Raw genomic sequence first — 144,179 nt, 5'->3', positions numbered from 1 at the left:
TTTATTAGATAGATAGATTGATAAATAGATTGGTAGTTGTCACAGATGGATACTATGTAGTTTTTATAGAGTTATTAGCTTTTTCTTAGCCCACTTTAGCACTTAGCTAATCACTATTAGCATGTAGCTATTCACTGCTAGCATGTTGGAAGTCCAGATTGCTAGCATGAGTCAAAAGAGCCAACCGCCATGTCTGTACGATGTTCTGATGCAGAGATATAGATTTTGCAAAACGGTTGCTAGGGTACTCTGTTTGGTTGCTAGGGAGTGGCTTGCCAGCTACCAATGATGATACTCCAAAGGCTGCTTGACAATATAAACCAACCCCCATGTCTGGACAATGTTCTGATGCAGAGATATAGATTTTGCAAAATGGTTACTGGGGTACTGTTTGGTTGCTAGGGAGTGACTTGCCAGCTACCAATGATGATACTCCAAAGGCTGCTTGACAATATAAACCAACCCCCATGTCTGGACGATGTTCTGATGCAGAGATATAGATTTTGCAAAATGGTTGCTAGGGCACTCTGGTTGGTTGCTATGGTGTTGCTATGCAGTTGCTAGGGTACTCTGGGTGGTTGCTAAGGTGTTGCTATGCGGTTGCTAGGGTACTCGGGGTGGTTGCTATGGTGTTGCTATGCAGTTGCTGTTGTACCCAGGCTGGTTGCTAGGATGATACCAGGGTGATTTGTGTGGTTGCTATGCAGTTGCCATGGTGTTCTGGGTGGTTGCTAGGTTATTTTGGGTGGTTGCTATGTGAGTTGATCATAGATAGATAGATAGATAGATAGAGTTTATGAATTTGAATGAGTTAATAGATAGATGAGAAGTCATAGATGAGAAGAGAGATAGATGAGAAGAGAGATATATGAGAAGTGATAGATAAGATGATAGATGAGAAGAGAGATAGATGAGAAAAGATAGATGAGAAGTGATAGATGAGAAGAAAGATAGTCGAGAGGAGAGATAGATAAATGAAAAGAGAGATAGATGAGCAAAGATAGATGAGAAGTGATAGATGAGAAGAAAGATAGTCGAGAGGAGAGATAGATAAATGAGAAGAGAGATAGATGAGAAGATAGATAGATAGATAGATAGATAGATAGATAGATACATACATAGATAGATACATAGATAGATGAGTTTGAATGATAGATAGATAGATGAGAAGTGATAGATGAGAAGAGATAGATGAGAAGAGAGATAGATGAGAAATGATAGATGAGAAGAGAGATAGATGAGAAGTGATAGATGAGAAGAGAGATAGAGAGATAGAGCGATAGATGAGACGAGAGATAGATGAGAAGAGAGATAGATGAGAAGTGATAGATAGATTGATAGATGAGAAGTGATAGATAGATGGATAGATAGATAGATGAGAAGTGATGGATAGATAGATAGATAGATAGATAGATAGATAGATAGATAGATAGATAGATAAATGAGAAGATAGATATATAGATAGATAGATAGACAGACAGATAGATAGATGAGTTTGAATGAGTTAGATAGATAGATAGATAGATAGATAGAGTTTGAATGAGTTTAAATGGCTCAGTAATAGTACATAGAATGGAAGCTTCATTGAGTTTAATGGGCTTCAGTGTGTTTAGATTTGAATTTTTGACAGTTGGAGTTTGATGGAATGTTCAGATTTTCAATGGGAGTCAATGGGAGTTTTTTTCAGTTTTAATCAGCATTTTTAGGAAAACCGTAAGTCGGATCAGTCTGAAAAGATATAGCACACTAAGTCAGAACAGTCTGAAGGTCTAGTCCGAGTTTGGTGGTTGTGGCTTGAACAGTCTAGGAGGAGATGCATTTAGAAATTTAGTCTAAGAAGAAGAATAATAATAAGCTTAAGACGTAGATCAGTAAGTTGGCTCTTTCAAGCCAACTTAACTAGATAAAAAAGTTTGAGGACAAACTTTAAGTTGGCTTGAAAAAGCATAGCCAGAAAGTTTGAATAAGTTTTAAAAGTTTGAAGTTTGAAAGTTTAAGTTTTATTAGATAGATAGATAGATAGATTGATTGGTAGTTGTCACAGATGGATACTATGGAGTTTTTATAGAGTTATTAGCATGTTCTTAGCCCACTTTAGCACTTAGCTAATCACTATTAGCATGTAGCTATTCACTGCTAGCATGTTGGAAGTCCAGATTGCTAGCATGAGTCAAAAGAGCCAACCGCCATGTCTCTACGATGTACTGATGCAGAGATATAGATTTTGCCAAACGGTTGCTAGGGTACTCTGTTTGGTTGCTAGAGAGTGGCTTGGCAGCTACCAGTGATGATACTCCAAAGGCTGCTTGACAATATAAACCAACCCCCATGTCTGGACGATGTTCTGATGCAGAGATACAGATTTTGCAAAATGGTTACTAGGGTACTGTTTGGTTGCTAGGGAGTGACTTGCCAGCTACCAATGATGATACTCCAAAGGCTGCTTGACAATATAAACCATTCCCCATGTCTGTACGATGTTCTGATGCAGAGATATAGATTTTGCAAAATGGTTGCTAGGGTGTTGCTATGCGGTTGCTAGGGTACTCGGGGTGGTTGCTAGGGTGTTGCTATGCGGTTGCTAGGGTACTCGGGGTGGTTGCTAAGGTGTTGCTATGCGGTTGCTAGGGTACTCGGGGTGGTTGCTAGGGTGTTGCTATGCGGTTGCTAGGGTACTCGGGTGGTTGCTAATGTGTTGCTATGCGGTTGCTAGGGTACTCGGGGTGGTTGCTAGGGTGTTGCTATGCGGTTGCTAGGGTACTCGGGGTGGTTGCTAAGGTGTTGCTATGCGGTTGCTAGGGTACTCGGGTGCTAGGGTGGTTGCTAAGGTGTTGCTATGCGGTTGCTAGGGGTACTCAGGGTGGTTGCTAGGGTACTCTGGGTGGTTGCTAAGGTGTTGCTATGAGGTTGCTAGGATATTCTAGGAGGTTGTTATGCTGTTCTGGGTGGTTGCTATGCGGTTGCTAGGGTGCTCTGTGTGGTTGCTGTGCTGTTGCCATGGTGTTCAAGGTGGTTGCTTGGGTGATCTGGTGGTTGCTATGATAGATAGATAGATAGTAGTGTTGTCACGATACCAAAATTTTGACTTCGATACGATACCCAACTTCAGTATCACGATACCGATACTTAAACGATACTATGGCAAAAACCTAAAACAGTAGGAAAAGTAAATAAATAACATATGACAGAACTGTGGCTAGTGGTTTCCCAAAGTAACTAGCCACTCAGCATTTTTATTGGCCACAATTTTGATGTTGGTAAATTACATTTTATATGATTAAAGCTGACTTTTTTATGCTTAAATTACTTTGAGTCATTTTACTTGATTTAGAAGATTTAAAACACTTTCAAACTTTTAAATGCAGACTGACCACCCAAATCAAGATTACATTTTATATCAGCTGGTATGTACAGGTGGGCAAGAGGTGGACAATGTATGAGCATGAGCTAGTATGAGAACAAGTTATTTGTGTTATGCTATATAAAAGAACAAAGAAGCAAATTACAAAAACAGTAGTAAATTAAAAATAATCTTTTTTCAGATACACTAGGTTTATTTAACATATTTAACAGCTTTTGTTGTTTGATTAACATTAATGATGGACAGGCCTATTTAATTGGGCTGCTGAATGCATGGACGTAACTGACAAATATCCAGTTATTACCCACCTGTTTACGTCCACTTAAGCCATAACCGACTGTATTCACGCGAGATACTCCACATGATGGACATTTAGACATCTGTGTGCACGTGTATTTGACTATTCAGACGCGAGGAAAACTGATCGCGCGCGCGACAGACAGAGAGAGAGAGAGAGAGAGAGAGAGAGAGAGAGAGAGCGCACGCGAGAGAGCGCTTCTGTTGTGTGTCATTCAGCGCAATTCCGCCTATCCCTCCTTCACTAACTGCATGTAAATAACGAATTGTGTGATTGGATTGTAATTTTGTGCTACGACGATCTTCGACGACCATTTGGCTGTAAACTTAAATTATATTCAACTCGCCAAAGTGGCTAGTGGGAGTGGCTGTCATCAAGCCCTGCATGTAAGTGTTTTGACAGTGAGAATATTGATTACTGTAAATAATTAGAGCAATGTTATTAAAGCATAAATTGGTTTAATATAATTGTATAGTCCCTTCACATATTTGTTTTTTAAAATTAATTTTATTTTAGCAACCAGATATCACTTATTAGACTCAATAATACACCTCTTTGCGGATGTCTGCTTGCATGAGTAATATAAATAACACTCATTTAATTTTTGAGAGCATAAACATAACGCTGGTATCACATTCACTAACCTGTCGCTCTTTAAATTCTCTGTACAAATCGGGATGTTTGGCAAGTTGGATGCTCCCTTCGCTTGCGTTATTTTGTAACGTATTTTGCAGACGGGCTTTGTGGTGTCCGTGGGCTTGCCCTGACTGTCGGCAATGTAAGCAAAATAATGCCATATTTTGCTTTGTGCATCTGCGGTTGCGCAGTTGACAGGAATAAACACGCACTCAATGTGCCTCAGAAGCAGCGCGCTGCACACACACTGCTCCCTGCTGTCGCACATTAGGAAATACAGCTGGCACTTAAAGTACCGGTACTAATAAAATGAAGAACCGTACCGTTTCTAAAAGCAGGGTATCGCGATACCTTTCTAGTATCGGTATATCGTGCAACACTAATAGATAGATAGATAGATAGATAGATAGATAGATAGATAGATAGATAGATAGATAGATTTAGTTTGATAGATAGAGATAGATTTAGTTTGATAGAGATAGATTTAGTTTGATAGATAGAGATAGATTTAGTTTGATAGATAGATAGAGATAGATAGATTTAGATAGATAGATAGATAGATAGATAGATAGATAGATAGATTTAGTTTGATAGATAGATAGATAGATAGATTTAGTTTGATAGATAGAGATAGATTTAGTTTGATAGATAGAGATAGATTTAGTTTGATAGATAGATAAAGATAGATAGATTTAGATAGATAGATAGAGATAGATAGATTTAGATAGATAGATAGATAGATAGATAGATAAAGTTTGATAGATAGCTAGATAGATTTAGTTTGATAGATAGATAGATAGATAGATAGATAGATAGATTTAGTTTGATAGATAGATAGATAGATAGATAGATAGATTTAGTTTGATAGATAGAGATAGATTTAGTTTGATAGATAGATAGAGATAGATAGATTTAGATAGATAGATAGATAGATAGAGATAGATAGATTTAGTTTGATAGATAGATAGATAGATTTAGTTTGATAGATAGATAGATAGATAGATAGATAGATAGATAGATAGATAGATAGATAGATAGATAGATAGAATGAGTTTGAATGAGTTTAAATGGCTTAGAAATAGGAATGGCAGTTAAATTGAGTCTGTGTGTTTGAATTTGAATTTTGACAGTTGGACGGAATGTTCAGATCAGCCAAGGCATTTCAATGGAAGTCAATGGGAGCTTTTTCCAGGTTTAATCAGCATTTTTAGGAAAACCGTAAGTCAGATCAGTCTGAAAAGATATAGCAACTCGAGTCAGAACAGTCTGAATGTCTAGTCCGAGTTTGGTGGTTGTAGCTTGAACAGTCTAGGAGGAGATACAATTTAAAATTTAGTCTAAGAAGAATAATAATAACTAGATAAAAAAGTTTGTAGACAAACTTTAAGTTGGCTTGAAAAAGCATAGCCAGAAAGTTTGAAGAAGTTTTAAAAGTTTGAAGTTTGAAAGTTTAAGTTTTATTAGATAGATAGATAGATAGATTGGTAATTGTCACAGATGGATACTATGGAGTTTTTATAGAGTTATTAGCATGTTCTTAGCCCACTTTAGCACTTAGCTAATCACTATTAGCATGTAGCTATTCACTGCTAGCATGTTGAAGTCCAGATTGCTAGCATGAGTCAAAAGAGCCAACCGCCATGTCTCTACGATGTACTGATGCAGAGATATAGATTTTGCAAAACGGTTGCTAGGGTACTCTGTTTGGTTGCTAGGGAGTGGCTTGGCAGCTACCAGTGATGATACTCCAAAGGCTGCTTGACAATATAAACCAACCCCCATGTCTGGAAGATGTTCTGATGCAGAGATACAGATTTTGCAAAATGGTTACTAGGGTACTGTTTGGTTGCTAGGGAGTGACTTGGCAGCTACCAGTGATGATACTCCAAAGGCTGCTTGACAATATAAACCAACCCCCATGTCTGTACGATGTTCTGATGCAGAGATATAGATTTTGCAAATTGGTTGCTAGGGCACTCTGTTTGGTTGCTATGGTGTTGCTATGCAGTTGCTAGGGTACTCGGGGTGGTTGCTAAGGTGTTGCTATGCGGTTGCTAGGGTACTCGGGGTGGTTGCTAGGGTGTTGCTATGCGGTTGCTAGGGTACTCGGGTGGTTGTTAAGGTGTTGCTATGCGGTTGCTAGGATACTCGGGGTGGTTGCTAGGGTGTTGCTATGCGGTTGCTATGGTACTCGGGGTGGATGCTAAGGTGTTGCTATGCGGTTGCTAGGGTACTCGGGGTGGTTGCTAGGGTGTTGCTATGCGGTTGCTAGGGTACTCGGGTGGTTGTTAAGGTGTTGCTATGCGGTTGCTAGGATACTCGGGGTGGTTGCTAGGGTGTTGCTATGCGGTTGCTAGGGTACTCGGGGTGGTTGCTAGGGTGTTGCTATGCGGTTGCTAGGGTACTCGGGGTGGTTGCCATGGTGTTGCTATGCGGTTGCTATTGTATCCAGGCTGGTTGCTAGGATGATGCCAGGGTGATTTGTGTGGTTGCTATGCAGTTGCCATGGTGTTCTGGGTGGTTGCTAGGTTGTTTTGGGTGGTTGCTAGGTTGTTTTGGGTGGTTGCTATGAGAGTTGATCATAGATAGATAGATAGAGTTTATGAATTTGAATGAGTTGATAGATAGATGATAGATAGAGAGATAGATGAGAAGTGATAGATGAGAAGAGAGATAGATGAGAAGTGATAGATGAGAAGATAGATAGATTGATAGATGAGAAGTGATAGATAGATAGAGAAATAGCTAGATTTAGTTTGATAGATAGATAGATTAGAAAGAGAAATAGATAGATTTAGTTTGATATAGATTAGAAAAAGAAATAGATAGATAGATAGATTTAGTTTGATAGATAGATAGATTAGAAAGAGAAATAGATAGATAGATTTAGTTTGATAGATAGATAGATAGATAGATTTAGTTTGATAGATAGATAGATAGATAGATTTAGTTTGATAGATAGATAGATAGATAGATAGATAGATAAGACATATTAGATAGAATGGAAGTTTGAATGAGTCTCAATGGATTAGAAATAGTACATAGAATGGCAGCTAATGGAGTCTGATGAGCCTCTCCAACTGTCAAAATTTGAATTTTGACAGTTGGAGTTTGAATAGTCTTGGCTCATTTGAACATTCCGTCAATGAAAGTCAATGGGATTTTTCCAAGTTTTGATCAGCTTTTTTAGGAAAACCGTAAGTCTGATCAGTCTGAAAAGATATAGCACACTAAGTCAGAATAGTCTGAAGGTCTGGTCCGAGTTTGGTGGTTGTAGCTTGAACAGTCTAGGAGGAGATGCATTTAGAAATTTAGTCTAAGAAGAATAATAATAACTAGATAAAAAAGTTTGAAGACAAACTTTAAGTTGGCTTGAAAAAGCTAGTCCAGAAAGTTTTAAATAGTTTTAAAAGTTTTCAGTTTGAAGTTTGAAACTTTGAAGTTTGAAAGTTTAAGTTTAGTAGTTTAGATAGATAGATAGATAGATAGATAGTTGTCACAGATGGTTACTATGGAGTTTTATAGAGTTATTAGTATGTTCTTAGCCTACTTTTGCACGTAGCTAATAGATATTAGCATGTAGCTATTCACTGCTAGCACGTGTAGCATGTTGGAAGTAGAGATTGCTAGCATGAGTCAAAAGAGCCAACCGCCATGTCTCTACAATGTTCTGATGCAGAGATATAGATTTTGCAAAACGGTTGCTAGGGTACTCTGTTTGGTTGCTAGGGAGTGGCTTGGCAGCTACCAGTGATGATACTCCAAAGGCTGCTTGACAATATAAACCAACCCCCATGTCTGGAAGATGTTCTGATGCAGAGATATAGATTTTGCAAATTGGTTGCTAGGGCACTCTGTTTGGTTGCTATGGTGTTGCTATGCAGTTGCTAGGGTACTCGGGGTGGTTGCTAAGGTGTTGCTATGCGGTTGCTAGGGTGTTGCTATGCTGTTGCTAGGGTACTCGGGGTGGTTGCTAAGGTGTTGCTAGGGTACTCGGGGTGGTTGCTAAGGTGTTGCTATGCGGTTGCTAGGGTACTCGGGGTGGTTGCTAGGGTGTTGCTATGCGGTTGCTATGGTACTCGGGGTGGTTGCTAAGGTGTTGCTATGCGGTTGCTAGGGTACTCGGGTGGTTGCTAGGGTGTTGCTATGCGGTTGCTAGGGTACTCGGGGTGGTTGTTAGGGTGTTGCTAGGGTACCCGGGGTGGTTGCTAAGGTGTTGCTAGGGTACTCGGGGTGGTTGCTAAGGTGTTGCTAGGGTACTCGGGGTGGTTGCTAGGGTGTTTTTATGCGGTTGCTAGGGTACTCGGGGCGGTTGCTAGGGTGTTGCTATGCGGTTGCTAGGGTACTCGGGGTGGTTGCCATGGTGTTGCTATGTGGTTGCTATTGTATCCAGGCTGGTTGCTAGGATGATGCCAGGGTGATTTGTGTGGTTGCTATGCAGTTGCCATGGTGTTCTGGGTGGTTGCTAGGTTGGTTTGGGTGGTTGCTATGAGAGTTGATCATAGATAGATAGATAGATAGATAGATAGATAGAGAGATAGATGAGAAGTGATAGATGAGAAGAGAGATAGATGAGAAGTGATAGATAGATAGATAGATAGATAGATAGATAGATAGATTGATAGATGAGTGATAGATGAGAAGAAAGATAGATTGATAGATAGATGAGAAGGGATAGATAGATAGATAGATAGATAGATTTAGTTTGATAGATAGATAGATAGATAGAGATAGATAGATTAAAAAGAGAAATAGATAGATAGATAGATAGATTTAGTTTGATTGATAGATAGATAGATAGATAGATAGATAGATAGATAGATAGATAGATAGATAGATAGATGGATAGATTAGAAAGAGAAATAGATAGATAGATAGATAGATAGATAGATTAGAAAGAGAAATAGATAGATAGATAGATAGATAGATAGATAGATAGATAGATAGATTAGAAAGAGAAATAGATAGATAGATAGATAGATAGATAGATAGATAGATAGATAGATAGATAGATAGATAGATAGATTTAGTTTGATAGATTTAGATTTAGATAGATAGATAGATTTAGTTTGATAGATAGATAGATAGATTTAGTTTGATAGAGTTAGATTTACATAGATAGATTTAGTTTGATAGATAGATAGATGAAAGATAGATAGATAGATAGATAGATAGATAGATAGATAGATAGATAGATAGATAGATAGATTTAGTTTGATAGAGTTAGATTTAGATAGATAGATTTAGTTTGATAGAGTTAGATTTAGATAGATAGATAGATAGATAGATAGATAGATAGATAGATAGATTTAGTTTGATAGAGTTAGATTTAGATAGATAGATAGATAGATAGATAGATAGATAGATAGATAGATAGATAGATAGATAGATAGAATGAGTTTGAATGAGTTTAAATGGCTTGGAAATAGGAATGGCAGTTTAATTGAGTCTGTGTGTTTGAATTTGAATTTTGACAGTTGGACGGAATGTTCAGATCAGCCAAGGCAGTTCAATGAAAGTCAATGGGAGTTTTTTCCAGGTTTAATCAGCATTTTTAGGAAAACCGTAAGTCGGATCAGTCTGAAAAGATATAGCACACTAAGTCAGAACAGTCTGAAGGTCTAGTCCGAGTTTGGTGGTTGTAGCTTGAACAGTCTAGGAGGAGATGCATTTAGAAATTTAGTCTAAGAAGAATAATAATAATAACTAGAATGTACATTTCCTGAAGAAAATGTGAATGGTGCTTGCAGTGGCAAAATTCGCCACTCGGTTGCTAGGGTGCTGTAATTGGTTGCTAGGGCGTGGCTATGAAGTTGCTGTGTCACTACATATTGGCTGGCCGAATCAAAAGAGCCCAGCCCCAAGTCTCTATGACCTTCTGATCCAAAGATATGATCTCACAGATTTGGCCCCCATGTTAAGTCTATGGGAGTTTTTTTAGCCGTTTTTTCGTACGCTGTGCGAACATCGTACACCCGATCGCTTAGAAAAGTCATAGCACACCTCTACTCAATAAGCCGGTCGATTTGACACCTCATTTGTGGGTCTATGACAAACGGTGCGGGACAAGTTACGTGCCAAAATTTTGTTCAGGTGAATAGTAATTACAATACTAGAATGTACATTTCCTGAAGAAAATGTGAATGGTGCTTGCAGTGGCAAAACACCTGACTCGGTTGCTAGGGTGCTGTAATTGGTTGCTAGGGCGTGGCTATGAAGTTGCTCTGTCACTACTTATTGGCTGGCCGAATCAAAAGAGCCCAGCCCCAAGTCTCTACGACCTTCTAAACCAAAGATATGATCTCACAGATTTGGCCCCTATGTTGTCTATGGGAGTTTTTTCAGCCGTTTTTTCGTACGCTGTGCGAACATCGTACACCCGATCGTTTAGAAAAGTCATAGCACACCTATCCTCAATAAGCCGGTCGATTTGACACCTCATTCGTGGGTCTACGACAAACGGTGCGGGACGAGTTACGCGCCAAAGTTTTGTTCAGGTGAATAGTAATTACAATACTAGAATGTACATTTCCTGAAGAAAATGTGAATGGTGCTTGCAGTGGCAAAACTCGGCACTCTTGATTAGCATGATGCTAACATAATTACCGTCCTGCTAGGATGTTTTTATCAAGATGCTAACATGATTAGCATGTTGCTAGCATAATGCTAACACCCTTAGCATGCTGCTAGCATGTTTTTAACAAGATGCTAACATAATTAGCATGTTTGCTAGCATGATGCTAACATGATTAGCATGCTACTAGCATGATGCTAACACAATTAGCATGTTACCAGCATGATGTAACACATTTTTACTAGTTTGTGTCATGTTTAAACCCTAAGCTAATCACTATTAGCATGTAGCTATTCACTGCTAGCATGTGTAGCATGTTGGAAGTTCAGTTTGCTAGCATGAGTCAAAAGAGCCAACCGCCATGTCTCTATGATGCTCTGATGCAGAGATATAGATCTTGCTAAACGGTTGCTAGGGTACTCTGTTTGGTTGCTAAGGAGTGGCTTGGCAGCTACCAATGATGATACTCCAAAGGCTGCTTGACAATATAAACCAACCCCCATGTCTTTATGATGTTCTGATGCAGAGATATAGATCTTGCAAAACGGTTGCTAGGGTACTCTGTTTGGTTGCTAGGGAGTGGCTTGGCAGCTGCTAGTAATGATAAACCAAAGGCTGCTTGCCAGTATAAATGATATAAACCAATCCCCATGCCTCTATGATATTCAGATTTGAAGATATCTGCCTATGCTTTGGGTTGCTAGGGTGCTTTAAATGGTTGCTAAGGCGTGGCTATGATGTCTTTAAGGTGATTTGTGATTGGCGGTTTGCTGCCTCCAGTCAAATGAGCCCACCCTCTTGTTTGTACGACACTTCTATCCAAAGATATTCATTTGATCTTTTTCAATGGAAGTCAATGGAACTTGTTGCTATGGTGCTCTATATGGTTGCTAGGGCGTGGCTTGATAGCTTCACAATGATCCTGAGAGACTGATTGGTTGCCTGAGTAAAATGGGCCCACCCCCTTGTCTCTATGACATTGTGATCCAGAGTTATGTTCAATACAAAATCCCTATGTAATTTCCCATAGTAGGAAAAACACAGTACTTCCTGGTTCATGGGCACGGCTTCACCATAGTATGTCTATGGGGCAACTTTGGGCAGCTCTTGCGCCCCAGGGGTACAACTTACACCCCATTTTGAGGTATGGTCTGAGAGAGCCTATCAGGCTCTTCAAACGTGGTAACCCACATGTTTCTATGAAATTCTCGTTAGGAGCTATTACTCATCAAAGTTTGTCCCAATGCAAAGTCTATGGGATTTTTTTCGCTACTTTTTCGCCCGCCGGACGAACATCGTACACCCGATCGCTTATAAAAGTCATAGCACACCTGTCCTCAATGAGCCGGTCGATTTGACACCTCATTCATGGGTCTATGACAAAAACTGCGGGAGGAGTAGCGCGCAGAAATTGTGTCCAGAAGAAGAAGAAGAAGAATAATAAGTATGCAGAAGAATAAGAATGGAGCTTTGCCTTTGGCAAGCACCATTAATAATAAGCTTAAGACGTAGATCAGTAAGTTGGCTTTTTCAAGCCAACTTAATAATAAGCTTAAATAGAAGATCAGTAAGTTGGCTCTTTCAAGCCAACTTAATAAGCTTAAATAGAAGATCAGTAAGTTGGCTCTTTCAAGCCAACTTAATAATAAGCTTAAATAGAAGATCAGTAAGTTGGCTCTTTCAAGCCAACTTAACTAGATAAAAAAGTTTGAGGACAAACTTTAAGTTGGCTTGAAAAAGCATAGCCAGAAAGTTTGAAGAAGTTTTAAAAGTTTGAAGTTTGAAAGTTTAAGTTTTATTAGATAGATAGATAGATAGATAGATAGATAGATAGATAGATAGATAGATAGATAGATAGATAGATAGATAGATTGGTAGTTGTCACAGATGGATACTATGGAGTTTTTATAGAGTTATTAGCATGTTCTTAGCCCACTTTAGCACTTAGCTAATCACTATTAGCATGTAGCTATTCACTGCTAGCATGTTGGAAGTCCAGATTGCTAGCATGAGTCAAAAGAGCCAACCGCCATGTCTCTACGATGTACTGATGCAGAGATATAGATTTTGCAAAACGGTTGCTAGGGTACTCTGTTTGGTTGCTAGGGAGTGGCTTGGCAGCTACCAGTGATGATACTCCAAAGGCTGCTTGACAATATAAACCAACCCCCATGTCTGTACGATGTTCTGATGCAGAGATATAGATCATAGATAGATAGATAGATAGATAGATAGATAGATAGATAGATAGATAGAGAGATAGATGAGAAGTGATAGATGAGAAGAGAGATAGATGAGAAGTGATAGATGAGAAGATAGATAGATAGATAGATAGATAGATAGATAGATAGATAGATAGATAGATAGATAGATAGATAGATAGATATATAGATAAATGAGAAGTGATAGATGAGAAGAAAGATAGATTGATAGATAGATAGATAGATAGATAGATAGATAGATAGATAGATAGATAGATAGATAGATAGATTTAGTTTGATAGATAGATAGAGATAGATAGATAAGAAAGAGAAATAGATAGATAGATAGATTTAGTTTGATAGATAGATAGATAGATAGATAGATAGATAGATTAGAAAGAGAAATAGATAGATATATATATATAGATAGATATATAGATATATAGATAGATAGATAGATTAGAAAGAGAAATAGATAGATAGATAGATAGATAGATAGATAGATAGATAGATAGATAGATTAGAAAGAGAAATAGATAGATAGATAGATAGATAGATAGATAGATAGATAGATAGATATTAGATAGAATGGAAATTTGAATGAGTCTCAATGGATTAGAAATAGTACATAGAATGGCAGCTAATAGAGTCTGATGAGCCTCTCCAACTGTCAAAATTTGAATTTTGACAGTTGGAGTTTGAATAGTCTTGGCTCATTTGAACATTCCGTCAATGAAAGTCAATGGGATTTTTCCAAGTTTTGATCAGCTTTTTTAGGAAAACCGTGAGTCTGATCAGTCTGAAAAGATATAGCAACCCGAGTCAGAACAGTCTGAAGGTCTAGTCCGAGTTTGGTGGTTGTAGCTTGAACAGTCTAGGAGGAGATGCATTTAGAAATTTTAGTCTAAGAATAATAATAATAATAATAAGCTTAAATAGAAGATCAGTAAGTTGGCTCTTTCAAGCCAACTTAATAATAAGCTTAAATAGAAGATCAGTAAGTTGGCTCTTTCAAGCCAACTTAACTAGATAAAAAAGTTTGAAGACAAACTTTAAGTTGGCTTGAAAAAGCCAGTCCAGAAAGTTTGAAATAGTTTTAAAAGTTTTCAGTTTGAAGATTGAAAGTTTGAAGTTTGAAAGTTTAAGTTTAGTAGTTTAGATAGATAGATAGATAGATAGATTTAGTTTGATAGATAGATAGATAGATAGTTGTCACAGATGGTTACTATGGAGTTTTATAGAGTTATTAGCATGTTCTTAGCCTACTTTAGCACTTAGCTAATAGATATTAGCATGTAGCTATTCACTGCTAGCATGTGTAGCATGTTGGAAGTAGAGATTGCTAGCATGAGTCAAAAGAGCCAACCGCCTTGTCTCTACAATGTTCTGATGCAGAGATATATATCTTACAAAACGGTTGCTAGGGTACTGTTTGGTTGCTAGGGAGTGGCATGGCAGCTACCAATGATAATACTCCAAAGATTGCTTGAAAATATAAACCAACCCCCATGTCTCTACGATGTTTTGATGCAGAGATATATATCTTGCAAAACGGTTGCTAGGGTACAGTTTGGTTGCTAGGGAGTGGCTTGGCAGCTACCAATGATGATACTCCAAAGGCTGCTTGACAATATAAACCAACCCCCATGTCTTTACGATGTTTTGATGCAGAGATATAGATCTTGCAAAACGGTTGCTAGGGTACTGTTTGGTTGCTAGGGAGTGGCTTGGCAGCTACCAATGATGATACTCCAAAGGCTGCTTGACAATACAAACCAACCCCCATGTCTTTACGATATTCTGATGCAGAGATATAGATTTTGCAAAATGGTTGCTAGGGTACTGTTTGGTTGCTAGGGAGTGGCTCGGCAGCTACCAATGATGATACTCCAAAGGCTACTTGACAATATAAACCAACCCCCATGTCTGTACGATGTTCTGATACAGAGATATAGATCTTGCAAAACGGTTGCTAGGGTACTGTTTGGTTGCTAGGAAGTGGCTCGGCAGCTACCAATGATGATACTCCAAAGGCTGCTTAACAATATAAACCAACCCCCATGTCTGTACGGTGTTATGATGCAGAGATATAGATCTTGCAAAACGGTTGCTAAGGTACTGTTTGGTTGCTAGGGAGTGGCTTGGCAGCTACCAATAATGATACTTCAAAGGCTACTTGACAATATAAACCAACCTCCATGTCTTTACGATGTTCTGATGCAGATATATAGATTTTGCAAAACGGTTGCTAGGGTACTCTGTTTGGTTGCTAGGGTATTGCTATGAGGTTGCTAGGAGTTTCTATATATGATATTTATTAGTTAGATAGATATTAGTTAGATGGATAGATAGATATTAGTTAGATAGTTATTAGTTAGATAGATATTAGTTGGATAGATAGATAGATAGATAGTTATTAGTTCGATATTAGATAGATAGATAGTTATTAGTTAGTTAGATACAGTAGATATTAATTAGATAGTTAATAGTTAGATAGTTTTTAGTTAGATAGATATTAGTTAGATGATAGTTATTATTTAGATAGATATTAGTTGGATAGTTATTATTTAGATAGATATTAGTTGGATAGTTATTATTTAGATAGATATTAGTTGGATGGATAGATAGTTATTAGATAGATAGATAGATATTAGTTAGATAGATAGATAGATATTAGTTAGTTATATAGATATTAGTTAGATAAATAGTTAGATAGATAGTTATTAGTTAGATATTAGTTAGATGGATAGATGGTTATTAGTTAGATAGATATTAGTTGGATGGATAGATAGTTATTAGATAGATAGATATTAGATAAATATTAGATGGATAGATAGTTATTAGTTAGATAGATATAAGTTAGATAGATATTAGTCAGATAGTTATTAGTTAGATGGATAGATAGTTATTAGTGAGATAGATATTAGTGAGAGATAGATGAGTTTGAATGAGTTTCAATGGATTAGAAACAGTACATAGCATGGCAGTTTAATTGAGTCTATTTGAGTTTTGAGTCTAATGGGCTTCCGTACTCTTGGCTCATTTGAACAGTTGGTCAATGAAAGTCAATGGGATTTTTCCGAGTTTAAATTGCCATTTTTAGGAAAACCGTAAGTCGGATCAGTTAGAAAAGATATAGCACACTAAGTCAGAACAGTTTGAAGGTCTGACCCGAGTTTGGAGTTTGTAGAGTTAAAGCCCTAGGAGGAGTTAGAGTCAGAAATTTTAGTCTCAGAAGAATAATAATAACTAGATAAAAAAGTTTGAGGACAAACTTTAAGTTGGCTTGAAAAAGCCGGTCCAGAAAGTTTGAAGTAGTTTTAAAAGTGTGAAGTTTGAGAGTTTTCAGTTTAAAAGTTTAAGTTTTAGTTTAGTAGTTAGATTTAACATTAGGCTAATCACTATTAGCATGTAGCTATTCACTGCTAGCATGTGTAGCATGTTGGAAGTCCAAATTGCTAGGATGAGTCAAAAGAGCCAACCGCCATGTCTCTACGATGTTCTTATGCAGAGATATAGATCTTGTAAAATGGTTGCTAGGGTACTCTGTTTGGTTGCTAGGGAGTGGCTAGGCAGCTACCAGTGATGATACTCCAAAGGCTGCTTGACAATATAAACCAACCCCCATGTCTGTACGATGTTCTGATGCAGAGATATAGATCTTACAAATCGGTTGCTAGGGTACTGTTTGGTTGCTAGGGAGTGGCATGGCAGCTACCAATGATAATACTCCAACGATTGCTTGACAATATAAACCAAACCCCATGTCTCTACGATGTTTTGATGCAGAGATATATATCTTGCAAAACGGTTGCTAGGGTACAGTTTGGTTGCTAAGGAGTGGCTTGGCAGCTACCAATGATAATACTCCAAAGACTGCTTGACAATATAAACCAAACCCCATGTCTCTACGATGTTTTGATGCAGAGATATAGATCTTGCAAAACGGTTGCTAGGGTACTCTGTTTGGTTGCTAGGGAGTGGCTCGGCAGCTACCAATGATGATACTCCAAAGGCTGCTTGACAATATAAACCAACCCCCATGTCTTTACGATGTTCTGATGCAGAGATATAGATCTTGCAAAACGGTTGCTAGGGTACTGTTTGGTTGCTAGGGAGTGGCTCGGCAGCTACCAATGATGATACTCCAAAGGCTACTTGACAATATAAACCAACCCCCATGTCTGTACGATGTTCTGATGCAGAGATATAGATCTTGCAAAACGGTTGCTAGGGTACTGTTTTGTTGCTAGGGAGTGGCTTGGCAGCTACCAATGATGATACTCCAAAGGCTGCTTGACAATATAAACCAACCCCCATGTCTTTACGATATTCTGATGCAGAGATATAGATTTTGCAAAATGGTTGCTAGGGTACTGTTTGGTTGCTTGAATGAGTTTTAGTAGATAGATAGATTTGATGAGTTTGAGTTCATGGGTTTGAATGAGTTTTAATAGATAGATAGATAAGGTACTCGGGGTGGTTGCTAGGGTGTTCCTATGCGGTTGCTAGGGTACTCGGGGTGGTTGCTAGGGTGTTGCTATGCAGTTGCTACGGTACTCGGGGTGGTTGCTAAGGTGTTGCTATGGGGTTGCTAGAGTAATCGGGGTGGTTGCTAAGGTATTGCTATGCGGTTGCTAGGGTACTCGGGGTGGTTGCTAAGGTGTTGCTATGCGGTTGCTAGGGTACTCTGGGTGGTTGCTAGGGTGTTGCTATGCGGTTGCTAGGGTACTCGGAGTGGTTGCTAAGGTGTTGCTATGCGGTTGCTAGGGTACTCGGGGTGGTTGCTAAGGTGTTGCTATGCGGTTGCTAAGGTACTCGGGGTGGTTGCTAGGCGGTTGCTAGGGTACTCGGGGTGGTTGCTAGGGTGTTGCTATGCGGTTGCTAAGGTACTCGGGGTGGTTGCTATGGTGTTGCTATACGGTTGCTAAGGTGTTGCTATGCGGTTGCTAGGGTACTCGGGGTGGTTGCTATGGTGTTGCTATACGGTTGCTATGGTACTCGGGGCGGTTGCTAAGGTGTTGCTATGCGGTTGCTAGGGTACTCGGGGCAGTTGCTAAGGTGTTGCTATGCGGTTTCTAAGGTACTCGGGGTGGTTGCTAGGCGGTTGCTAGGGTACTCAGGGTGGTTGCTAGGGTGTTGCTATGCGGTTGCTAAGGTACTCGGGGTGGTTGCTATGGTGTTGCTATGGTACTCGGGGTGGTTGCTATGGTGTTGCTATGCGGTTGCTAGGGTACTCGGGGTGGTTGCTATGGTGTTGCTATGCGGTTGCTATTGTACCCAGGCTGGTTGCTAGGATGATGCCAGGGTGATTTGTGTGGTTGCTATGCAGTTGCCATGGTGTTCTGGGTGGTTGCTAGGTTATTTTGGGTGGTTGATATGTGAGTTGATCATAGATAGATAGATAGATAGATAGATAGATAGAGTTTATGAATTTGAATGAGTTAATAGATAGATGAGAAGCCATAGATGAGAAGAGAGATAGATGAGAAGACAGATGAGAAGAGAGATAGATGAGAAGTGATAGATGAGAAGACAGATGAGAAGAGAGATGAGAAAAGATAGATGAGAAGTGATAGATGAGAAGAAAGATAGTTGAGAGGAGAGATAGATAAATGAGAAAAGAGATAGATGAGAAGTGTTAGATGAGAAGAGAGATAGATAGATAGATAGATAGATGAGAAGGGATAGATAGATAGATATAGATAAATAGATAGATAGATGAGTTTGAATGATAGATAGATAGATGAGAAGTGATGAGAAGAGAGATAGATGAGAAGTGATAGATGAGAAGAGAGATAGAGAGATAGATAGATGAGACGAGAGATAGATGAGAAGAGAGATAAATGAGAAGTGATAGATAGATAGATAGATAGATAGATAGATAGATAGATTGATAGATGAGAAGTGATAGATGAGAAGAGATAGATGAGAAGAGAGATAGATGAGAAGTGATAGATCAGAAGAGAGACAGATGAGAAGTGATAGATGAGAAGAGAGATAGATGAGAAGAGAGATGAGAAAAGATAGATGAGAAGAGACAGATGAGAAGTGATAGATGAGAAGACAGATAAGAGAGATAGATGAGAAGTGATAGATGAGAAGACAGATGAGAAGAGAGATGAGAAAAGATAGATGAGAAGTGATAGATGAGAAGAAAGATAGTTGAGAGGAGAGATAGATAAATGAGAAAAGAGATAGATGAGAAGTGTTAGATGAGAAGAGAGATAGATGAGAAGTGATAGATGAGAAGATAGATAGATAGATAGATAGATAGATGAGAAGGGATAGATAGATAGATAGATAGATATATAGATGAGTTTGAATGATAGATAGATAGATGAGAAGTGATAGATGAGAAGAAATAGATGAGAAGAGAGATAGATGAGAAGTGATAGATGAGAAGAGAGATAGATGAGAAGTGATAGATGAGAAGAGAGATAGAGAGATAGATAGATAGATGAGACGAGAGATAGATGAGAAGAGAGATAAATGAGAAGTGATAGATAGATAGATAGATAGATAGATGAGAAGAGATAGATGAGAAGAGAGATAGATGAGAAGTGATAGATAAGAGAGACAGATGAGAAGTGATAGATGAGAAGAGAGACAGATGAGAAGTGATAGATGAGAAGAGAGATAGAGATAGATAGATGAGAAGAGAGATAGATGAGAAGTGATAGATAGATAGATAGATTGATAGATGAGAAGTGATAGATAGATAGATAGATAGATAGATAGATAGATAGATAGATAGATAGATAGATAGATAGATAGATAGATAGATGAGTTTGAATGGCTCAGTAATAGTACATAGAATGGAAGGTTCATTGAGTTTAATGGGCTTCAGTGTGTTTAGATTAGAATTTTTGACAGTTGGAGTTTGATGGAATGTTCAGATTTTCAATGGGAGTTTTTTTCAGTTTTAATCAGCATTTTTAGGAAAACCGTAAGTCGGATCAGTCTGAAAAGATATAGCACACTAAGTCAGAATAGTCTCAAGGTCTAGTCCGAGTTTGGTGGTTGTAGCTTGAACAGTCTAGGAGTAGCATTTAGAAATTTAGTCTAAGAAGAATAATAATAACTAGATTAAAAAGTTTGTAGACAAACTTTAAGTTGGCTTGAAAAAGTTGGTCCAGAAATTTTAAAGTAGTTTATAAAGTTTAAAGTTTTAAAGTTATGAGTTTGAATGAGTTTTAGTAGATAGATAGATTTGATGAGTTTGAGTTCATGAGTTTGAATGAGTTTTAATAGATAGATAAGGTACTCGGGGTGGTTGCTAGGGTGTTGCTATGCGGTTGCTAGGGTACTCGGGGTGGTTGCTAAGGTGTTGCTATGCGGTTGCTAGGGTACTCGGGGTGGTTGCTAAAGTGTTGCTATGCGGTTGCTAGGGTACTCGGGGTGGTTGCTAAGGTGTTGCTATGCGGTTGCTAGGGTACTCGGGGTGGTTGCTAGGGTGTTGCTATGCGGTTGCTAGGGTACTCGAGGCTGTTGCTAAGGTGTTGCTATGTGGTTGCTAGGGTACTCGGGGCGGTTGCTATGCGGTTGCTATGCGGTTGCTAGGGTACTCGGGGCGGTTGCTATGGTGTTGCTATGCGGTTGCTAGGGTACTCGGGGTGGTTGCCATGGTGTTGCTATGTGGTTGCTATTGTATCCAGGCTGGTTGCTAGGATGATGCCAGGGTGATTTGTGTGGTTGCTATGCAGTTGCCATGGTGTTCTGGGTGGTTGCTAGGTTGGTTTGGGTGGTTGCTATGAGAGTTGATCATAGATAGATAGATAGATAGAGAGATAGATGAGAAGTGATAGATGAGAAGAGAGATAGATGAGAAGTGATAGATGAGAAGAGAGATAGATGAGAAGTGATAGATGAGAAGAAAGATAGATTGATAGATAGATGAGAAGGGATAGATAGATAGATGAAAAGTGATAGATGAGAAGAAAGATAGATTGATTGATAGATGAGAAGGGATAGATAGATAGATAGATTTAGTTTGATAGATAGATAGAGATAGATAGATTAAAAAGAGAAATAGATAGATAGATAGATAGATTTAGTTTGATAGATAGATAGATAGATAGATAGATGGATAGATAAGAAAGAGAAATAGATAGATAGATAGACAGATTAGAAAGAGAAATAGATAGATAGATAGATAGATTAGAAAGAGAAATAGATAGATAGATAGATAGATTAGAAAGAGAAATAGATAGATAGATAGATAGATTAGAAAGAGAAATAGATAGATAGATAGATAGATAGATAGATAGATAGATAGATAGATAGATAAAGACATATTAGATAGAATGGAAATTTGAATGAGTCTCAATGGATTAGAAATAGTACATAGAATGGCATCTAATAGAGTCTGATGGGCCTCTCCAACTGTCAAAATTTGAATTTTGACAGTTGGAGTTTGAATAGTCTTGGCTCATTTGAACATTCCGTCAATGAAAGTCAATGGGATTTTTCCAAGTTTTAGTCAGCTTTTTTAGGAAAACCGTAAGTCTGATCAGTCTGAAAAGATATAGCACACTAAGTCAGAATAGTCTGAAGGTCTAGTCCGAGTTTGGTGGTTGTAGCTTGAACAGTCTAGGAGGAGATGCATTTAGAAATTTAGTCTAAGAATAATAATAATAATAATAATAATAATAAGCTTAAGTAGTAGATCAGTAAGTTGGCTTTTTCAAGCCAACTTAACTAGATAAAAAAGTTCGTCGAGACAAACTTTAAGTTGGCTTGAAAAAGCCGGTCCAGAAAGTTTGAAGTAGTTTGAAAGTTTTCAGTTTGAAAGTTTTCAGTTTGAAAGTTTAAGTTTAGTAGTTAGATAGATAGATAGATAGATAGATAGATAGATAGATAGATAGATAGATAGATAGATAGATAGATAGATAGATAGTTGTCACAGATGGTTCTATGGAGTTTTTATTGAGTTATTAGCATGTTCTTAGCCCACTTTAGCACTTAGCTAATCATTATTAGCATGTAGCTATTCACTGCTAGCATGTTGGAAGTCCAGATTCCTAGCATGAGTCAAAAGAGCCAACCGCCATGTCTCTACGATGTTCTGATGTAGAGATATAGATTTTACAAAATGGTTGCTAGGGTACTCTGTTTGGTTGCTAGGGAGTAGCTTGGCAGCTACCAGTGATGATACTCCAAAGGCTGCTTGACGATATAAACCAACCCCCATGTCTGTACTATGTTCTGATGCAGAGATATAGATCTTGCAAAACGGTTGCTAGGGTACTGTTTGGTTGCTAGGGAGTGGCTTGGCAGCTACCAGTGATGCTACTCCAAAGGCTACTTCACAATATAAACCAACCCCCATGTCTGTACGTTGTTCTGATTCAGAGAAATTGATCTTGCAATACGGTTGCTAGGGTACTGTTTGGTTGCTAGGGAGTGACTTGGCAGCTACCAGTGATGATACTCCAAAGGCTACTTGACAATATGAACCAACCCCCATGTCTGTACGTTGTTCTGATTCAGAGATATAGATCTTGCAATACAGTTGCTAGGGTACTCTGTTTGGTTGCTAAGGAGTGGCTTGGCAGCTACCAGTGATGATACTCCATAGGCTGCTTCCCAGTATGAATGTTATAAACCATTTTAGATAGATAGATGAGTTTGAATGAGATAGATAGATAGATAGATAGATAGATAGATAGATAGATAGATAGATTTAGTTTGATAGATAGATAGATAGATAGATATAGATAGATAGATTTAGTTTGATAGATAGATAGATAGATAGATAGATAGATAGATAGATAGATAGATAGATAGATAGATAGATAGATAGATTTAGTTTTGATAGATAGATAGATTTAGTTTGATAGATAGATTTAGTTTAGATAGATAGATAGATAGATAGATTTAGTTTAGATAGATAGATTTAGTTTAGATAGATTTAGTTTAGATAGATAGATAGATAGATAGATAGATAGAGATAGATAGATTTAGTTTGATAGATAGATAGATAGATTTAGTTTGATAGATAGATAGATAGATAGATAGATAGATAGATAGATAGATAGATAGATAGATATATAGATAGATAGATAGATAGATTTAGTTTGATAGATAGATAGATAGTTTGATAGATTTAGTTTAGATAGATAGATTTAGTTTAGATAGATAGATAGATTTAGTTTGATAGATAGATAGATAGATAGATAGATAGATAGATAGATAGATAGATAGATAGATTTAGTTTGATAGATAGATAGATAGTTTGATAGATAGATTTAGTTTAGATAGATAGATTTAGTTTGATAGATAGATAGATTTAGTTTGATAGATAGATAGTTTGATAGATAGATTTAGTTTAGATAGATAGATAGATAGATTTAGTTTGATAGATAGATAGATAGATAGATAGATAGATAGATAGATAGATAGATTAGAAATAGATAGATAGATAGATAGATAGATAGATAGATAGATAGATAGATAGATAGATAGATAGATAGATAGAATGAGTTTGAATGAGTTTAAATGGCTTGGAAATAGGAATGGCAGTTTAATTGAGTCTGTGTGTTTGAATTTGAATTTTGACAGTTGGACGGAATGTTCAGATCAGCCAAGGCAGTTCAATGAAAGTCAATGGGAGTTTTTTCCAGGTTTAATCAGCATTTTTAGGAAAACCGTAAGTCGGATCAGTCTGAAAAGATATAACCCGAGTCATTGTGTTTGTAGCTTGAACAGTCTAGGAGGAGATACAATTTAAAATTTAGTCTAAGAAGAAGAATAATAATAAGCTTAAATAGTAGATCAGTAAGTTGGCTTTTTCAAGCCAACTTAATAATAAGTTTAAATAGGATTACAGTAAGTTGGCTTTTTCAAGCCAACTTAATAAGCTTAAATAGTAGATCAGTAAGTTGGCTTTTTCAAGCCAACTTAATCAGCTCGACGGAGCTCTGGCTCAAACAACGCGGCAGCAACAAACAGGACGTGACGTATGATACAACCATCAACCATTTATTTATTGGTCAGCTGAATATTTTTATTCTTTTGTTATTTTTCTCTATAATGAGATGGTGTGTTTAGTTCTGGATTGGTTAACAAATCAGATACAGGCTCCCACTTATAAATTAATTCAACAAAGGTAACCTCTTTTGCTACATATTTTTAATGGTTTAAATGTGTACTCTACATGTTTGACCACTTATGAACTATCATTTAGCCTACTATATGTTGTGTACATGACTAATGTGCCCTACCATCACCAATAAATAAATTACTTTTAGAGCACAAAATTGTTTACAAGAGAACACATTTCTTTATTGATCTAGTCACGTAATTTTGCTCTCAGAATACACCAGATTTATGCATTTAAATTTAAAATGTACAAAATTTTTCATATACATATTATATATATATATATATATATTTTTTTTTTTGCTGCATGGTTAAAAAAAAAGTATAAAGCCTATTGTTAACTGACTGGGTGCTTCGGCACGCGCAGCCACGCGCGCCTACAGACATAGTTCGCTGAGCATGCCAAATGAAGTGAGCGAAAAGTAGGCTACTGTGTGGGACCATTTCGACAGAAAGGGCGACAAAGTTACTTGCAAAATATGCTACGCAGTATTAAAGGACAAGTTCGGTATTTTACACTTAAAGCCCTGTTTTCAGATCGTTTCTGATGAAATACAATGGTTATGATTGAAATTTGGACAGATGCTGCTGACACAAAAATTTTAGGTTTCTGTGGTATCACCCCCCCACACCTTCAGAATGGGGGGTTTGATACCACAAAAACCTAAAAATCTCGGGTCAACAGCATCTGTCCAAATTTCAATCATAACCATTGTATTTCATCAGAAACGATCTGAAAACAGGGCTTCAAGTGTAAAATACCAAACTTGTCCTTTAAAATAAAGCAGTAGTGCAATAACAATGCAATATCACTTGCAACACAAACATCCACAGGCAAATGAAAGGCGATTCCCGAAGCTGGCCACTCCAGCGAGACATCCCTGTATTCCCGGGACATCTGTGTCATTTAGGCCGCGAGTCGAACTGAACTAACCCCACATCATGTAGACGTGTTACGTTTTTTAAATAAACTAGACAAGGCGTGGATTGAGGTAGGCCTGCTATTTTTATTTGGCGAAAAAATGTAGTCTGATGGGAAAAAAATGCATTTTTTTCAACGCTTCAAACTGATTCAGTGTTTTTTTACGGGTCACAGACACTCAACAATTTTATTTTTTATGTAATGCCAATTCAATATTATAATCTTATCAGTTAACAGTTAATAACCGGATAATGAGCGGCGGTTGTCGGTCGGGAAAATTAACTGAAATGAGCATCCCTAAAACATACACGTAGCACAGCAATACTGAAACTTTAGTGATGAAACATGTACGAGAGAATATGTGCAGGACACCTTGATGTTAAAAAGAGTTAAAGGGATTGTTCACCCAAAAATGAAAATTAGCCCATGATTTACTCAACCTCAAGCCATCCTAGGTGTATATGACTTTCTTCTTTCAGACAAATACAATCATAGTTATAATAAAAAAACTGTCCCAATGGCAGTGAATGGCCGTTTCTGTTTTGAAGTCCATAAAAGTGCATCTATCCATGATTAAAGTAATCCTCACGGCTCTCGGGGGTAAATAAAGGCCTTCTGAAGGGAAGCGATGCGTTTGTGTAAGGTGGATATTTTTCTTACACAAACTCATAGCTTCAGAAGGCTTTTATTAACCCCCCAGAGCCGTGAGGATTACTTTAATTGTGTATGGATGCACTAGACAGAATATATGAACAGAAACAGTCATTCACTGCCATTATAAAGCTTAGAAGAGCCGGGATATTTTTCAATATAACTTTGATTGTATTCATCTGAAAGAAGAATGTCATATACAACTAGGATGACTTGAAGGTGAGCAAATCATGGGCTAATTTTCATTTTTGGGTGAACTGCCCCATGCGGTGCACATGCTGACACAGCTAAAGTGCACAGAAAACCAATTCAGTTATCTGACTAAATGACTATCGTGTGTAGTATTCAAACAGTTGGTTGTGTCTCAGCTGAACATAAACAGTTGGGTGTAAACTAGATGTTTATTAGTATGGTCAGTATAATTAGCAGCCTAATATACTTATTGCTCTCTGTGCCATTAAAGCTAATCAAACAAGAGAGAAAATAACTTACTGCCCTTGATTGAATAACTATTACACTGCATTCACACGAAGCGTCAGCGTCGATGCTTGGTGTAGCTTGGTCTGAAGCTTGGTGTTAACAACTGTCATAGTGACAATAGCCAATCACATTACTTTCAGCTTGGACTGCAACGCTCTATGATATTTGCTAGGGATGCACGATAATATCGGCACAACATTGGTATCGGCCGATAAAAGCTTAAAATGACCATCATCGGCATCGGCCGATATTAATATTTCTGCCGATGAGCCAAACCGATAGGGGGGCGTGTTTCATGTGCGCGCGCGACGACCATGAACGTAGCTTGAGCGCCAAAAACTTAAACTTACAACATGTCAGCTGTGTGGAGGCATTTCGAGATCTGTCAAACAGATAACAAAGTTGCTATTTGCAATATTTGTAAAGCACAAGTGATGCGAGGAGGCGTAAAACAATAGTCTTTCAACACTTCAAATATGATTACACATCTTAACAGCCGTCATCCTGAGCAGCACCAAGACTTTTTAAAAAGTAAGAAGGAAAAAATGCCGGCAAAAACCCATCAGCAGCCTCTACTTCAGTCCTTTGACAAAGCTAGAAAATACAGCAGCGACCACCCAAAGGTAAAAGATCTTAACGACAAAATAATTGAATTTATTGCTCTTGATAACCAGCCGTTTAGCACTTGGGTAAAGTTGGTTTTATATTCGCACATTCGGACATCCGTATTCAATAGCCTTGTTAATCACACTACATTGGACATTCACAAGTAAATATGCCATTAAAACAATACTTGCCTATTTTGATCGACTGTGAAAAATGTTGTAAGTTGACAATCATTGGTTGTCAATATCATGTCGCTGCTTAAAATTCGCAAACATTAATTTATTGCACATTTATTGGAAAGTCTGAATTTACCAGAAGTCCGAATGTGCGAATATAAAACCAACTTTACCGAAGTCCGTTTAGCGTGGTGGAAGATGTTGGCTTCAGGAGGCTAATGATGCACCTAGAGCCGCGGTATGCTATGCCTAGCCGGCGCTATTTTTCAGACGTGGCCTTACCTGAACTCCAGAGTGTTGTTGCCAGTCAAATTGAAAAGCTCCTTGCCGGCGTGTGTCACATTAGCTTCACCACGGACATTTGGACATGAAGCGTGAGTCCTGTAAGCATGTTGAGCCTCACTGCCCAGTGGATAGATGAAGATTTCACCCTTAAAAAAGCTGTCCTACACTCAAAGGAATGCTCCGGTTCTCACACAGCAGCTGCAATTGCGTCCGCATTTGAAAGTATGTTTGGGAAATGGAAAATAGAAAGAGAACGAATGCATGTCGTGCTACGTGACAATGCCCGTAACATGGCTAAAGCTATGATGGAGTTTGGTGTGACAAGTCTACCGTGCATGGCACACTCACTGCAACTGGCGGTGAATGACGGTGTCCTGTCTCAGGTGACCTGTTTTTCAGGTGTGAATGTCTGTCTACATTTGTAAAATAATGCATTTATGGTAGAATCAGTACAGAAGAGATACATGGATTTCTCTTCAGTAAAATTAAAGTTTAAATATATCAGGCGAAAAATTTGTTTATATATCGGTATCGGTATCGGCATCGGCCAAAATTATTTTGAAAATATCGGCATATCGAATATCGGCCAAAATCCAATATCGTGCATCCCTAATATTTGCATAAAGGTGATCTGATTGGCTGACGCCTTCATTGGCGCTTGAAAAGTTTCAACTTCTGCCGCAAGCAATGCCAGTGAAGCGACACAACGGAACCCAAAATTCAGTTTGGCAACGCATGACATCAGCCATTCAAAGTAAATGGGGGAAAAAACTTTAGCGCTATGCCGCGTGTGAATGCACCGTTATAGCTTTAATAAGAACAGATTTATATTTAGTTCATACAGGGAAGACTATGAAGTATTTATTTTTTAATTTTTTAATTTCTTTTAATTACTAGGCTATAATTTATTTCTTACCAATTCTGATTTAGAATCAGGGTTCATCTTCAGCTCAGCCTCCAGGCACTGGAGAGACTCTACATCTTTGACAGGAAGACGATCTCTGAACTTGGCCCCATCATGGACATCAGGCCTTGGGCGATGTGTTGACTGTAGAATTCTCATAATTGTATTTTGCTGGTCTAGAAGCATTTCTTGTTTTGTTAATATCTCCCTTAGCAAAACTGAAAGAAATTAACATGCATATTAGGTGACTGACACAATCAATCAAGTCAATGTGTTGCATTAGGACTTGATATATTCTCCAAAACAGTTTAGATAATTTAATAGATTATTTTCTAAATGCCATATATCCAAAGAACATTAATATTCTCTATAACAGGGGTCAGCAACAGGCGGCAATAATATTTTCTGGCACGCCAGATTATTTTGGAAGTCCGTTTTTTTTTTTTTTTTTTTATCAGCCTATTTTTATTTTACTATAAGTTTTACAAATAGGCCCTGTGTATCATTCGTTCAATTGTTTTTTTTTTTTTTTTTTTTTATCAAAACCAAAAATTGAAACATTTAAACCAACTTGTTTTTTTCCATTATTTATTTCCTGAACTAAAATGAAAAAAACGAATGCGACTTGTTTTCCGATTTTCTGTTATTATTATTATTTATTCAGGTATAACACAATGGTAAATAATATGTATTAGGCTACCTGATAAAAAAAATATTTGAACGAAATGCTGCACAACTTGAATGCTTCTACTACTTGAGAAAAGTCGTAGTCGCGCGGCGATTTCACTGCATACTGTGTGAAACGCCCATAAGGAATCATGCGGCGGGATTAAATTTTAAAGTATAAAGACGGTAGCGGTCGAAACTCTGGTGTAGGCTACCTTTGGACGGAGCCATCTATCCGCACTTCATTCAGACCACCTGTACACCTCGCTCCGAGGAGCTGTTTGCTACTGATACCATTGTCGGTCAACAACATTCTTTTTTTGCACGGATGTTTGAAATAGTTTGGCAAAAAATAGCCTACTTAATTTGTCAGTAGGGCAATATGGTTTTCATTTATGTTGCTTAGAAAAAAATGTCACAGAAAAAAATAATGAAATATAAATAACATAAATTAAATAGGACAAAGCCTATCACTCAAATTTCTATGTTGACAGTAGCCTACAATGTTAAAATAATATTTATATTGACACGAACACAATTTTTGTATAGCATTTATAATTGTTATAGGCTACTTAATCTCTCTCTTTCCGTTAGAGACCTCTGAATGTGAGGTTCTGGAAACGAGATCTAAATTTTGTGTGTGTCCCAAATAAATAATAATAAAAAAAAGGAATAAAGTTCAAAAGTCGGACTATAAGCGAATGAGGCATGATTGCTATTCTTTATTAAAATGGCTGTAATCTGTTAGGCTACCACAATAGTACTTGATCTGTTAAAAATTATTTCATTGATATATGCCTAAGGTGTTAAATTAAAAATCAAAATTAAAATTTGTCTAATCCAGTAATTCATTTTTTCTATTTTTGATCTGAGCACACAATCAGAAAACACGTCGTTATTCGTTTTTTCATTTTAGTTCAGGAAATAAATATTATAATGGAAAAACAAGTCTTTAATTTGAAAAAACGATTAAAGCCGGGTTCACACTGTGCGATTTATAATAGTCCTTTGCGATTGTTACTTGTCAGACTGTACGAACATGATCCTCATGTCACACTGTGGGATCTCAGCTGTCAATGTCAGACTGCACGACAGTCAAAACGCGTTAAAAACGGACGCGCACATGAAAACTTGTCCGGAGTTTTACATCATCAAAACATACACATTCGTTGACAGTGAGCTGCATTACACGCGGGACTGAAATGGTGGCTAACAACGACATCTCTATCATTAATTTTGATCACGGCTTGTCTTGAAAAACTAAGACAATCTCAACCAACCCCTGCTCTACAACCAATTATCGTAGATATTAATCAAGAGTATTAAACCTGTGTTATTTTTAAAGTTGTAAAATTTTCTAACATACTTTGTAGTGGTTGGTTTCTCTTTATGCCAGATTCTGAGCCTGCTGGCTGCAAGTAATCTAAACTTGGCTGGCTATTTAGCTGCAAGAGAGATGGTTGGTGATTTAGCAGTGGCTGACTAGCTAGCTGTTGGAGAGGTGGTTGGCTCCATGCTGGTGGCTGACTAGCTGGCTTGTAGAACTGGGATTGGTCACTTGCTGGTGGCTGACTAGCTGGCTGTTGGAGAGGTGGTTGGCTCCATGCTGGTGGCTGACTAGCTGGCTTGTAGAACTGGGATTGGTCACTTGCTGGTGGCTGACTAGCTGGCTGTTGGAGAGGTGGTTGGCTCCATGCTGGTGGCTGACTAGCTGGCTTGTAGAACTGGGATTGGTCACTTGCTGGTGGCTGACTAGCTGGCTTGTAGAACTGGGATTGGTCACTTGCTGGTGGCTGACTAGCTGGCTTGTAGAACTGGGATTGGTCACTTGCTAGTAGCTGACTAGCTGGCTGGTAGAACTGGGATTGGTCACTTGCTGGTGGCTGACTAGCTGGCTTGTAGAACGGGGATTGGTCACTTGCTGATGGCTGACTTGCTGGCTGGTAGAGAGGTGGTTGGTGATTTTGACTAGCTGGCTTGTAGAACGGGGATTGGTCACTTGCTGGTGGCAGACTAGCTGGCTGGCAGAGAGGAGGCTGCTGTCTTGCTGAAGAGGGGCTTTGAGTTGACTGACTGAATGTTTGAAATGCTGGTGGCTTAATACGAGGTGGTGGTTCCAGGCCTTTAACATTTTGCCCTTCATTATCATCATCATCACTGTCACTCAAAAGTTAAAAGTTTTGAAGTCTAAAGCTCTTCCTTTCATAGAAAAATAGAAATTGACATAAGGTTAATACTGCCATATACGGAAAGAGATCTTTTCTATTTAAAATTTTTGAAAAACAATAATAAAAACAATAAAATAAAACTCATAACAGAATAAAAAACTCATGTTGGAAAAGAGATGTTTGCTTACATAATTCGTCTAGGTTTCTTAGCCCCACTCTCTGTATCAGATTGAATGTCAGAGAAGAGTTCTGCTTCAGGGAGCTTTTTCCTGGCATCATCATAGTTGTTTAAAACACATGTAAGACTAAATGACAACCACATAGCCTAAATAGTCCCTTTCACACATACATTATTTACTGGTCAAATACTGGTAAATTAACGTTAACATTAAAATAATGTTGTCAACTTGGACAGATGAAACTAAAGCACTTCTCATCCAGGTGGATGAAAAAAAGCGGTTCAGTGTTTAAAGGGATAGTCCACCCACAAATTAAAATTCTGCCATTCATTTGTGACTGTTATGTCATTCCAAACCTGTAATGGTGTGTTCACACCGAACGCGAATAGAGCGTCAAATACGCGTCTAGTTAGACGCTTGAACATTTTGAACCCATTCGCGCGTCCACATCACTCGCGAATAAAAAAAAACAACAACACAGTTTCTTTCTGGCATACGTTTCCGTCATGTCTGACATAAAAGATATTGCTGCTCTGTACTTGTTGTGGAAGTCCCAAATACGGAGGAAAGCCAAACAAACGCCAACGTGTCTGGGTACCCAGATGGCAACAATTAGCATCTCCTCCATTTTCGACAACAGTGATAGACCGGATGTATCAATTAGCTTTTCGTTGATTGGCTGGCGCAACAACACGTCATGCGAATCTTCCGCTCGAGTTCAAATTTTTCAACTTGTGCGGAAGACGTTCGTGGCAAATGCGTCGCCCAATTCGATGCGTCTATTCGTGTCTTTGCATTGACTTTTTATGTAATCTACTCACGCAAATAATTAAATTCGCGTTCGGTGTGAACACATCATTAGACCTTTGTTCATCTTTCATCACAAATTAAGATATTTATGATAAAAATCCAAGAGGTTTCTGACCACCTGTAGACTGTTATGTCAATAATCCCAAAATTGCACACAAAAAGTATTCTCATCGCTTCATAACATTAAAGTTAAACCACTGTAGTCACATGGACTATTTTAACAAATTCTTTACTACCTTTCTGGGCATTGAAAGTTGCAATGACATCGCTGCATATGGATGGTTCAGAAACCTCTTGAATTTCATCTAAAATATCCTCATTTGCGTTCCAAAAATTAACAAAGGTCTTACGGGAACGACATTACGGAATCAATGAAATAATTTTAATTTTTGGGTGAATTAACATTAGAGGCTACTAGTATTCTGGTACTGATGTGTGAATGGTATCTTACTGGTAAAAAGACAGAACGTCATTGCGTGTTTGAACAGCACCTTTCTGTGGTTAGTGGAAAAGTTATACTGGTAATTTTAGAGTAATTTACCGGGCTTACTGTGTGAAAGGGACATAAACAGAATAAACATGAGCATAATTTATAAAAAAATTATGCATTTTATAACATTGTATAAAAATAGAAAAGTTGATAGAATCCATAGATATTCTAAACACTATCAATTATTTTTCTTTTGCAATAAAAATCTGTTTTTCTTAATTTGGTTGATAAAGCGCAAAACTTATAGTGAGACATTAAATATTATGTATCGCATATATTTATTGGGGTTAAACATGAAAGAAATACCTGTTGTGTAGAGAAGCTTTACTTTAAAGATTTTCCACTCTTTCTTGGGTTTCATTGCAAGTTTCACAGCCTTTGTGAGGCTCTCCCCTCTTAGGCGTGGCCAGACACATTGGTCACCATCTACCCAACCGCTGGGCACCACTTCCACCTCATTTGTTTCCAAAAAAGAAATGATATGGAACATGCCTATTATTGAACAAAAAAAAAGAAAGAACATGAGTCTCAAAACTGAAAATATTGTTCACATACTAAAACACATTCATTTGAGTTCCACAGAAGTACATCATACAAGTTTGGAACGACATGACCAATCAGAGGTGCAACTCAGAAAGTCAGAATCCACTTAACACTGCTAATCCTTTCATTATAAACACAAGTGTAAATGATGTAAATAAGAGATTGTATATTAAAAATACCTTATATAAATTTAAGTCACAAAAGGAAAGTTCTGTCATCATTTACTCACCCTCAAGTTGTTTCAAACCTGTATTCTTTCTTCCGCTGAACACAGAAATAAGATATTTTGAAGAATGACGGTCACTAAACAGTTGAAGAGAAAAAAAATAAAAAATACTATGGAAGTCAATGGGGTCCATCAACTGTTTAGTGACCGACATTCTTCAAAATATCTTATTCTGTGTTCAGCAGAAGAAAGAAGTTCATACAGGTTTGGAACAACTTGAGAGTAGTGTAATGGGCCTTTCACACAGGACGCGGTATGCGCAGCGCTGCGCTATAAAACCCATTCATTTCAATGGCTTGTGCTGCACAAGGACGTTTTGTTGCTGCGTCGACCAAAGCACAAGCGCAGTGGTCAAAGTTCAAAATAGTTCAACTTTTGCCGCTGCGCTCTGTGATGATTACCAGCGCGGCCAATAGAATCGATCGGGGCATCCAAACAAGCACGGAAATCAAAATGGATGGACTAGTACTGTACTGTGTCGGAATTTCCTGAGCTGTACGATACAATTAACAGGCCTGCACGTTATTAGATAGAAGAACTGTTATAAATAGAACAGGCAGTTTTGAAAACTCCACCTACTTTGCTCTTGGCATAGCGCAGCGCAAATCGCATTGTATCTGAAGGGCACCGCTGAGCCCAGCGTCCAGCGCTGCGCATACCGCATCCTGTGTGAAAGACCCTTAAGTGATAACATTTTTTTTTTTTTAAGGGAACTATTCTTTAAAGAACATGTTCTTATTTTCAACAACCGCCTGTCAGAACAGTTAAAAACTCCTGAAAGATATACAAAGCATAAAAACATATTGCTTGCTCGACTGATGATGCTTAAATAACAAAAACAACAATTTGATAAATACTTACCAACTGAGACTTTTGTACTGGTTTATCGCCACACATCCCATATTTAATTTTCTGTTTCATGAACTTGTGCAGAATGTAGTAATGGAAAAACAACAAAATTTTCTCTAAGAGGTAACCTAACATACTTCTCAATACTGCCATCAAACTCTGAGATGTGCACGTCTTCAGAGAGTTCCCTCACAACAAAAATTCCCAAATCACTTGAATTCATTGGATAGTCAAAGAAAGAGCTTCTATGTTTATACTCTTTGTACACAAAAAATACTTTTCCTTCGCTCAAAATTATGTTCACAACAGTGGCAATACTATTCTGTATTTTCACACAATTGTCTCCTTCAGTTATTTTAATGACTAAACCACCAAGGAAAGCCTCTTGAAACTGGTTAACTGCTTTTGAAAATATCAAAGGTACAGGGCCATTGTTGTGTTCACGTCGAAGGGTCCTATTGATAGTCTCATCACGTGCATTGCTCTGAGCATTTATTTCGGATAGCCTGCGAATGACTTGGGCTAAAGGATTGCTAGGTCTTCTGACAAGCTTTTTAAGAGTGCCCAAGAAATTTTCAAAAGGAAAAGCAGAAAATTCATCTAAATTACCATGCTGCTTCACGTCCTCACAGAGGTGCAGTAATCCATGCACATTGTAACAAAGAAATTCCTGACCATAAAACACGCCGAAAATGTTCAACAAAAGACACTAGACATGTATGAGCAAAGTCATTTAACAGAAAGCAAAATTTCTGACTGAGAAGAATATAAACAGAAACTGACAAAAGCATAAAATGGCTGTACACTGGTGGGGCCAGGACATTACAAAGGACCACTGGACCCGTGTATAACAAGAACTGCCTAAGTTCTGTAGCTTTCCACCTCAGTCTATGTGTTAGTGGTCTTGGTTTACGTGCAAAATCAGAAGGTATGTAAAATCTTAACCCTACAAGAGAATCTGAAATTACTTGACTCAGCCGGGAAGATAATCGAACACGGAGTGGCCCTGAACTCAGCCAAAGATCTAAAAGTCTCCGCATCATCCCCAGACAAACCAGATGCATGTAGTCATGAGGAAAACCACCAACCATGTCAATGTTTGTTTCTATTAGAGGAGACTTGGCAACATGATGGTCTTCATCTATCATCTGCCGGAAAGAGAGGTTTGTCCTAAGTGGGGCATTCATTTCAGGAAAGGTCATTCTGTGTTTGAGATACAAGCCAGTTTGAGTACATTTACCACAGGCAGAGTGGCCAGTGTGACTCTTGATGGCTTTGATAAAAGCCCTAGCAGGTGCATCACATACAACAGAACTAACTTTTAAAAAGAACCATTTGCCTTTAATGCCAAACCCACAGCTCAGTGTTTTTAATTCACTTACAAGATCTTTCAAATATTCGTTCAAAGATTTTGGTTTGGAGCTACCACAGAACAGTCCGATTACGAAGGGCCTCTTTACTTTACAGTCTTGAAGAATACCAAGTATTGGCCAAAACTGTACAGAGTTGCTATTAAACAGTGGAATGCCATCAAAGTTTAACTGCAGTCTAAAAATGTGTTGGTCAGGAACTTTGGACCACATGTTTTCAAATGTTGTCTTTAGTGAATTTAGTATACCGAAGTAATGAAAATCTCCACCAGCTATCATTTGAGTCTTGTACGAGGTTTTTGTTCTAAGCAGAGTTCTACCATCTTTAGGAAGGAAAGGGAGATGCACCCTAAGTATAGTCAAAAGGGCAGACAAAGCAATCAGAGAGATTCCAAAATTTACAGCCCAGCCTGCCAGTGAAGCAACCAAATCGTCACTCACTAAATTCCCATCATCAGATTGATTATCATCAGAATCCACCTCTGATGATGACTCAGCACATGGCTCCTCAGAATCTGAGGCATGCCTGGTAGATAAATGATCTGAGTGTAGGCCTAATTCTTCCTCACTATCTTGAACGCAACCAAGGGAGTCAAATAAGTAATTTACTTTTTTAACAGCCCTCCTTCTAAGGTTATTTTGTTTACATTTACTTGCAATGTCCATGATGATAATTTGAAGGAAAAGTCTCACCGAATAAATCTGTAAGAAAAAAAAAACAAAAACAAAATCTGTAGTAAAAAAGGAGGCAGGGTTAAAAGCAGGCTACATAGTGATATCAGGCATAATTTCAGATATTAATACAAGTGCAGAATTTTATTTAAAATTATATAAATTATAAGCACATCATATAACATGTACAGTGAAGAGACAGGTTTAGTTCACTTGGTTTCGTCATGGCTATACTAACTTGTGGAAACATAAAAGTATGAAAAATTTGAAGCACTGTTTATTTGATTTGTATCTTTCTTATTATAGTAATTGTTATTGCTTATTATTTGCATCTTTGCTTATTTTAATAACAAAGATAAAATAAACTATAGACTATATTGTGCTCATACAATTTTATTTAAATCAACTATTAAATTACTCAAATCATGAAATAAGAATTCGTTCATAGCACCCACAGGTTATGAAAGGTTGGGGTTCGTATTTGTGAAAGGTTAGAGAATGTTAACATAATTGATAATGTGATTGTTGCAAACATTTCTGCAAGATCACACTGTGGCATGTAATTATATATTTATTTTAAATAAAGGGCAGAGAATGGTCAAAAAGCAAGGCATGAACAATCAAGTTATTTATTTATTTATTATTTATTTATTTTTTTTACAATTGATAACACTTTACAATTAGGTTTCATTTGTTAACAAAAGTTAATGTATTAATAACTAACCAGGAGTGATAGCCTACATGTCTTACTGTATCTGGTAATCTTTGATAACATTAGTTAATAGAAATACAGCAGATCATTGTTTGTTCATGTTAGTTCACAGTGCATAACGTTAACAAGTACAATTTCTGATTTGAATGTATTAGTAAATGTTGAAATGAACATCAACACATCTTAATATGCTGTATAAGTACAGTTCATAGGTCATGTTAACAAGGTATTTTAATCAGGTATTGTGTCGAAAGTCATAATTTTGGTATTGTGACAAAACAAATTTAACCTTACACCTTAATTTTAAAGAAGGAAACGTCTTGATCGAATATCATTCACTCACATGTGGCCCAAACGTAATTGCTATCTGGGAAGGCTTCTACGAGGCTTAACTTGAGCAACAGCGCGAAGCCGCGAACTCGTTCTGAATATTTTAAAGGCGTAACAGCTGATGAAAAAGCAGAGACGATTGTAGACGAAAATGAAGAGATATTTTATCTTAGTTTTTATTTTATACAAAACATTTTCGTCTCGTCTTTTTTCGTCAACAATAATGCATGTTAATTTAGTCTTAGTCAGCGTTTTTGGACAGTGGTGAAGTCTTGTCATCGTCTCGTCTTAGTCATGAAAAAAAAGGTCGTTGACGAACATATTTTGTCTCGTCTCGTCTGACGAAATTAACACTACTGGTTAGCCAGTGCTGACTGTGCCATACATTTGCCAAATGTGGTCCAAATTTGGAATAATGTATCTGGGCCATTTTTGTTTTGCCATGTGTGGGCCACTTTAGGTTAACATTCAGAATTGCCAGGGATTACTTTCCACATCTTTGCCAAAACTGGCCCAGTTGTGTTTTAAGATAACTGGGCCACCTTTGCTGCATTATATGTGGGCCAGTCCAGGCTTAAACCCTGGTTAGCCAGTGCTGACTGTGCCATACATTTGCCAAATGTGGTCCAAATTTGGAATAATGTATCTGGGCCATTTTTGTTTTGCCATGTGTGGGCCACTTTAGGTTCACATTCAGAATTGCCAGGGATTACTTTCCACATCTTTGCCAAAACTGGCCCAGTTGTGTTTTAAAATAACTGGGCCACCTTTGCTGCATTATTTTAGGGCCAGTTTAGGCTTACAGCCTGGTTAGCCAGTGCTGACTGTGCCGTACATTTGCCAAATGTGGTCCAAATTTGGAATAATGTATCTGGGCCATTTTTGTTTTGCCATGTGTGGGCCACTTTAGGTTCACATTCAGAATTGCCAGGGATTACTTTCCACATCTTTGCCAAAACTGGCCCAGTTGTGTTTTAAGATAACTGGGCCACCTTTGCTGCATTATATGTGGGCCAGTTTAGGCTTACAGCCTGCTTAGCCAGTGCTGACTGTGCCGTACATTTTCCAAATGTGGTCCAAAGTTGGAATAATCTATCCGGGCCATACGTTTTATGCCATTTGTGGGCCACTTTAGGTTCACATTCAGAATTGCCAGGGATTACTTTCCACATCTTTGCCAAAACTGGCCCAGTTGTGTTTTAAGATAACTGGGCCACCTTTGCTGCATTATATGTGGGCCAGTTTAGGCTTACAGCCTGGTTAGCCAGTGCTGACTGTGCCGTACATTTTCCAAATGTGGTCCAAAGTTGGAATAATCTATCCGGGCCATACGTTTTATGCCATTTGTGGGCCACTTTAGGTTCACATTCAGATTTGCCGGTGATTACTGTCCCAAATGTTTGCCAAAACTGGCCCAGATATGTTTTAAGATAACTGGGCCACATTTGCTGCAGTATTTGTGGGCCAGTTTAGGCTCACACCCTGGTTAGCCAGTGCTGACTGTGCCGTAAATTTGCCAAATGTGGTCCAAATTTGGACTAATGTATCTGGGCCATTTTTGTTTTGCCATGTGTGGGCCACTTTAGGTTCACATTCAGAATTGCCAGTGACTACTGTCACATAATTTTGCCAAAACTGGCCCAGATAAGTTTTAAGATAACTGGGCCACATATGCTGCATTATTTGTGGGCCAGTTTAGGCTCACACCCTGGTTAGCCAGTGCTGACTATGCCGTACATTTGCCAAATGTGGTCCAAATTTGGAATAATGCATCTGGGCCATTTTTGTTTTACCATGTGTGGGCCACTTTAGGTTTACATTCAGAATCGCCAGTGATTACACTCCGTCATGTTTGCCAAAACTGGCCCAGTTGTGTTTTAAGATAACTGGGCCACCTTTGCTGCATTATATGTGGGCCAGTTTAGGCTTACAGCCTGGTTAGCCAGTGCCGACTGTGCCGTACATTTGCCAAATGTGGTCCAAAGTTGGAGTAATGTATTCGGCCCATTTTTGTTATGCCATGTGTGGGCCACTTTAGGTTAACATTCAGAATTGTCAGTGACTACTTTCCACATCTTTGCCAAAACTGGCCCAGTTGTGTTTTAAGATAACTGGGCCACCTTTGCTGCAGCATATGTGGGCCACATTTGGTTTAAAGCCGGATTAGCCATTGTTGATTGTGCCACATTTTTGCCAAAGATGGCCCACATTTGGTTTGTGATATTTGGGCCATATTCATTATTTATCACATGGGCCACTTCAGGCTCACATTCAGATTACACATTGCCGTAAGTGCCGCATCTTTGCCTAAAAAGGCCCACATGTGATTTGAAATATTTGGGCCATATTTGCCATGTTACATGTGGGCCACTTAAGGCTCACATACATTTTGTCCGGGCCATAAGAAGGCCTGCAGTGCCACATCATTGCCTGAAGTGGCCCACATCCATTTGCTATCTGGGACATGAGTTAAATGATTCCAAGTTTTGGAACTTAATTGGGACTGGCTCTCAGGGACCTCTGATTGTTTTAAAGAATTTTGTGACTCCTTAAACCTTGAGCAACTTATTAATACACCAACAAGGCCAAATCCTATAGTGTAACATAAATCAACCTTACTTGATTTAATTAAAAATTAATACTGCTCACAAATTTACTTCAACTGGCATATCCTGCAATGACGTCAGTGATCACTGTGTTATTGCTTGTGTCAGGAATACAAAAAATCCCTAAGGTAAAACACCATTTTATTTGAAAAAGGTATTTTAAAAAATTGAGGAGCAGGCTTTTTTTGCTTGATTTATACTACAGTGATCTTAGAAGATTAAATCTAATACAGGTGCAACATAAAGATCCACTGGAGGCGAGCGTAGGTAGAACCCAAGTGCAGTTTAATTTTAATCCTTAACATGAACAGGAACTAGTGATGTGACATTTGAACCAAGGCTTTGGAGTTTGTGCCGAGAATAAATGGGCGTGCCGGATGAAGCCCCGATTCAAGGCTTGTGTTGGTAACATAGAAATCACGTGACCAATGACAAACGAAGCCCCACTTTCTGTCCAATCACGTGTACGATTCATATTAAAATTCATATTGGCATTAAATGCCACAGTTTAATGCCACAGTAAATTAATTTATCATGGAGATAAATTCAACACACACACGTGCACGATTGGGCTTTTATTTGAGCACGTAGAAACTGAGGAAACTATCATGAAACTGAGGTGGCTGCTTCATCCGACAAAGGCTCTTTCACAGGGTTTTGGCTGCTTTATTTTTTACTAAACACCAGATGGCGCTGTTTTTGACACTCTCGAAGCTTTGAATCTTTTCCCGAAACAATTTTGGGAAAGCTTCAGTGCTTCACAAGGCTTCATTTGCCCATCACTAACAGGAACATGAACACAGACACAGACGCAGACGCAGACGCAGACGTAGACTTGACGCGACTTGACGCGACTTGACGCGACTTGACGCGACTTGACGCGACTTGACGCGACTGATCCTGACACTCACCAACAACAGGTTACATACAAACAAAGCTAGACCAGATAACAATGGAACATGAGGGCTATTTATACAAAGAGACTAATGACAAACAAGGAACACCTGTGAACAATCAAGACAAAAGGACCAATGACAGGACAGAACTGAAATCACATGACAATGACAACCAATCAGAACATAACACATGAGACAGGGGAAGCACATGACATGATTACATGAGGGCAAAGGGAAATCACATGACAAAAGCACATGGCAAACAAGGAAAACAAACAAAGCAATGAAAAAGCATAACTATTACATAAACCATGAAATGTGAACATGAACTAACACCAAAACAAGACAACAGGACGTGGAACTGGCATGGGAATATTTTCAATCAAATTTTCTGTCCATCTCTAATAAACATGTACCCATTAAGAAGTTCAGGATCAGTGGTAGGGACAATCCCTGTTAAGACACAGCTGAGTTTTAATGTACCTTGAGTTTACAGAACTGGGGAAAACTGCATTTTCTTAACATGGGCATGGAATCATTTACAAAAAGATTTGAAGTTTGACACAATTTTGTCTATTGGTGAATTTAAAGGCATCATAAAGAGAGTAGTAATGGAGGCTTGTGATTGTTTTTGTTGAGAGGATATATTGTTCTAATATTTCTGTTTTATTGTGTATTTGTTGTATTTTAAAATGTTGTTTTACTGTGGCTGCTACCTTGGCCAGGTCTCTCTTGTAAAAGAGATTTTAATCTCAATGAGACTTCCTGGTAAAATAAAGGTAAATAAATAAATAGGTCCATTCACCATGCAGAGGCAGATCAAGGTCATCTAAAGGCTCAATCTTCCACCACACTACCGCATTTCACCATCAGTTCATGTGTCACTCCTGAAACCTCACTCTGAACCTTTGTTGTCTCCCCTCACAGAATCTTGTGGCAATGAGGTACCTCCTCCTCCCAAGCTTGAAGATGATGAATCTACATAGTCTGGGCTGTCCTCGACTCGCTGAGGCGGGGCCAGAGACTAGAATACCTCATTGACTGGAAGGATTACAGCCCAGAGGAACGCTCCTGGGTTGCCCGTGATGACATTCTTGTGACATTCTCACCCAATTTCACGCCGAATACCCAGATCACCCAGCTCTCAGTGGTCGAGGTAGGTGCTGCCCGTGGAGGACGGGGTACTCTTCCTTATCAGTACACACTATATATACCCTCACAACCTGCACTCCTTTGTCTGGTCTTGTCTCTACAAACATGAACAGACTCCATAAAGATACCTGCCATTGTGGATTCCCATCTTCTGTCTTCTGTCTTCCGTTATCTGCATAACAAGGTAGATCGTATTGACAGACTGTCCTCCAAAAAAAAAACCGACCCTATAGGTCATTTTTCAAGCACCTTATTACAGCCTATATTTATGTTTTAAAGTCATGCGCCCTCTTGCTGGTATAAAAATAATGATAGTGTTGTGTTACGTCTGTCATCATGAAATGACATTTCATTTCAAAATGCGTGTTCATTTAAATTCAATGTGTGGACTTGCATTTGTCCTATTTGTCCTATTTCCATTTAGCAAAACTCATTTTTTTATTAACAACTACATCTACCCCATCCCTGAACATACCCTTAGTGATTTATAGTGCATTTACACTTTATGAGCACATGCGTTCCCTGGGATCGAACCCACGATCGCATGATTGCTTATTGTTATATATTGCGAAACCTGAAATATAATGCAGATAAAAGGGAACAATGCATTAAAATGAAAGTGTCCTGTTGTCAATAGGGGCGCAACTTTAGCAAACGCTCCTATGGGTCATATTTCATGAATTTAAATGAAAGTGTCCTGTTGTTGATAGGGGCGCAACTTTAGTAAACGCTCCTATAGGTCGTATTTCATGGGAGTGACAAACGACCTATGCACGTCCTGATATTGCTGAGTAAGATGCGTTCCTGAGTCAGCATATTTTGTTGATCCTGGAACAACATTCTAGTCTGAAAATTTAGTCTTAACCCTATTCCTACCCCTAAACCTAACCCTACCCATAAGTTATTCCAAAAATCAGAGGGAAATGATAGATGAATAACACTGATGTAGAAGCACCAATTCATGATTTTAAGCCTAAACTTGACATAATCTGTAAACTTGTCCCTCAAATCTGATTGGTTGATTTGAATGTTGTTCCAGGATCAACAAAAATGTTGACCCAGGAACATGTTGAACTCAGAAAAATCAGGTTATGCACGACGCATGAATTTGGCATAAAATTATTAACGAATGAAACATTTAAACAACATGAAAATCACCACAGTGGTATATGAGCGGATGTAGAACAAGAATCTGGTGGAGTTTGCAGAAAACAATTTGATTTTATATTTGTATGAATTTTTAAAATATGTCTGTATAGCAAGGTAAATAGTATTAGTCATGACTTTGACATATAATTCTTAAAGAATAAAACAGTTAAACAACATGAAAATCACCACAGTGGTACTTTGGAACATGTAGAATGAGAATCTGGTGGAGTTTGCAAAAAAAAAAAAAATTAATTATTTAAATATTTCTACTGACACCAAGTGCTCACACCTTTAACCTAACACACAACCTTATGTACGGATGTTAAGTCTTAAGTCACACGGCAGCACTTCCGGGTCCAAACCCTCTATCTTATACCACAAGAAAACAACAAATGGTGCTAATATACACAATGTAGTGTAATACTACCATAAAATATAATCATAACCTTTATCTCCATACCAAAATCCCAGATGGCCAGACAGTGATTCATCTTTTATTGTTGATATATTAACGTCTGTGATGCGTGAGCATAGAGACTGTTGTGTAGACTAAGTCAAGTCAAGTCAAGTCTACAATGAAGATCAAGTCAAGTTTACAATGCAGATTGTGTCAAAGCAGCTTTACATTGATAATTGGTATATAATTTTTCCTTTTAAAGAATAGTGTCAATGCAGGCAGATCAAAAGCACTGTTGAATAAATGTCAAGGATGCTGTTGAATATCAAATGTCAAGTCAAATTAAATTAAATTAGGGCTGCACGATTAATCGTATTTTATCACAATAACGATATCTGCTTCTCTTGATTGATTTTAAATAATCGTCACGATATTGGCCCGCTCTATGAAAATGAACATAATTTGGAAATATTGGAAGTAATATTAGGAATTTTGCTGTTTTATCTTTTGAAGTTCCTAAAGGTTTTACCAGTTTTCATAATGTTGATCAGCTAGAAATGATTTTTCTTTGCTTTACGAATTTGCCGGGCAATTTGAATCTGGTTTGTCTTATTGCAAACGAATTGTGTTGCTTTAAAATCTAATGTGAATACATATTACAAAGCACTCACCAAAACCACGTTTTGTATTGATTTACCATCTAACGAAGTTATCATAGTTGGTTCAGTTTACCATCACAATTATCTAAATCCCCGTTACTCACCTGGGGTCTCATTTATAAAACTGTGCGTAGGATCCCTACTAAAAGTGTACGTACACGCAAAAGCTAGATTCTGCGTACGCACAAAAAAATTCAGATTTATAAAACCATGCGTACACCAGAACCTGAGCACAAATCCCTTTATAAATCCCAGTCAGCGGAAGATTGTGCGTACGTGCATCTCCACCCTGTCTCCTCCCCGAAATCACCATATATGGAGATTATGACGCCTAGTTTTACTATGCATAACCTCATCTGCATATCATTTCCATGCATATTCTCATCCACGTGACACCACGGTTAACACCGTCAAAGGTACAAGACATTGGAAAATATTAGATATGGACTATAAATGACATTTGTGCCACACATTATATTGATAAAGATCATCCAATATCCTCTTTATGTTTTAGAATAAATATATCAAAATATTCATAAAAATAAAATTATATAAAATACTTAAGATAAAGGTTTTAGAATAGAGCTGATTCATTCTTTTCCACTGGCCAAATAGTATTTTAGTAGTTTTAAACAATTCAAATTTATTTAAATTACGCAGTTTTGCTGATAAGGTGAACATAACTTTTAGAAAGTTTATAGGCTATTTTTAGTGGAAACAGATGGGCCTACGGCGCGTCACTGACAAAGTATTTTAAAAAGAAAACATGCAAATCTTACCTTTTTCCTCATATTATATACTTCAAATGGTAATTGTTTGAAGATCCTTATTCACATGACATCAACACCTCATTATTGGACCTATTCAAACTGGACAACGGACCTTTCTACCACCGAATCCAGCAGTGTCTTCCATTATATCAAAGTTAAGAGTTGCATTGATCATCGTTCTCGCTAAAATATTTTGTCATACCATCTGCAGTTTAGTTTAAAGAGGAATTATTGTGTTCCCAGCGCTCCTCGCTGTCATTAAAACAGCGTGTCACAGGAAAAGTGATAGAAAGTAGCACATCTACTAACTCAATTCATATCACTTTTGTTTAACTTCTGCGTAATGTAATTTCAGTGCTTATCAGCAATATCAGTGAAGTGTAATATTAATGTAAATGTTTATCAAATGAAAACATGTTTCTATGCGAGTTTAAATCATTCTTTTATTTATTTATTTAAACTGTTATTGTGAACATGAACTGTATTTATGATTATGACTCATAATGAGGATTTAAAGTGGTTTTCCTTCATCTGCCGTCAGTCCCTCAGCTCACCATCGGTGTCGGCAAACTGCTCTGTCTCCAAAATGTTCGTACGCACAGCTCATAGTTTGCTTAAAGGTGCGCACATTCTCCCATCAAGTTTGTTTTTATAGATCACAACCTTTGCGCGGGAACTGGCGTACGCACGTTTCAAGCCCCGTTTTATGCGTACGCACGCTTTATAAATGAGACCCCTGATCATCTGTCATTTCCACGCTGTTTGTTAATAAACTCATTCACCTATACAAACCTGTTGTCTCCTGCTTTTCTGTCCGTGACAAACTGCAATTTAAGGTGCGTTCAAGTCCTCCTGGGAAGTTCGTATTAACGAGGTGGGAAGTCGTGTGTACGACGGTAGGTGCGTTCAAGTCACTTTCGTAGGAGTATGATGGTGGTGCCTTCTCTAAATTAATTAAACAAAATAACAACCCTTCTGCTTCTAGAAAATGTAGAGCAAAGAATGTGCATTAGTTGTATGTTGCTTTTTTATGTTTTTAATTAATTTATGTGTCACAGACACGTCAGGTTCCAACGTCACCCAATCACAGCGCGCACCATCTCCAGAATACTGATCACCGCCACCTGCACCTCATCATTCCCCTCATCAGCAGCACTATAAAACACTCACACTCACAGCACTCCACGTCCGGTCTCGTTTGCATACCCTTACAAGTCTATGCTTACCTCAAGGACTCCTCTTCGAATACCTACCTGTCTCCATTGTGTCGATTCCCAGTGTGTTCCTCGTCTGCCTCGTGAGTGTGTTTCCCATCTGCTTCCAAGTGCTCCAGCGATCTCCAGTTCTCCAGTGTTCACTCCCTGCAAGGATAAGGACAGTAACTATTCCCAGTATCATCCGTTCAAAGTTATTCTATTGCAAGTTATCTCACCTGTTCCATTCTCCCTGCTCTCCTGTGGTCAAAATAAAGACTGTGAAAAATAATACCTGTGTCTGTTGTCCGTCTACTGTAACCCAGTCCTACTCGTCATTTGTTTCCCACTTCCGGGAGGTGTTCGGAAAACCCATCACAGACTCTTCAGCTGGTGAGAAACTCTATAATTTGAGACAAGGCTCCATGTCAGTTTATGAGTATGCTTTGCAGTTCAGAACGCTTGCAGCCCTCAGCGGATGGAACGAACAAGCCCTGATAACGAACTACCAGCAAGGATTGGAACCTCGGGTGCGGCTGCAACTCGCTGCATGCAAGGACAACATCGGCCTAGAAAAGTTCATCCAGCTCTCCATCCGCTGCGCCACTCGCATGCAGGCGTGCCTCCAAGAGCACCAGGACCAGTTCTTCTCCACCGTGCCGCTCTGCCGATCCGAACCCGTCAGCACCCCAGAACCAGCTCACGAATCCATGGAGGTTGAAAACTCTCGTCTATCCTATGAAGAACGCCGCCGTCGCCTCACCCTTCGTCTCTGCCTCTATTGTGGTGAACCGGGGCATGTGATTGCTGCATGCCCCACACGACCGCCGCGACCCCTGGTGAGTGCCATTATTCCTGCTAATCATAAGATGAAACCACTCACTACTGCCATCAATCTTACTGCCGCCAATGTTTCACTTACAGTGGTCGCGCTCATCGACTCGGGGTCCGCCGGCAACTTCATCTCTGGTGCCCTCTGTCGTCAACTCCGCATCAAGACCTCCCCGACTACGACTATCTACAAGATCCGCTCCATAACCGGCCGACCCCTGAGCCGTAAGTGCGTCCGCTCCATGGCAGGACCCGTTCATATTCAAGTCGGACTTCTACATCAAGAAGAGGCGCATCTGCTGGTTCTGGAGGACTCCACCGCTGACGTGGTTCTGGGGCGCCCCTGGTTGGAGCAGCACAATCCGACCATCTCGTGGAAAACGGGCGAAGTCCTGAAGTGGGGCGACACTTGCTTCAAGCACTGTTTGACGGATCTGCCAGTTCCAACCAACTCCTCACCTGATCTTTCTCTCTGCGCTACGTCTATCGAAAGTCCTGTTGAACAGCGTTCTGTGGAAATCCCCGAGTGTTACGCCCCCTTCAGCGACGTATTCTGCCCTCAGCGGGCTTCCAAGCTGCCTCCACACTGGCCATGGGACTGTGCCATTGACCTGCTTCCGGGTGAACCAGTGCCCAAAGGAAAGATCTACCCGCTTTCCATCCTGGAGGAGAAGGCCATGGAGGATTACATCAAGGAAGCCCTCGCCCAAGGTTACATCAGGCCGTCTACTTCCCCTGCTGCTTCCAGCTTCTTCTTTTTTGCTAAAAAGGACGGAGGCTTGCGGCCCTGTATTGACTACCGTGCACTCAACAAGATAACAGTAAAGTTCCGTTATCCCCTTCCTCTCGTCCCAGCTGCCCTAGAACATCTCCGTGGTGCCCCTGTGTTCACGAAGCTGGACCTCCGCAGCGCATATAACCTCATCCGGATACGTGAGGGGGATGAGTGGAAGACCGCCTTCATCACCCCTACTGGCCACTACGAGTACTTGGTTATGCCGTATGGACTAGTCAACGCCCCCTCCGTATTCCAGGACTTCATTCATGAGGTGCTCCGGGAGTTTCTCCATCAGTTTGTCCTGGTCTACATAGACGACATTCTCATCTACTCCCGGAGCCAGGCCGAACATCGCCAACACGTTGCGGAGGTCCTCACCCGCCTTCGCCAATACCATCTGTTCCTCAAGGCTGAGAAATGCACATTCCATCAACCCTCCGTCTCATTCCTAGGATATAACATCGACCACAGTGGCATCCGGATGGACAAGAGGAAGGTGGAATCCATTACCAACTGGCCAGAACCCACCACCATTAAAGAACTCCAGCGATTCCTCGGCTTCTCCAATTTCTACAGAAGATTCATCAAAGGTTACAGCTCTATCGCCCATCCACTCACCAGCTTACTCCGTAACCAGCCCAAGTCTCTGTCCTGGACCCCGGCAGCCACCAACGCCTTCAACCAGCTCAAAGAAGCCTTTACTACTGCTCCCTTACTCGTACACCCTGATCCAGAGAAGCAATTCATTGTTGAAGTGGACGCATCTACCACCGGAGTGGGAGCGGTATTATCGCAGCAGCAGGGGACCTCAAGTAGACTCCATCCATGCGCCTTCTTCTCCTGCAAGCTCAGCCCGGCGGAAGTAAACTATTCCATCGGAGACAGGGAACTTCTAGCGATCAAGCTTGCTTTGGAAGAGTGGAGGCATTGGCTGGAGGGAGCAAAGCACGCTTTCTTAGTGTTAACAGATCACAAGAACTTGGAGTACCTTCGCTCTGCGAAAAGATTGAACCCTAGACAAGCTCGCTGGGCCATGTTTTTCTCCCGCTTTAACTACACCATCTCCTTCCGTCCTGGTACGAAAAATGTGAAGGCGGATGCTCTCTCCCGTCTGCATGCCCCTGAAGAAAGAACTGAGGAACCAGAACCCATCATTCCTAGCTCCCTCATCGTGAGTCCCATAACATGGTCAGAAGAGACCATTCCCTCCAATGCCTCCACTAACCTTCCGCCGGGCTGTCCACCAGGCTTGCTCTATCTTCCACGGACACGACGCACTCCCACCATTCACTCAGCCCACACGTCTCTTGGCACTGGTCACCCGGGGGCCAATGAGACCCTCTCGTTGCTGAAAGAACGCTTCTGGTGGCCAGGGATGGCAGCCGATGTCAGAAGGTATGTGCAGGGCTGTAGGGAGTGTGCCATCTCCAAGTCTCCTCGTCATCTGCCAGCTGTTCCAGATCGCCCCTGGTCACACCTAGGAGTGGACTTCATATCTGATCTCCCTGTCTCAGATGGATACACCACCATCCTAGTTGTTGTGGACCGGTTCTCAAAGTCATGTCGTTTGATTCCACTTCCTGGATTACCTACTGCAATGGAAACCGCCGAAATACTCTTCAACCAAGTCTTCAGATACTTCGGAATTCCAGAAGATATCGTCTCCGACCGTGGGCCTCAATTCATATCCCGTGAATGGAAGACCTTTTACTCACTCCTAGGTGTGGCCGTCAGCCTCACATCTGGATATCATCCCCAGTCGAACGGGCAGACGGAAAGGAAGGTTCAGGAGATTGGCCGCTTCCTCCGTACCTTCTGTCATGACCACCAGGACTCTTGGAACCAGTTCCTGGGTTGGGCCGAGTACGCTCAAAACTCTCTTCGACAGTCAACTACTGGGCTTACACCATTTCAATGCGTACTCGGTTACCAACCCCCACTGTTCCCCTGGGATGGGGAACCCTCCAACGTTCCTGCAGTGGATTACTGGTTCCGAGAGAGCGAGAGGGTCTGGGACTCCGCACACCACCAGTTGCAACGAGCCCTAAGCAGACGCAGAATAGTAGCCGACCTCCGACGCTCTAACACCCCAGTATTCCAGCCTGGTCAGATGGTCTGGCTATCCACCCGTGACATCAGACTGCGTCTGCCCTGCAGAAAGCTGAGTCCCAGGTTCATTGGCCCATTCCCCATCGTCAAGCAGGTCAACCCGGTCACTTATCAACTCCGTCTTCCACAAGGGTACCGTATACATCCAACTTTCCATGTGCCACTCCTCAAAGCTCACCATCCCTCTGTTCTTCCCACAGGACCTGACGTGGCTCCCGCTGAACCCCTCCTTCCACTCATCGTGGAGGACGGAGCTGCGTATGAGGTGCGAGAGATCTTGAACTCCCGGCGTCGTGGTGGTCAGCTTGAATACCTGGTGGATTGGGAAGGATATGGTCCCGAAGAACGCTCCTGGGTCCCAAGGGACGACATCTTAGACCCCAGTTTACTCCAAACCTTCCATGACAGTCACCCTGAGAAACCGGCACCGCGGGGAAGAGGACGACCACCACGGCGTCGGGGTTCTCGGCCCTCTGGAGTGGGCCGTGGAGGGGGGGGTACTGTCACAGACACGTCAGGTTCCAACGTCACCCAATCACAGCGCGCACCATCTCCAGAATACTGATCACCGCCACCTGCACCTCATCACTCCCCTCATCAGCAGCACTATAAAACACTCACAGCACTCCACGTCCGGTCTCGTTTGCATACCCTTACAAGTCTATGCTTACCTACCTGTCTCCATTGTGTCGATTCCCAGTGTGTTCCTCGTCTGCCTCGTGAGTTTCCCATCTGCTTCCAAGTGCTCCAGCGATCTCCAGTTCTCCAGTGTTCACTCCCTGCAAGGATAAGTACAGTAACTATTCCCAGTATCATCCGTTCAAAGTTATTCTATTGCAAGTTATCTCACCTGTTCCATTCTCCCTGCTCTCCTGTGGTCAAAATAATATAACCATTATAACCTTTTTTGTTACGTATTACATTTTTATATTGTGATGCTATCGTATTTTTTGCTGGGAATCAGCTTACTTCGGTGTAAATAGAAAAGCCTGACAATGTCGCTGCTAAATACCTGTAAATATTGTGGTATTTCAGGTATTTCACTATGTTTCTGACTGACACGGCCTCACGGGAAAACCCATTAAATGTTAAAAGGACAAGTCAAGTCACCTCCATCCACATAGCGCTCCTCACAACGCAGACCGCGCCAAAGCAGCCCAACACCGACAACTGGCATACAATTTTTCCTTTTAAGTATTTAAAATGTTTAACTTTTAAATGTTAAATGTTTAATATGAATGAATAGCGCTCATAAATGGCCGTCAAGATGCCATTCTCAAATGAAACAAGTCAAGGCTTGGACGCAGAAACAGTTTTCCTTACGTGACGACTTAACAAGTGGGTAGACACGCAATATATTTTAAGCATAGATGGCTTGACCGTGTTTCTCCAAGCACAGATGGCATGACCACAGTGGGATAAACAGAGAGAGATTATTAGCGTAGACACCATTTTTTCTAATGATGTAGTGAGTAAATCATGTCTGTTATTGGAAGTATTCCCAGTTCTGTCTGACCTAATTTATGCAGCCTAACAATTTACATGATTTTAATTATAAAAGTAGATAATGTGTTATGTGTTTGCCAGGTTAAAGAGATGTATTTTTAGTTTAGATTTAAACTGACAGAGTGTGTCTGCTTCCCGGTGTTAAAAAGAAAAAGGATCTACCACCTGTTGTTGATTTTGATATTCTAGGTATTATCAAATGGCCAAAATTGTGAGATCGCAATAGACATGAAGGACTATAATGTGTAGTAATTAAGTGGTTTGTAAGTAATTAGCAAGATTTTAAAATGTATACAATGTTTAATAGGGAGCCAATGCAGTGTTGACAGCTAATATGGTCATACTTCCTGGTTCTAGTAAGAACTCTAGCTGCTGCATTTTGCACCAGCTGGAGTTTGTTTATTAAGCGTGCAGGGCAACAGCCGAGTAGCGCATTACAATAATCTATCTTTGAGGTCATGAATACATGCACTAACTGTTCTAAATTTGTTATTGTAAGCATATGTCGTAATTTAGATATGTTTTTTAAGATGAAAGAATGCGGTTTTACAGATGCTAGAAACATGGCTTTTAAATGAAAGATGGGTATCAAAGAGCACACCTAGGTTCCTAACTGACAACAAAGACTTGACAGAACATCCATAAAGTGTTAGACAGTATTCTAGGTTATTACGTGAAGAGGTTTTTGGTGCAATAATTAGAATCTCTTGTAGAATTAAGTAGTAGGAAATTGCTAGTCATCCAATATTTTATATCAGCTTTGCATTCCGTTAATTTTGTGAATTGGTAAGATTCGTCAGGGCGGGAAGAAATATAGAGCTGAAGTATCATCAGCATAACAGTGAGAATTAAGGCCATGCTTCCTAATGATATCTCCCTAGGGTAGCATGTACAGAGTAAAAAGCAAGGGTCCTAGTACTGAGCCTTGCGGTTCTCCATACTGAACTTGTGATTGATTTGACATCTCTTTGTTTACCACTACAAACTGATAACGGTCTGATAAGTATGATTTGAACCATGCCAATGCAATTCCACTAACGGCAACATAATTTTTGAGTCTATTCAAAAGAATGTTGTGGCCGATAGTGTCAAATGCAGAACTAAGGTCGAGTAACACTAAAAGAGAAATACAGCCTTGATCCGACGATAAGAGCAAATCATTTGTAACTCTAATAAGAGATGTCTCAGTACTATGGTACGGTCTAATCCTGACTGGAAATCCTCACAGATACCATTTCTTTCTAAAAAGGAGCATAGTTGCAAGGATACTGCCTTTTCTAGTATCTTTGACAGAAAAGGTAGATTCCAGATTGGCCTATAATTGACTAATTCTGTAGGATCAAGTTGTGTTTTTTATCAAGAGGTTTAGTAATAGCCAGCTAGAAAGTTTTTGGTACGTATCCTAATGACAAAGATGAATTAATGATATTAAGAAGAGGATCTATGACCTCTGAAAGCATCTCTTTCAGTAGCTTAGTCGGTATAGGGTTTAACATACATGTTGCTGATTTAGGTGATTTAATTAGTTTAGACAATTCTTCTCCTAATTTACTAAGATTTTATTTTTTGCAAGTTTTTGCACAAATATTTTTTATTTATTTAAATCTACTTAACTGAGTAAAATTAACAAAGTGAACAAGTACATTTAAATTATATTGAGAAATTTTTACATAAAAATCTGAATTAATATAATTAAGTAAAACCATTTGCTCTTTTAAATATATTTTACTTGTTTTATTCAGTGCTGGTAATTATTTTAAATTAAATGTTACTCTTTTAGGGGTGGTTTCCTGGACAGAGATTAGGCCTAGTTGTTTGTCTGGCTATCACCAGACCAAGCTCAATTTAAAAGTGAACATTGGTCTGGGGAGTTTGCTATATTTTTCTACTGCACAAGAGGCATGATCAACGAGCATTATTCACGCAATTGGATAGTACTTCAACCAATCAGATCAACGATCCGGGTGACATACTTTGCAGAGGGACGCGAAAACTCCAGACAGGTTTAGTTTGTAGCATTGTTCAGTTTGCAGAAGCAGCAATGGCAGAAGCAGCAATGGCATCGAGCGATTTTTGCAGGTTGTGCAAAAAAACATGAAAGTGAGTAGTATTTACACCCACTCGAGCGATTTGTTTGCTAATCTAAAGAAATCATTCAGCATCTTCGAGAGGTTAAAAGGAATTGGATTGACGGTTGTGCTTGCTGTCGCTTCTCTATCGTCATCGTGTTACACCTGCCAATAGCGAGCAAGGTGGATAAGCCAGTCTGTGATTGGTTCCCGCAAAAGTGTAACAGACGCTGTAGAAATTAATGTACAGGTTTCCAGACTGAGTTGCCGGGCGAAATCAAATCACCTGCAGATCAGGCTGCGTTTACCCAGTAGTCGTAGAATAAAATAGCCTTTTAAACCAGATTAACAGAAATCTGCTTTCTCTGTCATGGTTTAAAGTAGTCCTAGACTTAGTCTAGTCCACAGTTTAATAAACCGATTTCCTGTAGGAAGACTAAAGCTACTCCAGGACTAAATTGAGGCTTAAATTAAAGGTGCCCTTGATTCAAAAACTGAATTTACCTTGACATAGTTAAATAACAAGAGTTCAGTACATGGAAAAGACATACAGTGAGTCTCAAACCTCATTGTTTCCTCCTTCTTATATAAATCTCATTTGTTTAAACGACCTCCGAAGAACAGGCGAATCTCAACATAACACAGACTGTTACGTAACAGTCGGGGTGTATGCCCCAATATTTGCATAATGCCAGCCCATGATGTTCCCAACATTATAAAAGGCATTAGACAAGGGCAGCCAGTTAACGTCTGGAGCTGCACATAGCCGAATCATCAGACTAGGTAAGCAAGAACAACAGCGAAAAATGGCAGATGGAGCAATAATAACTGACATAATCCATGATAGCATGATATTTTTACTGATATTTGTAAATTGTCTTTCTAAAAGTTTCGTTAGCATGTTGCTAATGTACTGTTAAATGAGGTTAAAGTTACCATCGTTTCTTACTGTATTCACGGAGACAAGAGCCGTCACTATTTTCATTTTTTAAACACTTGCAGTCTGTATAATGCATAAACACACCTTCATTCTTTATAAATCTCTCCAACAGTGTAGCAATAGCCGTTAGCCACGGAGGACAGCCTCAAATTCACTCAGAACAAAACTTTAACATCCAAATAAATACAATACTCACATAATTCTAAGCATGCATGCATGCACTTCACAAGCACATTCAGGAGACACCTTAGACTTATATTACATCTTGTGAAAGAACGTTCTTGGGCACACGTTGTGTTTCAAAGACACATGTATTTCTTTATATATATATATTGTTGATATGAGCCACACCCTGCTTCAATGGGAAATGCAACTTTTCTAGGCTACCTGAACCTCTTCTGCTTATAAAGAATAATAATGACAACACAACTGTGATTTAAAAGAAAAAAAAACATTTATTGAAATAAGTGATTTATGAGTAATAATAATAACAACACAACTGAGATTTGAAGATAAACAGATGTTAGTAATAATAATAACAACACAACTGAGATTTGAAGATAAACAGAAGTTAGCTGTTTATGAGGTACAGCTGTTATGAGAGATATATATATATAACTTGTTTATGGGTAAACAGTGAAACAAAATGTTTGATAACTGTTTATATGATAGCTGTTTATTTGATAGCTGTTTATATGATAGCTGTTTATATGATAACTGTTTATATAATAGCTGTTTATATGATAGCTGTTTATATGATAACTGTTTATATGATAGCTGTTTATTTGATAACTGTTTATTTGATAACTGTTCATGTAAACAAAAAGGATGATATCTGTTCATGTAAACAAAAAGGTTGATATCTGTTCATGTAAACAAAAAGATTGATATCTGTTCATGTAAACGAAAAGATTGATATCTGTTCATGTAAACAAAAAGATTGATATCTGTTCATGTAAACGAAAAGATTGATATCTGTTCATGTAAACGAAAAGATTGATATCTGTTCATGTAAACGAAAAGATGTGATCACATCAAAAGAATGTAGAAAGAAAAAGAGCCCAATAGCATGTGTATATATATATATATATATATATATATATATATATATATATATATATATATATATATATATATATATATATATAACCACTGAAGAATGACAGACAACTGGTATTGTAATGCCTTTATTGAAGTATATTAATTACTTACTAAAGAATGACAGACAACTGATATTGTAATGCCTTTATTGCATGTATTAATCACTTATTAAAGGGATAGTTCACCCAAAAATGAAAATTTGATGTTTATCTGCTTACCCCCAGTGCATCCAAGATGTAGGTGACTTTTTTTCTTCAGTCGAACGCAAATTATGATTTTTAACTGCAACTGCTGCCGTCTGTCAGTAAAATAATAGCAGTAGATGGGAACTTCAACTATAACAGTAAATAAAACTTGCTTAGACAAATCAAAATTAAAACCTGCGGCTCGTGACGACACATTAATGTCCTAAGACACGAAACAATCAGTTTGTGCGAGAAACCGAACATTATTTATATAATTTTTACCTCTAATACACCACTATGTCCAACTTCGTTCAGCTTCCTGTTAGTGAGGTCAAAAAACACGTTGTGATGACGGAAGTGATGTCTCACCCATATACTTCAATGAGAGCTAGACATCACTTCCGTTGTCAGAGCGCGATCAGACCTCACTAACCGGAAGTTGAACGAAGTTGGACATAGTGGTGTATTAGAGGTAAAAAAATATATAAATACTGTTCGGTTTCTCGCACAAACCGATCGTTTCGTGTCTTAGGACATCAATGTGCCGTCACGAGCCACAGGGTTTAATTTGGATTTGTCTATGCAAGTTTTTTTGACTCTTATTGTTCAAGTTCCCAATCACTGCTATTATTTGACTGACAGACGGCAGCGGTTGCAGTTCAAAATCATAATTTGCGTTCGACTGAAGAAAAAAAGGCCTCTACATCTTGGATGCACTGGGGGTAAGCAGATAAACATCAAATTTTCATTTTTGGGTGAACTATCCCTTTAAAGAATGAAAAACAACTGCTATTATAGTGCATTTGTTAGTAACATGTTAGTAGGTTAGAAAGGAAATAACATGTATTAGAGAGAAAGGCAATCTTACCGTTGAAGGATGTCTTGATCAGAAGCACAGGACAGTCCAGAAGAGTCCAGAACAAAGGGACGAGGCCTCTATATATAGACTCAGATGAGGGGAATTCCCAAGAAGATGACATCAAGTGGTCAGATAGTCTATAAAAGGCTGGACCATGAAGAGAACAGGAGGGGCTGCTTCACACCTGAGGCTGTACCTCCGACACCAGAACCAGCTGATGATGCCTCCATCACTGATATTGACTTGACTGAAGAACTTTATAATACTTATACTTTATTTTATTACTTGTATAAAATGTTAGTAGAATATATGTAATGCTAGTAGTATTAATGTAATAAATAAATGAACATAACTTTATAACTAAACTCGGCCTCATGTGGCATTAATTTAAGTCGTTGAGCCTGAACAGACCACGGAGAAGTCTTCTGTCTGATTGTAAGCATTTTTAAAATGCTTATAATTTAGGTCAGATTTGACTTTCTTACCTAACCTGAGAATAATAAAAAATAAGGTAAAGGTGCTTATAGACGCATCATATATATATATATATATATATATATACACAGTGTTGGGGAAGCTACTCTGAAACTGTAGTTTGACAAGCTACAAGCTACTCATAAATTAAAGTAGTTAAATTACAGTCAAGCTACTCTTTTGAAAAAGCAGTTAGCTACACTACAAGTTACTGTCAAAAAGTAGCTAGCTACATTGAAACTACTTTTAATTTTTTATTTAAAATGACATGGCTTATTACAAATAACTGAATAACTGTTAATGAAGAATGTTTAAGTAAATGTTTGGGGTTTAAAACAAAGCAATGCACTACAATTTTGATTTCAAAGCATACTGTTTTATTTTGCAAACTATCAAAAGTTACAGTACTTAAATGTAGCCTATATCTCACACTGACTCTCTTTGCACGCTTTAAAGAATACATTCAGAATTTTAATATAAGTTTTGTTTTTCATGCTATGAGAGGATGGACCACCAGTTGCACTCTGCAGTTTTAGAAGTGATTTCTACATATAAATGCGGGATTCATGCTCAAAATTTCTACCATAACCATAACACGGGACAAAAATATGCAATAATAATAATAATAATAATAATAAGCAATGTAAATGCAGACTACAAAAATATTAGAATTTTCGTATCAATATTTTTGAAATTCTATTCCAATTATTTGTAAAATGACTTAACATCTTAAATGTCTCACTGTACATTGCTATACTTATTATAGTGGAGCCGTTGTTTACACATTACACCTGCACTTTACTATAGCACCTTCATTTATTTCCGAAGCACCCTCAATGATTTCATTCTGGAACCGGACCTGAACTTATACCGAACTTAATTTGAATTAAACCGAACTTAAATTGGATACACAGAAAAATGCAGGTTAAACTCACAGCACATGCAGTGATAAAGCTTTGACATGCGAATCATGCACTTCTCGCGTAAACATTCTTATACCCGAGCAACCGATTTTATTAGATCAGTCTTTGCCATGTGATAAGCACAATAAGCTATATCGCGATTTTGTTTTCTGTTCAATTGACAAATGCTTTGCCAATGCAATAAATCAAAACACAGCGTTAGTGATCTTATGTTCATTATAAAACTGGTGGGACAGATTAGACTATGGCGGGTCACCACTGTAATAAAATAGTTCGCATAGATTTGATGTAGACTGCAATAAAGCAGGACAATCAATTTAAAAAGGCTATTATTCACCTGCATGTGCTTGAAGTCTTTGACACAGACAGCGTTTAAATCATTTGTTTGTATATTAAGCGTAACCTTTACTAATCGATTCGTGCAGTGTGAAACCCACTCCTGTCCTTTACATAATCATCAGACGATCTCTTCTCGATTAACTGCTGATGAACTGTTAAAGCCGCAAGATGCGTGGTATAACAATAGATGACAGTAATGCCTTTAGTTCATGATCTTAAGATTCTGTGCTGCTTCAATGCATTTCAGGCTCGTCAGAACGCAAATCGGAATGTAGCTTGTAGCTTTTGGTCGCACTACACCGCTACTTGCTGAAAAATGTAGTTAACTACTGGAAAAGCTACACTGATTTAAAAGTAGCTGAACTACATACAAGCTACTGAAAAATGTAGTTAAACTAGTAGCGCCGCTACATGTAGTTAACTACTCCCCAACACTGTATATATATATGGAAAAAATTAAGAGACCACTTAACATTGATTTCTGAACTTGGAGTGGTCTCTTAATTTTTTCCATAGCTGTATATATATATATATATATATATATATATATATATATATATATATATATATATATATATATATATAGCTTTGTTATTTATTTTGGATGCTGTTCACCTTATTTAAACAATTTAATTTGATTTAACACCATTTTTTCTGGTTTAAATGTGATTGCTTCATTGACTTGAAATGGTTACTAGAACTCACTTGATGTTTTCATTTTGAAATAACATGTTTCAGTCAAGTAACCCAATCAAACAGGACTTTTTCTTCCCATCATGCTTTGCACACCTTAAGTCCATGCTTTGTTATTTTATGCATTTTTTTTTAGAAAGATGAGAATATGGAAAGACTTCTTACTGTTTAATGTTCTATTATGTAAAAGTCTTTATTATGATAGTGTTTTTTGGTGATTACTGTTGTGGTGAAGTGTAGAGCTTGTGTTTGGGTTGAGGACCTGCTAACAAGCTCTTTTTTATATAATGGAGCAATCACTATGATAGAGCTTTGGCTCAAACCAGTATCATTTCTAGACTGCCAACACTGATTATTGCATGTGTAAATATGTTTATGTGTATATTGTGTTTAGTTTGTTTCTATGTAAAAGACAAAACAAAAGCATTACTAATAATATGATTATATATATATATATATATATATATATATATATATATATATATATATATATATATATATATATATATATATATATATATACAACTAATCTATTCAAAAATAATTAATTTCCAGGCATTTATTTTTTTTCACAGCTGATCTATTTTACTTGTTTTAAAATAGATGTCTCTTGTTTAGTTAAGTTTTTTAAAATGGAGTCTTTTTTGATGCCATTGTTTCTCTTGGATTTGCTTCTCAGTTCCATGCAATTTTAAGCTTTTCTTGGTTCATTCCATGTTTTACAGGCAACCTCTCTCATGCTAATTCAGATTTGCACAATTGGTTTTAAATTAATCTGGTTTATTTTAAATCAAGACTCCATAGTCCAGGTTTTAGTAATCTGTACTTAATCTGTGTTTCAGAAAGCCATTTCCCTTTCGAAAGGGAACTCGCTCTGCGTTTAATTACACAATGGGGGAACGTCACATGTGACCCGGTGTCTGAAAGCAAAACTATCCAACAACTCCAATCCCTATTGGCCGGCGACAGCCTATGACGTAATATGGCGCGACCCGGAAGTATAAAGGAGTGCCTGGAGAAACAGCCAGCATCTCATTGTCTTTCGGTCCTGTTCTGTCTGATCGGCACTATATCGACTCCGGTAGGGTTTTTATATATGCCTTACAAACGTTCAAGAGAGTGTGTTCATCCGTGTCCCAGGGTTTGACACTTGATATATTCATTTTTCTGGGCGTTTTCTGTCTTGAGAGGAGCGCACATAGACAGTGCTTGAGGGCGCTGTCTGTGTGTTTGTCTTTGTTTACTGTGAGTGTCTCACTGTGACACTCCGTTTTCGTTTGGCACTCTTCCCGGGGGAAGAGCTGTCTGCATCTGTGCCTGGTGATTCTGACCCCGTTTGTGCTGAGGCATAGCGGTGGCTGCAGTCATAGAGCTCGCAGATGAGCTCGTTGGGAGGTTTGAGAGAATTGTATTCTCTCTCTAACTTCCCTGTGGCTGATGTATGCGAGCTGCTGTGGGACGCGCTTCTCGGTGGGCTGCAGCTGCTGTGAGAGAAAGGGGCCGTGCACGGACAGCTTGACAAGCGGTTCCTTTCTGTCCATTAATGAGGCAGCTTCCATGAATTTCCATTCCTTTCTGATCTCCGCGTTTGAGATCGGGAGGGCATGGAAAAACCCCTAGACGTTCAGATTTGTATCTGAACCCAGACAGACGGGAGGAGGAAGGAGCAAGAGTGAGATGGGTGATTGATTGTAAACACCGTTGCGTTTGTAATCAATGCCCCAGCTACTTAGGGCGATTTATATCTATCCTCTCCTCTTCTTCTTCCACCACCTGTATATATATATGCATGTGTATATAAACATATATCATGCTTCTTATGGTCAGACTGATGGCTGGGCCCATAGTGATTATTTATATCAGCCTGCTGTTTCTGTTTGATAGTAAGGATTTTAGGCTTTAAAGAACCTTAGATTCCATCCTTTCATGTAAAAAAAGAAGCATTAGGAGTCTTCGGTCTTTGAGCTGCAGGAGGGTCTATATTTTATGTGTAATTAAAATAAGACCTTATTTTCCTGTATAGTTTTCTGAGCATGTAGTCAATAAATTAGGGGGGTTTTGGGCAAACTGAAGTTGACAGACTGGCTAGAGTATATGTTGTCCAGGCCACAAAATGGCTGCCTCCTAGCCAGCTGTTTAGAGTAGCTTCTCATCTGCTGTTTTCTAGATTAGTTTGAGTTAGCACTCGTCACTTCAGTTAATATGAATGTTTAGGTCGGCCCTAATTGGCCATATGACATTGTTTGCTTGTGAGCTTCACTTTCTTTCTCTTATCCATGAGATGTGGAGGTGAAACCCAGGCTTCAGTGGGCTTGTGGCCCTGTAAGAAGGCCCATAGCTTAGTGGCCAGGCTAGAGCTAGGTTAGGTGTGTTATTTACCTATGTATACTATCCCTTGTCAGGTTGTATAGTTCCTAGTTCTGGCCTCCTCCCGAGGGAGTTGTTAGGCCATATGCCCATTTTCCCCTTGCTATGTAGGTGCAATTGTTGAGTTTAACAGCTAGGTTGTAGACTGTTTTTAGACATCCTGATGCTGTTATCTCAGGTGGTAGGCTCTTATCCTTGCGTAGATAAGTTATGCAGTGTTGCTAGGCCCCACTTTCTAGAACTTTTATGCTATGGAAAATGTGTTCTTTCCTCTGAGCTAATTGTTTTCTTTTATCATGTTTGAGTTGACATTGCTAATGTTTAGCATCCGTCCTCTATGGCTCAGTACAGATTTGAGAATCTGTAGGGAGAAAATTATTTTCCTCTTTAAAAATAGCATATACATCAAAGCATTGTGTAAAATTGCTTTGAAGTTCTAGACTTTTGCCCTACATTATATGTGAGCTTACTTATGCTGCCACAGGTTAGCACCTGTTCTCATATTAGCAGGCTTTTTCAAGTAGCTGCTTTTGGAGACATTGGTGAACTAATATTCCCCATTTGTAGGTTTATTGGTGTTACTGAGTGCATCACCTGTTGGATTGCATACTCAGGGTAGTATAGAACCACTTTTTGAGAAAAGCTGGTTTCTGTTAGCTCCCTTTTTGTGATCTTGTTAATGGCTATATTGCATATAACTTTGATTGTAGGCTCTTATGGTTAATTAGCCTCCTTCTAGTTAGCAATTGTATTTCTAACAAGTGCCGTTAGCTGATCATAGTTTGCTCACATAGTTTACAGTATTCACAAGCTGAAGCCACGTGTCATTAGAATGGTAGGCCCCAACAGGCCTCCTTTCTAGTTCACATGTTGGCACAGTTTGTTTTTTATTCTGCAAACAGGCTGAACACCACTTGTTGCTGAGATTGTAGGCCCTGCGGGGCCTCCTTTTTTAGCTGACTTGTTGGCAGGATGCCTGGGAATCCGAGAACTCATACCACCACTGGCCACACCCCACCTCTGTTGAGTAGGCCTCAAGCAGGCCTCTCGTGGAGTACGGCGGCGTAATGTTCATTCCTTCTCTAAGTAGTGCGTGAAAGGTTTTCCACTGAATGCATGGCCTGATGGTTGATATGGTCTTGGACTGGCTGATGCCATGTATTTACTACAGTAGGCCCTAATAAGGCCTCCTTTTAGTTTACATGTTGGCACAGTGTGTATTAAAAAAAATATATGGACAAATGGGCTGAATGCCACTTGTTGCTGAGATTGTAGGCCCTATAGGCCTCCTTTTTAGCTGACATACTGGCAAGATGCTTGTGAATCCAATACCACCATCGGCCACGCCCCACCTCTGTTGAGTAAGCCTTAAGCAGGCCTCTCCTGGAGTATGTGGCGTAATATGCACTCCTTTTAGAAACTAATCTTTGAATGCATGGCCTAATGGTTGGTATTGTTATGGGCGCCACCTGCTGATGCCACATGTTTACTGGCGCCGCGCATGGCAGCCACAGTGCTTAGCTCTTCAGTATTTGTTCTGTTTTTGTTAGTTTTTCCTGTTTTCTGTTTTTCAAACACCATCAGTTTTACCAGGGATGAACTGCTGAACATTCGGCAGTACACACCACAAAATCTTTTACCAGATTTCGATTATTCAGACGTTTTGTTGAATGTTGTAGTTGGCGGACCGGCAGCGCTGTTTAGACGCTTCAGGACGCGCAGACGGGGAAAGTGCGCCGGCGCCCTCGTGAAGCTCAGACAGTGCGGATTAAGGACGCCGCTTCCTAGCATCCATCTGGCGAATCTCTGCTCCCTGCCCAACAAAACGGACGAACTCCTTCTGCTCTCCCAGACAAATAAGGATTTCTCGAACTCGGCTGCTCTGTGCTTCACGGAAACCTGGCTGAACGACGCCATTCCGGAGAGCGTGTTAAGTCTGCCAGGCTTTCGGCTGTTTAGATCAGATCGCGACGCAGAATCAACGGGGAAATCGCGCGGCGGCAGGACGTGCTTTTACATCAACGAAAGGTGGTGTTCAGATGTAACTGTGTTAAAGAAGATGTGCTGTCCAGATCTTGAAACACTCTTCATTTACTGCAAACCGTTCTATTCGCCGCGGGAGTTTTGCTCGTTCATTCTGGTGAGAGTCTACATTCCTTCGGCTTTACAGATACTCGCTGATATGATCACAGAGAGCGAGCAACAACACCCGGACTCTGTTCTAATCATTCTCGGGGACTTTAATAAAGCGATTCTCTCAGGTGAACTGCCCAAATACAGACAGCATGTTACCTGTCCCACCAGAGACAGTAATATACTCGACCATTGTTACACAGCAATAAAGGATGCATATCACTCTGTCCCATGGGCAGCTTTGGGGCTCTCTGATCACTGTTTAGTTCATCTCATACCAACCTACAGGCAGAAACTGAAATCAGCTAAACCTGTAGCAAAGACTGTAAAGAGATGGACCACCAAAACAGAGCGGGCTTTACAAGCCTGTTTTGAATGGACTGATTGGAGTGTTTTTGAAGCTGCTGCCACCAATCTGGACGAGCTCACAGAGACTGTAACTTCATATATCAGTTTCTGTGAGGATCTGTGCATTCCTACAAAGACTCATTTATCTTACAACAACGACAAACCCTGGTTCACTGCAAAGCTCAGCCAGCTCCGTCAGGCCAAAGAAGATGCTCGCAGAAAAGGGGACAGAGTCTTGTACAAACAGGCCAAATACACACTGGAAAAGGAGATCAGAGTGGCAAAGAGGAATTATTCTGATAAACTTCGGAATCAGTTCTCTTCTAATGACACAGCTTCAGTGTGGAAAGGTCTGAAAGTTATCACCAACTACAAGACACCATCCCCCAGCTCTGTGGAGAATCAACAACTGGCAGACGATCTGAATGGGTTTTATTGCAGGTTTGAAAAATCACCATTCACACCTCCAACAACCCCCGTCCCCCCCACACCTGCAATTCAGTTCAGTGAAGATGATGTGCGCCAGGTCTTCAGAAAGAACAAGAGAAGAAAGGCACCAGGCCCAGACAGCGTTTCACCAGCCTGTCTGAAAACCTGCGCTGACCAGCTGGCCCCCATCTTCACACAGATCTTCAACAGATCACTGGAGCTGTGCGAAGTCCCCTTATGCTTCAAACGCTCCACCATCATCCCTTTCGCAAAGAAACCCAAAATTACTGGACTAAATGACTACAGACCTGTGGCTCTAACGTCTGTGGCCATGAAGCCATTTGAAAGACTGGTTCTGGCTTTTCTGAAGGACATCACTGGACCCTTACTGGACCCCCTGCAGTTTGCTTACCGAGCAAACAGGTCTGTGGATGATGCAGTCAATATGGGACTGCATTATGTTCTCCAGCATCTGGACAGACCAGGGACTTATGTGAGGATCCTGTTTGTGGACTTCAGCTCTGCTTTTAACACCATCGTCCCATCACTCCTCCAACCTAAACTAACTCAGCTCTCCGTGCCCACTTCTGTCTGTAAGTGGATCAGCAGCTTCCTGACAGACAGGCAGCAGCTAGTGAGGCTGGGAAAATTCTCATCCAGCACCACACTGATCGGCCTCATCCGGGACGGTGACGAGTCTGCTTACAGACTGGAGGTTGAACAGCTGGCTGTCTGGTGCAGTCTTAACGACGTGGAGCTCAACACGCTCAAGACAGTGGAGATGACCGTGGACTTCAGGAGAAACCCCCTGCTCTTCCCCCACTCACCATCATGAACAGCAATGTGGCAGCAGTGGAGTCATTCAGGTTCCTGGGCACCACCACCTCCCAGGACCTGAAGTGGGACAACCACATCGAGTCCATTATGAAAAGGCCCAGCTGAGGTTGTACTTCCTTCACCAGCTGAGCAAGTTCAACCTACCACAGGAGCTGCTGAAACAGTTCTACTCTGCCATCATCGAATCCATCCTCTGCACTTCAATTACCGTCTGGTTCAACTCAGCTACCAAATCTGACCTCAGAAGACTACAGAGGGTAGTCCGGTCTGCTGAGCGAATCATTGGCACAACCCTCCCCACTCTCCAAGAACTGTACTTATCCAGAGTGAGGAAAAGGGCAAAGAAGATCACTCTGGACCCCTCACATCCAGCACACTCCCTCTTTGAACTGTTGCCATCTAGTCGACGCTACAGAACTCTGAACACCAGAACGACCAGACACAGGAACAGTTTCTTCCCTCAAGCAATCCATCTCATGAACACTTGACAAACATGGAACACACAACACTATTGCACATTATTTACTTAAAACACTTACTTATATCTCAATCTGCACACATAATTGTAAATACAATTGTCTATAATATATATTGTCTTTTGCTTTTTTTGCACTTTGTCTACCTTGTAAATTTGTATATTATTATTTTATTCTTTTTACTATGTGTCTTGTCTTGTCGCTGTTACTCTGTTGCACTGTGGAGCTTCTGTCACTAAAACAAATTCCTAGTATGTGTAAACAACATGCCTGTTAATAAAGCTCTTTCTGATTCTGATTTCTGATTCTGAAGTAGGCCCTATGGGCCTCCTGCGTATCATGTTGGAGTTCAGTTATGTACTCCTCTCACTTTGAGAGTAAAAAGGTGCTTTTTCCAAGTAATGTTTTGAGTGGCTGACCTCTCAGGGTGAGTTCTGGTGGTAAAACCTTACTGAGGTTTGGTTATAACTACATCAGCCTCCTTGAGTCTGTCACAGTCTGTCTTTTTACTCTACAGTTGCTGAACGCCACTTGTCGCTGAGATTGTAGGCCCCACTAGGCCTCCTTTTTAGTTGATTTGTTGGCAGGATGCTTTGGAAAAAACCTGACCACCTTAAAAAGGCGACACCCCACCTCGACGGATAGGCCCTATTCAGGCCTGTTCATGTTGGGTGGCAGCGTTCTATGTATTTCTTCTGAGGAAGTTTCAATACTAAATACATGGCTTTTGGCTGGTCTGGTTATGGCAGCCATTTGCTGATGCCATATGTTTACTAAGGTAGGCCTCTTCTTGGCCTCCAGTGTAGCATTTGGAGTTCAGCCGCATACTCTTCCTGCTGTGAGAATTTATGGTGCTTTTCTAAGTACTTTGAGTGGCTAGCCCCTCAGGGTGTATGCTGTGGTGAAACCTTACTGAGGTTTGGTTTGAACTGCATCTGTCTCCCTGAGCCTGATCTTATGCTATTTGAGCTAATAGCCACCTAGATCTCTAAGCTGCATCTATTCAATGCTCCTAGAGATGGCCACTGGACTTATGCCATATATCTAAAAGTTGCTAGGCCCTATGGGCTGCCTTTTTCATCATAGTGGTATATGTTGACTTGTATTTCTCTCTGAGAACCGTTTATATACACTTCTGGTTGGCCAGTGGCCCAGATGTTATTTAACCTCCTTTGTGTCAGTTATTTATCATTCTTCGGTGCCTAAGAACACTGCCACAAGCTGATGCCACATGTCTGTTGAGGTGATAGGCCCGCACGGGCCTTCCTTGACTATGTGTTGGCGTATGTTGTACTCCTCTTGCTTGAAAGAGTAAAAAGGTGCTTTTACTGAGTACACTGCTCATTGGATTGTGTTGGGTAGATTATCATGCAGGCACTTTGCAGCCTCTTATGCTGCCATTGAAGTTGCCTGTCTGCTGCCAGCAAGACAGGTGTTCAGGGTGGCCCCTCCAGGCCACTTTCTGAATATACTTCTGTTTCATATTCAGTTACTTTCATGCTGTAGGCCCCTCTTTGGCCTCCATGAGTATGTGTCCATTGCATGGTCTACCTGTTAGGTGAGCTTTGTACTTCTCTTTCAGGTTATGTATGTAATAGTGCTTAGCTCCCTAAGCTGATCATGGATTTGTGACCTAGAGATTTGTGCTCCCCTGAAGCATCAGGTGTTTAGCGCACAGCCTCCTCAGTGTGTCAATTAAGCGCTGAGTAGATCCTAGGATGAGTGGATTATACTCCCCTCAATACGAGGGGTCATAACACTCAGCTGAGTTCTGCTCTCCAGGATGCCTGTCTCTACGCGTGGGTCTGAGTTGCTCCTGCCTTTCTGCAGTCACTCTAACCTGCTCTCTTCTATGAAGAATGCATTATGGAGATTCTGTACTCAGACAGGGTTGGCCAAGACTAAGTTTGTCCTATGACAGACCAGGTCGGCCTCCCTGGTGGCATTGGGGGTAACTTCATTCCCCTCTAGTGACTGGGCGGGGTTCCCTTCGGTTCCCTGGCCTCATTCCCTTAAAGAAACCACTTTGTCTGTGGAAAAGTTGGTCTCAGATGGCTCTAGCGGCCTTAGTAGGCCTTCTCTCTCTGGAAGGCCTTCTGTAGGCTCAGCTTGGGCTGTTGGCCATAGGGAATGCTGTTGCTGACAGCCTGGTGTGACCCGAGGGTGAGTTGCTAAGTGTTTCCTTCAAAACCGTTGACGTTTGTTAGCCATATATTTTGGCACTCTTCTCAAGCATGGCAGCATGGGTATATGCAGAGGGAGTTCCCTTTAGAAAGGGAACGTCTCAGGTTACGTATGTAATCATAGTTCACTGAGAACCAGGGAACGAGAGTCTGCGTTTCCTTGCCATGCTTCGGGCTGCCTGCCTGCAGAACAGTCCCTCAAGATGATAGAAGCTGGCTGTTTCTTCAGGTGCTCCTTTATACTTCCGGGTCGCACCATATTACGCCATAGGCTGTCGCCAGCCAATAGGGATTTGAGTTGTTGGACAGTTTTGCTTTCAGACACCGGGTCACATGTGACGTTCCCCCATTGTGTAATCAAACGCAGAGTCTTGTTCCCAGGTTCTCAGGGAACTATGGTTACATTTGTAACCTGAGATGTTTTTAAACCATGATTAACTATTCTGGATTAAGGCCTATCCTGGCTTAATTTAAATCCTGTCCGGGAAACCGCCCCATAATGTGACAAAACAATACTGAGACATTGTGAAGTTAAGAGTCATTTATTAAGAAGGAATAACAATCAAAGGAATAACAAACATTTACAGAAACCTATAATGCTTAAGATCACTTTAAATGTTTAAGCAGCTTGTGCAATGATAAACATCAATTACACATTAAACACATATTAAAACTCTAAAATTAGCAGTTCTATGAATCGATCAGACAGCTTCTTATTCTCAGTATGAAAACATTTAGAAACACTTCTAAATTTAAGAAAAAGGCAAGCCAACTTATTGTTGATTATTTTGACAAAATCTTGTTCTTCCTCAACAACAGGTTCACATAAACTACTTTCATCAACAATCAATTCAGTATCTATTCTAGACTTTTGCCCTACATTATATGTGAGCTTACTTATGCTGCCACAGTTTAGCACCTATTCTCATATTAGCAGGCTTTTTCAAGTAGCTGCTTTTGGAGACATTGGTGAACTAATATTCCCCATTTGTAGGTTTATTGGTGTTACTGAGTGCATCACCTGTTGGATTGCATACTCAGGGTAGTATAGAACCACTTTTTGAGAAAAGCTGGTTTCTGTTAGCTCCCTTTTTGTGATCTTGTTAACGGCTATGTTGCATATAACTTTGATTGTAGGCTCTTATTCAGGTGTTCATATCAAAATGCCAGAATCAATATAAAAATCAACTGTAACCCTGTGTGGACTTAAAGGGTTAGTTCACCCAAAAATGAAAATTTCTGTCATTAATTATTCACCCTCATGTCGTTCCACACCCGTAAGAACTTTGTTCATCTTCAGAACACAAATTAAGATATTTTTGATTATGTCCGAGAGGTATACGACTCGTCCATAGACAGCAATATAATCAACATTTTCAAGGTCCAGAAAGGTACTAAAGACATAATTAAAATAGTCACATGACTGCAGTGGTTCAACCTTAATGTTATGAAGCAAAGAGAATACTTTTTGTGCACAAAAATAAAACAAAAATAAGGACTTTATTCAACAATATATTTTCTTGTGTGTCATTCTCATACGTTGTTAACATCCAGCACTTCATGATTCTACGTCAGAACGCTGACTCATTATTGGCCAGCTCTTGCGTCAGCATCACATGCATGCATTCTGTTGATCAATACTGAGCCGTCATTCCGATGTAGAACCTGGAACCGCTGGACGTAAAGAGTGTAGCATAATGACACAGAATTGAAGATTAGGTAACACTTTAGAATAACTCACGCTATGAAGCATTAGTTAAGCATTAGTAAATAGTTAATTCATCATTTATAAAACATTAATAGACATTAGTAAGCCATTTATGAATACAGCTATAAATGCTTTGTTCTTGATTTATAAGCATATCTATAATGAGTTTAATAATTGTATTTTCATAATTTATTAATGATCAATTTATCATTTTTAAATTATGTATTACATTATTCACAAACCAGTAATTTAGGAGTTGTCAGTGGTTCATAAGATCATTTAGGAAGTGTAAGTAAATGATTAATAAAATATTTAAATGTACATTTATGCATCTTATTATTTATACATATAGTATTAGTTACTCAGTGTGTTAATAAATGCTTTATTAAAATATTCCTAGTGTCAAAACTACCTCAGTACTAACTTTAAAAATTAGAGAACAGCAGTGTAGAAGATCACTGAACCTTTAAATCTCATTTATAAAAGCTTTACAAAGCATAAATAGTCCTCACTTTAGATGAGCTCACAAAAATAGTTAACTGACTACTTCTAAATGTTTTATAACTACCTGAATTAATCATGAATTGCAGTAGGAATATGTGTTAATAAAACATTTACTAACACACTAAGTAACTATTACTATGTGTCTAAATAATAAGATGTATAAATGAATGTTTAAATAGTTTATTAATCATTTACTTACACTTACTAAATGAACTACTGACAACTCCTGAATAACTGGTTTGTAAATAATGTAATACTTAATTTAGAAACAATAAATTGATTATTAGTAAAGTATGAAAATACAATTATTAAACACATTATAGATATGCTTATAAATCAAGAATAAAGCAATTATAGCTGTATTTATAAACTACTTACTAATGTATATTAATGCTTTATAAGTGATTAATTAACTATTAACTAATGCTTAACTAATGCTTCATAGTGTGCAGTTATTATAAAGTGTTACCGAAGATTAAATAAAGTTAAATAAAGTTGTTATTTTTGTTTTGTTTTTGGGCACAAAGTATTCTCGTCTCTTCACAACATTAAGGTTGAACCACTGCAGTCACATGACTGTTTTAACAATGTCTTTAGTATCTTTCTAGACCTTGACAGTGTTGATTATATTGTTGTCTATGGACGAGTCATATACCTCTCGGATTTCATCAAAAATATCTTTATTGTGTTCCAAAGATGAACAAAGGTCTTTCGGGTGTGGAACCACATGAAGGTGACTAATTAATGACAGAAATTTTATTTTAAGAGCAATAATTCATTGTGTTCGGTCTCTCTCTTCTGTCCCTCTCAACTGGTTTACAGCAAAGGCACAAAGGATTCTGAAATTAAGAAAACAGGCAAAAAAACAAAATCAATAAACAGCAAATATTTTTAAATTAATAGTATTTACAAACATTATTCATTTCACTCATTTTAAAATGAAACTAATGGGGAATTTTGTTGAAATGGAGACTAACATAAAAACAACCCCCAGAAGCATCTGAGTTTTACAGTTTTTGCTGTTCAGCCTGTCGCCCAGAATGTGATCACACAAAACTATTGTTAAATGAAGTGATTAAAAGTAACTCAACAACAAAATGTCATAACTATAGGCTATAACGTACCAAATCAGATCAAACAAACATAAAACATCCTGCATGACCATACAAGTTCTCGTCTCCATTTCCTCACATTAATGATAGCATGTGGCACACAACATGTGGATAAATATATCGTGACCACGAATTAGCAATTCATTCCCTCAATTTAGTAAATCTTGAGAAACTATTTAATAAAGAATGAATTCTATTGTGCACGACTTAACGTTATTTAAAATGAGTAAACATAAACATGCTCACGTGACGTTATAGTTAATTTGTGGCTGCAAAATAACACATATTAAACAAAAAGATCATGATTTAAGTAACCTATGTGTAGCGAATTAACTCAAAGGGGAAATATTAATAATTATTCACAACTCATTATGATTATTAATTATGATTAATTACGAATATGTAAATCTGTTAATCAGATTAACTGGATGTAGCTACATTAAGATTAATATTACAGTCAATTAACCTGTTCGTCCAGTGGACACTCAGTGTTGATCACACAAAACTATTGTTAAATGAAGTGATTAAAAGTAACTCAACAACAAAATGTCATAACTATAGGCTATAACGTACCAAATCAGATCAAACAAACATAAAACATCCTGCATGACCCTACAAGTTCTCGTCTCCATTTCCTCACATTAATGCTAGCATGTGGCACACAACATGTGGATAAATATATCGTGACCACGAATTAGCAATTTGTTCCCTCAATTTAGTAAATCTTGAGAAACTATTTAACCCTTTGATGCACAACATGAGTCAAAAATGACCCGGCTGAGTTTTTATTTTCTATATCTTTGCAAGAAATTAATTTCATCATTCAGTATTCCAGGTACTCCTCAATTAACTTGTTTTTGATCATCACAAATCCTCATTTTCATTTTTTCTTTCTTAATTTTTTAATAAAAATCATTTTTGTATCACTACCCTTCTAATGCGCAACATGGGTCAAAAATGACCTGTATTCATTTTCTATGTAATTTCAATAACGGTTGAGTGTTTCTTTGCTGAATCTTTGAAAGAAATGTATTTTATCATTCATTTATTCCAGGTACTCCTTAAATATCTTGTTTTTGATTGTAAAAAATCATTATGTTCATTTTTTTCTTTCTTACTTTATAAACAAGCACAGTTTTTGTTTGTCTACATCAATTTTACACACATGGGTCAAAATTGACCCGTATTCATTTCCTATGGAATTTCAGTCATTGCTGAGTGTTTCTTCGCTGAATCTTTGAAAGAAATGTATTTTTATCATTTATTTATTTCAGGTATTATTACTTAAATATCTTGTTTTTGATTTTCTACAAATAATTATGTTTATTTTTTCTTTATTACTTTATAAACAAACACAGTTTCACATCAATTTTACACACATGGGTCAAAAATTACCCATATAGAAATCTTTAATATTTGCAAATTTTTGCAAGTAGGAACATATTTACTGCAGACAACTGTTCATCTGCCACACATCTCACATCTTAACAAGGCTACTTTTGTATATTTGATGGATGTAAGTCTTATTATTTTTAATATATTAGGCTATATATTTCATAATTTTTTATTTTTTGTCATAAATCAATGCAATTGGTCATCCTTTATGTCTGTCAATGTTCCTGAAAAGTAACAGTTTTGAACATATACAACATGGGTCTAAAGTCACCTGAATGATTTATGATTATAATATATTGCATATATTACAATAAATTAATTTCATCATTCATTATTCCATCTATTACTCAATAACCAAATCCTTATTTTAATTGTTCCTTTCTTTTTGAATGATTTGTGTGTGTGTGTGTGTGTGTGTGTGTGTGTGTGTGTGTGTGTGTGTGTGTGTGTGTGTGTGTGAGTGTGTGTGTGTGTCATTACCATTCTAAAGGCCAATGTATGCACTTTTTATGCGTATGTGAGGGTCAGCATACAGATTTTTGTAACTTTTTATAATTTCCGACGGATTTCTGTAACATTTAAATTGCGTTTGACTGTGCACAAAGTATACTTTCAGCTTTTTTTTTTTTTTTACAGTGATGTCATCATCCACCTCAGTTCTGTTGAGGACCAGTCGCTAACACTCTAGATAAAGAAAATCAAAAGCACTGTTGATCGATATACTTATTATATATTTTCACTGTTGGACAGAAACCTTGTTCAAAACTGTTACTTTTCAGGAACATTGATAGATGTAAAAGGTGACCAGTAGCATTAGTTTATGACAAAAAATTAAAATTATGAAATATAATATATAGCCTATTATATGAAATATAATGACTTTCATCCATTAAATATACAAAAGCAGCCATGTTGAGAGGTGAAAAGTGTGGCAGATGAACAGTTGTCTGCAGTAAATATGTTCGTACTTGCAAAAACTTGCAAAGATTTCTATATGGTTCATTTTTGACCCATGTGTGTAAAATTGATGTAGAAATACAAAACCTGTGTTTGTTTATGAAAAAAAGAAAGAAAAAATAAACACAATGATTTGTTAAAATCAAAAACAAGATATTTAAGGAATACCTGGAATAAATGAATGATAAAATACATTTCTTTCAAAGATTCAGTGAAGAAACACTCAACCGTTATTGAAATTACATAGGAAATTAATACGGGTCATTTTTGACCCATGTTGCGCATTAGAAGGGGTTTTCATAGCTTGTGCATCAAAGAATGAATTCTATTGTGCACGACTTAACGTTATTTAAAATGAGTAAACATAAATATGCTCACGTGACGTTATAGTTAATTTGTGGCTGCAAAATAACACATATTAAACAAAAAGATCATGATTTAAGTAACCTATGTGTAGCGAATTAACTCAAAGGGGAAATATTAATAATTATTCATAACTCATTATGATTATTAATTATGATTAATTCGAATATGTAAATCAGTTAATCAGATTAACTGGATGTAGCTACATTAAGATTAATATTACAGTCAATTAACCTGTTCGTCCAGTGGACACTCAGTGTTGATTGTTTATTAATTCTAAGAAATGTCCATTTACAGGTTATGGAAAAACAACGTTCTTATTGTACAGTACTGCTCAGAGCATGTAGTCAGGATCTAAATCACTTAAGAGGCAATTTATTAGCAGACGGAGTCAGAACCAAACATTTATTGTGCACAATTCTTTATTAACTAACTCACAAACACATAACTAAACTAACAAACAAACACATAACATACACGCAGGTCACACACATACATAAGTAAAAATGAGCAATGATAGAGTTGAACCAGACGTGGAACAGTTAATGGAGCTATAGGAAAAAGTCAAAGACAATCTGGAAAAGAATCATCAGTTTCCTCAGTAATAAAAACACCTTTACTGACAAAGGTAAGTTTTACAAATCAATACTATATCGCTGTTTCGTGTTCAAATGTACGATACTTGCAAGATGCCTTTAGGCTGAGGAGCATCGGATCTGCAGGCTGAGGAGAAATCTTGATTCAGTCCGAAGTTGTTGCCAGTATCTTCTGTGTTAGATGAAGTACTATGAAACAACTTATAGATGAGCACATGGCTGGGTAGGCCTTGGCCTGAAAAAGCCTGCAGCAAGAAGGGGGTCTCTTCAGTCATCCACGAAGCAAGGAAAGAGAGGAAGTGGCATTGTTCACTGGCTTTTAACCTCTGGTCAAAATCACACCTCCTAGTTGTTAAACCGGACCAATGAACATGTTGTATTTCCGGGTGACAACACGCCTCCTGTCAGGGCTTTTACGACTGAGCAAGATTGGCTGAGTTTTTGAAGAATTATTAAAGATTCTTGTAATACTGATGTGTTGCACAGGTATGGACATACTGCATACACAAGCATTTAAATCTTCTTGATACGAACCCATAGACACTAAACATGGCATAATTGAAGTTACCTTAAATGTATCATAAAACATGTGAATACAATGATTGTAATACAGCAACAGTAATAATGGATACCATTTCCTGGGGATGTGCATGTTCATTTATAGAACAGTCTGTCTATACATTAATGCAAGAGAGTCTGTGTTATGTGGGGATAATGCAGGAAAGATGCACGTTTTCATGTGTCTCTTCTCTGCTCTCAATGTGGCAACCACATTCTTCAATGCAATAAAACTAGTAACAAAGAACTTCTCAGGGGATGGGGGACAGGCCCCAGAGTGCTTTAAACAATTATTGGTTAACTATAACAAATAATTGTGTCTGATTTGTCTCAGTCGTTACACATGCAGGGTTTTAGCTGTATATATATATATATATATATTTATAAACTTGTAGTTTAAACTTAAAAGGCTAACTTTATGAAGCTAACTCGTCATTAAGAACAGTCTAAATTTTAAATGTGCAAAATTAAGTGATTACAACACAATCATCGAATGAAATTACATTTACTGAATAAATTAAATAAAAAAAAAATCATAATATAATGCAGTTTTTACTGTGGCTTACCTGCTTACCTGTCGAAAGCAATGGAATGGAGTTTGGAGCAGCCCTCCATGATTGCGGGTTTTCTTCTTTCCGCACGTGCAGATTCCTTGATTCAAGATGTACATTTTACACAATTTTTTAAATTTGCTTCAAGTACTTTATTAATTTGTGTAAATATGCCAGAGAATCACAAGTAAAATTTACTTATCTGTTGGATGTCTAATATTTGCTAGTAAAAATTGAGTATGTATTTAGATTTTACTAAATATTCTAGTGTTTTCATTTTTACAAAATTATTCTTAGCAAAAGATGCATGATTTTTCCTGTTTTATTTACTTAGCCATAAAATCATTTTTTTACAGTGTAGCAATGAATAAATTGAGTTTTTCCTCAGGGACACTACAATGCACTGATGTGATACTGCAGTAGACAATTGCGTAGTTATAATTTTCTCTCTAATATTATCAATCTTGTAAGTACAGAAGTTCGTAAAGTCATTACTGCTGTGCTGTTTGGAAAAATCTGGTGTTGAAGCTTTATTTCTCGTTAATTTAGCCACTGTATCAATTAAATACCTTTATGTTTGTTTTCTTCTAAGAGGGTTGAAAAATAATCAGATTTAGCAGTTTTTAAGGCCTTTCTGTGCGCAATCATGCTCGCTCTCCATGAAATGTGAAAAACCTCTAGTTTTGTTTTCTTCCAACTGCACTCCATATTTCTGGCTGCTCTTTCAAGGGCCCGAGTGTGCTTGTTGTACCATGGACTATTTACTTTAATCTTTTTTTAAGCGCAAAGGAGCAACTGTGTCTAAAGTTCTGGAAAAGAGAGTGTCAATAGATTCTGTTGCAACATCAAGTTCTTCTAAGCTATCTGGTATGCTAAGGAGATGAAACTAATGAGGAAGATTATTTATAATGTAACACTCTGAATGGAGAGTACACCAAAACGAGTGAAACGCTTGTTCCACAAGGAAGAAGAAAAAAAAAAAAAAGACAGACACCCAAATGCATTATAAAATTTAGTAAAATCTTACACCACAATATAACCAGAGAAATATTTTTAAAAAGTGTATGCGAGTGTAAAAATTCCAACTATATTATATATGAAAATTGAATCAGTCTGATGATCATCAAGTGTTGATTTTACCATATTTGTAACTGGGAGTTGGCTTTGCAGTCTTGGCTAAATGAAATATACATAAGACTAGATAATGATTTGAGATGTCATCGCTCTGCTGCAGAATTTCTACGGCATCAATATAGATTACATGTGACAGTATTAGAACTAAAATACGATTACGACAATGAGTGGGTTCTGACACATGTTGCCGAACTCCAATAGAGTTTAGAATATCTCTAAATGCCAATCCCAGTGCGTCTTTTTCATTATCTACATGGATATTAAAATCACCAACAATAAGGACTTTATCCACAGCCAGTACTAACTCTGACAGAAAATCAGAAAATTCTTTGATAAAGTCTGTATGGTGCCCTGGTGGCCTGTATACAGTAGCCAGCACAAACATCAAAGGGGATTTATCATGTACACTAAATAACGTTACATAAAGCACCATCACTTCAAAAGAATAGACCTCTGAGTAATCTTGGCTTTTGGACTCATTTAAAGTAATGTATTCGTCTGGTTTTAGCCAGGTTTCTGTCAAACAAAGCACAACTAGGGTATGTGTATCTGTAATCATATCACTTACAAAGAGTGATTTTGTAGAAAGGGATCAAATATTAAGCAAACTAAGCTTTATCATTTGTATTATACCTGTTATTTATTTGTTGAACATCAATTAAATTTTTTTAATTGATGATTACGTGAAATTTTACTGAGGAGGGTAATTTGGTTTTTATTTCCTATGTAAATCTCTAAAAGATTTAGCCCTCATTTACTCATTCTACTCACAAAAATAAGACAAATAAAATGAGAAAATGTAAATTATGTACATATAGTGTACATAATTTAGGCGGTGCCACGATTACATGATATTTTATATGGCAGTATGCTCCATCATCAGAAAAACTGAGGAGGGTAATTTGGTTTTTATTTCCTATGTAAATATCTACTGTTAAAGTAAACATGTAGACTATACTAAATTCAGATGAGCTTCATCCAAGATACTTTTGCATGTGACTTCATTACACGATTAATGGTTAAAATGTGTCCCTGTATAAAAAAAATAAAAAAAAGTTATTTGAGTCCCCCCAGTGTCCGAGTGGGCCCATATATCACATGTAACCTACTTGCGCAAAGCAATGAGACTCACAATGCGCATTGGATCCATAACATAAAGTTTATTTTTTAATTTTTTTACTCACACTGAACATTCTAAGAACATATATCAAACACTTGCAAGGACGTCATTCCAAATTCAAGCATATTTCACACCTTGAAAATATAGGTGACATTGCATTTTCCAAACATTGCAAAATGTGTAAGAAACCTAAATCTTTGATTATCTGGGCCAGATTTTTAACCACTAAACTCCTACCACATAACATCAACATAAACTCTGGAGCAAAGTCAAAGTGGCAGATATAGAGAATATATTAGTTAACATGGTCAAACATTTCAGAATGGAACTTTTGATAGTTTCATATGAATTTTAGTTTAAGTTTTTTTTTTTTCAAATGGCATATACTAATACCATCATTTTACATAAGCAGAGTAATTTTGTAACAGTCACAATACTCCCAACAGTTATATCACCACATTACAGTACTTTACAAGATGTACTCCATTGAGACACAGGTGATAAAAGTCAGATATTGTCTGAGGCAGATATGTATTTGAGCAGGAAGCATTTGATTTCTGAGATGTGCATGGTCTCTCTGATGGTGGTATCTCTGTTACGGACCAGCAGAAGGCCACTTTTTAGAGTACTCTCACTGACCATCACTGTGAAGAGGACACCCATTTCATCATACCTGCAGCATAAAGAAAACTTTCAACATTAATTTCATCATGAAAACTTTACTCAAAAAATGACTCCGTATTGTATAGAAAATATGAATAGAGTCAGTTACTTTGTGTGTAAATTCTCCAGAGATAATGACATTGTGTCCAAGTATCCAGGCCATGTGGAAATTCCAACTTCAAGAAACTCTTGGAGCAAACCCTCACAAACCTTTAGAGAGACATTTGTTCAGTCCATATTAAGTGGTCCACAAATTTGTAAAGTAGGTTGCATGACCATTTTTAATTTACCTTTTCTTTTTTTTTTTCTTTTTTTTTATGTATATGTATTGGTATTACAAAATCACCAGATTAGAGATTACAGATTTTGCACACTTGTTTCTTAGACTTCTTTAGACTAAAATTTTGAGATTAGAATTTTAATCCAACTGTAAATGGTCAATACTGTTAAAAGTTCCAGTTTTTGGGTCAATTAAAAATGGAGAGAGTTTGAGTCTCTCATATTTTAAGATTCATATAAATAATAAAAAAAAGGTTTAAATTTGTTTCAGTTCACAAAGATTATAGGTGCTACAATGCACATTATATTTACCTAGGCACAAGGTTTGATATTAACATCCACCAAATGCAGATGAAAATCAACCATGCCTGGTAACACAATCAATTCACTGGCCAGTTTTGCAGGTTATGTTTCATTATGTTTTCGCAAAGTGAGTGTAAAGACAGTCAAATAAATAAAATTAGAATACATTGTTTTTATGAGTTTACACACACTAGCATCTGTCGGGGGTGCCCAACTACTACTACAAAACTGTGTGGCTGGAATAAAGTCTATGCTTTAGAATTGTTACAATATAGATCACCCTTTCACTAGATCATCATTTGTACTTATTTTTCAAAAACTTTCAAACTTGATGCCACTTCATTAAACTTGCCTGTATACTGGTGATAAGATTCACTGTTTTGACTGCCACCTTGAACTTGCAAATGCAAGTACAGAATGACACGTCCAGTGTGTGACCTAGTTGCTGTGTGGTGCTTTTTGTCTGGAGTGTGAATGGAGCCCTAACAGACGAGGCCACTGGAATGAGAACAGGTTGTCTTTTTGTAATGGACATCAATGGGAGAGGGGCTTCAACACACTGAATTCAGTATGCTCACTTTTGTGAGGAAATGGCTGATCACTTTATGAAATGACAGACTATAAATAAATCTTCAACGTGTTTACCAACACTCTTTACTTTTGAGTGAGCTACATTTGAAAATGACAATGAAGTAACAGAATAAAAAATACTGATTGATAATCAGATTCAATAAATATATTTCGATACAAGCTGTGACTTTGATAATCTATATTTATTATCTAAATATCTAAATTTATTTCTGATATTTTTGGCTGTGGATGGTCAAAGTTTGAATTGCTATCAATGTTAGAATGACTGTGCTGCTTAATTTTTGTGGAAATCATGATATACAGGTGCTGGTCATATAATTAGAATATCATCAAAAAGTTGATTTATTTCACTAATTCCATTCAAAAAGTGAAACTTGTATATTATATTCATTCATTACACACAGATATATTTCAAATGTTTATTTCTTTTAATTTTGATGATTATAACTGGCAACTAAGGAAAATCCTAAATTCAGTATCTCAGAAAATTAGAATATTACTTAAGACCAATACAAAGAAAGGATTTTTAGAAATCTTGGCCAACTGAAAAGTATGAACATTAAAAGTATGAGCATGTACAGCACTCAATACTTAGTTGGGGCTCCTTTTGCCTGAATTACAGCAGCAATGTGGCGTGACATTGAATCGATCAGTCTGTGGCACTGTTCAGATGTTATGAGGGGGAGGTGTTGCTGTAATTTATAGTAATATTTACAGTATCGTTATCAGTTTGTAGTAGTAAACGATGAGACAAGTTAAATATGGAGTACCGCAAGGCTCAGTACTAGGACCGTTGCTTTTTACTCTGTACATGCTACCATTGAGAGATATCATTAGGAAGCATGGCGTTAGTTTTCATTGTTACGCTGATGATACTCAGCTCTATATTTCTTTGCTGCCCTGACTAAAATCACCAATTCGCTAAATTAAAAGAATGTATAGCTGATTTAAAAAAACTGGATGACCAGTAATTTCCTACTACTAAATTCAGGAAAAACAGAGATTCTAACTTTTGGACCGAAAACTTCTTCACGCAATAATCTAGAATACTGTCTAACACTTGATGGCTGCTCTGATAAGTCTTCGTCGTCAGTTAGGTACCTGGGTGTTCTCTTTGATACCAATCTTTCATTTGAAGGCCATGTTACTAGCATCTGTAAAACTGTATTCTTCCATCTTAAAAATATATCTAAACTACGACATATGCTCTCAATGAAGAATGCAGAACAGTTAGTTCATGCGTTCATAACCTCAAGGCTAGATTACTGTAACGCTCTACTGGGTGGTTGTTCCTCCCACTTGATAAATAAACTACAGCTCGTACAAAATGCAGCAACTAGAGTTCTTACCAGAACTAGGAAGTATGACCATATTAGCCCAGTTCTGTCATCACTGCATTGGCTTCCTGTTAAACACCGTATAGATTTTAAAATCTTGCTAATTACTTACAAAGCACTAAATGGTTTAGCTCCCCAGTACCTAAGCGAGCTCTAAATACATTATAGTCCTTCACGTTTATTGCGATCTCAGAATTCAGGCCATCTGATAATACCTAGAATATCAAAATCAACTGCAGGCAGTAGATCCTTCTCCTATTTGGCACCTAAACTCTGGAACAATCTTCCTAGCATTGTTCGGGAAGCAGACACACTCTGTCAGTTTAAATCTAGACTAAAAACGCATCTCTTTAACCTGGCATACACATAACACATTATCAATTTATATTTTCAAATCCGTTAATGGATTATTAGGCTGCATAAATTAGGTCAGCCGGAACCGGGAACACTTACTATAACACCAGATGTACTCGTTACATCAGAAAAAGAATGGCATCTACGCTAATATTAGTCTTTCTGTTTATCCCGAGGTATATCGTGGTCAACCGGATCTGGGCCGTATCCAGCTGAGACCAAGGACTGGTGCCATGACACGACCACAACGCAGCCCTGAAGTATCAGCAGAGATCGAGTCAACTAGATCATCCATTGTGAAGGCCTCATCACCATGATCGCCAGTAGCACAGTTCCTCAAAAGACCGTCCATACCAGCGTGATGAATATGATCCTCAACTGGATGGAACTGAAATAAATACTTTGCGATCCTATCAGACTTATGATAGGCAACCTGATTCGTAACAAAGCACTGTTCGCCAGAGGAGAACTGGCCTCCCGACTAAGCCTGGTTTCTCCTAAGGTTTTTTTTTTCTTTCTCTCCATTTTAACACCTATTTGCCACTTGTTTGCCACCTGATGTCACCTGATGGAGTTTGGGTTCCTTGCCGCTGTCGCCTTTGGCTTGCTTAGTTGGGGACACTTGACATTTGATATTCAATAGTATTATTGACATTTATTCAACAGTGCTTCTGATCTGCCTGTATTGACACCATTATTTAAGAGCTGCTGTGCTGCCAAATTATGTACCAGTTATCCATGTAAAGCTGCTTTGACACAATCTGCATTGTAAAAAGCGCTATATAAATAAAGGTGACTTGACTTGACATGAGAGCCCAGGTTGCTCTGATAGTGGCCTTCAGCTCTTCTGCATTGTTGGGTCTGGCATATCGCATCTTCCTCTTCACAATACCCCATAGATTTTCTATGGGGTTAAGGTCAGGTGAGTTTGCTGGCCAATTAAGAACAGGGATACCATGGTCCTTAAACCAGGTACTGGAAGCTTTGGCACTGTGTGCAGGTGCCAAGTCCTGTTGGAAAATGAAATCTGCATCTCCATAAAGTTGGTCAGCAGCAGGAAGCATGAAGTGCTCTAAAACTTCCTGGTATGCGGCTGCGTTGACCGTGGACCTCAGAAAACAGTGCACCGATACCAGCAGATGACATGGCACCCCAAACCATCATTGACTGTGGAAACTTTACACTGGACCTCAAGCAACGTGGATTGTGTGCCTCTCCTCTCTTCCTCCAGACTCTGGGACCCTGATTTCCAAAAGAAATGCAAAATTTACTTTCATCAGAGAACATAACTTTGGACCACTCAGCAGCAGTCCATTCCTTTTTGTCTTTAGCCCAGGCAAGACGCTTCTGACGCTGTCTGTTGTTCAAGAGTGGCTTGACGCAATGAATGCGACAACTGAAACCCATGTCTTGCATACATCTGTGCGTAGTGGTTCTTGAAGCACTGACTCCAGCTGCAGTCCACTCTTTGTAAATCTCCCCCACACTATTGAATGGGTTTTGTTTTACAGTCCTCTCCAGGGTGTACACTTTTTTCAACAGGGTGTCAACTTTTCCTTCCCTTCGCCTCTCTATTAATGTGCTTGGACACAGAGCTCTGTGAACAGCCAGCCTCTTTTGAAATGACCTTTTGTATCTTGCCCTCCTTGTGCAAGGTGTCAATGATCGTCTTTTGGACAACTGTCAAGTCAGCAGTCTTCCCCATGATTGTGTAGCCTACAGAACTAAACTGAGAGACCATTTAAAGGCCTTTGCAGGTGTTTTGAGTTAATTAGCTGATTAGAGTGTGGCACCAGGTGTCTTCAATATTGAATCTTTTCACAATATTCTAATTTTCTGAGATACTGAATTTGGGATTTTCCTTAGTTGTCAGTTGTAATCATCAAAATTAAAAGAAATAAATATATCAGTCTGTGGGTAATGAATGAATATAATACACAAGTTTCACTTTTTGAATTAGTGAATTAAATCAACTTGTTGATGATATTCTAATTATATGACCAGCACCTGTATTTTTCTGGATTCTTGACTAGAATGATAAATGGGGGGAAAAAATATTTTAACAATATAAAAGTCTTTACTCTCACTTTTTAGCGATTATTGCATCCTTGCTGAAATGTATTAATTTCTTTCAAAAACAAAATAAAGGTAAACAAGACTGATCCTGAGCTTTTGAACTGTAGTTTTTAAAGAGACAGTAATAATTATAAATATAGTTATATGTTTATCCCTCTGTACCTGTCTGAGCTCTGTATTAGAGCCTCGTCCCATATCCAAAGCCACTTTCACTGGAGTTAAACTGGGATGAAGCTTTAAAACCTGAACATCGCAAAGAAACCCTGGTCAGCTTCTCTGACTTTTTTTACATTAACAATTACATATTAAGCATAATTTAAAAATTAAAATAAAATAAATTAGGGAAACTGTAAGCTTACTCACCGTCCTCTGATGAAGCTTCTGTTTGCTGTCGTTTTTTTTCAGAAGTTGAAATGAGTTAAATAGATAAGCCAGCATTCCTAGATCCATATTTGCACTGACAGAGATGACATGAGGAACTACAGACTTTCTTCCATCTCTGCACTGAAATTTACATCTACATGAAATTTACCCATGTGCATAAAATATATTTTATTAATTTGACAATCTAAACTACACAAACATTATCTAAGTTTGCTTTGCTCTGACCTGTAGTTTGGTGCAAGTTCCTTGGTGAGACTTTAGCAGTTGTGTATCCCCCAGGCTCCACAGTGTCTCCAGGGTCTCTGAGCCCCAGGGGAACTTATAAAGGACTTTAACACCATGAGATGTCCCCTCTTTCAGTTCCTCATCCACCACATTGCACATGCTGAAGTCAGACGGGCCTAAAGCAAACTGCAGTAGGTGTTCAAGAAATTCTATCTCTACACTACACCAATGTTCCTTAAAAATATTTCATATACTTGTAGGGGCTGACCAATATAGTTTTTCATGGCATGGTCAATATGGAGTCACAAATAAAAGATAATATATAACACAGGCACAACTTTACTGCAATGAAATTATTATTATTATCATTACATATTTAATAAAATATAATAAAAAATAATAATTTGAACTTAAAAATAAAAACACATGATTTATACTTTAGTCACACTGTAATCCTAGTATAGCATTTTTTTCACAAATAAAGAAATTGTTTAAAACATATAAAAAAAAAAAAAAATAATAAAAAAAGTAAGTCTATAACCAACAGTGCACTCTGCCAGGTGGTATGTCTGTGCACACAGAAAATCACATTTTCTGACATAAAGACCATATACACTAATATACAGTACACAATGAATACCATTAAAGGTGGTTTTACACATAGTGGCCCCAATTTCCTCAAGAAATTTCCTACTGTTGAAATGCTGGAAAACATATTTTGGTATCCACATGTGTTTATCTTCAGTGTGTAGTTGAATAAAACAACAAAAAAATTAAATAATTTTTTGAATTGTAGTTAAATCCTAAAATGGCCAAGGCAATATTAATGATGGCTTCTAGAACTACTTAAAAAAAAAAAAGAACAATCAAGTGATCTTGTTTATTTGGGGGAATTAACTCTGCAATGTCTCGAAAGTGCCTGCAGTATTAAAAATAATAATAATAATAAATAAATAATAATAAAAAAAAACAAAAAAAAAAAAATCACATATTCAACTACCTGAAAAACGGGGAGATTTCCTAGTTTAGTAGTCAAAATGTCACTGAAATCTCTTTTTGTTATCTATGAAATAAAAAAAAAACTGGGACAATACATTTTTCTTTGTCGTTTTTTTTCATCTTCGGAACACAAATTAAGAGATATTTTGATGAAATCCGAGAGTTTTTTTTATCCTCTAATGAAAGCAACGAAACTACCACATTCAACGTCCAGAAAAGTAGTAAAAACATTGTTAAAAGTAAACATGACTACAGTGGTTCAACCTTAATGTTATGAGGTGACGAAAATACTTTTTGTGTGCAAAAAAACAAAACAAAAATAACGACTTTATTCAACAAGTTTGTCTCTCCCGTCATTCTGCTAAGCTGTTTACGTTTACGCTGTTTACAGAGCTTCTTTGTTTGCGTCCAAATGCCGGCTCAGTATTGGCTGGCTCCTGCGTCAGCATCAAACACATCCTGGTCATGTGAGGAGCATGACGCATACGTGTGATGCTGACACAGGAGCCAGCCAATACTGAGCCACCGTTCACCAATCACTGTCCACACAGCCCCCTCTGTTGGTGAAAAAAAAAAAAAAAAAAAAAAGAAGTATACTTCAGTTTAAGGATACAGTGTCATTACACAAATTTCATCATCAGCATAGTACTGTACTGGGGCCCTAAATGGTTTAAATCACATAGATATGGGAATCCCAATGCGACTCAATGTGGGACCAAATGTGGGTAAATTTGCTGATGCTTATTGTGTTTAAAGAGGAATGTCTGAAGAATAAATAATACTGAAGGTTTGATCATGGCAGATTTAGTCACACAAATAGTACATGTTTGTTTTCAGATCATCTGCACTTCTTTTGCATTTAGGACAAGTATATCCTTTAAAGGGAAAAGCTCTATTTGGGGGATTTAAGCTCTTTGCATCTGGCAACCACAAGCATATCCCACAGAAAAAACACGTTTTCAGGATAAATAATGAGCGGGCCAATATTGTGACGATTATTTGTAATCAATCGAGAGAAGCAGATATTGTTATTGCGATTAAAATATGATTAATTGTGTTGCCCTAACAAAATGGGCTATACATAAAAAATAAAAAAAACACGTAGGTTGTCTTACATAGCTATGCATCAAAAAAAAAACCAAGGCTTCACCACAGAACATGGCCATTATTATTTTCAAACGAAAAAAATGAAACAACATGCTACAGCCAGAACACTCATTGAGAGAGAATCATGGTGAAAAAGCACAGCATCAGCATTGGAAAGTTTTAATTAGGGATGTTCAAAATTGACCCTTGACCTGGAGTTTGATTGACAAGAGATCTAACCAATCAGAACGCCGCATCCACCATTTTGTCAGACAAAGCAGCCAGTAGTTAGAAGATTAACCTCAGTGGAGTTAAACTTGAAAAATTGTGTATATTGACATCTTTCCACATTTGAAACAACATTCTTTCTCATTCATGGTTATTTGATGTTATAAATGGACTAATAGGAAGAGATGATCGGTTTACGAGCCTCTTGAGCTGAGGCACTACAGCAATCTGTCATGACTATGGTCACGACACATTACAGAGCCACAAAACGGTTTTTATTGTTTGAATTTATTTAATAACTACACAGTTTGAAAGCTGCGACTTTTTTAATATTATAAGTAACCTGCTTTGTCTTGTCTGTCGACATGCTGTCAGTGTCCTCTTTGCTCTGCGATGTATTTTTCACTGCGTGTGGTGTGACAGCGCCACGGCTTGTCGGACAAAGCAACAGTAACTAAGGGGGGCAGGTCTTTGCGAAGGGTCAATTGACTGGTTAACTTAACCAAGAATTTTGACCAATTAATACTATCGGTTAGACGTAGGGCTGGGCGATATGGTTGAAAACTGTATCACGATATCAGTGTTTCATATCGGTCAATATTGATAATTATAGATTTTTTATGACCCATTTAAAATAAGTACCAGGAGAAAAATATATTACATTTAAACATTTTTATTTTAAACTTAACCCTCCTCTGATCATAATCCCCTCAGTTAAGACAGAAATGTCAACAACCATTTAAACTCAAATAATTAAAATGAAAACATAAGTGTAAAGTAGGGTGACTGCGTTTTGCGGGACAGTCCCGAAATTAGGAGCTTTGTCCCACGCAAGACTTAAGTAGTGTCCCACATTTCATTTATGTCTGTATTTTTTTTTTTTTTCATCCCTGAAATTACAATACCACAATAAGAAATATAAGTAGTAATTACCCTGGATGGAATGACAAAAAATGATTAATTACTTTGACCTTTGACATATGAACTTGACCTCTCCCCTCCCCCACAGGACCACCCAAATATTATCCCATCCCCCCATAGTTGACCTCTGTATGGACTCCATGACCCTGGGGTTATGGAATTTAAATGGCGATTGACCTTTGACATGGGTTTTGAATATGTCCATTGATTCTCAGCATTTTTAAATATCTATGGTGTTGACTTGCGGGTCATTTGTAGGGTGGATGATGGATGATTTTTGAACTTTGATGCCATATTAGAAGTCCTGATGGTGATTTAGGAACTTTCATGGTCACGCACGTGCTGAACAGATGTGTGACAGCATACGTATTCTGTCACATGCTCTAATCTTCCTGTGTAAGCAACAAAAATAAGATTGTAATGAAGAAACAGCCGGATCGAAATAACAAAAGAATAAAAATGGTATATTTTATAAAATACAATACACACACACGCACGCGTCCAAAAGATTATAATGTACTGAAGAATAAAAACAGTTACTAAATTTACTGAGACTGATTATTATTCATATAAAAACTTCAAAGATGTCTGAATGGGTTAACAAATGCTTTTAGTTTGAAATATAAATTTTAAAAATGTGTTCATATTAGTAAAGGAATATTTAGTTTAACAATGTTAATAGAAAAAAGGGAATTTGAACATGTTCAGTCATGTTCATGTATACATGGCCGTTTTCATTTTTATATTTTCAAAAATATAATTTAGTATAATTTTTTTTTGTTACTCATTTTTTATTTTGAATTTTCTTCAGATCTCCTTTTACAACAATTACTTGCACACAGAAACAATATCTTTTACAGGGGATCATAACATTCACGCATCTTTACATGTATGATCAATTCCACAGAAAATATGTCCAAAAATACAAAGAAAAAAAGAAATAAGAAAATCATTAACAGTATTTAAAGCAAACAATTTGAACAAAATAAACATCAACTTAAAACAAAACATGGGTTGTATTCAAGTTCCCCTGGCAAATATAACCAGTTAGTTCTAATGGTCCTCCATCACCGTCATTAATGGTGCCCATCTTTCAATAAAAAGTTCCCTTTGTAATCTCAATGAATAAGTAATTTTTTCCATAGTGTAAATATTTCTCAAAATTGTTAGCCACTCAGCTTGGTTTGGTGGTTCATTTTTAAGCCACTTTTTTGTAATGGCTTTCTTTGCTGCTATCAGTAGTATCTGTAATAAATACATCTTTTTCCTACTGTGTATCACTACTGGTTTAATCCCTAGGATTGCTATCAGAGGGTCTTTTATCAGATCAACATTCAAAACTTTATTAATATATGTAAAAATGGATTTCCAAAAGTTATCCAACAAAGGGCATTCCCAAAAAATATGTGAGTGAGTAGCCATTGTCTCTCCACACCCCCTCCAACACTGACTTGATTGATTTGGATTCATTTTAGCCATAACTTGTGGTGTTCTGAAAAATCTGTTATTTATTTTCCATTGAAATTCCTTCCACAAGTTGGCATTAGTAACTTTATGAGCCTGAGTACATACCTCCAACCAAACTTCTTCACTTATTTCAAGCCGTAGCTCCCTAGTCCACTTGTCTTTCACATAGAATGAATTGTCTTTTGTCATTGAAGCAATGATCTTATAAACATTGGTTATTGGTTTCCTCATATGTTCTCCACCCTGAATTTTTAATAAATACCGTTCTAAAAGGGAGGGCTCTATTAATCTGTTCCAGTTTGGGTGTTTTAGTATGTAACTCCTTAATTGTAGGTACCTGAAAAAATCTGTTCTTAGTAGTTTAAACTCTATTCTCAGTTGTTCAAATGATTTGAAGTTATTATTACTAAATAATTGGTGTACATAATGAAGGTTCAAAAGTTTCCAGTTTTTGAATCCTGTATCAAGTCTCAATGGAAGAAAATCTCGAATATAAGTAATTGAACTCAAAACAGAGAAATTGCCTGTTAGCTTAAACATTTGTTGTATTTCCTTCCAAGCTATACATGTTGTGTTCGACCATTCTCCCAAAAGTTCTCTGGTGGATTTAAGCCTATTAAAGGGGATCACTGACAAAGGCATATCAGGACTGTAACTTTTTTCTATATTGAGCCATCTTGTGCTTGTATCATCTGATAGCCACACTATCATTGCACGTAATTGTGACGCTAACCAGTAATGTTTCAAGTTGGGTAGTCCTAGACCCCTTTAGTTTTTGCCAATTGTAAGACTTTATATCTAACTCTGGGTCTCCTACCCTGCCATATAAATCTTGAGATGAGACGATCTAAAAGACTAAAAGTAGATTTAGGCGGAGAGATTGGTAGAGTTTGAAATAGAAAAAGGAGCCTTGGGAGAACATTCATCCTAACAGCCTCCACCCTGCCTATTAAAGTAAGGGGAAGTGTATTCCAGCGATTCAAATCGTGCTTAATTTTATCTATTAATTTAATATAATTACTTTGATATAAACTAAGATCAGAGGGTATATTTATTCCCAAATATTTAATACCCTCCTTGGGCCATCTAAATGAGAAAGCAGATTTCATCTGTGGGGAGATTAAATTGTTCATGGGGAGTGCTTCTGTCTTAGTCACATTTATTTTGTAACCTGAGTAAAATCCAAAGGTCTCAGTACATTTCATTAAATTTGGAACAGACTTTGTGGGATCTGAGATATACACAATTACATCGTCTGCGTATAGCGACAGCCTGTGTTCCTCTCCACTCACTTCAATACCACTAATATCTGTACTATCTCGTATTAGCTGTGCAAGGGGCTCTATACTAAGGGCAAAAAGAAGAGGCGAAAGAGGATCCCCCTGTCTGCAACCCCTCCCCAACAGAAATTTTTGTGAGAAACACCCATTTACCCTTACTGTCGCTTTTGGAGATGAGCATAACAGTTGGACCCATTTAACAAATCCAGGACCCAAACCAAATTTCCTCAAAACACTAAAAAGGAAAGGCCAGGAGACACGGTCGAATGCTTTTTCTGCATCCAAAGCTAATGCCATACATGGCACTGGTTTAGACTTGGCATAGGACATAACATTCAGTAGCCGACGAATGTTATCAGACAGCTGGCGACCAGTAATAAAGCCTGTCTGGTCCGGATGCACTAGAGTCGTTATAACTGTTTTAAGTCTTTTTTCCAGTATAGAGGTCAATATTTTGCAGTCCGAGTTTTGAAGCGCTATGGGTCTATATGAACTGCACTCTGTAGGGTCCTTTCCCTCCTTATGAATAACCGAAATTATTGTCTCTTTCCAATTTGGTGGGAATTCCCCCCTTTCAAATGCATAAGCATATGCTTTCTCTAAAATAGGGCTTATATCATCTACAAAGGCCTTATAAAATTCGTTACAGTATCCATCCGAGCCCGGACTTTTGCCGTTTTTTAACCCCTTGATTGTTTCTACAATTTCTTCTCTCATAATGGGTCGATCAATAGCTTGTGAGTCTTCTTCTGATAGCTTTGGCAGATTTATGTTTTCTAAGTAGGCATCAATTTTTCCAAATTCTGTACATGTGTCTGTATTTGAGTACAGTTTCTTATAAAAAGTGGCAAAAGCTCCCGATATCTCATCTGGCTTATACAGAAAGGGCTTATCTGAGTTGTTATGTTTAATTTTCTGTACAACTGTTAGACTCATCTGTTTTTTTAGTTGGAATGCTAATAATTTACTTGCTCTACTCCCATGTTCATAATAGCGCTGTTTTAAAAATCTTAAATTTCTCTCAGTATTATTTGTGAGCAAGTCTCCCAAAGCTCTCCTGGCTTCCTTAAGCTGAGTTAGATCCTTTGTAGATAGTTGACTTTTATGTCTCTGTTCTAACTGTTTAATTTGTTCTTCAAGTTCTTTACGTTTGGCTTCTCTAAGTCTCGTCTTAGCTGATGCAAATGAAATTATCTTTCCCCTCAAAACTACCTTAGCCGCCTCCCACAAGGTCACTGGTGATGTCTCACTCGTGTCATTAAAATGAAGGTATTGGTCCAATTCCGCCTTTATATGATCTTTAAATGCATTATCGTTTAGAAGTGAGACATTTAGACGCCATAAACTTGGGTTATAACCCCTACCCAAATCCCAAATCAAACTAACTGGGGCATGGTCACTTAAAGTTATGTTATGTATTTTACAATCTAGGACTCTGTAAGACTCATTTTTAGCAACAAAGAAATAATCAATCCTGGAATATGAGGAGTGTGGGTTTGAATAGAATGTGTAGTCCCGATCTCTTGGGTGAATATGTCTCCATGCATCAATCATACCCAGATCCTCCACCATTTGTTTTAAAATCCTATTGGTCCCTGAAAGCCTGGCAAATGATGGTGGGTTTTTATCCATCCTATTTGACAAAATGCAATTAAAATCACCTCCAATCAAAATGATTCCTTTAGCTTTTTCTATAATCATTTCACAAATTTTCTTAAAAAAATTAGGATTGCTTTCATTTGGAGCGTAGATGTTCAGCATAGAGACATTCACACCACAGATGGATCCATTTACCAAAATAAATCTCCCCTCTTTATCAGTAGTTTCTGAGTGTAAACAAAACTGCAGTGAGCTGTGCAACAATATTGCCACTCCACGCCTTCTCCCTGAACCATGAGATGAAAAATACACTTGGCTGGCCCATGACCTTTTAAGTTTCATGTGTTCAGAATCTGATAGGTGGCTTTCTTGTATAAAGGCTATAGTACAGTTAAGATGTTTAAGCTCATTGAGAATTTTTTTCCTTTTTATGGGGTTATGTAAGCCCTTAACATTATAGCTAATTACTCTTATGCTATCCATTAACGCTTACGTATGCAAACCATTTATCGCACATTGCGGTTCTTTTATGTTCTTGGGGCTCATTGTTATACATATCCCATGTTGTAAAATAAAACATTAACACGAACACTGTAACTATATACATGATAACATTTTGCGTCCAGGCTTCCAATTTATTCACCCATAAACATACAAGTCTTCCTTGCAGTAACATTAACAAAACCATATAAAGCACTTGAGTCGGCCGTGAAAGAAAAAGTTTTGCAAGGAAGTGAAGGATTATCCAGAACCTCCATAAAGGAGACTGGGCCTTGACTGCAAGCTCGTTATTGCAGTCCCGCAGTAAATCTGTGTCCCCTCCGACCATCACAGATGTCCTGCGTTTATGTCTCCCACTCTCATCGCCACAGTTTTTAAAATAAAGTGAGAAAAAAAAAAAAATAAAAAATAGTAATAATAATAATAAAAAAAAAGATCCTTTATCCGCCACTGAAGAGGATTTAGTGCTATTGCCTTTACGCCCATAAAGTCATCCAACAATTTAGAAACCAATGAAAACTGCTTATGAAAACAGCAAGTAGTGGCTTACCTCCCTAATATAGTCACGCAGCAAGTTATTGTTACGGAAGAGCAGGGAGGGAAGCGAGCAGCAAAAAAAGGCCTTGAAAGAAATGTCACCATAGCTTTATCATGCGTCTCCTCCCAGACCACTAATGAACTGATAGACTGCAGCAGGCGTGTTGAAAGTGTATGTGCGTCCCCCATGGGTCACAAGCAACTTGGCTGGAAAAAGTATCCTGTGTTTGTCAACTCCCTTCTCCCTTAACTTCTGCCGCACCTCATAGAATTCTCGCTGTTGTTTATATACTTCAGCCGATAAATCCGGGTGGAACCTGATGCTGTTATTCTTGTAGATCAACTGGCCTTTTGCTCTTGATGCTCTCCATACACGCTCCTTTGTCTCGATAGTTTAGAAACTTCACAATGAAGGTTCGCGGGGTGGAGGCGGGGGCGCTCGTCGATCCGGTAATGCGGTGAGCTCTCTCCAATACCACCGGCGGCTGCACATTTAGATTTTCGGTAAACCAGTTTTCCATAAAAGCGCAAGAATCCGCCCCTCCTCCTTCTCTGGTATGCCCACGATTCTCATGTTATTGCGAAGGCTTCTGTTTTCCAGATCATCTGCCTTCGTTTCCAAAAACTTCACCTTTCTTTCCAACGCACTGACTTTTGTCTGCAGGCCGCTAATTGAATCCTCCGCCGAGGATACCCGCTCTTCAGCCTGTGTGATGCGCCCGTTGCACTCATGTATGTTCGCCTGAACATCCTTAATAGCCGTTAACACACCACTAATTTCTGCATGAAAGTCATGTTTGAGGGATTTGATGGCTTGCATAATATCAGCGCTGGTTACCTCGTTCACCTGCGCGCTGTCTGTGACCACCGACATGGCGTCTCCTTCACTATGTTCGGGTTCTGAGACACTGTCCTCACTAATTTGAAAGTCCAGAGAGTTAAGCGATTTCTTATATTTACTCTTTGATACTCCCCTGGGCATGTTTAACTTACAATGACATTAGGTTGACTTTAAGTAGCTTTAGAATAGGAGTTAGGCGTTTTTGCAGCGAAAATCTTAAGTTCGGCGACGGAGCGGGGAGAAATGCTGCCGTTCAGCTCGACGCCATAACCGGAAGCCTAATTTAGTATAATTTTAAAAGGTGTTTTGCAAATGGGGGATACATTTTGGTAAGTAAAAAAAAAAATTAAAAACATTTTGCTTTTAGTTTATACTGAAATCTAAAAATCTCTCACTGACTCTCACACACACACACACACACACACACACACACACACACACACACACACACACACACACACACACACACACACACACACACACACACACACACTTTTCAAAAGTGAAAAACATTCTGTTCTTTGAATGAAGATGGTAATAAATAAAAGTATAACAATGTTAATAATAACAAACAGTTATCACTGTAAAACTTCTTCGACACAATCTGCATTATAAAAAGCACTATATACAGTAAGTAAAGGTGACTTGACTAAATTTAGTGACACCAATTATTATAGTTTTATAATAAAATAAAATTAAATGAAAATTCAAATAAATGAAAATAAAAATCTTACAGTTTTCAGTGAGCAGGGAAAAGTGTTCCTTCTTGATGTCCTTAACACTAAATGGTTTTCTCATTGTCTCTCCAAGTGACTTGCAACAAAGCATGATAGTGTCAGTGACAGAGGGGGAGAGCAATGGTCAGTGGGGGGTGGATGAAACAATATTTTGTTCAAGCTAACTTTTATTTTCAAAGCATAAATATAGAAGTTTAAATTACATCTTTTAAAATTAAACAACTGTTCAAATTAAATCATTTTAGTTTTTTAAATTACATTTTTATAAAGTCTTAATAAATCAAACATTTGACATTTTATTATCATGGTATGAGTAAAAATATATGGGTCTCGCAAACCATCTCTCACATTGTGTAACATTTTCAATAATTCAATATGAAAATCACCCAGCATTTTCAGAGAGAAACAATGATTTCATTCAGACCCTGTGATGCCTCAGGTTAGTTCTATAAAAGTCACTTGTCTCTTTCAATATCGGATGATTCTAAATATAAATAATATCAAATATGTTGCTAAAAATTAATAAATAATAATTAATAATTAACAATTGAACAATTGAAATATAGGCTAAATTAATAAATACATAAAAAAAAAAAATAAAAAAAAAACTTACATTTTCAGAGAGCCAAAGTAGGTCATTTTGCAATGAAAATAAATGAGTAAAAATAAAACAAAAATCATTAATAAAATAAAATAATTCATAAAACACCCCCAGATCCTCCCAGGAACAAACTCCAGTGTGAATGAGAGATGGGAGGGTGGAGTCAGGCAGATGAGTCTGTCACAGTGTGTGTTAAGACCGCTAACTCTATTCCTGAGTGAATGTTTTGCACTTAATTCATTCTTAAAAGTTTTAAAATAGTCTTTTTAAATTAAAATATTGTTTAAATTAAATATTTAAAGATTTAATAATCAAATATTGTTCTTAAAAGTCTACAGTATCGGGATAACATCCGATGCCAATGGTAGAAATTATTTGCTTAAATTTAACCTAAAGTATACTTTTTATTAAACAACATCTGTACATATTCATCTTAGATCTTATTTCTCAAAGATTCAATCAGAAGGGTTAGGGTTAAATTTTTGAGGAAACAGCTTGTTAAAAACAGAGTGTTAACTAGAAATATTTAATTTGAATTGAATTAAAAAATACAAACATGAAAGTATCTGTGTGCAGATGCAACTTGCACGTCCCTGTACAAATGAGGACTCAACTTTGCTCTTATTTAGCTTAAGTTGCATCTTTAAAAAGATCAATATGCATTTTCAGAGAGGGATCCTCAACAATCATTAATGATGGCCTCAGGATATAGGCTGATGAGGTGATTTACAGATCAGTCACTTCTCTGTGCTGAGCCTGTATGGTACCACCCCTTGAGCATCCTTTGGGGAGAGATGACACTAGCAGGACACATGCCCCTTGACCCCCAACAATTTGCATGGGTGTTAAACACCCTACAAGTAGTCATTTATTTCAACTGTGTTATTTACAAAACAGCATTTTTCAATCGAGTGAATCTACACATCTGAGGTCTTTCAGAGACATGACTTCAGGATCAGTGGGTCTCTTGAGAATATTTAATTGTGCTTAAAAACCAAAGATCAGGCCAAATCCCCTACATGACAATGTCCACATCAGACTCTGTACTTGAAAATATCTTTGCTGTTAAATATGTTTATACCTCCTCTTCGATCAATATTATTTACTTTTCTTATTTCTATAAAGTTTCAATTCATAGTAAATATACAGTAAAACGATTATAAAACAAAACAATAATGTTGACAAATATTTTTACTGCAATGTTTTTAACAAATAGGGATTACAAACAGTTCCTCACACAATGAAACCATTAAGGATAGCCAAAGGCTCATGACAATGACACATTACTATGTAAGATATGTACGATAGTTTTACTAATAGTTAAAAAAAAAAAAAAAAGATAATATTGTTTTAAAGTTTAAATAAAAAGTTAAAAGCAAGCATATCTTCATGTGTTCTGACACAATTTTTACTTTATAAAATTTGCGGTTGTTATTTCTAGGCTCATGATACTTTTATTGGCCTGATAAATATAAAGTTGTAACGTCTGGACCAATCAGCCACACAATTATTCATTGTATTTAATGAATTACCCATAAACTCACTCTCCCTATCAAAGTTCTCTGAACTCATCCCCCTAAAACTGTAACCAGCATCCCAATGTTGCTAGCACACAGGCCAACCTAGGTGTCCTGTTACAGTTATATGGTACTTTTATGATCCAGAAGAATTCTGGAGAGACTAGTGACTCATTCTTCCTGAGAAGGACAAATAAACTCTCTTAATCCTATGTATTCTCTATATAACCACTTGGGAAATGTATAAACATGTATCCAAGTTTCCCATCTCATGACTTTCCTTTTATAGGCTTTATTCTATGTATTAATTCTCTCCTTTGAACTATTTTGGTATTAATGTTCCATAGTTGCAAATGTATAGTTAACTGAGATTATATTGGCAGCATGATTGGTATCTACGGACTCCAACTTTCATTTCCTATTTGGTAATTTATGTCACATGTTACTAACTCTGTGACACATTAGTATTATAAGAATCTAGAAGGTTATTCTCTCATTCATCCAATCCAGTGTCTTATGCTTATATCTTGCTACAGAACAAAGACTCGTAAAACTTCCCTCTGAAAGGGGAACTCCTTATTGGCTCAGACACCTCAAGAGGGTGTGACATCTTCACCCCTTATATTCACTGATCACAAGGAACCCCCTCTCTTCCTGCTCTTCCTCCTCTTCTTCTCTTTTACTGATGAATGCTGACGTCAAGATGATGCTTTAAGAAGCTAGAAGCTTCTAAGGAACCCCAAGCTTGTGCCAGGCCTCGGCCTAGACCTTCCATTCACCAAAGATCCTCTGAATCCAGCCGGTTCTCTTTCGTCAAGAAAATATCAGCAAAGATTCAACAGGAGCCTCCACAAATTGCATCAGGACAGTTTTAATTCAACTTGGAGAGACATGCAAGTATCAAACTTAGTCTCATTATCGGATACATTGAGTATCCTTACCCCTTTTAAAGAAGGGCCTGTTAAAACTAAACTGATGGTTTGCTCAAGGCTGTTGATCTGCTGAATGTCCAACAATGCTGTAACTTCTTGCTTCCTGTACTCTGCTTTCTCTCTCTCTCTTGGTAAACTGTATGCATGTATGTGTGTGAATGTTAGAGTAGTTTAAGTGTTTAGTCTAGTTAATAAAGTCTTGTTCATGTCACACGTAAGGTTGTCCGTGTTTTGCGCTCATGTACGGGAGTCCCTATTCATGTCGGTCCTGACTACAGGCTTTTAGTAGAATAAGATTGTTATTTCCTATAACCTGGAAATGAACATTTCTTAGTTAATAAACAATTAACACTGTGTGTTCATTGAACAACAGGTTAATTGATTGTAATATTAATTTTATTACATTAAGTTAATTTTATTGACTGATTAAAATATTAATAATTAATTATAACTAGTTATGATTAATTATTCATATTTATTTTGAGCTAATTTGCTACAAATGGTGGAGAATGCAGGCATGAATAAACAAAGATTATGAGCTTAAACCACTGTCAATTTAAAAGTGTGCATTTGATAATTCCAGTCAGAATATGTCAGACGATGCGCATTTTGGTCACTAATTGCTGGCTTGTTAGATGCTGATAAAGTGATGGCTTGAATTGACATCTCTACTGTAACTGAAAGAGTCTACTCTTGACACATTTTAGCATATGTTCAAATGGTATCAGTGTAAAGTTAATCTGATTTTAGCGAAGAAATCCTAATCTCAGTATTAGAGCGTAAGCCTGTGTTGACGAAGGAATCTCAGCTCAGCGGCATGTAAACTGTACCAGAATTGATTATTCTGCTTTGGTTGGAGAAATACCAATTGCAGTATTGCTTAACCTGTTTCTGATGAATGAATCTCAGTACAGTGTTATATAAATGTAGATTTGGGTAATGCTCCCCTGTTATAGTTAAGATTGATGTCATTCATCTAAACTTTGCCTGCACCTACAAGCATAGCTATCTTTTGACCAAAACTGTGTTTCACTCGCTGAAAGGAATATCAGTATTCATGCACAAGACGGACTTAACTATATATGCTTAAACAAGCTTTGACTTACAGCAAACTGTGTAATTACCCTTTAAACAAGTACAAGACGTTGTTTAAAGTAGAGAGAAGAGTTTACATGAGTAAAATTTGCAAATGCCAAAACATATTTGCATTTTACTGAATGTAATATCAAGTTTTTGAAAATCTGAAAGTATAAGCGTCACATTTTAACTCTATACGTAACTTGTTTGAAATGAGCAGACAGTCTCAATAAACTGTTTGAATTGCCCAAATGTGCATTGGTTCCCATGACAACGACTTGTCACAGGAAGTGCTAACTCATCACCCTGTGATGCCATATTGTAAACAAACCAGGCTAGGTGGCTAAGCTAACCTCACCTAGCAGCCCTGCACCTCAGGCTAAGCTAACTAATAGCTTCTACAGTTAGTGGTTAGCATCATTTACGTGAAGCCTTTAACTATAGCTTGTGTGTATGCAGTGTGAACTGATCTAAACCAATTTCCCTTAACCACATTCCTGGTTTTCTGATTTCTTTCTTTCCTTACCTTTAATTCTTCTCAGCTAATTTCACCTGCACTTAGGTGCATTTCTCCCTGAACACTGTTCAGCTAAATCTGCAGTTACTAGGGTGATTAAATCTAAATTTAATTACATGTAAACTGTTTAACTAAAGAAGAATTCTAGGATTTATTGAGATATTTCAATAACACGTTGACTAAACTTCTGGGAGGGACACACACATGGTGTGGTCCTGAACACGCTGCAGCTGTGACCAACTATAGAGTGATTTCCAAAGCTAATCTAATTGTTAATCACTAGTGCTATTGACTATTCCCAATTCCAGGTCATTCTGCTGTTTTAATCACTTCTTTAAATATTTTATTGATTTTAATTATAATAGCAGTCAGCTATTTGTTTTTACTAGTATTTCTTTCATCTATGTGATTTATTTACATTTTCCTGTTTAGTCTTGTGTGGTTTAATTTCCCAATATAACCACAAGCAACTAGACATACTCTCCTTCTTGATTTTGTTTATTTACAACAGTTGCTTCAATTTTATGAGCCAGTTACAAAGGAATCCGAATGATTGCTATGGCATAATTTTGAGCACCACTAATAAGCACAATCTAATAGGAAAGCTCTCCTCTTCCTCTCTCTTTCTCTTTTCCATTTGTTCGGAGGTCAAGCCTGTTGTGAGCCATCAGTAAGAAATACTAAGAAATAATCTGACCACAAGAACCATCTTAAGTCATTTATTAAAGCTAGCTGTATTTTATACACCTGGCTGCTCACTGTGCCTTTAGCCCTAAATTCTGTTTGATCTTGCAGTAGTCTCTTGCCCTTACTCTCACCACAAGCGTGCCTAAATGTTGCAGATGCTCAGCCTAACTGCCCAGATGGCAGACCAAAAGGACTGGCTATGTGTCGTGAGGAACACCCTCCTAACCAGTGCTGCTGAGCAATTATGGCACCAGAGCCAAAAGCAACTGGACAAAGATGGAAGAGAAGTAAAGGCAGATGACTCAAACCAGAGGTGTGATCACAATGATCTGACTGAAGTCAACTTTTTCTTGGCCCACATCCTCGCTGTTTTGAAACAGGAGGTGGACAACCTCAAACTCCAGATCACAGAGACTCACAAGGAGCTGATGCATGCTAAAAGCCACATAGACCAGCTAGAGATGGAGGCTCGGGACAGACACAAGGACCTGACAGAATAGAGACACAGAAGAAAAGAGAACTGAGACTCTCTTACCAGCAGCAAACAGAACCACTGCAGGAGAAACGTCTCACTTCACCGCATGGAGTCAGCAGAAGAACCTCCCCCAGCCAAGCACAGAGGTACAGAGGGGGAGGCCAAAGCCTTCTGCTTGACACCTTATCAGCCATTTTCCTGAAATCCTCTGCAGCTGCAGAAGGAGAAGGATTAATTCAGACAGACCCAGGTACCAGACCTACCACAGGGAGAAGCCAGGGATGGGAGCATCCTCTCCCTGCAGACACAGCAGGATCTCCAACAGCAGGCAGCCCAAGGACGACTGGACACGCCTGCATCGGACCTGCAGGAGCTTCTAACGCTAGTAAGATAGCTCCTTGAACAGTTCTTACCTGAGGAGTACTCAGCAGTACAAGCTTCTGACCACTCACACAACACCAGCTCAGAGACCTGAGCTTGTCTACTGTCTACATCAACCGCAATGGAACGACCACCACTCCAGGAGACACATACAACCAGAGCCCATCACAGCCTTCCAGCCTTGTGTGCCAGTGGTGTGTCTGATCTTTCTACACCTTCAACGTCGCTCGCTGGTGTCCATAGAAAGAACAACAACGACCGAAAGGGGGGATGTAACGTCTGGACCAATCAGCCACACAATTATTCATTGTATTTAATGAATTACCCATAAACTCACTCTCCCTATCAAAGTTCTCTGAACTCATCCCCCTAAAACTGTAACCAGCATCCCAATGTTGCTAGCACACAGGCCAACCTAGGTGTCCTGTTACAGTTATATGGTACTTTTATGATCCAGAAGAATTCTGGAGAGACTAGTGACTCATTCTTCCTGAGAAGGACAAATAAACTCTCTTAATCCTATGTATTCTCTATATAACCACTTGGGAAATGTATAAACATGTATCCAAGTTTCCCATCTCATGACTTTCCTTTTATAGGCTTTATTCTATGTATTAATTCTCTCTTTTGAACTATTTTGGTATTAATGTTCCATAGTTGCAAATGTATAGTTAACTGAGATCACATTGGCAGCATGCTTGGTATCTACGGACTCCAACTTTCATTTCCTATTTGGTAATTTATGTCACATGTTACTAACTCTGTGACACATTAGTATTATAAGAATCTAGAAGGTTATTCTCTCATTCATCCAATCCAGTGTCTTATGCTAATATCTTGCTACAGAACAAAGACTCGTAAAACTTCCCTCTGAAAGGGGAACTCCTTATTGGCTCAGACACCTCAAGAGGGTGTGACATCTTCACCCCTTATATTCACTGATCACAAGGAACCCCCTCTCTTCCTGCTCTTCCTCCTCTTCTTCTCTTTTACTGATGAATGCTGACGTCAAGATGATGCTTTAAGAAGCTAGAAGCTTCTAAGGAACCCCAAGCTTGTGCCAGGCCTCGGCCTAGACCTTCCATTCACCAAAGATCCTCTGAATCCAGCCGGTTCTCTTTCGTCAAGAAAATATCAGCAAAGATTCAACGGGAGCCTCCACAAATTGCATCAGGACAGTTTTAATTCAACTTGGAGAGACATGCAAGTATCAAACTTAGTCTCATTATCGGATACATTGAGTATCCTTACCCCTTTTAAAGAAGGGCCTGTTAAAACTAAACTGATGGTTTGCTCAAGGCTGTTGATCTGCTGAATGTCCAACAATGCTGTAACTTCTTGCTTCCTGTACTCTGCTTTCTCTCTCTCTCTTGGTAAACTGTATGCATGTATGTGTGTGAATGTTAGAGTAGTTTAAGTGTTTAGTCTAGTTAATAAAGTCTTGTTCATGTCACACGTAAGGTTGTCCGTGTTTTGCGCTCATGTACGGGAGTCCCTATTCATGTCGGTCCTGACTACAGGCTTTTAGTAGAATAAGATTGTTATTTCCCATAACCTGGAAATGAACATTTCTTAGTTAATAAACAATTAACACTGTGTGTTCATTGAACAACAGGTTAATTGATTGTAATATGAATTTTATTACATTAAGTTAATTTTATTGACTGATTAAAATATTAATAATTAATTATAACTAGTTATGATTAATTATTCATATTTATTTTGAGCTAATTTGCTACAAAGTTAATCCATGATGAAACAAGAGAATCACTCTTCCAAATACGTTTGATACAATATTTTAAGAAAAAGGGGTGATTTTAAAATACAACTAAACCAGACTATTTTTTTCTTTTGACATGCATTTAGGCAAAAATTATTTTCCCCAGTGGTGTTGGAAAAGGACTTATTTTTTAAAGGTTCAGACATGATAATCATGCGATACAAGCATTCGGATGAAGCTTCATATTAAACAAAAAAAGAATATGGCATTTTCACTTGTATTCAACACGTATTTTTCACCATGTATTATACCAGTGGTTCCCAAACCTGTCCTGGAGTACCCCCAGCCCTGCACATTTTGTATGTTTCCCTCATTTATCACACTTGATTCAACTCATGTGCTCATTAGTAGAGACAGAAAGACATGAAATGGGTGTGTCAGAAACAGGGAGAGATACAAAATGTGCAGGGCTGGGGGTACTTCAGGACAGGTTTGGGAACCACTGTATTATACAATATCTGCACACCATTTTCTGAAAAGGTTTTAGTAATGCTTTAGATCAGAATCTAGATTTTAGCAACCAACATGACAATAAATAGTTGTACCAGTGTACAAGGGTGTCTAAACTGTTTATAACAATTTGAATATTGAATATAGTTTACTGAATATAGCTTATTATTGAATATAGCTTACTGACATTGCCTATACGCCTAAAGATAAAAGCCAAACATTTTCTATGTAGAAATTATGCAAAGACACAAATCAATGAGAATATTTTATACAGTAATGATATTTTCAGAAATTCAAAGGGCTCGGTTAAAAAGAAAATAAATTGATAGATCTTGTAGTGCAATTATCCATCTCTTCTATGGGGGTTTGCGTGAAGCATTGACACGAAAAGTAAATCTGGTTGTTTGCGCTTGAAACGATTACGACTGAGACATATCTAACCATTGCACTGAAAGCTATGATTTCATCCAGTTTGAGATGGGTAAACAAAGTTACACACTGTAGTAAAGTTATTGATACATCTCAAACAACATCTTTGTACAATTTTGTACAAATTGAGTGAACACAATAAATTAGCACATCAAAATTCAAGAGGCCTAGTAACTAAGAAAGCAGCGACATTATGTAAGAAAAGTGTCATACTGCATGCAGAAGTCCACTCTTGATTTATTGTGATAGGCATTTTTACCCCCTTCACTGGTCTTAGTCGCATTATAAAGACTATCAAGATCACTTGTAGCATTTTATTCGTCGGTCTGTATATGTATATTTAGCCGAATACTCCTCTCAGGTTGCTGTCAGTGTAAGTTTTTTTCAAATCATGTGATGAACACAGACCATTCATTTAAGCATCTTTTTAGATGTATGACTGAACTTTTGACAAAACCAGTTCTGTTTAATGAATCATTTCTTTCAACACCCCAGCCTAACATTAAAGAATACGTGCAAATATTATAGTACAGATTTTTGTTAGAGTCTATGCCACGCTGTTGTAATGCAAGCTCATTTGAGAACTATAGCATTGCATACCCTTGTAAAGAAGAAATTCAAACAATCATTATACAGGTATTATACAATTTACCATGCGTGTACGACATATAAGACACATTTAGCTATAATGTAAACATAATACAGAAAACCTCTCTTCTGATCTACTGCAAAAGATTGTAAATGCCATTTTTTTCCACTATCAGTCTATCACCCTGCTTACAATTTTTGTTAATTTATCATTTGTTAATTTTGTTAAAATACAGTTTTAGATGAAGACTGCTCTCTGAGTTTGGTCAAACATACAGCTACTATTTATGAAAATGAATGAAAACATGAGAGATGTAGTACTGATGTTCTTTTTGATGTTCTGATGTCGTCTTTCTGGTCTGTCTGCGGTCACAAGACACAATGTGCTTTAAACAAATCTTGCCGTTTTTCTGATACGTTCTGTTACATACTATTACACTTAGTTACAGCGTGTTACAGTTGTGAAAAAATATTGTCTCTGCACTCTAAACAAGACTTCAGTAAAAGTAACTTGATTAGTTATTTTAAGTGAAAGGTTAGTTGATTCAGGCACGTTTTACAATCAAAATTGTTTAACATCTCTTAATTTTTAATATATGCTCCTGCTTAAATATTACTTTTTTTCATTTACAAAGAGGTCAGACAATTATATATTCCTAAATAACTATGTTAGTGTTACAGGTCCTAGGTACAGTCGGGTGTCTGTAAGAGAGAGAGCAAGAGATGATTAGGATGTCACTCAAGATGTCCTCTGTCGTTAATAAAAAGTTTCAGCGTCATTAAGACAAGCTCTGTAACTGTATTTGTAAATACATTGAAATAACTGTAACCATACAAATATCAGCTATGAATAACTAAAACAATGCCTAATAACATACTCTATCTCTTTCACAAACCAGACTGACCCCAGGTAAGGATACCTCAAATACCCAACTCGCGATAGTTAGATATCTTGACTTTATCCGCATGTTTAGGGGTGCTACCGTTCTTGTCCTCATAAATTTTATGTTTCTTTGATTTCATTCACATTTTTTTTTACAGCACAGTGTTTTAACATTTTTTTTTTTGTCTGTAATTGTAAATTTGAGCATATTTGTTTTCCATTACCGTTTTACCCATTCCATTTTGTTTCCATTCATTCAATGTTTTCTACACATTTAGGTGTAATGCGACGTTGAAACTGCACTCTTTTTTCGTACCATTTAATTGATTTGATAAAATGGAGGCGTAACCACACTCTTACTCATTTTATGTACTGTATTATATTTTATGGTATACAGTAGAATGCAGGGCAAAGATCTTTGAAACATTGTAGCCTGTAAAACATTTATATGACTTCAAACGCCATATATAGACGTTTTACCCTACAGGGGTTAGAGACTTTGTATTACCATTTTTTTAATGAGCCCAGACATGGTCATAAATAACAACATATGATTCAAACTTTTATTTCAAAGTTGTTGAATGTACATTGAAGAAATGACATTACATACATAAGTAAAACAGTAATCATGAAATTACATGTGGTCTAACCATAAAAGAAAATCTCTGCATGCTCTGCATCATGTTTCGGTCCAGGACATGATTGACCAGCATTTTGACAATTTCGCCGATGGTGGTATCATCTGCATTGTTTGAACACAGTGAGACACAAACATCTGTTACAATTGTACACATACATACGATGTCAGTAACTCCTAACTCTTAGGTACATTCAGGCATCACATCAGACATCTTATTATTACACAGATTGGCTCTTTGGTGTAAACACACATGCTCGTCACATCAGAATACCATGAATTTGTCAGGCCTCTTACGACATCCATTTCCTTTTTGAGATTTGTTACACGTTTGGTTTCCTCCGTACAATCATCATCATCATCATCATCGTTAGCCTGATTGCACACGTCTTCGATGATCCTGTGCATCAGGTCAACCATCGGTCCTCTGAAATAATCTTTAAACATACAATCCAAGATCCCTTTTAGAGGGCACTCATTGCCCGTGGCGCATTGGCACGCGGGGTGTCGGTGCACACCCTCATCAGAGCTTAAAGGCGGGTCATTCTCCTTCAGATTTTGCGTAGACATTTCAGAAATACTCTGCAATGAAGATGGATTTTCAGAACTCAACTTGGTGCACAGTATAAACTTTGTCTTTGATATAAACTTTCTTTATTATATCCCATGGGCAAGTCCTTAAAACACAATTGTCCCACAGTTTATACAGTATATTAATGGTTTTCGGGTCTGATCCCCCCAAAGTGCGAGTCAAAAGAAGTCTCAGGCTCAGACAATCAGGAAAGTTTTTGGAGGTCCATATAACAACCAGACAATGCTCCTTGATCAAAGAGATGTTGCAGTAGAACAGCAGTCTGCATTGGTACAGCTGTCTATAGGCTGCAGCACCAGCTCCCTCACACAGATCGGTTAGGAAAGCCAGGATGCTTGCAAAACGTGAAGCTCAGCACGGTTTTTATCTGGTCAGCCGATTGGGGCCGCCCTTGCCCCCTGTTGTGTGGGGTGTACAGGGGTTGTCGTCAGGAAGTCATAAATAATGATATATAATTAACGACACAACGTGCAACAGAAATAGCAATATGTAAAAGTCCTGCATACTCACTCATTTCACTCAATCCAGATATTTTTAATAAAAAGTTACGAGGTCAAAAACAAACAAAACAAAAAGCAAGCACTTATGAATGGTTCACAATAAGATCCATAAAATGTAGATGGAATTTCTATTTGTGCAGATGTTTCACTTTTACTAAAGAGTTAAGATTAAGATATTAAAATACTTTAATTTAGTATTACTTTAGTATTAGTATTACTATTAAAGACTTTTATTAACACCATCGTATTAAATGATCTCAAGTAAAACTTTAAACGTAATGCACATATTGTATATTACACTATGCATCAATAAGGTCTTATTTTAATGTTTTTCAAAAATATACTTTAAACAAATTCTAGAATTGGAATAAACCATAATGTCTGTAACATTCTTAGAGGCGAGGGAAATTGGATCCAATCAGTATATTAAACAAAACAATTACACAAAACAGAAGCAAGTACATGATACATTACAATATCATTGTACAATTCAGGTTTTGCTATATCACGTTACCATTTTAATACATATAATCACCATGGCTGATTAAACATTTAGCAGCACTTGAAATGAATTCAGCACAAATTAAACAACTTTATTGTTAAAAAGATGGTATGTAACGCAGGAACATCGCTCCACTCAAAATATACACTGTTTGTAGACATGCAGCATTCGAAGGGGTCGTCCTCTGGAACCGGTCAGTTTCTGTCCCACTCATCGTCCAAAACGCTGCTTTTAGACCAAAAGTCCATTTCATACCCCTCACGGAGTTTCATCAACTTAATGAAGTTTTGGTCATGAATCGTCTTGTTCCAACAGGTTGATATGGTTACGACATCATCGGGCTTTATCACCTTGTACCACACGTTTGACGTCACTCCATCCCACTCGTTCATGTAAAAGCTTTTACAAGCGATCCCATTCAGATCGGTCTAGATATGATTGTAGAAAAATGACCAGTCCTTGGTGGGCAAAAGCACACAAGATGTCTGTGATGCAAATTCTTCTTCAAAAAATTCCATAGCATAGAGTTTAACCGTACGTGATGCTTTGTTAAAAACAAAGCCACCCACATAAACATCGGCCATCAGAAATTCCTGTTTCACAAAAGAAGACGAAACTTCTCGTGGTCAAACGAATACAGTGTTTTTTCTGCCGAGCGTAAGGAAGATTTTCTTCCATTTTAATATAACTTTCAACAGAAGTTTCAGGAACTTGTGGAGTAGCCATTCTAGATTTGCAGACTGTTTCCTAAAGCTTATTTAGTAGGTAGGGCCTGTAGGCTTTAACTAGAGAGAATGTGAACACCTGCTGTGTCTAACCCCTGGAGGGTAAGCATCTATATATGGCGTTTGAAGTCATTTAAATGTTTTACAGGCTACAATGTTTCAAAGATCTTTGCTCTGCATTCTATACCGTAAAATATAATACAGTACATAAAATGAGTAAGAGTGTGGTTACGCCTCCATTTTATCAAATCAATTAAATGGTACGAAAAAAAGAGTGCAGTTTCAACGTTGCATTGCCTAAATGTGTAGAAAACATTGAATGAATGGAAACAAGATGGAATGGGTAAAACAGTAATGGAAAACAAATATGCTCAAAATTACAATTACAGATGAAAAAAGAATGTTAAAACACTGTGCTTTAAAAAAAATGTGAATGAAATCAAAGAAACATAAAATTTATGAGGACAAGAACGGTAGCACCCCTAAACATGCGGATAAAGTCAAGATATCTAACTATCGCGAGTTGGGTATTTGAGGTATCCTTACCTGGGGTCAGTCTGGTTTATGAAAGAGATAGAGTATGTTATTAGGCATTGTTTTAGTTATTCATAGCCGATATTTGTATGGTTACAGTTATTTCAATGTATTTATAAATACAGTTACAGAGCTTGTCTTAATGACGCTGAAACTTTTTATTAACGACAGAGGACATCTTGAGTGACATCCTAATCATCTCTTGCTCTCTCTCCTACAGACACCCAACTGTACCTAGGACCTGTAACACTAACATAGTTATTTAGGAATATATAATTGTCTGACCTCTTTGCAAATGAAAACAAGTAATATTTAAGCAGGAGCATATATTAAAAATTAAGAGATGTTAAACGATTTTGATCGTAAAACGTGCTTGAATCAACTAACCTTTCACTTAAAATAACTAATCAAGTTACTTTTACTGAAGTCTTGTTTAGAGTGCAGAGACAATATTTTTTCACAACTCTAACATGCTGTAACTAAGTGTAATAGTATGTAACAGAACGTATCAGAAAAACATCAAAATTTGTTTAAAGCACATTATGTGTCTTGTGACCGCAGACAGACCAGAAAGACGACATCAGAACATCAAAAAGAACATCAGTACTACATCTCTCATGTTTTCATTCATTTTCATAAATAGTAGCTGTATGTTTGACCAAACTCAGAGAGCAGTCTTCATCTAAAACTGTATTTTAACAAAATTAACAAATGATAAATTAACAAAAATTGTAAGCAAAGTGATAGACTGATAGTGGAAAAAAATGGCATTTACAATCTTTTGCAGTATATCAGGAGAGGTTTTCTGTATTATGTTTACATTATAGCTAAATGTGTCTTATATGTCGTACACACATGGTAAATTGTATAATACCTGTATAATGATTGTTTGAATTTCTTCTTTACAAGGGTATGCAATGCTATAGTTCTCAAATGAGCTTGCATTACAACAGCGTGGCATAGACTAACAAAAATCTGTACTATAATATTTGCACGTATTCTTTAATGTTAGGCTGGGGTGTTGAAAGAAATGATTCATTAAACAGAACTGGTTTTGTCAAAAGTTCAGTCATACATCTGAAAAGATGCTTAAATGAATGGTCTGGGTTCATCACATGATTTGAAAAAAACTTACACTGACAGCAACCTGAGAGGAGTATTCGGCTAAATATACATATACAGACCGACGAATAAAATGCTACAAGTGATCTTGATAGTCTTTATAATGCGACTAAGACCAGTGAAGGGGGTAAAAATGCCTATCACAATAAATCAAGAGTGGACTTCTGCATGCAGTATGACACTTTTCTTACATAATGTCGCTGCTTTCTTAGTTACTAGGCCTCTTGAATTTCGATGTGCTAATTTATTGTGTTCACTCAATTTGTACAAAATTGTACAAAGATGTTGTTTGAGATGTATCTATAACTTTACACCATGTGTAACTTTGTTTACCCATCTCAAACTGGATGAAATCATAGCTTTCAGTGCAATGGTTAGATATGTCTCAGTCGTAATCGTTTCAAGCGCAAACAACCAGATTTACTTTTCGTGTCAATGCTTCACGCAAACCCCCATAGAAGAGATGGATAATTGCACTACAAGATCTATCAATTTATTTTCTTTGTAACCGAGCCCTTTGAATTTCTGAAAATATCATTACTGTATAAAATATTCTCATTGATTTGTGTCTTTGCATAATTTCTACATAGAAAATGTTTGGCTTTTATCTGTAGGGGTATAGGCAATGTCAGTAAGCTATGTTCAATAGTAAGCTATATTCAGTAAACTATATTCAATATTCAAATTGTTATAAACAGTTTAGACACCCTTGTACACTGGTACAACTATTTAATGTCATGTTGGTTGCTAAAATCTAGATTCTGATCTAAAGCATTACTAAAACCTTTTCAGAAAATGGTGTGCAGATATTGTATAATACATGGTGAAAAATACGTGTTGAATACAAGTGAAAATGCCATATTGTTTTTTTGTTTAATATGAAGCTTCATCCGAATGCTTGTATCGCATGATTATCATGTCTGAACCTTTAAAAAATAAGTCCTGTTCCAACACCACTGGGGAAAATCATTTTTGCCTAAATGCATGTCAAAAGAAAACAATAATCTGGTTTAGTTGTATTTTAAAATCACCCCTTTTTCTTAAAATATTGTATCAAACGTATTTGGAAGAGTGATTCTCTTGTTTCATCATGGATTAACTTTATATTTATCAGGCCAATAAAAGTATCATGAGCCTAGAAATAACAACCGCAAATTTTATAAAGTAAAAATTGTGTCAGAACACATGAAGATACGCTTGCTTTTAACTTTTTATTTAAACTTTAAAACAATATTATCTTTTTTTTTAAAACTATTGGTAAAACTATCGTACATATCTTACATAGTAATGTGTCATTGTCATGAGCCTTTGGTTATCCTTAATGGTTTAATTGTGTGAGGAACTGTTTGTAATCCCTATTTGTTAAAAACATTGCAGTAAAAATATTTGTCAAAATTATTGTTTTGTTTTATAATCGTTTTACTGTATATTTACCATGAATTGAAACTTTATAGAAATAAGAAAAGTAAATAATATTGATCGAAGAGGCTTAAAAAATATAAGTTTACATGTGAGGTTTTTAAACCTATTTAACAGCAAAGATATTTTCAAGTACAGAGTCTGATGTGGACATTGTCATGTAGGGGATTTGGCCTGATCTTTGGTTTTTAAGCACAATTAAATATTCTCAAGAGACCCACTGATCCTGAAGTCATGTCTCCGAAAGACCTCAGAAGTGTAGATTCACTCGATTGAAAAATGCTGTTTTGTAAATAACACAGTTGAAATAAATGACTACTTGTAGGGTGTTTAACACCCATGCAAATTGTTGGGGATCAAGGGGCATGTGTCCTGCTAGTGTCATCTCCCCCCAAAGGATGCTCAAGGGGTGGTAACATATAGGCTCAGCACAGAGAAGTGACTGATTTGTAAATCACCTCATCAGCCTATATCCTGAGGCCATCATTAATGATTGTTTAGGATCCCTCTCTGAAAATGCATAGTGATCTTCTTAAAGATGCAACTTAAGCTAAATAAGAGCAAAGTTGAGTCCTCATATGTACATGGACGTGCAAGTTGCATCTGCGAGTTGTCAAACATACAGATACTTTCATGTTTGTATTTTTTAATTCAATTCAAATTAAATATTTCCAGTTAACACTCTCGGGTCCGCAGTCACGCCGGCGTGATCACCGCGTTTTTTTTCTAACCAGTGTGAAAGAGACTCAAAATACTCTGTCAATGTTGCACATACAATTAAGAGTTATACACCATTTTAATCTGTGGAATATCTTTTTTTATTTGTGTACCCCCAGAGTAACAACAAAATGTTGTGCTTTTTGTAAAATAAAGAAAACTAACATGATGCGTGATCTCTCGTCTCCCTCTGAACAAAGTCCAATCTGATAGTTCTCAGAAAATGAACTGTAACTTAGTGAATACTAATGACAAAAAAATTAGACTTATGTCTAAAAAAACTTTGAAATGTCAGGTTTTAAATCGTGCAAGTCAAAACAAACATTCTGTGTTTATGTAATCTGTATGAAAAGAGAGCCATGTCAGAAATCCGTGATTCAGCTCATTATCCGCTAATGCGGCCACGCCTACGGAGCGAGCGCTATTCAGACGCAAATTCTGAGTCAATGCATGCATTCATCGTCTCAATCGTGTATTTATTGTCTTGAAAAGTGTTTTGAATAGCCATAGTTAGCAATCTCTGGCCTCTGTTAGTTCAGTTATTTCCTGGATTGCCTATTCTTTAGTGCTCAGGCATTTGTGGACTAAAGGTGTACAGAGCGCCCTCCGGCTGCAAAGTATGAATTCAAAAAACAGTATCCAGCACTTATAGTAATGACTATAAATCCTGAATAAACATTACTCCTCTGTATAGAAAATTGACAAACATATGAGAATCCATCAGTATTTCTCCAAATGTGCATGCTTTTAAGCTAAAAGCCTACATGAAATGCCATAGAGGCAACATAATTGTTTCTTGACCAAAAATGTTTTAGAAAATTTAAATCTCTCTATTGTTTTATACGAACAAGCAGGCAGCATAATTTTTACCTCATTTTGAAGCAAAAACTCTAGTCTACAACCTCAAATACCCAGAAGTCTTGTGAACAAAGATTTAATATATATTTTTTGGCCTTATTTCAGTGACACTTTTTTCAATAACCACGCATAAACGTTATTCCTTCAAAAACACAAACATGTACATACATGTTCCTTACATATTATTGTAGCCTAGTTTGTGCTGAATACAGTGTAATGACACTTTTTTAGGGATGCTCGCATTGACCGTTTAACCGTTAACCGAAAGTAAGAATTTTAACCGATTAATACTATCAGTTAAACGATTTTTTTGTTTTTTTTGCTGCATGGTTAAAGAAAAATATGCTATATATATACATATATGCTTATTTGTTAACTCACCGGGCGTTTCACACGTGCCAGACATATTTCGCTAAGCAACAAGCAAAATGAAGCGAGCGAAAAGAAGTACTGACCATTTCCAAGCAATCGATCACAGCGTGCTAAAGTTTTAGGACAGGTCGATGGTATATAAATCGTGGCCGAACGTTAGCGTTTGTCAATCAAGCAAAACCGTCCATTCAGAAACCGAGAAATTTGACACTTTAAGGTAAGAGGCTAATCTCTCAGATTGACGCGCGAGCTGGCTTGACTGAAGGATTTGTAGTTTATGGACTGTTTTGAGTTAAAAGCATTGATGGCATCAATAAAAGAGATATCTAAAAGCGAAACGAAAATTATTGCCTCGACCGGCGACACAGTGGGGAGGACGCACGAGAGGAGACCTGCGTGTTTAATTGGAATGTGTATGCTACTGTAATACTGCATAATACAAAGCTTATCAGTGGCATGCACTTTGATCACGAAAGTGAAAGTGCCTTTTGCGGTCGCATAGCGGTGCCCCCGCGTTCCCATTTCTCTCGATGTGAACCGTGAGCTCCAGTCCATTACAATTCAGGGCCATGGTATACTTCATTTCCCGCATTCCGCTTAGTCTCGTGCGCGAGCCTTTCAAAGAAACTCCTTTGCCCATGAGCGCGGAAAGACGCGTTCGGTGTGCACACGTGCACCGTCCGTGGTCATAACAATAACAATCCTTGAGGTAGGCCTGCTATTTTTATTTGACGGAAAAAATGTCTAAAATACCGGTTGTTAAAAGCTTCAATGGATTCACCGTGTTTTTGTTTTGTCATCTTAATTTGTTAAACATTTAAGTGAAAAATATTTAGTGTAGGCCTATTTATTTTATGCCTTTTATTTAAATTATTTTTTTCTGCTGTCAGAAACGCTGCAGGTGCGTGACAATTTGATAATGTGAATCCAGGTTCTGTTGTTTATCTGTTCTATGCTGCTGTTTGCATGTTAAAATAAACCCGTGGAAGACACAGACACTCGTCAATTGTATTTTTTATTTAATGTCATATTATATAGGCTATACAATATTATAATCTTATCAGTTAACGGTTAATAATCGGATAACGAGCGTCGGTTGTCGGTCGAGAAATTTAACCGAAATGAGCATCCCTACACTTTTTCCATTAATATGTTTATGAACAACTGAAAAAAGCACAAATGTCAGGGCATGTCAAAACTTCTCCAAGGCCCCAAAAATCCTCAGACCCGTGAGGGTTAACACTCTGTTTTTAACAAGCTGTTTCCTCAAAAATTTAACCCTAACCCTTCTGATTGAATCTTTGACAAATTAGATCTAAAATGACTATGTACAGATGTTGTCTAATAAAAAGTATGCTTTAGGTTTAATTTAAGCAAAACAATTTCTACCATTGGCATCAGATGTTATCCCGATACTGTAGACTTTTAAGAACAATATTTGATTATTTATTAAATCTTTAAAGATTTAATTTAAACAATATTTTAAATTTAAAAAGACTATTTTAAAACTTTTAAGAATGAATTAAGTGCAAAACATTCACTCAGGAATAGAGTTAGCGGGCTTAACACACACTGTGACAGAGACTTTGTTCCTGGGAGGATCTGGGGGTGTTTTATGAATGATTTTATTTTATTAATGCTTTTTGTTTTATTTTTACTCATTTATTTTCATTGCAAAAGGACCTACTTTGGCTCTCTGAAAATGTAATTTTTTTTTTTTTCTTATTTATTAATTTAGCCTATATTTTAATTAATTGTTAATTATTAATTATTATTTATTAATTTTTAGCAACATATTTGATATTATTTATATTTAGAATCATTTGATATTAAAATGGAGACAAGTGACTTTCATAGAACTAACCTGAGGCATCACAGGGTCTGAATGAAATAATTTTTTCTCTCTGAAAATGCTGGGTGATTTTCATATTGAATTATTGAAAATGTTACACAATGTGAGAGATGGTTTGCGAGACCCATATATTTGTACTCATACCCTGATAATAAAATGTGTGATTTATTAAGACTTTTAAATATGTAATTTAAAAAACTAAAATGATTTAATTTGTCAAAAGTATCCCAGTGGGTCCTGCGAACTATAGAAAAGGGGTATGCGATTCAGTTCAAATCACGCCCACCCCGATTCAGCGGGATTCTGCCCACGGTGGTGGATCCCGAGCAGGCTCTGGTGCTGGCACAAGAAGTACAGACTCTTGTGCGAAAGGAGGCTATAGAAAGGGTTCAGGCTTTTACAGCCGGTACTTCATTGTTCCAAAGAAAGACGGAGGATTACGCCCCATTCTAGATCTACGACAATTAAATCGAACAGTAGCAAGGCTAAAGTTCAAAATGCTGGCAATAAAGCATGTCGTGTCACAGATCAGATCCGAGGACTGGTTTGTGACAATAGATCTGAAGGACGCGTATTTCCACATATCAATTCACCCACATCACAGAGAATTCCTGAGGTTTGCTTTCGGGGGCGAAGCATACCAATATCGGGTTCTCCCCTTCGGCCTAGCCCTGTCGGCCCGAACTTTTACCAAATGTGTAGATGCGGTGCTGGCACCCTTGCGCATGCAGGGCATCCGCATACTGAACGACATAGACGATTGGTTGATCCTCGCCCAATCAGAGGAGATAGCGGTTCAACATCAAGGTGTTGTTCTCGCTCACATGGAAAAGTTGGGGTTGAGACTAACGCAAAGAAAAGTGTGCTTTCTCCTGCACAGAGAACCACTTATCTGGGTGTGGTATGGGATTCGGTGATTATGAGAGCCCGTTTATCTCCGGCTCGAATAACATCAATCCTCAATACCGTCTCGGACATAAGGCAAGGCCAGTCACTCACTGTGAAACAGTTCCAGAGACTGTTGGGTCTGATGGCAGCAGCATCCAACGTTATACCTTGCGGCCTGCTGTACATGAGACCGCTGCAGTGGTGGCTCAAAACCAAGGGGTTCTCACCGAGGGGGAATCCGTTTCGTTCGATCAGAGTCACGCGGCGATGCTTACGTGCTCTGGACGTATGGAAACAACCTTGGTTCCTGTCCCAGGGACCCGTGTTGGGAGCTCTCAGTTGTCGCGTCACGCTAACGACAGATGCATCCCTTACGGGCTGGGGGGCGATCATGAGTGGTCGCTCGACACGGGGTCTATGGCAAGACCATCATCTCTCTTGGCACATAAATTGTCTAGAAATGATGGCGGTATTTCTAGCACTGAAATACTTCCTCCCAGACCTCAGAGACAAACATGGGTTAGTCAGAAAAGACAATACATCAGTATTCTCATACATCAATCACCAGGGGGGGTCTGAGATCACGCCCGCTTTACAAGCTGGCGAATCAGATTCTCCTGTGGGCCCAAGGAAAACTGCTATCCCTCAGAGCAGTTTACATCCCAGGGTACCTGAATGTGGGAGCAGACATCCTGTCGAGGCAGGGGCCGAGGCCCGGGAAATGGAGACTTCATCCCGAGGTGGTGAAGCTCCTTTAGGAGAACTACAGCAAAGCCCAAGTGGATCTGTTTGCGTCTCGAGAGAGGACTCACTGTCCACTTTGGTTCTCCATGACCAACCCAGCACCTCTTGGGCTGGATGCTATGGTACAGCCGTGGCCGAGGCTACCGCTGTACGCATTTCCCCCGATCGTTCTGCTCCCGGGGGTTCTGGAGAGAGTTCGCCGGGAAGGGGCTCAGCTATTATTGGTAGCCCCGTACTGGCCGGCCCGAGTATGGTTCTCGGACCTGGTATCTCTCCTGGACGGATCTCCGATGGAGATACCGCTCAGGGAGGACCTTCTCTCACAAGCGGGCGGTCTAATACTGCACCCCCAACCGGAGTTGTGGATCTTGTGGGCGTGGCCTCTGAGGGGGCACGTCTCATAGATTCCGGTCTTTCAACTGAAGTTGTTGAGACCATACTCCAATCCTCCACTAGGAAACTCTATGCTTTGAAGTGGAGATTATTCACTTCTTGGTGTGAGAATCATCAGAGGGATCCAGTTAACTGCCCGGTTAGCGTGGTGCTGGACTTCCTGCAGGAGAGGTTCTCCACAGGGCTATCCCCCTCCACACTAAAGGTATACGTGGCGGCCTTAGCTGCTTACCACGCTCCTTTCAGTGGAGTCTCTTTGGGGAGACACCCGCATATCACACGTTTCCTCCGTGGCACCTTGAGGATAAGACCTGCAGTACACATGAGAGTACCGACATGGGATCTGGCCACTGTGCTTCAGGGCCTATCTATGACACCCTTCGAACCCATCGAAGAGGTTGCTGAGAAATTTCTGACACTTTGAACTATGCCCATAGCAAATATGTTAATAACTTTTGAAGCATAAGGGCTAGAAAATTATTTTTTATATTTACTCTGATTCCTTGGGTCAAGACGAATCGATTGCACCCTATGAGGTCATTTTTCGTCATGAACATTTTTCTGCCATTTTGAATTTTCTGAAAAACGTACTTTTTCGAACTCCTCCTAGGCCGCTACTCCGATTTTCACGAAAATTGAACCACATCATCTTCAGACCATGCCGACAAAAAGTTATGGAATTCAAGTTGATTCCTCAAACCGTTTTCGAAAAACACACAAACAAATTCTACGTAGTGCTTGCAAAAATAGACATAGGGCTGTATCTCCGCAACGCTTTATCATATTCAGACCAAACTTGGTACCTGTCAACACAAGCATGACCTGAGGTAACATGCAGCGTTTCGGCGCAGTGCCACCTAGTGATGCGGAGATATGAAAAATGGCTATTTTTGCTTATAACTTCTGATGGGTTTGGCCAAAAATCATGAATTTGGTCTCGTTGGATTTGGGGCATCATCCCGAGTCGAACGATATCCAATTTTCCCATATTGGCCATTTCAGCTGTCGGCCATTTTGAATTTTGTGCTAAAATGTTGTATTTTACGAACGCATTAGCGTATCATTATGAAACTAGGTATGGGTCATCAGCACAATGCCCTGAAGGAGCTTAAGAAGTTTCGGACCAGCGCCACCTTGTGGTCAAAAGTTATAACAAAATTTACAAAAATGCTAATAACTTTTGTCTTTATTAACCGATTGTAATGAAACTGGTCTCAGTAGATTCCTTGGGTCATGCTGACAACAGAGATATCAAATTTGCCATAGTTGGCTGAACTTCCTGTCCGCTGTATTGTTTTTCTTTAAAAACCTACTTTTTCGAACTCCTCTTAGACCGTTGCTCCGATTTTCACCAAAATCGAACCGTATCATCTTCAGAACATGCCGACAAAATGTTACGGATTTCAAGTTGATTCGTCAAACCGTTTTCGTATACTGGAGCAATGAATTTGAGGCATGATGCAAAACACACTCTTGAAGCTGTATCTCTGCAATGCTTTATCATATTCAGACCAAACTTGGTATGTGTCATCACCATAGACAGTAAAAGAAATGGACACAGCGACCCCATTGGAACTCAATTGAGACAAGTGAAGCCCATTTTTAGCGATTTTTAGCACTTCCTTTTCTGACGCGCAGACTCACACTAAGCTTGATGACGTCAGCAACCTGTCTGACAGATGTAAATCTTCTAGTAGCTGTGCGTGCAAACTGCCATCGTTAATCTTGCAGAGACGGCGAGCTTGAGCGGGGAGTTCTTTGGCGTGAGTGAGCAGGAGTAAGTATTCTGATTAATTATTTTGTATAGTATTTTAAAATATAACGCCAGTACGCCATATTAAGATAATCTCCCCGATTGCCTGCGAGCTTCTCCTCATGTCTGTACGGTAATTTCTCTACTGTGCGACAGAGAGTCGAGTGGTTATGACGCAATCGTTAGCTTATTTTTACAAAAACTGTTTCTACGGGGCCATAATGTAACATAGAAGGTAATGGAGCCCTTTATACATTGTAGTGTATCTTTGGAAATAAATAATGGACAAATGGAGTCTTTAAACGCCTCAGATGTAAAGTTATTCACTGTCAAAGTAATGCCAAAATGAATGGGAGTCAATGGGGATGCTAACGCAAGTGAAGTTCTGCTACAAGATGGCGGCACCCGGCCGACTTCAACTTCCGGTCGACTTCCTTGGGCACTGGTCATCACAAGCATGACCTGAGGCATCATACAATGTTTCAGCACAGCGCCACCTACTGGAGTGGAGATATGAAAAATGGCTATTTTTGCTTATAACTTCTGATGGGTTTGACCAAAATTCAAAAATTTATCATGGGTCATCAGGACAATGCCCTGAAGGAGCCTGAGAAGTTTTGGACCAGCGCCACCTTGTGGTCAAAAGTTATAACAAAATTGACAAAAATGCTAATAAATTTTTTTTCTAATTGCTCACTGCTGCTGTTGGTCTGATGCTCTCAGCCATGTTGGCTGGCTTCTTGTGCCGTTTTTGTGCTTGGCCCCATAATTGCTGCTTGCAGCTATATTTTTATTTTATTATAGAACCATAATAATTGGTGTCACTAAATTTAATCAAGTCACCTTTACTTACTGTATATAGTGCTTTTTACAATGCAGATTGTGTCGAAGAAGCTTTACAGTGATAACTGTTTGTTATTATTAACATTGTTATACTTTTATTTATTACCATCTTCATTCAAAGAACAGAATGTTTTTCACTTTTGAAAAGTGTGTGTGTGTGTGTGTGTGTGTGTGTGTGTGTGTGTGTGTGTGTGTGTGTGTGTGTGTGTGTGTGTGTGTGTGTGTGTGTGTGTGTGTGTGTGTGTGTGTGTGAGAGAGAGAGAGTCAGTGAGAGATTTTTAGATTTCAGTATAAACAAAATGTTTAGATTTTTTTTTTTACTTACCAAAATGTATCCCCCATTTGCAAAACACCTTTTAAAATTATACTAAATGATATTTTTGAAAATATAAAAATGAAAACGTTTACTACGATACATGGGGAAAGATTATACAGAAAAAAATGAAAACAACCATGTATGCATGAACATGACTGAACATGTTCAAATTCCCTTTTTTCTATTAACATTGTTAAACTAAATATTCCTTTACGAATATGTACACATTTTTAAAATTTATATTTCAAACTAAAAGCAATTGTTAACCCATTCAGACATCTTTGAAGTTTTTATATAAATAATAATCAGTCTCAGTAAAATTAGTAACTGTTTTTATTATTCAGTACATTATAATCTTTTGGACACACGTGTGTGTGTGTGTGTGTGTGTGTGTGTGTGTGTGTGTGTGTGTGTATTCTATTTTATAAAATATACAATTTTTATTCTTTTGTTATTTCGATCCGGCTGTTTCTTCATTACAATCTTATTTTTGTTGCTTACACAGGAAGATTAGAGCATGTGACAGAATACGTATGCTGTCACACATCTGTTCAGCACGTGCGTGACCATGAAAGTTCCTAAATCACCATCAGGACTTCTAATATGGCATCAAGTTATCATCATCCAAGTCAACACCATAGATATAGATATTTCAAAATGCTGAGAATCAATGGACATATTCAAAACCCATGTCAAAGGTCAATCGCCATTTAAATTCCATAACCCCAAGGTCATAGAGTTCATACAGAGGTCAACTATGGGGGGATGGGATAATATTTGGGTGGTCCTGTGGGGGAGGGGAGAGGTCAAGTTCATGTGTCAAAGGTCAAAGTAATTAATTTTTTGTCATTCCGTCCAGGGTAATTACTACTAATATAAGTCAGTAAACACAATTACACCAGCAAGGATTTCATCTCACATACTAGATAAGAACCTCAAGAGCTGCTCAAAGCTGCCCAAATCGATGATTTAAAGCATCCATCCTGATGTTGGAATACACATGGAAGTGGTCGAGCACCTACAAAAAAAACGAGATATTCTCCATTTGTTTTAACCAATAAAAAATTGCAAAACTCAGACACTACTTTCTTCTCACGTTAATATTTCATCTAATGCGGGTTCTATGGCGTTATTATATTGGAAAATGTCGAGAGCACATCAAATGAGCGAGCAATCTCTCCACTCACAGGCGGATTCCCTTGCACAAAACTGAACGCGCGCGCTCTCGCTCAGATATCACATCTGCGCGCTCAAACTTTTGTCCTCCTGCATGTGCAGCCGTGAATCTAGAATTGTATTCTCTCCAGGATTTTGCCATAAGCGCAACATTATAGTGTGGGCACCCACCGGCAGAAACATTAATCGGCGCATATGCCAAGTTTGCGAACAAATGTAAATCAATATTTACATACTGTAATAGTTTAAATTTATCTGTTTCATGTCCCGCATTGTCCAGCAAAATCACATCTACTGTCCTGCAACAGATCAATAGTAGGTGGTCACCCTAGTCTAAAGTCACAATGAACACTTTTCCTTTTTTATTTACAATTTTCTTGCTCGCTGCGGCACTCATTTTCTGCTTATCAGTCGCCGGTTACTGAAGAGGAATCTAGCAGACCAGCACAAGACAACAATATGGCGCAACCAAAATTGATACGGTTACATGATTGGCTGTTAGCGTGTCACTCCCTACGTTGTTAGGTTACCAGAGAGCGAGTGCCTTTGTTTATGCAACCAAACTTGCTTCGCAACCTCTGTTTTCTTCCGACGAAGAATAAAAAAAAAAACTAACGTTTTATAGAACACATTTTTTATTGATATCGATCACGTGTCTATTGCGAAACATATCGTTATCGTTTTATTGCCCAGCCCTAGTTAGATGGTTTAAAAAGTAAACAAACTATAAACATAGAGGGTACACATTGACATCACTTTCCTGCCGGTACACGCCCCCTCAGCCGGACTGAGTGGCAAAAGAGTCTGCTGCATGGTTGGATTTAATAGGGGAAACTGTGAAAGCACAAGTAAAACCAACAATTAAACTAAAGGTTGGATTCAGTAGTGTTTTTGTTATTGTTACAACTTACCAAAGATCCAGTAATTCATGGATACTGACATGCAGCCAGGAATCGTGTTTCCAGACATTTATATGTGCTTGATTTTGATGCATAACTGCAGTCACAATGGCTGACGGTGAAGTCATGTGCATACCCTCTATAGCTATAGGCAACAAATCCTATAAACTGTAGCCTATTCAAGACTGAACCATAACGAAAAATAAAAACACATCGCCTACCTCTCCAATTCGGCACAAATCCAACGGTTTCCATATTTGCGATGTATTTGAATGCTAAACTATAATTTATTATGTAAATTACAGGCTTTGTATTTCGCTCATGTTCCACCAATACATCCTTCACATGTGCTTTGCAAGTGAGTCGTTGGAACGCCACAGATTGTACTACAGACTACATACACAGGCCCGGATTAAGAACATGTATGGCCCTAGGGCTATGGCAAACCCAAGGGCCCCCTTTATAGTAGCCTTGGTACCACAACATTTTCTACCACAAAAATAATTAATATTTAAATACAATAAAATTGTACAATATGAGTATAGTATTCCATTTTAATATTAAAAATAATAATAATATTATAAAATTCTATTGTCATGGACAAGTTACTTGTTAATACATATTGTGCAAAGTTTTCACAGAAAACAACTTAAGATGGATAAGGAAAACAAAAAAGAAAACTAAATATGAAAGAGAAAGACCAGACAAGAAACTCAAATTGATAGTTTACTCAAAATTGAGATTTCTGCCGTCATTCACTCACCCTTACGTCATTCAAAACCCATTCGACTTTCATTCATCTTTATATAACAAATAAAGATATTTTTAATATTCTATCATTTATGTCCATTCATTGAAAGACATCCATATGAATAAGGCTGTTTTGGAAGCTCGAATGTGAGTGCAAGTGCAATACACGCACGTTTACGCTTTTGTTGACCATATAAGATATGTGCTACATATGTAATTTCATCAATGTTCATGTGAATAAATGCCTAAATTACAATTTGTTTATAATATAAAGTGGTCGATCGGGTCTCGTTAGAGGACTAAACCTGCTCACTCCGTTGAACATTTAAGGTGAAGTTTTCCGAACCTTATTTTATACTTAGGGAAATGACAGTTAAGGGGCTTTATGCAACGCTTATCGTTTTTTTAAGGTATTACTTAAGTGAAAAATATATACTTAAGGGTTTCTTTAGGTAAAATGTCATAAACCCTAAGAATTTCCATTAAGTAACACTTAAGAGTTTTGCAGAAAATTACCGTTAAGTTTAATGGAAACATAAGGGTGATCTTAAGGGGAAATTACACTTAAGGTGCTATATGCAACTGGGCACAGAATCTTAATTAAGATATCTTTAATACTTCTGAGTTATAGGCAAGCAAACTTTGATCAAAAAACAGAAGAAGTGCTTTTTCCCATTTTTCTCTGCAGCAAAGATTGCTAAAGTCAAAAGATTTTACTAATAGACCCACCAATCTAATTTTTACAAGTCATTTTTAACCCCCTGTAATCTGCCTCCAAATCTCAGGTGAAAATCAAGTCAAGTCATCATCATTTATGTAGCCCTTTTAACAATACAGATTGTTTCAAAGCTGCTTCACAGTGATAATAGGAAAATGAATGAAGGGATTATTTTGGCTTTACAGCAGCTCTAGAAAAAAGTTATTATCGAGAAAAAGTAAGTTTTTGATTTAAACACTTCCGTTGTAAAAATCGTTAATTATTAACTTAGGGGCCGCTTAAATTACACCTTTTTAATTGAAAATAGAAGACTTGTAATGCGTTCTTGCCATTCATTTACTTTAGTCTACAGGTATGCGCTTTTGAACAGTGGTGTATAAAGTACTCGAAAACCATACTTGAGTAAAAGTATAGATATGTTACCAGAAAATGACTTTGGTAGATGTTAAAGTCACTGTTTAGAATGTTACTTGAGTAAAAGTTTCAAAGTATGTGATATTTTTTGTACTTAAGTATTGAAAGTAAAAGTACAAGTAAATGTAAAATACAAAAGGAGCAAAATTGTTCTATACACAGTTTGAGCAGCAAGATTGTGTTCAGTTTTAACTCTCTTACATTTTGTTTCTTTGAATTAAAAAATGTTTTTTATTAAATGTTTATTGTAATTTTTAAATATTAAAAAAATATTAATATATTAATTATACATTGATTGTTCAAGTTAATTCATAGTGCATTATAACTAATGTAAGAGACAACTTTAAAATGTTAAAATGTAAATGTTGAAATTAAAAATGAACAATACTTTTGTGAACTTTATTTAATTTTACAAATGGACTCTTATTGTAAAGTGTTACCATTTCATATAAATCCAGTCATGCTTAAAAATTACCTTCTTTACACACAAAGGCATAGCATGGATCAATTATATGTATAATTTCACACATTATTTGCCTCGATTTAAGAAAACTTGATTATCTAGTCAAAATATGTTACAGTGCCGATAAAAAAAAAAAAAAAAAAACTGAAATTGAATACATTTCTGATTTATGTTTCTGTCTTTGCATGATGAGAATACAGTTTAAATATCCATTATCCAACTTCGCTGGATAATGAATGCATAACAGCGAACAAATGGATATAAACTAATGCAAATGAATGGTAACAATCGTGACATTAAACAGTTAGTGCTTTTGTCACGTTGTTTTCACCACTTGAGGTACTACTAATTTTCACATCCTCAGCCTCGACGGCAAACATACTACTGTTCTTCACTAATGCAGCATCTAGTCAACACACTAATTACTTCATAATGATATGAAAACATGCACTGTAGTGTACACTGTATAACATACCATTTTGTAGTCTATGTTTTAAATCTGTTTTTGAAGTGTCCTGCTCTGTGCAGCGCGCAGCCTCGCGTCACGTTTCAAAACAAACTGACTACTGTTTTATTCAGCTCTTATGGTGATTTTCTGGAGTGAAAACGTTCGCTTCATGTTTTGTGTGATGTACAATAAACTTCATAAATCTCATCAGTAATGATTTGGCCATCATTCAGATGGGGTCCAGTACAAGAGGCTTGTACTAGTGTCACCGGAGCTCAGAGCAACAGCTCATTTATACTTAAAGGGCACACACTAAAATGGAGACAAATCAGACATGATTATTTGCTAGTTAACCAATGGTTTTAACCTCATTCTGGGGCCTGGCTTCCATCCCCCGAGAAGTTCTGTTACAAACTTTATTGCCCCAAATGCCGCATGGAGAGCAGAAAAGAGACACACAAAACTCTGCATTTTCCCTGCATGTTCCACACAGAACACAGATGTTACTGCACTAACTTAAAGACAGACTGTTCTATAAAAGAAATGTTAATCTCATGAAATGGTATCCATTATTACTGTTGTTGTATTGTACTCATTGTATTTACATGTTTTATGATTTTTAAGTGGTATGACATGCAAGGTAACTTCAATCATGCCATGTTTAGTGTCTACGGGTTCCCAGCGGGAAGATTTGAATGTTTGTGTATGCGGTATGTCCATACCTGCGCAACACATAAGTATTACAAGGATCTTTCAATAGTCCTTCTTCAAATCTCAGCCAGTTTAATCTTAATCGGTCATAAAAGCCCCAACAAGGTGTGGTGTATGTCACCCGGAAATACAACATCCTCATTGGCCCCATCATTCCTAAGAGGTTGGATTTGACCAGAGGTTAAAAGTCAGTGGATAGTGCCACTCCCTCTCTTACTCCTTGCTCCTGAACGACCGAACGGACTGTCCTTGCGGCCGGCCTAGGCGAGGCCTGCAAGGCCTGTAGGCCTCGGCCTACAAACGAGCCATGTGCTCCTCATCCAACATGGAAAAGACTGATAAAAACTCCGGACTGAATCCTCAAGACCTCTCCTCAGATGGCAGAGCCGATGCTCCTCAGCCTAAGGGCACCTTGCAAGTATCGTACATTTTAACACTAAATAGCAATTTAGTATTAATTTGTAAGATGTACCGTTGCTATTGCTGAAGAAACTGATGATTCCTTTCCAGAGTACCTTTGACATTTCATGTAGCTCTAGTAACAGCATCTCTTCCGGTTCAACTCTATCATTACTCACTCTGACTTGTGTATGTGTGTGTGTGACCCTTTGTGTATGTTATGTTACGTGTTTGTTAGTTTAGTTATGTGTTTGTGAGTTAGTTAATAAAGATTGTGCACAGGACATGTTTGGTTCTGACTCCGTCTGCTAATGAATTGCCTCTTAAGTGATAGATCCGGACTACGTGCTCTGAGTAGTACAGTACAATAAGAAATATTATTTTTCCATAACTTGGAAATTAACATTTCTTAGAATTAATAAACAATCAACACTGAGCGTTCACTGGACGAACAGGTTAACTGATTGTAATATTAATTTTAATGTAGCTATGTCCAGTTAATCTGATTAACGGATTTGCATATTCATAATTAATCATAATTAATAATCATAATGAGTTATGAATAATTATTAATATTTCCCCTTTGAGTTAAAATTCGCTACAGCGCGTTTTTGCTCTGTGGGGTATTTTGAGCTAAAACATCACATACACACTCTGGGGACATCAGAGACTTATTTTACATCTCTTAAAAAAGGGCATAATAGGTCCCCTTTAATTAACCAACAGCAGCTTTTATATCTGAGTGGAGAGAGAAGCAAATGAGTCATGCACAGACCACACAGATATATGCAGCTCCGATGGAAGACAAAGACCTAGGTGACATGGGGTGACAGTCCGGTTCACACAGCAGGGGTTTGCAGAGAATGCGGTTGTGAGTCCTGTAATTAAACTATGTGAATTCAACCATATTAATTAGAGATGAATTGGTTAAATGGCCATAAATCAGAATCGGATTGGATCGGTTGCTGATCGTGCAATTGGAGCAAAAAACAGCTGGTTCTGATTAATTAAACTGTGTGTGAATTTAACCACATTAAGTACAGATGCACTGGCTGAATGGCCATAAATCAGAATTTGAATGGATTGGTTGCTAATCGTGTGATTGGAGCAAAAAACAGCCGGTTCTGATTAGTTGGTCGTCCGGTTTTTCATTTTAATTTGGCCGATCTCTATTCAGGACTTGAGGACAAACTGTATTGCATTAATTTCCCAAAATGTAATTTGTGTGGAAATATTGCAAAGTCTGTAAAGAGAACGTTAATACAGATCAGAGGCAGAACACACTGAATGAGGATGCAAAAAGGGCAACAGAGACATGCCAGCAGAGAAAATACTGTCACAGGGACAGCAAGCTTAATAATAATAATAATAACGTTTTATTTATATAGCGCCTTTCCAGAGCTCAAGGACGCTTTACAGTATACATAACAAGGAAGAGATAATAGAGTAGACAATGAGAGAAACAATAATGAACATGGAAGTATACAGAAAAAAAATAAAAAGTACAAAATTACAAAACAGGACTTAAGAGACATAACATTCAGAGAAATATTAGAAATAATGCAGAGCAATCAATGAATCAAATCAAGAGGTATAATATTCAGAAAACAGGTGAGTTTTGAGTAATGATTTAAATTCAGAGATATTATTTACACAACAGAGTGAACGAGGGAGAGAATTCCAGAGTTTTGGTGCAATAGTACTTAAAGATCTGCCCCCCATTGAAGAGAGGCGATGCCGAGGGACAACGAGAAGGCCAGAGTCAGAGGAACGTAGTGAGCAAGTCGGGGTGTAGGGGATGAGTATATTACAGAGATAAGGGGGAGCCAAGCCATGCAGAGATTTAGGCCCAATCCCAATTCTACCCCTTACCCCTTCCCTTTTCCCCTTCCCCTTTGTTTCGCGCGTTCACGTGAAGGGGTAGGGGTGTCCCAATTCTCATTTGGTTGGAGGGGAAAGGGTAGGGGGAAGGCCAGGTAGCCCTTCAAACGAAGATTTTTCGGGACCACACTTCAGACGAAGGGGTATGATAAATTTCCAACATGGCCGACCAAGAGAGCAGAGAGACCCATAAATGTAAGTATTTTTTTTACGGTAAACAGTATTTTAGTAATAAATAATCACTTGTTTTATGTTGCCTTTAATCTTGTGTTCATGTATACGGTTATGTTCTCCGAAAAAAGATTTGTTAAAATCGCTATGAAAACAGTTCGCTAATGTTTTTTACTTTATGATAGTTCCACAACAATTTTGTTTATATTTTATTGAAACCCGCGTTGATTTGACAACATAAATTCAAATCCAGGTGGCAGCTAACTTGTCTTTTTGCCGCATGCCTCATTAATGTATTGTTTTGTTGTGGTTACGTCCATAAATACGTGTACGTTACATCATATAAACAAAAAGTGCATTCAGTTTGCGTGCTTATTCATCAGTATTGTATGTTCTGTATCAACCAGGGACTCCTGAGGAAAAACGCAGGTTCGTCTCCTTTGTTTTATGCGAAGAACTGAAGACAAATGCAAAAAAATAGCTGTCGCCCAAGCAACAGAGATCACTACAGCTATCGATGGCATCTTAAAAGGCCAATTCACACCGCACCAACAAACATTTTTTTAGCGCGATCCTTTTTATTAACGAGACCCATAAGCATATACAACCATGTAGCTAAACAAGCCAAAACGAATTATTAAAAACGAAACTGAAGGTAAACCTGCGTTGCTCTCATAGTGGTTAACGTTACCTCTCTCTTTTGGTGAAGTGGAGCAGCTGCTCTTGCTCAATGGCACGGATTGCACTATGGACTATTGTACCTTTTGTATATTTAATTTTTTTTAACAGTATTTTATTTTTTATAATGAACAAGCTGCGATGTCAGGTTTCCACTGCTTTGTTGTGTGTGTGTGAGGCGCAGGCGCGATCAAACAGCTGTCTTTGCAAGGGACTTGCCTCATCGTCATGGCAACGGTTCGTGGCCAGGTCAGATTACGTCAGAGTTTGTTGCCGTCTGTTGGAAAACTGTTCACACTGCGCAGACATTCCACGACCCAACAAACGCCGATTAAACATGTTCAGTCGGGTGAAAACCGACTCCAACAGACGCCAACAGGGGTATCACACCGATCCAACAAACTCCAACAGACGAGTGTTGTCGGTGCGGTGTGAATTGACCTTTAGAAGTGTGTGATAAACATCGGCGCATCTATGACGTAGGAGCTAGCGACGACTTAAGATGACGTGTAACGGTCTAGTAGTGATGTCCCATTTCTTAGGGGAATATTTTCAGCCCTAGCCCTTGACACTCTGTTTCAAGGGACAAGGGGAAGGGGTAGGCATAGGGGTAAGGGGAAGGGGTATAAAATAGAATTGGGATTGGGCCTTAAAAGTGAGCAGGAGAATTTTGAATTTAATACGGTAGGCAACTGGAAGCCAGTGGAGCTCATACAAAATTGGGGTGATGTGAACAGAGCGCTTGGTATGGGTGAGTATTCTAGCAGCAGAGTTTTGAATGTATTGTAATCTGGAAATGGAGCTAGCAGGTAGACCAATGAAAAGAGCATTACAGTAATCAAGGTGTGATGAGAAATGCATGGATGACCGTTTCGGCGTCTTTGGTACTGATGAAGGGACGGAGTTGGGCAATGCGACGTAGATGAAAGAATGCAGATTTGGTAATAAAGGTAATGTGAAACTGAAAGGAAAGGGTGGAGTCAATGATTACACCTACATTTTTAACAGTATTGGATGTTCTGATGTGAGAACCAGCAATTCACAGGTAAGATTGGTAGAAATATTGGTGGTAAGTGAGGGAGTTACAATGAAAATAATCTCAGTTTTGTCTATGTTGAGTTTCAGAAAATTTTAATTAAGACAATCTTTTATGTCTTTTACACAAGCAGAGATTTTGTCTGTTTGGAAAGGTAGAGTAGGTGTGCAGATTGAGTATAATTGAATGTCATCAGCGTAAAAATGTTAGTTGAGACCATGACCTTGTAGAATCTGACCAAGTGGTATGATGTAAATTATGAATAATAAAGGCCCGAGAATGGATCCAAGGGGAACACTGAGCTGTACGCTCTAATCATCAAAATTAAAAAAAAAAAAAAAAACTTTTGAAATGTTTTTTACATAGGGAATCTAGAATATATGAAAGTTTCATTTTTAAAAAATAATTTACAATAAAAAAAATGAACTTTTTCACAATATTCTAATTATATGACCAGCACCTGTATAATGACCTGAGCTAACAAACTAACAATGAACAGTTCTTTTATTATCATCTAACATTAACAAAGAATAATAACTACTGTAACAAATGGTATTTTTCATTGTTAGTTCATGATCAGCCGGCTATCAGTGGGTACCAATACTGTAGGGATTGATGCTTACTTTTTTCTCAAGGAGCATGTGTGCTTGTGAGTTGAAAAATTTAGGAGCGCATTAAAAAAAAAAAAGTGTAGGGGCACAATTCCAATTTATAATACATTAACTAACATTAACTAATAAGACCTAACTGTTAAGTCTTAATGTTCTTTATAATTTTTTGCACTTTAATCCATCTGAAACATTTGTTTACTTCATACATTTTGGGCATCGTTTTATTGTATTTAAATGTTCAGAGATTTTTGTTATAAGAAAAAGTTATTAAACATGGTAAGAGGACAACACTTTTTTGTAACAATTCAATACTGTGATAATACCATATACTGTGATAAAAGCTTCAGCAATTATTGTGGCATGTCTAATATATATAGTTTTGCTTGTATATGTCTCCTTGTATCCCTTTATTAAGGTAAAAAACAGTATTTGATAAATCTGAATTGTGCCCCTAAAGTTTTTTAATGCGCTCCTAAATTTTTCAACTCACAAGCACACATGCTCCTTGAGAAAAAAAGTAAGCATCAAGCCCTACAGTACCGGTACCCACTGGTAGCCGGCTGATTTAAAATGCTTTTAAGTGCTTCTGTAAGTGTTTGTGTAAGCGCTCTGTGAAGAGCAAAGGTTTTTATTTACAACATGATTTTGCAGCACTGTGTTTTGTAGCTAATAACAGACATTTCTGTTGAGCAATGGCCGATCAGATGTTTAAGTTTGTCAGAATCCACTCAACACCGCTGAGTTTTAGCATGAGTTCTGTACAGTCATGAATCCTTTCATTATTACCAAATAATTATAAACACGCTATCAATAAGAGATTTATTGCACAGCATAAAGGGAGTTTTTGCAAGAGTGAATACAAAATAAGAGACCTGACACGTTCTCTATAGTAATACTTTGTTGTTCATTTTATTTCCAGGTACTTTGTACTAGGGTTGTCACGATACCATAAAAATGTCTTACGATACTATACCAGCTGAAGTATCACGATACCAAGTAGTATCGCGATACCATGCAGTATACAAAATGAACCAAACTTTCATAAAAACATGAAAACAGACCAGATTACTTCATTAATGAGAATGAATAACAGGCTTTTATTACCAATCAAATGAATCATTGTAAACAAAATTCATCTTAGCACTGCACAGAAGCTGTATGAACTGACATCACGATGTAGCATTTATGCATTTACACTTCAATTACAATTGCATAAATAATGTTATGATATTAATGTTTCAAATATACAAATCTGAATATAGAAATACAAATGTTGGCGGAAAAAAAAATGATAGAATAGACCTACTTTTAGATGGTAAAAAATTATAGAATAGACCTACTTTTAGATGGAAGACTAAAGTCGCCAGTAGGTGGCAGCAAGTGTTAATGATTACCTCAATGAATCATTAAACCGATTCATTCAAAACGGCTGATTCATTCAGGAACGAAGCAAATGACTGTCTTAATGAATCGATTAGTGAGTCAGTGACTCGCCCAATTTGTTCAAAAACAGATTCATTTAGAAACGAAACAAAAACAGCGCTCTTGCTTGTGTCACGAACTATCAGGAGCATTTTTGCCAGCCTATCTTGAAATATCTAACCCTGACTGGGGAGCAGTATGTATATTAAAACATATAATACATTTATAATTATAAAATCACGATTGATATGATTGATAAGAACCGAGAGCAAACCCGCTATAACTTATTGATGAATGGAATTGCATTTGTCTGAATCGTGTTTGCAAAGATGTTTCTAGAAACAAACTATTTAATCTTTTCCAGAAGTGGCCAAATGAGCAATGGAAAAACTGCGAGAATTCAGTCTTATATAAAGATTTTATGATGTTAATTAAGTGAATTTCAGACCCTTCCTCCAGATAAAATGCACTGCGAACAACAACGTGCAAGTGCAACTTTATCTCATTGCAAAATTAACTGAAGCATCAGGAAACAATAAGGCGCTAATTCTATAGAGCATTTACTGGCACAGCAGACAGTCAACGGCAGTCTCTTGTAATGTTTTTGCAGGCACGCATGTTCAATTGAAGTGTACCTGCCGCACATACAACATTCCTTACGGTACTGACGATACTACCGTTTAAAAAATACAATGGCATCGCCAGTATTTTGAAGCTTTAGTATCGCGATACTACCGTAGTACCGGTACACCGTGCAACCCTACTTTGTACTGTGTGGATGACTATGATTGTCTGCCACCACCAAAGACCATTTTTGACCCAGGAAAAGCCCTGAATTTAATTTTTTTTTTTTCTGATGCAAAACTATTATTTTGAAAGATGCGCGTGAAAGCTGTTGACTCATGTCAAACGCAGTTTAAGAAAAGAGTGCCTGAGAAAAGTGCACTGTTTAGATTCTGTATCTGCGGTCAGATGACAAGTTGACAATATTTGTCAGTATCATTATTTTAAGTCATTAAACAAAAACGTTCGTGTCCTGTCAGACGTTGTACTGCGCTCGCGACATGCACTCTTCAGTTGCGTGCGCTGTATATAAAGAGAAAATTAAATTACTAGCATGCACCTTTGTGAAATGACCAAAACGTATCAACAAATTACACTGGTATGTAATAACTGGTCTTTACAATGGAACTGAATCGACACTGAACTGACTTCAACTGAACAATGACAGAGTTTTGTTTTAGAGCTGCTGTAAAGCCAAAATGAACTCTGTTTGCATCACTGAATCATTTTCCTGTTATCACTGTGAAGCTGCTTTGAAACAATTTGTATTGTATAAAGCACTATACAAATAAAGGTGACTTGACTTATTTTTGTTATTTTCTATATTTTTGATGACTGTGGTGTTTCATACCAACTTATCTTTATTACTAGTACTAGTTTGGGACTGATATTTAATAGCCTTACCTTATACTGTTATTCACCAGTGTTAGTGATATTCTTACATTTAATGTGAATTAAAGGGTTAGTTCACCCAAAAATGAAATTTCTGTCATTAAATACTCACCCCCATGTCGTTCCACATTTTTATCCCCCATAGAAAGCAACATAAGCAACATACAAGGTCCAAAAAAGTAGTAAAGACATTGTTAAAATAGTTAACGTGACTACAATGGCTCAACCTTGGTTCAACATTGTAACCTTGTAGACTTGTAGTCCAAAACCCTCCCCACGTAATAACCTAGAAAACTAACACTTGATGGATGTTTTGCCAAGTCTTCGTCGTCAGTTAGGAACCTGGGTGTGCTCTTTGATACCAATCTTTCATTTGAAAGCCATGTTTCTAGCATCGGTCAACACTGCACTGGCTCCCTATTAAACATTGTATACGTTTTAAAATCTTGCTAATTACTTACAAAGCACTAAATGGTTTAGCTCCCCAGTACTTGAGCAAGCTTTTAACACATTATAGTCCTTCATGTTTATTGCAATCTCAAAATTCTGGCCAGTTGATAATACCTAGAATATCAAAATCAACTGCAGGCAGTAGATCCTTCTTTTTAGCACCTAAACTTTGGAACAGTCTAGGCATTGTTCAGGAAGCAGACACACCGTCCGTTTAAATCTAGACTAAAAACTAGGGCTGGGTAAAAAAAAAATAAATAGATTTCTCGATTTTAATTGATTATCATTTTTACGAACCGATATCGATTCTTAAATCCCAAGAATCGATTAGTCTAATCTGTTTTCAGTTGATGAATGAGCAGAATATGTAAGGCCTCCCATCCAATAAATCGCAATAATCTTTGTGCTATGTTACTTTTGATATGAAGCAAAGTCTCATCATTTGAAGATTTCAAATGATGTCCATCTGATGAGATTCAAAAAATAAATACCGTTTTGGCGCTTTTTAACGTGCCGTGATAGATCACTTTAGAGCCTCAGTTAAAGAGAAGTGTCAGCATGGAGCGCATGTGAACTGATCCTCTCCTCCGCTTTAATACCAGTTACAGCGTGAAATAAACAACTAAACATCTGAAGGTGTGTTAAAATATACAGTACAACTTACTGAAATCCGTATCATGTCTCGTGTAACAGCTCAATCAGTGTATAAACCTTGGAAAAACCTCAATAAAACAGCTTGTAAACAATGTCATGTAACATTACATTTATCGCAGAAAAACATAGCCTATTCAGTGACCATAAACTCATTAGTCAGCTAGAAAAGTGTACTCTAGAAAGCAACATTCTGAAAATATAGCTTTGCACAGTTACATATTCATTATCATTTTTAATGTTCTTTAATATTTAATACATGTTTGAATGCATCAGTTATGACAGCCGCGATTTAAATTTTTATATTTCAAAAAACGAATTGGAGTAGAAATATGATTATGTAATTCTAAACTTTATTTATAATAAAAACATTGAGTGTAATTTAAGTGTTTGTATAGAAATAAGTTAATTTAACCTTCAATATTATTATAGTAACCAACTGCCTTGCTGTGTAGTTTACAGCATTAGTTGAGAGATTTCTTTCCTTTAGAAAATTTGCAAAATAATCTAATCGAATCAAAATCGTAATCAAATCGAAAGCATGTGAATAGTAATCGAATCGAATCGAATCGTGAAAATTGTGTCAACACCCAGTCCTACTAAAAACACATCTCTTTAACCTGGCATACACAACACATTATCTACTTCTATAATTCAAATCATGTAAATTGTTAGGCTGCATAAATTAGGTCAGCTGGACACAGGAACACTTCCCATAACACCTGATGTACTCGCTACATCATAAGAAGAATGGCGTCTAATATTAGTCTCTTTGTTTATTCCGAGGTTTACCATAGTCTGCCAGATCCAGGCCGTATACAGATGAAATGAAGGACCTGCACCTAGACATGGCGACAATGCAGCCCTGAAGTGTCAACTAAACTATCCCCTGCGAAGGGCTCCTTTTCCTTTCCTTTCCATATGTATAGATAAAACGTTATAAAAATTATTCCAGTTCACATGGATCCGCGGAAACGACTGATAATTCTGTATTATGCAGGCCAGACAAGTAATTTGGCAATGTCACTCTGTAAAAAAGACTTAGCATCTGTGCACATACACGTTTAAATGTGCATACCTATAGACTAAACATGAAACTGAATGGCAAAGAACGCATTAAAAGTCTTCCGTTTTCAGTAAAAAAAAAATAAATAAAAAAAAAAGGTGTCATTTAAGCAACACCTGAGTTAATAAATAACGATTTTTACGATGGAAGTGATTCAATCAAAAACTTACTTTAGATCGATAATAACTTTTTCCTAGAGCTGCTGTAAAGCCAAAATAATCTGTCCATTAATTTTCCTATTATCACTGTGAAGCTTTGAAACAATCTGTATTGTAAAAAGCGCTATATAAAGAAAGAATAAAAACCTTAATGCTATGAAGCGACGAGAATACTTTGTTGAATAAAGTCATTATTTTTTTTTTTTTTTTTTGCGCACAATTTCATCTCTCCCCTGTCAGTCTCCTATGCTGTTTATGTTACATAGACTGTGCAGGCTTCCTTGTACTACGACAAAACAACGGCTCAATATTGGCCAGCTTCTGCGTCAGCGTCACACGCAAACATTGTGCTGCTCACGTGAACAGTTTCAGCCAGAGATGTTCACAAGTCTTTCATCTGAAGTCCTAGTCAAGTCTGAAGTCTTTATCACTAGTCTGAGTCAAGTCTGGAGTCTTTTGTCACGAGTCAGAGTCAAGTCTCAAGTCATTTCATGCAAAAAAAAAAAAAAAAAAACATTCAAAAATCTTATTCTATCTATTTTATTATTTTTATTCAAGTTGTATTATACAGAAAAAAGTGATCTTTCTATCATCTGTTTTGTTTGAAATAAAGGTCCTAAGAAGTAAACATGTACATTCAGCTTGTTACTTTATAATCCATTACAATGTACAAAACAATCGTATTGGCAACAAGACTAGTCATTTTCAATAAGTGGACAAGATGTCACCAGTCACGGTTTGTTATACAGCGGTTTGTTATACAGCAGCGTTGTTATTGATGACAGTCATCAGAAAATATCAAACCTTGGAATGTTTAAGTCAACAGAAAACTATGCATGCTGACTGCGATACGTTAAAATATGCTTAGATTTTAAGTAATAATTGGATTAACATCTCTTTCTATCTCTCTCATGGAGTCAAGTCTGAAGTCATTTCAGGTCGATCCTATTAAAATGCGACTTGAGTTCAAGTCACTAACTCGAGTGCCCCTCTATGGCATCGAACAATACTGACGTAGAACACAGAAGCCTGCACTATGTAAACAGCATATGAGACTGACAGGGGAGAGACGAAATTGTTGAATAAAGTCATTATTTTAGTTTTTGCTCACACAAAGTATTCTCGTTACATAACATTAAGGTTGAAAAACTGTAGTCACATTAACTATTTAAACAATACCAGTATTGTTGGGATAAAAAAAACTCTCGGATTTCATCAAAAATATCTTAATTTGTGTTCTGAAAATTAACGAAGGTCTTACAGGTTTGGAACAACATGAGGGTGAGTAATTAATGAAAAAGGATTTCTTTTTTGGGTTTCGTCCATAGACAGCAATATATTCAAAACTTTCAGCGTCCAGAAAGGTACTAAAGATATAGTTAAAACTGTCAACAGTGCAGTGCAGTGGTCCAACCTTAATTTTATGAAGCGAGGAAAATATTTTTTGTGGGCAAAACAAAACAAAAATAATGACTTTATTCAACATATAATATCTTCTCTTCTGTGTTATTCTCGTATGTTGTTTACGTCCAGCACCTCCAGGTTCTATGTCAGAATGCCGACTCATTGTCCGGCTCCTACTGTTCATGTGTGCAGCTTTGGCCAATACTGAGCCAGTATTCGGACGTAAACACAGAAGCCTTCACTGTGCTTACCGTGTCACCTGTGTATATGGATAATGACAGGGAAGAAAAGAGATTGTTGAATAAAGTGGTTATTTTTGTTTTGTTTTTGCACACAAAAAGTATTCTCATCCTTCATAAAATTAAAGTTGAACCACTGTAGTCACATCCACTGTTTTAACAATGTCTTTAGTACCTTTCTGGACCTTGAAAGTGTTATATTATATTGCTGTCTATGGACAAGTAATATACCTCTCGGATTTCATTCAAAATATCTTAATTTGTGTTCCAAAGATGAATGAAGTTTACTGGTGTGGAACAACATAAGGGTGAGTAATTAATGACAGAATTTTTTGGGTGAACCCTTTAAGTAAAGAGGGACAGTACTTGTGTGTCAACCAATTTTGATGAAAAAAAAAAAATTGAATGGGGAAATGGTGGGTCCCATGGCCAAACCTGTTGAGAACCACTGCTCTAATGCGGAGATCACACTGCACGATTTTAGGCCAGATTTTTACTCGCCGACAGATTTTGTGAAATTGCCTACAAATCCCAGAAATTGGAGGCAAATCGGGACTCGTTCATTAACAATCACGCAATGTGAATTATCAAAGACGCGATCTGAGAGAATCGACTATGCATCACCGACGCCCATGACATATTTCAGGCTTTCTACAGGTTTTTTGAAGCTTTGATTGTGTTTATAGTGTGCAATAACATGTGTTCATGTTTTGCGTTTAAAAAAACACAGTATTTATCACATAATTTACTTATCTGTATACCGCTGTTTCCACTGTCATAAAAACGGGCTGATGACTTCCTTGTTCTATGAAGTCCCTCCTTCAGAAATACGTAACTAGTTCTGATTGTGCCAGCGGTTCCTGTGTTGTGATTCGACAGCAGTTTAGCGCATCTTGCCCAGAAAGGTCACGCCTCTTACCATAAGGTGGAGATGCATGCGCTCAGTGTTATTGTAAACATGTCTTTAATTTTACCCTATCAATTTGAGCCGGAATCAGACCCGGTGATTGGACTGCGGGATGAAAATAACAGCGTTTCGACGAGATGGCAACAAACACACTCTACAAACGCAACTCTTGTGTATTCCTGTGGGCAGAGGTTAGTCAAAAAACGGTTTTAGTGACGTCATTAAAGAAGGAAGTAGAGGGATGTAGTCCAAACTGGCCGTTCAATGTAGGCGACTTCTGTTAAATAAAATATCTCGCTTGGCATTGAACTTTGAGCTTTAAAATTTTACAGATTTTTTTTATACTCTAACAACAACGTTGTGTAAAGTGAGTAATGTGCAATGTGAAGTGTGTACAATAATTGTGGATTGTGCAACATGAGCATGTGCAATAATATGATTGTGTAATTTTTTTTTGTTTGTTTGTTTTGTATATGAAATTTGTTTGTCTATGTATTGGCTCTTGTGATTACAGTCCTGGGGACAACGGATGGAAATTAGCCTTTGGCTACAATCCGGTGTGTTTACATCCAAGTATTATCAATGTCTGCTCATTAACACACACTGTCCCTATTAAATAAATAAATAAAATTAAACATTACACACTTACTAAAGTTTGAAACATGGGATCACGAAGAACGGCACCTTTAATGCTTTCCTGTGGGCGAACATCTTTAATAATTCCAGTCTCTTGTGTAATCCTGCATTATTTCCTTATCACTTTTCTTATGCGTTTGGTTGTGAAACGTAGTTTGTGGACCAGACAGTTCTCAGCGATTCTTCCTATTGTAAAGTCATGAAATGTGTAACCCCCTGTCGCCGATCCATCGTGCAAAGTGCACACAGCAGCAACTAAAAGCTATCCCAGATAGTTGCGTAGTGTGAAAGGAATACTGATCTGAAAGCTTTGACAATCGTGCAGTGTAAATGCAGCATTAGTGTCAGTACCCAATCCACCCATATGTGTGCTGCCATGCTTTTACCTTCCTCCACCACTGCAGTCTTTGATGAGCCCAATAGTCCATCCACTGTGAAGAAGTCCGAGGAGAACAGAACCAGACTAAAGATGATTCCGTTACTTCAAATGAACTAACAGAAGTTAACGAAAAGGTTACATTTTCAATCATATGTAAAGGCAAAGCAATTCAAATAATTACTAATTTACATTATTTCATCTTGTTATTAGAGTGGTCCAGTAAAACAGTCATTCATTAAAATAACACAGCTGATAAAAATAAGATAATCAGGCCTCACTCACCAACTGGATGAATGTCTGAGCTGATTATCGAAATGATGACAAAGACCTGTCTCTGCCAGTCCAAAGGGCAATGTCCTATTCACAAGCTCCAAAGCCTGAATATACTGCTGCAAAGCACCTTGAAGGGACAAAAAAATCCAGATGACTAAAGCCATCGCATGGACTATGCTAAGTGGGCGACCGCACAGGGTCTCGAATTTAGGGGTATGCGTACTGTATGAATAGTGAAGACTGGTCTGCACTCACCCTGAAATAGACTCGTCCGAAAAGACGCAGTGTCTTTCAAAAGTTTATGAATCTTTTGAGATTCTTCTTCTTTAGTTGAACTGTCTTGGTTAAGGACTTCTTTAAGAGCCCTTAAGTCAACAATTCTGACAGGTTCCTTACATGTTCTACTTAGCACTGAAGTATTTATCCCAAACACATATGCTCTTGAACGTATTGCTGAAGTCCACTGCTCAATGATGTTTTTCTTCAGTTCTGTTCCTAAGGGACCATATGTACATGATCTGCTGTGAAAAGCTTCAGAAGAAATGTAATAACGCTCAGCGCAAAGTTTCATCAAGAGGCTGGTTTCAACAGAACTGTCATCACGAGTAATGCACTTCGATATATTCCGATGATACAGAGGGAACTTTTCTTTTAAAAACTGCAGACGCCATCTGATGTAGTGAAGGAACATTTTCCAAAAGGGTTAAAGCGTTAGTAGTTGGGAATAATGAAATAAAACAAAATATATTCTCCAGATTAAGCGTGAAAGTTTGCTGTCTGTAGCGGTCCAAAATAATAATAAAAAAAGCTAATAAGATCACAGCTATGACAGGTTTGAAAGAACTATTATAATATATCTTGTAAGTCGTGTTCCGTATTGTTTTCGCGCATCCAAGTCTGCAATAACTCATACTGCATTCAGTAAGCGCCGTGAAAACCCTTCTTCTTTTATTGTTGGCGGTTGGCAAACCTTATTTTGGTGCGTTGCCGCCATCTATTGAACTGGAGTCTGTAGCGAGCGTCAGTGCTTAGGGGAAAAATACCTAACCAATCATAATGATAGTAAACATTATATATATATATATATATATATATATATATATATATATATATATATATATATATATATATATATATATATATATATATATATATATATATATATATATAATGTTTACTATCATTATGATTAGTTAGGTATTTTTAATATAGGATTAGGTTTAGGGGTAGTAATAGGGTTAAGACTAAATTTTTGGACAGGAATGTTGTTCCAGGATCAACAAAATATGTTGATCCAGGAACATGTCTTATTTGGCAAAATCATGTGACCGACACAGGGGACAGGGGGTCAGGACCCCTGCAGTTTTGATAAGGGCTACTTAGTATCAACTATCAAAAAAGCTAAAAAATCTTTCACATTTTAGCTTTATATTTTCTTTTAAATGAGACCATTTTCACATTTCTGTGAGCTTTGTTCGTAAATAATCAACTGTTTTGTCAGGCCCGGCGCCACAAGGGGGCAAAAGGGGGCATTGCCACCTCAGTTTCAATTCATCCCGCTTCTCCCCCGAAACGCGATCGATTTTAATCCTTTAAACGCATACGATCACACCAGTGCGTCACTGCTAAATTCAAACCTGCTTCCACGCTGCTGGCGCTGAGCCAGAGATGGATGCGCTCAGTGCTTTTCATATTTCACAACTATTCAGTGTTTTCAACCACATAATGTTTATTAGGGGCCAAGCCCCGAAGGGGCTGTAGCCCCTATTGTAATTGTACGTTTTCCCTTTTATTATTATTATTCTTCCTCCCGAATGGGAGTCTATGGCAGCCCTATCAACAGAACATGAGAAAATGATGAAATTTGGCACAGTTGTAGAGATGCTCATGAATAGTGATTGGACCAAATTTGGAGTCTCTAGAACCAACTCTATAGCGCCACTACCAGTTCAAAATTTCAACATTCTAACGGTTTTAACATTTGAACTCTTTGTCATAGAAAAATTAAATTTAGTTCATCTGATTCGTCTCTTCATGCTGATGCTATTCAACTTCTTACATTAAGTCTCCACCCATTACAGTAGCGGCCATTTTGAAAAGTACAGTATTTGTTTTTTTCGCTTCTCCTCCTTCAAAATTTGTCCAATTTTGTCCAGACTTTGATCAGGTGATCTTTGGTCTGAGCCGCACAGAAATGACTGAACAGATTTTTTTTATTCATCTTTGTTCAAAAGTTATGATGTCACGAAGTTAACGAGGTTGACCCGAAATTGCTATAGAGGCTGTATCTCGGCCAAACTTTGAGCAATCGAAACAAAAATTGGTACCCTTGATCAAGACCATGATCTGAGGTTCCATGCCAAATTTGGGAACAGCGCCACCTACAGGTCATGAGATATGAAAAATGGCTATTTTGGCCAATTACTTTTGAACACTTTATTAGAAAATCAAGATCTTAGTGTCTATGGATTCCTTGGGCCATGCCGAATCCGGGGATATTGAATTTGCCAACATCGGATGAAAAGCATGTCCGCCATTTTGAATTTTGTCATAAATTGCAATAACTTTTAAACAATTTGACATATCATCACAAAATTTGGTACATATGACCATCAGAGTGTCCTGAAGGTACATGAGAAGTTTCAGCACAGCGCCACCTAGTGTTCCACAGATATAATGTTTTTTGCAAAATTGCTTATAACTTTTGAAAACATTATCCAAAATTTGTCTGCTTTATGTCATTTTATTCCCTGGCTTATGCCGATTCCGACAATGTGTCATTTGTCATTTTCCTTAAATGTACCTGTCTGCCATATTGAATTAAATCAAAAACAGTTTTTTCGCTACTCCTCCTACAAATTTTGGTCAATTTTGTCCAAAATCAGCTCAGATGATCTTTGGACCGAGCCGCACAGAAATGACTGAACGGATTTTTGATATTCGCTACCATTCCCAAGATATTCATCTCTGAATGTGACCTTGCTTGTGTTTGTTGTCTTATACTAGTTAGCTTAGCACAGTAATTGCTTAGCATGCTAAACTATTGCTATTCTTTCTAATGTGGTCTTCAGTCAACAGGTTAACCAAAACTTAGTTGGCATTAAATAACTTTGCATACTAATATGGTTAACATGCTATGAAGCTTTTTTTTTTTGTGAACTCTTTCTCACACTGAAACCTCTGCTTAGCATACTGATGAACTTGCATGGCTGATTAGCTCAATGTGTTACGCCACGGATCCCGAATGCTCTGCATCGTGGGTTCGAAACTCAGTATGACACATGCCCAGACCGCATGAGGTACTGTGGCAGTAAAATATGCAGAACTTGTGTCTGTTCTAGGCATTCTGCCTAAAACTGGTATAATCTGAAGCTATCACATGCAATTCCTTTATGTCCAAATTCGTAGTTATTCTTCTTCCCCCTGTATGGTAATCAATGAACCATAAGAAGGAAAATTATCAAATTTGGCATGCTTGTAGTGATAGTAATTAAAAGTAATTTGACCAACTTTGGAGTATCTAGGACTAAGTCTATAGCGCCACCACCAGTTCAAATATTCACTTTTGTAAAGGTTATAACTTTTGAACCCTTTGTTCCAGAAAAATGAATGTCAATACAACTGATTCCTCTCTTCATACTGATCACATTCAATATCTTACATTAAGTCTCCACCCAGTACAGTAGTGGCCATTTTGAAAAGTACAGTATTCCGTTTTTTCGCTACTCCTCCTTCAAAATTTGTCCAATTTTGTCCAAACTTTGATCAAGTGATCTTTGGTCTGAGCCGCACAGAAATGACTGAACAGATTTTTTTTATTCATCTTTGTTCAAAAGTTATGATGTCACGAAGTTAACAAGGTTGACCCAAAATTGCTATAGAGGCTGTATCTCGGCCAAACTTTGAGCAATCAAAACTAAAATTGGTACACTTGATCAAGACCATGATCTGAGGTTCCATGCCAAATTTGGGAACAGCGCCACCTACAGGTCATGAGATCTGAAAAATGGCTATTTTGGCCAATAACTTTTGAACACTTTATTAGAAAATCCAGATCTTGGTGTCTATGGATTCCCTGTGCCATGCCGAATCCGAGGATATCGAATTCGTCAACATCGGATGAACCACGTGTCCGCCATTTTGAATTTTGTCATAAATTGCAATAACTTTTAAACAATTTGACATATCATCACAAAATTTGGTACATATGACCATCAGAGTGTCCTGAAGGTACATGAGAAGTTTCAGCACAGCGCCACCTAGTGTTCCACAGATATAATGATTTTTGCAAAATTGCTTATAACTTTTGAAAACATTATCCAAAATTTGTCTGCTTTATGTCATTTTATTCCCTGGCTTATGCCGATTCCGACAATGTGTCATTTGTCATTTTCCTTAAATGTACCTGTCTGCCATATTGAATTAAATCAAAAACAGTTTTTTCGCTACTCCTCCCACAAATTTTGGTCAATTTTGTCCAAAATCAGCTCAGATGATCTTTGGACCGAGCCGCACAGAAATGACTGAACGGATTTTTGATATTCGCTACCATTCCCAAGATATTCATCTCTGAATGTGACCTTGCTTGTGTTTGTTGTCTTATACTAGTTAGCTTAGCACAGTAATTGCTTAGCATGCTAAACTATTGCTATTCTTTCTAATGTGGTCTTCAGTCAACAGGTTAACCAAAACTTAGTTGGCATTAAATAACTTTGCATACTAATATGGTTAACATGCTATGAAGCTTTTTTTTTTGTGAACTCTTTCTCACATTGAAACCTCTCCTTAGCATACTGATGAACTTGCATGGCTGATTAGCTCAATGTGTTACGCCACGGATCCCGAATGCTCTGCATCGTGGGTTTGAAACTCAGTGTGACACATGCCCAGACCGCATGAGGTACTGTGGCAGGAAAAGATGCAGAACTTGTGTCTGTTCTAGGCATTCTGCCTAAAACTGGTCTAATCTGAAGCTATCACATGCAATTCTTTTATGTCCAAATTCGTAGTTATTCTTCTTCCCCCTGTATGGTAATCAATGAACCATAAGAAGGAAAATTATCAAATTTGGCATGCTTGTAGTGATAGTAATTAAAAGTAATTTGACCAACTTTGGAGTATCTAGGACTAAGTCTATAGCGCCACCACCAGTTCAAATATTCACTTTTGTCAAATTTCAAGTCAAATTTATTTATATAGCGCTTTTACAATTGGTAATTGTTTCAAAGCAGCTTTACATATTAGAAGCACAGAAAAAAAGGGAAGTGGTTAAAACTGTACAAACAAGCGTGGTAATATGTAACATATACAAGATGGTGCTACATTAAGCCAATGTCGGCTGACTTCCAGGGGTGGAAAAAACCCCCTAGGAGAAAAACCCAGCGTGCTAGCACTGGGAAAAAAGTCCTAGGAGGGAAAAAACCCCTTGGAAGATGTATATATGTAAATGTATATGGAGATCAAAATCTGAATTGTACATTTTTATTATAGAGATTAAAAATCGATTATATATAAATATATGTAAGCGGATACGGGGATCCTGGGCTACGTTGTAGTCAGGTCCAGACGCAGGTTCTCCATCTGACCTGGATACGGCCTGGATCCAGCACCCGGCAAACCTCAGGATAAGCAGAGAGACAGATATTAGCGTAGATGCCATTCTTGTTCTGATGTACAGGTA

At 37.8% G+C, this 144,179-nt stretch overlaps 1 protein-coding gene across 1 annotated transcript; it reads right to left on the bottom strand.

Annotated features, from left to right (window-relative positions):
• Positions 1 to 77,640: 77,640 nt before the first annotated feature.
• On the bottom strand, positions 77,641 to 139,421 carry polg2 (polymerase (DNA directed), gamma 2, accessory subunit). Its single transcript, XM_067373667.1, has 8 exons — positions 138,755 to 139,421; positions 138,509 to 138,626; positions 138,234 to 138,339; positions 83,825 to 84,010; positions 83,579 to 83,719; positions 83,378 to 83,458; positions 78,385 to 78,485; positions 77,641 to 78,285 (listed from the first exon to the last, which is right to left on the bottom strand). Exons 1-8 carry the CDS (start codon positions 139,188 to 139,190, stop codon positions 78,120 to 78,122), a joined length of 1,335 nt encoding a protein of 444 aa, XP_067229768.1. The 5' UTR covers positions 139,191 to 139,421; the 3' UTR covers positions 77,641 to 78,119.
• Between the last annotated feature and the right edge of the window lie 4,758 nt (positions 139,422 to 144,179).

The sequence above is a fragment of the Chanodichthys erythropterus genome, chromosome 21, assembly GCF_024489055.1.
Source record: "Chanodichthys erythropterus isolate Z2021 chromosome 21, ASM2448905v1, whole genome shotgun sequence".
Taxonomy (NCBI): domain Eukaryota; kingdom Metazoa; phylum Chordata; class Actinopteri; order Cypriniformes; family Xenocyprididae; genus Chanodichthys; species Chanodichthys erythropterus.
Note: the sequence above shows the minus strand (reverse complement) of the source record. Positions and strands in the feature narration are given on the sequence as shown.

Coding starts and splice junctions, on each gene's coding strand:
- polg2 (XM_067373667.1), bottom strand. CDS start 139,190: ATGTTCCTTCACTACATCAGATGGCGTCTGCAGTTTTTAAAAGAAAAG. Junction 84,011..138,233: donor GACTGCAGTGGTGGAGGAAG/GTAAAAGCATGG, acceptor CACCTACTGCAG/TTTGCTTTAGGCCCGTCTGA. Junction 83,720..83,824: donor GAACTTGCACCAAACTACAG/GTCAGAGCAAAG, acceptor TGTAAATTTCAG/TGCAGAGATGGAAGAAAGTC.